Source organism: Carassius carassius, chromosome 4 (assembly GCF_963082965.1).
Source record: "Carassius carassius chromosome 4, fCarCar2.1, whole genome shotgun sequence".
In the NCBI taxonomy this organism is placed as follows: Eukaryota; Metazoa; Chordata; class Actinopteri; order Cypriniformes; family Cyprinidae; genus Carassius; species Carassius carassius.
Window position 1 is genome coordinate 975957 of NC_081758.1, and position 144179 is coordinate 1120135.

General features: G+C 41.1%; 3 protein-coding genes across 5 annotated transcripts; all 3 read right to left on the bottom strand.

Moving 5' to 3' along the window:
* Positions 1-50655: 50655 nt before the first annotated feature.
* On the bottom strand, positions 50656-68339 carry rps6ka4 (ribosomal protein S6 kinase, polypeptide 4). Its single transcript, XM_059544307.1, has 18 exons — positions 67734-68339; positions 66683-66754; positions 66525-66592; positions 64615-64765; positions 59256-59371; positions 58919-59026; positions 58672-58752; positions 57833-57936; positions 57608-57758; positions 56565-56726; positions 55541-55666; positions 55310-55443; positions 54564-54657; positions 54232-54402; positions 52659-52850; positions 52096-52255; positions 51590-51753; positions 50656-50995 (listed from the first exon to the last, which is right to left on the bottom strand). The coding sequence occupies exons 1-18, from the start codon at positions 67807-67809 to the stop codon at positions 50783-50785; spliced, it is 2343 nt and encodes a 780-aa protein (XP_059400290.1). The 5' UTR covers positions 67810-68339; the 3' UTR covers positions 50656-50782.
* Positions 68340-71626: 3287 nt separating this feature from the next.
* On the bottom strand, positions 71627-76219 carry rom1a (retinal outer segment membrane protein 1a). Its single transcript, XM_059544318.1, has 4 exons — positions 75726-76219; positions 73690-74120; positions 72690-72936; positions 71627-71934 (listed from the first exon to the last, which is right to left on the bottom strand). Exons 1-4 carry the CDS (start codon positions 75873-75875, stop codon positions 71728-71730), a joined length of 1035 nt encoding a protein of 344 aa, XP_059400301.1. The 5' UTR covers positions 75876-76219; the 3' UTR covers positions 71627-71727.
* Positions 76220-102970: 26751 nt separating this feature from the next.
* LOC132132087 (LIM domain-containing protein A-like) lies at positions 102971-117564 on the bottom strand. Of its 3 annotated transcripts, XM_059544331.1 has the most exons (8): positions 117429-117564; positions 116836-117069; positions 111376-114574; positions 111235-111260; positions 110863-111024; positions 105588-105654; positions 105296-105403; positions 102971-104264 (listed from the first exon to the last, which is right to left on the bottom strand). In XM_059544331.1, the coding sequence occupies exons 2-8, from the start codon at positions 116949-116951 to the stop codon at positions 103560-103562; spliced, it is 4383 nt and encodes a 1460-aa protein (XP_059400314.1). In that variant the 5' UTR covers positions 116952-117069; positions 117429-117564; the 3' UTR covers positions 102971-103559. The 3 variants fall into 3 exon arrangements, with proteins under 3 accessions (XP_059400314.1, XP_059400324.1, XP_059400331.1); XM_059544341.1 differs by lacking the exons at positions 116836-117069; positions 117429-117564 and having other exon boundaries at positions 111376-112224; positions 112323-113327; XM_059544348.1 differs by lacking the exons at positions 102971-104264; positions 105296-105403; positions 105588-105654; positions 110863-111024; positions 111235-111260 and having other exon boundaries at positions 112064-112224; positions 112323-114574.
* Positions 117565-144179: the final 26615 nt, after the last annotated feature.

Genomic DNA, 144179 nt, shown 5'->3' on the forward strand with positions numbered 1-144179 from the left:
TGACTTGATTATTCAACGCTGTTCCCTTTCAAGGGAACTTCGAACTGTGTCCTCTGAGGGGACACTATGGGGAACACCTCGTCGTGACCCGTGTCTGAAGCATACTTTGAAAAACGCCAACGTGTTGGCCGGCGACAGCCTCTGACGTCACTACCAGCGCGACTATAAATACGCGCCCGTAGGACCCGTCAATATCTTCTTCGTCTTCAGTTGACTGTTTTGTTTGAAGCGTGCATCTGAGAAATGACCAAGATATGGTAAGAGCGATCTATTACTGTTTTCATCATGGCTTCCACTAGCAAGGCGTTTAGACAGTGTGTGCATCCGTGTCAGCGTTATCTGGCACCCGATGACACACACACTCTTTGCGTCTCTTGTTTGGGCGAAGAGCACGCGCGCGATGTCCTTGAGGGGGCGGTCTGCGTGCACTGCGAGCGTTTCTCTCTGAGAAAGCTCCACTCTCGTTTGTCTCTCTTTTCGAGGAAAGAGGGACAGCCATCTGGATCCCGCGGCTCAGGTCCCGCCGTTGCCGAGGCACGGAGGAGAATGAGCTCGTGGGGATCACAAATGGATCTCGCTGAGGAGTGTAGAGAGGGACCTTCCTTTTCACACTCTCCGGCGGCGAACGAGAGCGAACTTCGGGAGGCAGATGTGGTATCATTAACCCATTCTGACACTGAAGTTAGTGCTCTGCTGGGTTCTACCCAGGAAGAGCAGGAGATGTCTGAGAGTGGTGAAGAAGCTGAGGCTGAGCCTTCTCGATCCTCCTGTCCCGCGTATGAGGAGCTGTTAGAGGTTATGGATCGCGCCACGGCAAAATTAGATTTGCCATGGAAGCGTGCCAGCAAGGTGGCGCCACGAGGTCGCCTCGCTGAGCGGTACTTGTCTGACCATAGCCCTCCAGCCCAGGTGAGCCTTCCATTCTTGCCTGACTTACATGCAGAAGTCGAAAAGGAATGGAAGAGGCCGTTTTCCTCTCGCATCCACCGGTTTCAGCATACGAGCTATGCTAATATCGAGGGCTTGCATGAGAACGGCTATGAGAGGATGCCCCCTGTAGAAGAGACGCTGGCTTGCTATCTCTCTGTGGGGCAAACGTCCTCTCTTAAATCTCCCGCTTTGCCATCTAAGCCCCTCCAAGATACATCCCGCTTAAATGGCAGGTCATACGCGGCAGCTGGTCAGGCTGTGGCTTCACTGCACACGATGGCGGTGCTCCAGGCCTACCAGGCTGACCTGCTGAAGGACCTGGATACAGGTGAGGGCCTTTCACCTGACCAGGTAGCCGAGCTGCGCCGCACCACAGACCTCTCTCTCCGAGCTACCAAGCAGGCCGCCTCCGCCATGGGCAGGTCTATGGCGGCCATGGTGGTGACGGAGAGACATCTGTGGGTGAACCTGGCTGACATCGGGAAGGAAGAAAGGGGGTTTCTTCTCGATGCTCCGGTCTCGCCTTCTGAGCTTTTTGGTACCTCCGTCGAGATGGTGGTCGGGAAGTTCAGGGAGGCAAGGGCGCGCTCAGCGGCCTTTAAATCCTTCATTCCACGAAGGTCCAGGTCCGAGCCCGAGCAACTCAGGGGTCCTGGCCCATCTCGATCTGAGGGTCGTAGAGGGGCGCAGAAGGCTAGTGTTGCGGCTCGCACTCCTCCCCCGCCTAAGGGCAGGGGCAAGAGGAACCGCGGGTCACGGAGCGGTAAGCAGGGTCTGAGGGACGTGATTCGGACGAGGCAGCGTCCTCGCCCGGGTCAGAGCGGTAGGATGACCTAGTAGCTCCGGATGTTTTTAACCTCTGTTTTTAACCTCTGTTTTTTGTCCTCCCCTGCCTAATTCCCCTGTAGCCACCAGTTTTCCACCTGATCGAGGTTAGGTGGACGGTCTCTCACATAACAGTCTCCTTCTGGACCTATGATGTTTTGGTTGGTTCTATGTTCATAGCAACCGCCTTACTGACGGTCCGGACCAGAAGGGGGCGCCCCGCAGCGGGACTCCAGTACAGGAGGGTGGGTGAGTTTATGGACGTTATGTTGCTGGTGGTTATATGTCTACTAACAATCTCTGTGAGTTTCCTTTACAGTAGCCAGGTGGCCAAAGAATTGGCACAGCACTGCAGGGAATTCCATAGATGTCCGGCCAGGTCACCCTGAGGGGCCGCCTGGCGCATCCGGGGAGGTGGTGGTTACGGCAAGAAGCTCTGTATTTACTGCCTCAGGTGATGCTCCCCTCGCCTAGAAAAGAGGGTTGGAGCTCACCGCTCCCGTACGATCCAGCGCCTCTGCGATGCTTGGGAACCTCTCTGTACACACGCTTGCCTGTGTACTTTCTCAAAACCACATAGTGGTCAGTGTGCACGTTGACGCTTTGCACACTGTCTGAAATCCACGTAAGGTGGTAAGTGTGCACGCAAGACTCTGCGCACTTTCTGAAATCCACATAAAGTGGTAAGTGTGCACGCATGACTTTGCGCACTTTCTAAAATCCTGCACGGTAGGGGTTACGCGCTTTGCTTCGTTCCCTTTCTTGTGATGATTAGCCCTGGGTTCCATGGGCTTCATTCAACCAGTGTGTATTTGTTATACACCTCAGGCATCGCTTCCCTTAACATGAGGGGCTGGGTGGACTCCCACATATTGTGGTTATCAGGTGGTAGGCTTCATCAGGCCTCGCTGATGGTGAGCTCCCACATACTGTGGTTGCCAGGTAGTAGGCCTCACCAGGCCTCCCTGGAGATTTAGCTCCCACATACGGTGCATCTCCACTAAATAGCATATTGTGGTTTTCAGATAGTAGGCTTCACCAGGTCTCTCTGAAGGTGAGCTCCCACGTTCGGTGGTCGCCAGGTAGTAGGCCTCACCAGGCCTCCCTGGAGATTTAGCTCCCACATACTATGCGTTTCCACGGAATAGCATGTTGTGGCTTTTTCAGAGAGTAGGCTTCACCAGGTCTCTCTGAAGACGATCTCCCACATACTGTGGTTGCCAGGTAGTAGGCCTCACCAGGCCTCCCTGGAGATTTAGCTCCCACATACTATGCGTTTCCACGGAATAGCATATTGTGGCTTTTTCAGATAGTAGGCTTCACCAGGTCTTTCTGAAGACGAGCTCCCACATACTGTGGTTGCCAGGTAGTAGGCCTCACCAGGCCTCCCTGGAGATTTAGCTCCCACATACTATGCGTTTCTACGGAATAGCACATTGTGGTTTTCAGATAGTAGGCTTCACCAGGTCTCTCTGAAGACGAGCTCCCACATACTGTGGTTGCCAGGTAGTAGGCCTCACCAGGCCTCCCTGGAGATTTAGCTCCCACATATTGTGCGTTCCACTAAATAGCACATTGTGGTTTTCAGATAGTAGGCTTCATCCGGTCTCTCTGAAGACGAGCTCCCACATACTGTGGTTGCCAGGTAGTAGGCCTCACCAGGCCTCCCTGGAGATTTAGCTCCCACATACTGTGCGTTTCCTAAAAAAAACGAGCTCCCGCGATTTGTGGTTGTCAGGTAGTAGGCCTCACCAGGCCTCCCTGGAGTTGAGTTCCATATTGCTTTCAGTTTCCACTGAGGTGGTTATCTGGTAACAGATAGTAGGCCTCTCTAGGCCTCTCTGTAGGTGAACTCCCACATATTGTGGTTATCAGGTAGTAGGCTTCACAGGCCTCTCTGAATGTGAGCTCCCACATACTGTGGTTGTCAGGTAACCTTTCAGTACACACACTTGCCTGTGTACTTTCTCAAATCCACATGGTGGTCAGTGTGCACGTTAACGCTTTGTGCACTGTCTGAAATCCACGTAAAGTGGTAAGTGTGCACGCAAGACTCTGCGCACTTTCTAAAATCCTGTATGGTAAGGGTTACGCGCTCCGCTTCGTTCCCTTTCTTGGGATGATTCGCCCCGGTGTTCCTTGGGCTTCATCCAACCAGTGTGTATTTGTTATACACCTTAAGCATCGCTTCCCTTAACATGAGGGGCTGGGTGGACTCCCACATATTGTGGTTGTCAGGTGGTAGGCTTCATCAGGCCTCCCTGATGGTGAGCTCCCACATACTGTGGTTGCCAGGTAGTAGGCCTCACCAGGCCTCCCTGGAGATTTAGCTCCCACATACTGTGCGTTTCCTAAAAAGCGAGCTCCCGCGATTTGTGGTTGTCAGGTAGTAGGCCTCACCAGGCCTCCCTGGAGTCGAGTTCCATATTGCTTTCAGTTTCCACTGAGGTGGTTATCTGGTAACAGATAGTAGGCCTCTCTGTAGGTGAACTCCCACATATTGTGGTTATCAGGTAGCAGGCTTCACAGGCCTTTCTGAATGTGAGCTCCCACATACTGTGGTTGTCAGGTAACCTTTCAGTACACACGCTTGCCTGTGTACTTTCTCAAATCCACATGGTGGTCAGTGTGCACGTTAACGCTTTGCGCACTGTCTGAAATCCACGTAAAGTGGTAAGTGTGCACGCAAGTCTTTGCGCACTTTCTAAAATCCTGTATGGTAAGGGTTACGCGCTCCGCTTCGTTCCCTTTCTTGGGATGATTCGCCCCGGTGTTCCTTGGGCTTCATCCAACCGGTGTGTAGTTATTGTACACCCCAAGCCCCCTCAACTTGAAAGGGGGGGGGGGCTGTGTGGGCAATTCTCGGGTAGTTCAGCAGCGCTCCCCTTTTCTGAAAGGGTCACCTATGAGCATGCTGCTCGGAGCTCGGAGTCTTCCTCTCTTGGGAGACTGATTCCCGGTTCTTCAGAGCGCTCCAGTACCACATACTGTTTGAGACGCTCTGTGAGAGCAGGCATCCTGCTGAGGCAGGGGCTGAGGCCTCCAATTGCTCTGCTCCCGGGCCACTCTTCTGTGAGCTGCTCTGACAGAGTTCCACGAGAGCCCCTTCTTGGAACAGTATTTGTAAATCCATGTTATGGTAAGTGTGCACGGGAGTCTTTGCGCACTTTCTGAAATCCACATTGTGGTGAGTTCGCACGCTAGTCTCTGCGTTCTTTCTAAAATCCCTAGATGGTAAGGGCTTCGCGCTGCTGCTTCGTGCCCTTTCTTGAGTTGGTTTAAGCCCCGTTCATCTTGGGCACCACTCCACCTAGGTATCCTCGGATACCTATCTAGAACAGGGCGCCGCTACTAGAGTGCTGTGGGGACAGCCCTTTCGGCAGGTTTTGCGAAAGCTAGCAGTAGCCCCTGTGTGACAGGCAAAGACTTGGTAGAGGAAAGTGCCAGGCTTTTAGCCGTATCCCTTTAAAGGAATCTCTGTGATTCCAAGCCTTTAGCTCTACCCCGGGCCAGGGCCCTACAGGATAAGTTGGGTATGTAGCTTAGGCCTTTGGCCGTAAGGGATAATGTCATAAGGCAGCCGTCAGACCGTCCCAGGGGCGAGTCCCGGTGAAGAGAAAAGCGGTAGAGTTGGTACTTAGAGTTTGCCATGATTCTGGTCTGCACTCCCCTCAGCATGGCGGCGTGGGTATACTGTTCCCCATAGTGTCCCCTCAGAGGACGCAGTTCGAAGTTCCCTTGAAAGGGAACGTCTCAGGTTACGAATGTAACCATGGTTCCCTGAGAGGGAACGAGACACTGCGTCCTCTAGCTCCCTGCCATGCTTCGGACGCAAGCTTCACGAAGAAGATATTGACGGGTCCTACGGGCGCGTATTTATAGTCGCGCTGGTAGTGACGTCAGAGGCTGTCGCCGGCCAACACGTTGGCGTTTTTCAAAGTATGCTTCAGACACGGGTCACGACGAGGTGTTCCCCATAGTGTCCCCTCAGAGGACGCAGTGTCTCGTTCCCTCTCAGGGAACCATGGTTACATTCGTAACCTGAGCCATTTTCATGAAATGGATGCTGACACTGTCAAAATACAAAAATGAAGCATCACATTTTTTCTAAATGTTTACAGCACTCCATAACTGTTTTGTTCTTGTCAAACAATGAATAAACCAATAGCCTGACTGTGGTTTATTCAAGCGTCTCAGGGACGGAAAGCAAGGAAACACCCTGGACAGATGGCCAGTTCATCACAGAGTGTTCATCAGCTCAAATTCAGGAAATAATGTGGGATTTAAAAGGCGATCTCAAATGAATTCTGAGTGGTGCACTACCAAACTAAAAATGTGTCTCTTAGTGAAAGATGTTGTTCAGTCATGACTACCTACATTAAAAAAATGTGCAATGCATGACACGAGTGGAGCGACACAGACACATGCACTTAACCCCCCCCCCCCATCTACCCCCCCCCTCTCTGTCTCTCTCTCTCTCCCTCTCTGTCTCTCTCTCTCTCTCTCTCTCTCTCTCTCCCCCTCTCTCTCTCTCTCTCTGTGGAGTGTGCAGTAATTAGGTAGTCAGACTGTGTTTACAGATGCAAAAGCACTCTAATTTATTCCAACAGCTAGCCGTAATTCCCCACTTAAATTTATAGCTCCCCTCCATCACCAGGAGAGAGTCAGGAAAGGAATGAAAAATAGAGAGGCAGAAGGAAAGAGAGATGGAGACGAGGGAAGCAGACAGCCCTGTGTTATTGACCACAGCTTGCACACTCCTGAGGTTCTGTCTTTTCTCCCTCACTCGGACGTCAGCTATCGATCTTCTGTGCTCTACCTCATGCTGCAAATTGCTAGAAATATGACCTTTTCATTCAGAGTAAGGCTGCTGAAAAATGACCTTTTGCATGAGACCAAGCTAAAGTTCTGTGGTAAGTGTAAAGGATTGCACACAAGGACGAAAGAGACTTGTTATGTATTGTTTTGTATTTATTTGTTGTATTGTTTATTATTAGTGCTTTCTAAAGAAAGCATGGTATTACTGGTCCAAAAGACTTTTCAACACTCATTTCTGGGAAAATCTGAAGGATTTTGACATGATAAAGTAAGACACATTATTCATAACATCAGTTAGCAATTCTATAGTTAGTAAAAGAGATGGTGATGTTGGATGTGTAAAAGGGTCATTTTTTTAAATGACTTAACTGTTTGGAAATAGAAATAAAGCTTTTTTTTTCAGAAAAATTTCCAGATGCTCAGAAAATTAGCTCTTGTGTGCTCCCATTATTTTTCACTTTATTTGCTCTTCTCTCTGTCAAATGAGCCTGATTATTTTTGTATAATGCTGCTTCTGTCATCTCTCTGCTATGTGCTTAACTGTGCATCTGCACTTATAGTAAGTATTCCAACATCAATAACGAATGATTGGCTATAGGCTGACTTTCTCAAAATTTGTCACGTCTGACCTCCAAATTATAACTAGACATGATCAATATCAGTATGCCACTAAACAGCATTCGACATTGTACTCAACTGTATATTGCAAAAAACCAACAGATCTGTCGGTCACATCTGCCCTCAAAGACCAAAGCAAAACAACAAACTCACTTTTAGATGTTTGATGTAGACATTATAGAACAACAGATATAGCCCCGGGGCAACACACAGGCCTGATGAACACACGATGGCCTATTGACATGATGTTGTTAATCAATTTGACCCCTAGATAATCCGTTATGCTCTTTACACACAAGTGTGTTAAAGTCAAACTGCGAGCACCCGGTTTCCATATTCTTAGTATTTACTGCTATAGAGATGTGGAAAGTGTTCTGTCTGGGTTATATTATGAGTAGTACATAAACATGAGCTGGTCAGGATGGACCATTTAACCCCTGCTTATAGATCCAAAGAAAAAACGCTTAGTAATCTTTCAACAATGTGTAATAGCATCTTTTTTTTAGCTGACTCTTATAGGGTAGATAACGTAATATTTCATGAATATTCAACAAATTGATTGATAACTTGCGAAAACAATGTGCTTTTGCATATATAGTATTTTTACTCTCTTGATAGTTTTATAAAGTCTTTTCACAGTATAGAAAATAATAAAGGTTATTCTATGGTTCATTATTATTCAATCCTTATTCAACAGTGCTGTTTTAAGTCACTTATTTGTATGTGTTTAAAACACAACTGAACCTTTGGAGACTGTATAACAAGACTTATTTAGCTTGAGCTGTTACACATACATCATTTCAGTCCATGCATGTGCAGTTGAGTAGCAAATATTGCCATCTGAAGAGCTGTTACAAAGGCTATATAGAAGAAATTGTTTCATTACAAGAAGACATTTCCTAGAGACACAGCTGGCCGCCTTACTAATAAGTGTAAAATGAAAATGTGTTATACCAGAAAACCTTGAGGGTGCTGAAGTAAAAGCACAATATCATAAGGTGGAATAAAATGTTTGAGAAAAATCCTCCTGATGAAAGGTGAAGAAAAATGCCTCATGTGCAAAGGCTTCCACATCAGTTTGGTTTCTTTGGTTTTCATGTTGCCACTGTTTTCGTCAAATTCCACCAAATATTTTCAATGAGATTTAATCTGAATACTGTCCAGGCTACGCAAGAACATCCTTCAAAACAAGAACCAAGATTCAGTAAATGTAAAAATATACTTTGGGATGGTCATCCTGCTGGAAACTTGATTATCAATCTCCAGTCTCTGCACTGAAGGCATCACAATCTTTTAATCATTTTGTTCATAAATGTTTAGAGCCAGTTTGATTTAATCAAGAATGTGTATTAATACATTTTATATAATTGTTTACTGACGCCTTGTTAAAATATTTTTTATTAAATTTGGTTCATGGCAGCAGAATGTCTTGAAGGTCAAGGGGGTTGAATAATTTTGATTGCAACTGTACATATCTGCATACACTCAACTTTCTACAGGTTTGCATGTTTGAACATTTTCAAAAAGACTAAATGGAGATGCAACCCTACTGTTCTCTCCAAATGATGAAGTCTGATTCTGTACCTCATCTGACTGCCTTTTATAGACATATTAATGTAATTTATTAACATCTTACATAAAACCAGCGCTCAGCCAATCATCAGTTGCTCTCTTGTACAATCACTCACTCTCACTTCACCAATAAAACTTTAACATTCTACCAACCTTCAAGCAGGCTAATTTTGAACTGGCAGTTTCCAATTGTAGTTTGAAATCCTGTTTCTCAGAGCCAGGCTTTTGAGTGCCTTGGTAAATCCTGAAAGATTTTGCATGGGATTTGGAAGTAGAATCACTCACCAAATGCTGTAGGAAAGTGTACTGCATCTGTCAGTGTCAGTATGACACCAAACACACATGGTAAGTGCCGAACACTAGTACTGAATACAAAAAGAAAACCTCTGATTGATAAAGATTCTGAAGAGTTTATTACTGAGAGGATCAGCAGATTGCATTCACTACATGCATTCATTCATTCAAACTACAAGACCCCAGTTCTGTAGGGAATCAACAACTGGTTCTTTCACCAAACCAAATTCCTTGTGAAAACATATTTGGCAATAAAGCTCTTTCTGATTCTAATTCTGATTCTGATTCTGATTGTGCACTGTGTAAACAGATCCTTCAGTAGGGCAAACCTCAACGTTTCCATTTTGTGTGCCAATTTCTGATAGAAATCACTGTCAATATGGGTATCCCACAGGGTTATGTCCTGGCCCCCCTCCAGCATCTATACATGCACTAGTGCCCATCACAGCTCCAGCTCTCATGCCATCGTGACACTTTCTCATGTCAGGCTTAGAAACACTACTATAGCCTGATGGGCAATTTAAAATGGCTCAGACAAAGGATTTGTCAGTGGGCAATTCCTTTAAATAAATGTGTTACACGCTCGGTGGGAAGGTATCAAATGGCTGGTAGGAACAGCAGAGCAGTTTTTATGCTTTTGTAAACATTATGAAACTGTGCTATGATTTGGTCCATCTCAGATCATTTCATATGTTAATGTAAGTGAATTAAATGTACATTTTTTGAATAATACACTGTTATCTTTGTGAAATCAGTACACTTTAGCATACTTTTAACAAGTGTTCATTACAGAAATAATATACTTTCAGAATTACTTTGTCTTTGAAAACAAAAATATACCTTAATTAGTTTCAGTTGAAACGTGTATGTCAAGAATTTAAATATATTACACATTTATAATAATAAAGTTGAGTTTTAGTACATTTAAAATATATGAACTGTAAATGTAATATCAAATAACACACATAATAATATAATATAAAATAATTTTATGGTTAAAATTATAATCAAGTATTTTATATAGTATTCAAAATAAGTGTATAGGCCATATAGGCTTGTATACTTTTAATAGATGAAGTACATTACAAGTGTACATTTAATACAGTTAAGGGCACTTTTTTACAATGGTACTCTTAGTTTATGCATTAAACAATAACAAAAATTAAAATGAGTGTGAAAATGCAGAGCAATAATAACCGTGATGGGTTCATAGACCCGTGAGCACTGCATCTGGGAGATGCATGATGTACAGTATGTGAATGTATGAGGACATGGGACGGGTCACAGAACAACCTCTGTGGAAGGACTGAAGACACACACTTTGATCGTGACCAAGGTATATGTGTGCACAATGTCAGTTCTGTTTTTTAAAGAGTAGTGTTTAAAAAGTCAGTATTATTGTTGCTCATACAGGGATTTAAAAAGAAAAAAAAAACTAAAGTGCATTTTACGCAGTGGAAATCTACTGAGGTTTACTGAGGTAAGAAGAGCCAGGTAGATGATAAAATTGAAATCCATAAATAAATAACAACAACAATCCAATAGACCCTAATCAATTCACAATTAAAAAATAAACCATAATTAAAGCAGACTATGCTTGTGTTAAAACTACTCAGAACACACTCAGAAAAGCTACAACTTTGCACCTTATTTAGCCCTAAAGAGTGCATATCAGTGCCTTGAAAGTACGTACTGTATTAGTACCTCAACTGTACATTTTAAGGTACTGCCCCAGTGACAGATTTTTTACCTTTTTTTTTTTAGATTGCAACTTTACAACTTGATAGCAATGCCTTGATAGCAATTTACAGGCAGATCTGAGAACCAAATATAGCTACACCACACAGCTACCCCTAATACAGCTGTGACAAGAGGAAAAGCTGGAAGAGATGTGGGACTATACAGCAGCACAGTTCCCAGTCATTCAAAGCTGTTTCTTCTAATTCACTGCAGAGGAAATGCAGAACAGCTTAACCTCTATAGACAGAGGCGCTCACCAGGCAAACTGAGACACAGTCAGTAAACAGGAGCAGTAGGAGAGATTAGCTATCGCACAGACACACTGCCCTGAGAGCCTCATTAAGATGACAACAGCAGACCCCTACAGGGATGCCTTCTTCAGTGTGTGTCTCTATTGGTACTAGTCTTCTCCTTGTCTTTCTCACACATGCTATTTTCCCAATAATTATTCCTGGCTCACGCTGTTAATGCTATTGTTGTATAAATTAGTCAGCTGTAAAATTCAGTGAAGATACTGCAGGACACCAGACAGACTGCAGTTAACAGAGCCATGTAGACTGCTATCTCAAATATCTCTGTGCAGAGTTTCCACAGCAAGAGTTTTTAGGGTAAAGGCCTACATCTTTGTTTTAATATGACCTTTTTCTTCTTTTTTTGCCAGAGTATGGAAGCCTGTTTCTGCCACTGATTAAAAATGTAAAAATCAGTAATTTCGGCTTTTTCTCGCAATAGCAATTTTACATCTTGCAATTCTGACTTCTTTCTAAGAATTGTGAAATACATTAAACTTGCCTAGGGCCGGAGAGTGTCTGGTTTGGGGATCATACGATTTCGTCGCTGCTTTTTGCGGATGATGTTGTCGTGTTGGCTTCCTCAGACCAGGACCTTCAGCATGCACTGGGACGGTTTGCAGCCGAGTGTGAATCGGCTGGGATGAGAATCAGCACCTCCAAGTCCGAGGTCATGGTTCTCAGTCGGAAAAGGGTGGATTGCCCACTTCAGGTTGGTGGAGAGTTCCTGCCTCAAGTGGAGGAGTTTAAGTATCTTGGGGTCTTGTTCACGAGTGAGGGAAGGATGGAACGTGAGATTGACAGACAGATCGGTGCAGCTTCTGCAGTAATGCGGTCGATGTACCGGTCTGTCGTGGTGAAGAAGGAGCTGAGCTGTAAGGCAAAGCTCTCGATTTACCAGTCAATCTACATTCCTACGCTCTCCTATGGTCATGAGCTGTGGGTCATGACCGAAAGGACAAGATCCCGGATATAGGCGGCCGAAATGAGCTTTCTCCATAGGGTGGCTGGGCGCTCCCTTAGAGATAGGGTGAGAAGCTCAGTCACCCGGGAGGAGCTCAGAGTAGAGCTTGTGTAAATCCTAGTCAGAGGTGGAAAGTAACGAATTACATTTACTCGCGTTACTGTAATTGAGTAGCTTTTTTGTGTACTAATACTTTTTAAAGTAATTTTTTAAATCTGTAATTCTACTTTTACTTAAGTATATTTTGTTTAACCACTTCAGCTGTTATTTAGATTTTTTGAGAATTAGGCATATGCAATATTGGACCCACCGGTGGGTCCCCAGAGTTGATGTGGTTAAAGTATTGTACTTCGCTACATTTTAAAACACAATAATTACTGAGTAAAAAAAAAAAAAATAAATAAATCGCTCCCTGGAAACTACGGCAGTAAATAATGGGCAGGAGGGCAAACTGGCGCTAAAATCACAAGAAAGATGCAGACGGACAAAACAGGCGTTAGTGGTGCAGACACTGCTGAAAACGAAACCCCGTCATATTCTGAAGTTGAACTCGAAGGAAATGAAGTGAACCCCTGGCCATATGTATGCTCTATTATGCTGTGTATGCTGTACTTGCCTAGGAAGACCAAACTAGCAGCTTATAAAATCTCGACAAGACATCAACCCTTCGCAAGAATGTAGAGGTAAGCTAAATAATTGCATCGTTGCATTGGTGGTTAAAATGAAGCTTTGACATTTTAGCAAGAGGTTTTGCACAAATTAGCCAAAAAGACAGTGGTGAGGAGTGTGCTATATATATCATCTGCGTTAATATCATATTTTTTGTTTTAATGATGTGCGCGCGCATTTATAGTGCGTTCTTTCACCGTGTGATTCAGTCTCCTAAAATGCATTTAGAATTATCACAAAATTGAAGATATAGGGGCAGAAAATTCACATATTTATGTAATTTCATATATTAAATCAAAATCACACAAAGAAGGCCGTCTTTTCCTCCAAAAATCATCATGAATATATACATACATATATATAACAGTTCAGTAAACAAGTTAATTAAGAGACTTGCGTTTTAGACACCATATTGCCTTTTTTTTATAGCTCTATTTCTACAACAGAAAATAATTCCAAACACATCCACCAAAGCACAGTTTTGCGTCTCTGAGCAACGTGACAGTGCTTCGTTCCTGAATGAATCAACCGTTTAAATGATTCGGTTCAATCGCAATGACTCACTTATTAACAGTGACTTGCTGACACATACTGGCCATTTTAATTTCACATTTAAAGTATCTTTTGATTTTTTTAAATAATTAATTTCTTATCATTTCAAATGAGTATTCAACATTTTATGTCTTGTATGTCAAAACATTATTCATGCATTTGTAACTGCAGGTTAAATGCATTCTTGTCCTGCACTAAACAGTGTATTACATCTAAATGCCACTTCCAATGAATCTTCTGCATTTCCTCTGCATTAAAAGATGAGTTTGTTGATACTGATTTGCCTGGTAACAGCCCAAATGTTTTATTACTCTAAATAACTGATTACTTTAATTAAAAACCACTAGTTTGAGATTAATAGACCTATCCCAGGGGTGTCAAACTCAGTTCCTGGAGGGCCATAGCCCTGCAGAGTTTAGTTCTAACCCTGCTCCAGCACACATATCATGTAGTTTTCAAATAAACCTAAATGATTAGATTAGCTGGATCAGGTGTGTTTAATTAGGGTTATATCTAAACTGTGCAGGACTGTGGCCCTCCAGGAACTGAGTTTGACACCCTTGGCCTGTCCCATTTTTGCCTCCCTCCCACTGTTAAAATGTAACTAAGTAATTTTTACTCTGAGTAAATTTTAAATGAGTTACTTTTTACTTTTACTTGAGTAGATTTTTAGACTGGTACTTTTACTTGTACTTGAGTAAAATTTCATTAATGTAATGGTACTTTTACTTGAGTAGAATATTTTTGTACTCTTTCCACCTCTGATCCTAGTTACCACGGGATGAAGATCCCAGCAGAAACAGAGATAAAAATAGAGACATAATTAACATAGCTGCTGATCCAACAAAGTAAAATTAATTAGTTTAACCCAAGCTAAAGAATAAAAATGCGCATTTGATCAGATGCAACTACACTCACAATTTAAGATACATTATTAAACAGAGAGAGTGTGTCTGAACCCCGAACATTATCAGGAAGGCTATTCCAGAGTTTGGGAGCCAAATGTGAAAAAGCTCTACCTCCTTTAGTGGACTTTGCTATCCTAGGAACTACCAAAAGTCCAGCGTTTTGTGACCTTAGGGTGCGTGATGGGTTGTAGCGTGGTAGTAGACTAGTTAGGTACGCAGGAGCTAAACCATTTAGGGCCTTATAGGTAAGTAATGATAATTTGTAACTGATACGGAACTTAATAGGTAGCCAGTACTGAGACTGTAAAATTGGGGTAATATGATCATATTTTCTTGACCTGGTAAGGACTCTAGCTGCTGCATTTTGGACTAACTGTAGCTTGTTTATTAAAGAAGCAGGACAACCACCTAGAAGTGCATTACAATAGTCCAGTCTAGAGGTCATGAAAGCATGAACTAGCTTTTCTGCATCAGAAACAGATAACATGTTTCGTAGCTTGGCAATGTTTCTAAGATGGAAGAATGCAGTTTTTGTAACATTGGAAATATGATTTTCAAAAGACAAATTGCTGTCTAATATAACACCCAGATTTCTGACTGTAGAGGAAGTAACAGTACATCCGTCTAGTTGCAGATTGTAATCTACAAGATTCTGTGTAGTGTTTTTTGGTCCAATAATTAATATCTCTGTCTTATCCAAATTTAAATGGAGAAAATTACTGGTCATCCAATCTTTTACATTTTTAACACACTCTGTTAGCTTAGATAATTGGGAAGTTTCATCTGGTCACGTTGAGATATATAGCTGAGTATCATCAGCATAACAGTGGAAGCTAATCCCGTATTTTCTAATAATATTACCAAGGGGCAACATGTTTATTGAAAATAGAAGGGGACCTAGGACAGATCCTTGTGGCACTCCATATTTTACTGATGATAAATGAGATGACTCCCCATTTAAGTAAACAAAATGGTAGCGATCGGACAGGTAGGATCTAAACCATCTTAGAGCCTGCCCTTGAATACCTGTATAGTTTTGTAATCGATCTATGAGTATGTCATGATCTATGGTGTCGAACGCAGCACTAAGATCAAGTAAAAATAGAAATGAGATGCAGCCTTGATCTGACGCAAGAAGCAGGTCATTTGTAATTTTAACAAGTGCAGTTTCTGTGCTATGGTGGGGCCTGAAACCTGACTGAAATTCTTCATACAGATCATTTTTATGCAGGAAGGTGCTCAATTGAGCAGACACAACTTTTTCTAAAATTTTAGACATAAATGGAAGATTTGAAATAGGCCTATAATTTGCCAGTACACTAGGATCTAGTTTTGGTTTCTTAATAAGAGGCTTGATAACCGCCAGCTTGAATGGTTTTGGGACGTGACCTAAAGATAACGACGAGTTAATGATATTGAGAAGCGGTTCTTCGGCTACAGGTAACAGCTCTTTTAGTAATTTAGTGGGTACAGGATCTAATAAACATGTTGTTGGTTTAGATACAGTGATAAGTTTATTTAGCTCTTCCTGTCCTATATTTGTAAAGCACTGCAGTTTATCTTTGGGTGCGATGGATGAAACTGAAGTGTTAGACGCTGTAGAATCTAGATTCGCTATTGTATTTCTAATGTTATCTATTTTATTAGTGAAGAAATTCATAAAGTCATTACTATTTAACGTTGATGGAATATTTGAATCAGGTGGCATCTGGTTATTTGTTAATTTAGCCACTGTGCTAAATAAAAACCTTGGATTGTTTTGGTTATTTTCAATGAGTTTGTGGATATGCTCTGCCCTAGCAGTTTTTAGAGCCTGTCTATAGCTGGACATACTGTGTTTCCATGCAATTTAAAAAACTTCCAAGTTAGTTTTTCTCCATTTGCGTTCAAGACTACGAGTTACTTTCTTGAGAGAGTGAGTATTACTGTTATACCATGGCACAGTACGTTTTTCTCTAACCTTTTTCAATTTGATGGGGGCAACAGCTTCTAATGTATTAGAGAAAATAGTGCCCATGTTGTCAGTAATTTCGTCTAATTCATGTGTATTTATAGGTACACATAGCAGTTGAGATAGATCAGGCAGGTTATTTGCGAATCTTTCTTTGGTGGCTGGAACAATAGTCCTGCCCAGACGGTAACGCTGAGACATATAGTTAATATCAGTTATACGCAGCATGCACGATACAAGGAAATGGTCTGTAATATCATCATTTTGGGGTACAATATCTATAGCAGTAAGATCGATTCCATGCGATATAATTAGATCTAGTGTATGATTAAAACGATGAGTGGGCCCGGTGACATTTTGCTTGACTCCAAAGGAGTTTATTAGGTCAGTAAACGCAAGTCCTAATGTATCATTTGCATTATCAACGTGAATATTAAAATCTCCCATGATTAGCGCCTTATCAACTGTAACTAGAAGGTCTGAGAGGAAATCTGCAAATTCTTTTAGGAATTCTGTATACGGCCCTGGTGGTCTATACACAGTAGCCAGAGCAAGAGATACATTAGATTTCTTTTGCATGTCTGACAGTGTAACATTAAGCAGAAGTATTTCAAAAGAGTTAAACCTGTATCCTGTTTTCTGGGTAACATTGAGAATATCACTATATATTGTTGCAACACCTCCTCCACGACCAGTCTGACGGGGCTCATGCTTATAACAGTAGTTTGGTGGAGTAGACTCATTTAGACCAAAATAATCATTTGGTTTTAGCCAGGTTTCAGTCAAGCAGAGTGCATCAAAACTATTATCTGTGATCATTTCATTTACAATAACTGCTTTGGGTGTGAGGGATCTAATATTTATGAGCCCAAACTTTAAAAATTGTTTTTGTTCATTTACTTTACATTTTTCTGGTTTAATTACGATAAGATTTTTTCTAGATTTTGACCTCACTATTCGGGGAACAGACACAGTCTTAATAGTTTTTACAGCGCAAGTACTTTTATCATTTAAGCGGGTGGAACAAAACTCATCATAATAGTTATTAGAGAATTGTCTTACTAGTCACATGGAGCGAAGTGTCCTGGAGATGTTGTCAGAGAGCAGCTCCGCTCCAACTCTGCTGGGGTGTAATCCATCAGCGCGAAACAGCCTAGGACGCTCCCAGAAAAGATTCCAGTTATTAACAAATAGCAGTTTCTGTTCTTTACACCATGACAACAACCATTCATTCAACAACCTTTCGTGTCCTCGTCGATACGTGGGCAGTGGTCCTGACACGACGATCGTCGCCGCGGGCGTCGTGCTGCGAACCGTCTCGATCAGGCTGCTGAAGTCCCTCTTCAGCGTCTCCGTCTGCTGCAGCATGGTGTCGTTAACCCCGGCGTGAAGCACGACCGCTCTGGGGCTCTCGTCGGCCTTCAGGATCGCGGGTATCTGTGCAAAAACATCGGGAACACGAGCACCAGGGATCAGAATTGTGATAAAAAAAAGTCAGAACTTCCAGAAATAATATTGTAGTTTATAGCCCGCAATAAAAAAGAAAGACAGAATTGCATGACGTAAACTCGCAACTGCAAGTAAAAGTCAGAATTGTGAGATAAAAAGTCATAATTACCTAATATTGAAAAAAATGAAAAAATACTTTTGTGTTTGACACCAGACAGAAAATCAAACAGGTTTTAAAACTGTTACTGGGGTAGCACTCCTACAGAACACTGTTGTGTTTATAATGTTTCAAGCTGTGTTAGACAAGCAAGTCAAGCTAAGATACTCTAGACTAGAGGGAAAACTAACTGCTAAGACAAGCTGAATGCTACACTGCAAGCTAAGAGCCAAAGGTAGCAGGATACACAGAAGCTATTTATAAAGTACATATAGCGTAAGCTTGATGTAACAGGCAACAACCCTGTCTTACCTTTCAAACCGATTATTGTATGCGGTCAGTGACATGGTACCTTTGCAAAATCTAAATCTAAATCTGCTGCATATTAGTAACTTTTGAAGGGTACCTTCCTTGTGACAGGTTTTTTTTTTAATCTTTTTTTTTCTAAAAGTGTCGAGGGGATGCCTTGGGCTGTAGGCAGGGATAAAAGGCAATATGTTTATTAATATAGATTTCCATATGAGTAGAGATAACAATGTAATCTTGTAAGGTTTTGTTTTCTGTCAGATGTGCATGCAGATCAACACATAAAAATATATTATTTGCGTGTAAAGGCCATGGGTGTAGCTTGTGGGAGTGGGGCGGGAGAAGCATGTTTTGTTATGTGTCTTGGGCTGTTCACATAGTGTTTAACCTCAGGTTATCGTCTCTTAAACCCTGATAGCTCCAGAGTAATGCAATGCAGAGTTACTGTAGCATGCACAATCCATTGCTTTATATTATGAGCAGATTTAGGCTTTTATTCATACATAGACAGCATCACATTTGATAAAGAGAAACTATAATTTGACTTGTACACTGCCTTAAAGGGGTCATTTGACGCGATTTCAATTATTCCTTTCTCTTTTAAAAAGCTGATTTGTTCATAAGACGGTGACAGTGATTCTGGGGCAGAATGAGCAGCAAAGTGGATCAGACATGATGCTGATGGTCAAAAGACTGGTTCTGCGTGACCCATAAGAGCTTTCAGGGGTGTACTGAACATCATAACATGCTGTCATCCTCAGCTTAATGTGCTTGTGTTGCTAGAGAAATGGACAGCGGAGTCTCTTAGTGTCGTCCCCCGGCAGTGAGGGGCTTCAGTCATGCTGATTTGTCTTTTTGTCTTTTGCAGTTTTAAGACCAATGTCATCTTTGAGGTTGCCCTCTGCCTGCCAAGTCTTTCCTTATTCAATATAATAACAATGAAGGCAGACAACAATAGATACTTTTATCTTGCTCTTAGCATGTTTTGAAGCAGAAATATTACCTCTTTTGAGCAAGATGCATTGCGATATTGAGTTTTGTACATTGTAATGCAGCCTTTGTTGGCTCTGATGCCTCGGAGCTAAGACCCAAATGCAAGTGCACTCTCACACAAAAGGGTCTGGTTTGCTATTCTTTCATTCAGAGAGAGAAAATAAAAGACGGTCAAGCATTTGGGTTTTTAGACAACCCTAGGCAAAACCATCCTTTATTTTATTAATGGTGCTTGCAAAAGCAAGAATCACTATTGTTATTGCTCATACCTAGAATTAGGGATTTGAACAAACTCCCCAACATAAAAAAAAAAAAAAAAAAAAAAAATTAACTGTTTGTGCAAAATAAATGATGCCTCAAATGATGTGGCTTGTTGAGGAATGATGTTCCTCTTCCAAGTGATCAAGAGAGTTTTCCTCTGTTGGGTGATGAAACAGGTCAACAAAAATCGAACTTAAACTCTATCTAAAAATTAAGGATTTTTTCCCATAACAAATAAGAGGAACAAATTGGGATTTATAAAAGCAGGGACTATGCCAAGTGAAGAGCATACAAACCTTTTGGTGCTCACATACCAGTAATTCAGCATAATTTATGAAAATGTAAAAATAAACAGGGAATCACAACAAAGTTAATATTATTATATGTGAAAATGAGGAAGAATTTAACTGGTTTTGTTTGTTTAAAAAAAACACAAAAAACTAAGATTTCCTAAATAATAATAATAATAATAATAATATGTGCATACACACTGAAGGGCCATGCTTAAAAAAAAATCAACTGTAAATAAAACCAATTATTGAAGTATGCTTTACAAGAGAGCATTATTTCTGTCTCTTTATTATGTGTAATCCAATGTGTTACTTGCTGTTTCTTCATAATTATTTGGGAATGTATTATCAATTTCTGAGTGAAACTTGTTTCAAACACATTTTGTTCAGTGCACCGCAGCTGTCTCAGAGCGTGCCTGTATTTCCTTGACCGCTGATGACGAGCGCTGCACAATAATATTTGTGTGTGTTCTGTAGGTGGAGTTTGAATGTCAGAATAATTGTGATTTATTAATGGAGATTGAAATTGCATAAATTGTTAATAGGTACATTTCAGAAACTGTTGTACATTCACATTTACATGCAGATCTTTATAAATGAACCCTAAACACCCTAGAAAGCAGTGTTGCAACCATCTAGAAATGCACAAGTAGCCAGAACACCTTAGCAACAGCAAAGCAATGCTCTGTGCAACCAATGTGCATTTCCTTCTGACAGATAAAGCAGTGAACAGTGAAAAGGATGAGCAGAGAAGAAAGCAGAGATGGGCTGGAGGCTGTTTTCCCCAGGGGTGAAGGGGATGTGCAGAGAGCATGTTTGCATCAGTAAGCAGGAACAGGAGTGAGGCTGCTAAAGCAGGGGAGAATTCAGCTTACGCTGACAAAAGTAAAATTGCACTGTTCTGGTACAGTAAGAGGGTCATGATTCGTGAATATCTCTTGCAGACAGAGATATGTCATTGTCTGGTGTGTGTTTGTGTGGTACACACAACTGTGTCTAGACATATTCAAATGCATTACTCAAAACACAATACATGCATTCGAATTATAGCACATTAAGGGTAATTTCTGCACCTCTGTCAGCATAGTGTCAGCCTCCAGCACAGCCCATATCATCTGCTCATTGACCATATAATGCATATTACACATTACATTTTTTCAGAGCATTTTTATTTTGTTTATAGTTGTATTCAAGATATGAGTGACAACAACTCTATAGCTGTGTCCCAAATGACGCACTATACACTATGCACTCTTACACTGTGCACTATGTAGTCAACCATGTAGTGTAGTATGAATTATATAAGGTTATTTTGTCATGATAATAACCTTAGTCTGATAGCCCCTCCCCCTTTGCTATGTAATAAAAGCTGCGAAAGTTGAGTGCATGGAGTGTCCAACATTTTTGGTTATTTAAGTGCATCATCTGGGTATTCAAAGTGCACTTTTTGGACTTTTCAGTGTGAACACATTACCCGCACTATTCATACTACAATACGTCATGGAAGAGTGCATAAGTACGTGTTTTGGGACACACCTTATGTTTAGCTCAATTTTAGCACAGTCTGCAGAGATTTCAGCTAAATTCTACTGTTTACTGTCCCACTATAGCTATATCAACCCATTCTCTGAATTATTTTAACTTTAATTTCATTGTATTTGTCAGAATTATACATTTTTCATTTATGCCAAAATCATTAGGATATTAAGTAAAGATCATGTTCCATGAAGATATTTAGTAAATTAGTAAAAAGTAATTCGTAGGGATGTAACGATTACCGGTTTTGATGATAATTCATGATAAAATTCCCCACTTTTACTATTATCGCTTCATTATTTATCTTTAAAACCATATTCAATTACCACAATTTGAACAATTTGCGATAAATAAATACTGTCCAGCATAAAGCACAGTTTTCAGTAACAATGTCACATGAGAGAGCTAGCGAAGTAGTTTCATTTTGAGCGAAAACAGGGCGGAAAAGCTGCAATGTTGTAAAAGAGTGCTAAGGGAATTATACAAATGAATATATTAATTAATTAATTATATATATAATTATATATGACTGTCTTCAGAAACGGTTTGATTTTGATGTAATACCTAAAGGAAGCGTTTTTAATCGCAGTACTGTCTTGTCCATGGAAGTCACAGGAAACTGCTGTAATTCATCATAGCGCCACCTGCTGTCAGAGACTGGATTTATATTATATTATATTATATTATATTATATTATTATATTCAGCATGTGTGCAGTGTCTGTCTGGCAAAAAACACACTGAATTTGCAAGCCCTGCTTTTAATGTTGACCGGTTGATGAAAACCAAGTTTGTGTGGATTCTACACTTTTAAACAATTCAGATAAGTTATCTAAAATTATTTATGGAGCAGATTCAATACATATAATCATTTATTAAGCAATTACCATGTTTTACTTATATTTTTATTTAAAGGCTAAAATGTGTGGTTTACCTTTTTATTAAACCTTTTCAAAGCTTTATTTGAACATTTACATTAGATATCTCAACATGCTATGTTGTCATTTAAAATCATCATTGGTAATGCTATTGTTTTAGTGATTTTGCAAACAAAAAGTCATTTTATTTGTTGTTTGTTGATTTTTAAATATACAACATGGTGAAGTGATTTTTGCATCTGTACTTTTTGAACATCTCCAGCACATTTGAACAATACCGTGATAATACCGATAATCGTGATAAGAAGGTTTTCATACCGTTACATCCCTAGACTGCAGAGATTCACTGATCCTCGGCCGTGATTAACGGGATGTCATTTGGGATGAGGACTACATGGAGTGGGTGCAGGGAGACAATAGTCTGTGCTGGAAAGCTGGAAAGCCAGTCAGAGGATGGCCCCAAGAAAGATGTGACATGGCCATTGCGTGAGATCTCTCATAACAGCGAAGCCTGCTGAGAGCGCTGGGACGAGTGGGATGACGCATTCGCTGTTGGCTCCTTTAGTGTCTCCCGCAGGCTCACCTGGCAGCCGAACGCAAGTGCATCGGTTAACAGCAGGCAGAAATGGATGCCAAATGTTTCCTTTGCCACCTCCGATGTCCACCGGCCGGCCGAAGCCATCTCTGATGAGGGGAGTGAGATGAGCAGCTGAGCTGAAGACAGATGGAGAAGGTCCAAGCTGTGGCTGGCAGAGCTCAATGAGCCTCACTTGAGCAGTGAAAATCTTCTCTTTCTCCATCTTTACATCTTACTGAATGAGGATTATAATGAATGGATGTTCTCACCTTCACAGAGGTGACATTCAGGTCGGTGACATTAGTCAAAACACTTCAGTTAATGAAGCTGATAGAAAGTCTCACAGAAAATACAGGCTACAAACCGAACATAAATCTTGATATGAAATTGAATTAGACCAACAGCATAACCTGGAGAGATGAACTGGCAGATGTAAATTGTTCAGATCAATATTTAATCAGCAGCTAATAGCTGATGCACAGACAACTGAACACAAGTCGGGAGACATTTCATCCAAAATTACCATTATAAGACACCCAAAAGGATAGCAAATGAAAGCAATGCTGTTTTTAGTCAGTCTTAAAGGAGCTGAATGTAAGATTGACAGCAAGCTGTTGAAGTGAGTACATCAGCAGACCTACTCCAAAACATCTGAGAGGGGTTTCTCCCACAGTTTTACTCACACATGTGACTTGCAGAAATACCCCGCTAAAGTGTCACCTGCTTAAACAAGCTGAACTAAGAGGAAAATGCAACAATTTTAGTCCCGGTTTCAGAACAAAGCAAGATATGAAAATGTCTGTAGTACAGTAAATATATTACAGCCCCTTTATAGTGACATGCAGGACATTTGAGAAGGTTGTATGTATTGAATAGACTTTTTGTAGCAGTTAATTGTGGATGCCATATGTGACGCTGGCTCTCTGGGGTGTATTTGTAGCAATAGACAAACATACATTGTATGGGTTAAAATTACCAAAAATCGTCTGGATATTAAGTAAAGTAAAAAAAAATATTTTGTAAATTCCCTACTATAAATATATCAAAACTTCATGTTTGATTAGTAATATTCATTGCTAAGAACTTCATCTGAACAACTTTAAAGATGATTTTCTCAATATTTAGATTTTTCTGCTCCCTCAGATTCCAGATTTTCAAATATTGTCCCCCGAACAAACCACACATCACTGGAGAGATGATTTAATCAGCTTTCAGATAACATGTACATCTCAATTAAAAAAAAAAATACAATATTCATAGTATGCAACAACAGGTTTCTTGGGAATCAAGAGGTGAAATGCGGAGAAGATGTTTTTGTGTTTGTGTAAGTGTGCCGTAGTTTAAGGTTATGGAGTGGACAAGTGGATACACCAAACGGCTGATGGTGCCTGGACATTTTTAAGACTAAATTCTGCAATTCTGCCCACGTCATGGAAATCATAGGGTGCTATAAACCTAACAAAAGCAAACATAAGATAAAGACCAAAAATATCTAATTTTAACTTGTTTCTATACGTGTCTTTGGGCTCTTTTTCTTTTCTTAGTTCTTTTTTGTTTGTGACTCATGTCATGTTTCACAGTACTTGAGCACACTGAATCTGAAGTGTTCTGCTTTACCAGGTGAGTTACCAAGCAGGTTTACCATGTCAGACAAGCCATACACATCAAGCTGGTTGTGATGTGATGAGAATGTCAAAATCTATTAGTTTGCAAATCATGCATGAGCTAAAAAATTTTGAGATCATAACGTTTCTGTTAAAGGAGCTTCTTGAAAATAAGCTTCCATTAATTGATAATCTGCCCCTTTAATTTGTGTAAAGAGGAAAAAAAGTTGTTGGTGTTTTACTGGTGTTCACGTCAACTGGAAACTACTGAGAATTTCACGTATACTGTAGGTATATTTGAGGAGTTTTTCAAGATGGAGCCATGTCTTTTTAATGAGCCTATATAGTGTGTATATTAAATATTCATGAATCACATACAATGGAAGTCAACGGGAACTTTCCCTTTAAGAGTCTGGAGAAGAGCTCGTCTTCAGCTGCTTCTAGAAAGTTGTGATGTTCTCAGCAGATTGGTCGGAGGTTGGTATGAAGCCACAAGGATTTGTTAAGCTGTCAGTATGACAGTCTCTTCTGGGCAGTTCTTGGCCAGAATAAGCTGAAAGGTGGATCGGATGCTATGCTGCAAGTCAAAAGTCTGGCTACTAGTGTCCCTAAATGACTTTGTAAATATACTGGCCATACCTTTTCATACAAGTTTCCCAGAGCCGCCCCTTCCCTCTCATTTGCCAATTTGTTGAGGTTTTTCGTACACTACAGCAGGATAGAAGGACAAATTGTTCTGACATTGAAACAATTGCACACAGGCTGTATAGTAATATATATCATACACATACAAGCATAATTGATAATGTATAAAAAAACCATATTATTATGCGGGGTAGTGCATTATGAAGTGCCTAATTGCTGTGATTCTTTGATTAAAATGAGTGCATGTAAATGCCCTGAGGACCTCACTGGATTTCTGTACAAAGAATTAAATTAATCAAGTAACATTCTCTCTTTACCTCAAAGAGCCTTTCAGTCTTTCATTTAATCATTTCTTTTGTTTGTTTTGTTTTTTGATTTTTCATCCATAATGCAATGTAGAAAGGCCAGGAAATGATTGGGAGAATGTGGCGGGAAATGTCTCAAACTCTAAAAATAAAATAAAAGTTTTAGAAGTGATGTCTTCCAATGCCATAGAGGAGCCAGTTTTGGTGAACAGTGTGAAGAACATTTGAATAATTTAAAGAACCTTTTTCCACTGTAAAGAATCTTTTGTGTAATGGGGTGTTTCAATGGATGTCGTTGATGCCAATTAAGAGCCTGAATTTCATACGAGTGTTGAGTCCAGCTCGCTAACCACAAGGCCACAGCTCACCCCTTCCTCTGCTGGATTCTCTCTTTCTGCATTTCTTTTTACCATTCCTTCCTCTCACCGTCTCTCTTCCCTTCCAAAGTGTTGATGTATGGGTCGGGCGACAGGTAAAACAAACACTGGCCCAATCAATGCTGTAAACAGGCAGTAAATAAGCACGGATGTCAGCAGCATTGGAAAGAGAGATGAAGGACAGAGGAGGGGAGGGGAGGAGGAGTTCATTGCTCCATTTCCCAGCATAATATCCCATTTACTTGTCAGTGCAAACCCATAAAACGGCCGACTTGGGGTGGTGTGGCTCTGTTGCAATCAACTGAAGCACATTACAAAAGCTTATGGTCAGAAAGAATTGAAATAGCCTGTCCATATGTGAAATAATACAGATAAAGATGTTAGATTATTAGATTATCAAATCGAATAGAATAATGTTGTATTCATCGCCTCCAGCATATGCTTTGGATGCTGTCCTTATTATGGAAATGTGCTGGCTTCCTCATCAAATATGACCCTGGAGCACAAAACCAGTCATAAGGGAATAAATAATCTTTCCATTGATGTATAGTTTGTTAGGATATGACAATATTTGGCTGAGATACAACTATTTGAAAATCTGGAATCTGAGGGTGCAAACAAATCTAAATATTAAGAAAATCAACTTTAAAATTGTTCAAATGAAGATTTAGCAATGCATATTGCTGATCAAAAATTAAGTTTTGATATATTTATAGTAGGAAATTTACAAAATATCTTCATAAAACATGATCTTTACTTATAATATCCCAATGATTTTCGGCATAAAAGAAAAATCTATAATTTCGACCCATACAATGTATTTTTGGCTATTGCTTAAGACTGCTTTTGTGCTCCAGGGACACATATGTCAAAATCTATTAGTGTACAAATCATGCATTATGTGGGAAAAGTGTTTTGAGATGATAACACAATATTGTACAAGGAACTAAATCCATAATCTGATCATTTATGTGAAAAGGAATAAAAGTTGTTGGTGTTTTACTGCCACTATAGTGACACTACTGTGTTTTTCAGGAGTTGTCCGAAATGTAGATAAAGGCACTTTTTTTCTAATGAGCCGAAGTTGTGTATAAACCAGTGTGGAAATGCTGGTCTTTTACTAAGGTTCATCAGAACCCATGAGCTGATTAGCTGTTGTGTCATACTGGATCAATATTCATGCAGCGTGCAGGGGGTCCTACAGTATAGAATTCCTCATAGGAGGAATATTTGTACTAGATACAGGATCAGGCAGCAGAAATCACTGACAGCACTCGCTCATGATGCTTTCATTTGTTCATTGTTTCTCAACCGGTCCCTCGTGTCCCATGTGATGACTGTCTTTGTTGCTGGGGGTGGAGAAACATGCGTCACATGGGGACAGTGACGATGAGGAGGGGACGGTGTTGAGTCACTGCACACATCCCATGAGGCTCAGGTTTAGAAGCACACACACAAAAGAAGAGAGAGAATTCACAGGCAAGAAAAGAAGCTAGGTCAAGTCTCTTAACATCTTATAGTTTCCACACACGTGTGGTTGAGGAACACATCTGGTGATGTTAGTTGTCCGACATGGACTTTCCATCGATGCTAGCTGACCTGCTGGTTAATCTTGTTAAAAGCCTGGTGGGGAGACCAACATGTGCAGGTCTTTTCAACAGGTTTCCTTTAGTGATGGACGTCAGCCAAGAGAAACAAGGATCAAGGAATGGTTTAGATTCCGTGCATAAGCTGACTACAGCTGAGCCTTAATCAGAAACTGAAGCTCTTGAAGCTGGTGTGAATTTCATCTTCTCCTTCAGGCTTCCAGAGGCCTGTGAAATTACCAATCACACCAACCTTCTCTAAGATTCCCAATCAGAGGGCTCATTTTCCACTCCGCTGGCTTGTGCTGCTGTCTTCTTCTCTTACTGCTGATCGCAGAGCAGAGGTGGAGTGCAGTGAAGGAGTTGCCATAGATACATATGCTTCCAGGGGCAGAGGATCTGTTAGCTAGAATACATTTGCTTCGCTCTGTGTGAGAGAGAGAGAGAGAGAGAGAGAGAGCAGGGGTGGATTTAATGATTTGGGGGCCCCAGGCAAAATAAAGGAATGAGGCCCTATACATTTGTACACATTTACCTAGATCAACCTTGAGGTGCACCATAGCTGTGTCCAATGTTTCATTTCATTTTTCATGTACATTTTATAATGGCTTTCTTTCATGTTGAGGACGACGAAATAGCAGTTGATTTGCAGTTGAGATACAGGCTTTCCCCCATACCAAAAAAAACAAACATATAAAATGATAAACCTCACAATGGAGACTTTAAACCACTTTTTAAGAAAAGGAATGAGTCAGAAGTATAAATTATTATATATATTTAAAACGAGGTTATGTGGGTGGATTTTCACATTGGTCTGAACAAAAGCTGCAGACAGGATGACTGAAAATGCACATTCATTCGCTGCCAGCAGGAGGCGCTTTTGGAACATCAGAAATAGAGCTGCAAACAAAGCATGCTATATTATCAGATACAATGAAAATGCCATCACAACTTTTCTGAAGGTTCATTGATATAAAAACTTGAATTAGTGAGAATGAGGAAAGTGTAAATAAATATAGCCTATACTGAGTGTGTGCCTTCACCGTGTGCCTGCACTCATACACTCTCCAAAGGCTGTCTCTTTCTAAACTTAAAATACATTTATTTGTAGTTATTTTGATAAAAAAAAAAATAATAATAATTATAATAAGTAATCAAAAAGTAGCCTGAATACATTACCTTATAGGTGTAATCCAACAGCTTGCATTACTAACTACAATTTTTGTTGAGTAATTTGTTTTTTAAAAGCATCTGGCTCAGTCTGGCCTTCAACCATTATTTTAGGTTATTATAAGGTTTATTAATTAGTGCTTTAAAAGAGCGAGGCTGGTGAACGGCCAAACAAACTCGCAGCCATATTTACTGGTTCTCTAGCAGAACAACACTAGTTTCTATGTCAAATGAATGCATTTCTGAGGACTGTAGGCCAGTGATGGCTTATGTTCAGAGATACAGAAATGCATGAAAGCAGCAGATATTGATAGATGTGATTAACTGGATTAATTAATCAGCACATCATCTAATTAATTTCAGTCATCTAAAATATTACAGCCAATTGGCAGGTCTAAACCTTATGGAATGCACACATTTATATATGATCGCATCTCTCTCTTACTCTGGTCTATTAAAAGTGGATTTAATGAGATATTCAGTTTGGCTAATCTGTATTCTGCTCTGTTTACACGTGTAGAGAAGCATTCAGCTCAATTTGCTGCAATGCCAGACACTTAGAGAGCTGCTGCAAGCTTTCACTAGACTGACCCATGCTAAATGATAGGCCTCCATTTACACACTCGCTCTGACACTCTCTCACACTCTATTACACACTCGTACCCTCTCTCTATTGCTTTCTAACTCTATGAGGGGCACACACACACACACACAGGTGCCCTGCTCTTTGTTATCCGAACACCTCTGTTTGGTTGACTTCCGGATTATTCCTAACCTTTATGAAGTGTCTCTTTCTCTGTCAGTAATACTCTGCTGTACACTGACGATAGCTGTAGCTGCAAAGAAAAGAAACATTATTTACTGATCAATGAATGAAGTTAATCATTAGAATGATAACAATATTCATTGTGAAAGAGAGTGATAACGAGATGTAATGATATATCTAAAAGCAATATTTATGTCCCTGCTGGAGCACAAAACCAGTCATTAGGGTAAATTTGTTCAAAATTTAGATGTATACATCATCTGAAGCTGAATAAATGATCTCTCCAGTGATGTGTGGTTTGTGAGGAGGACAATATTTGTCTGAGATACAACTATTTGAAAATCTGGAATCTGAGGGAGCAAAAAAATCTAAATATTGAGAAAATCATCTTTAAAGTTGTTCAGATGAAGTTCTTAGCAATGAATATTACTAATCAAACATTACATTTTAATTATATTTACAGTAGGACATTTACAAAATATCTTCATGGAACATAATCTTTACTTAATATCCTAATGATTTTTGACATAAAATAATTTTAATTTTAAAGTTTAATCAATAAAGACCTTATAATGTCCACACAACCAAGCAAATTGAGGCAACAATCAAAGCATTGCAAAGTGTGATTCAATCTATTGTGAACCTTTTTTTCTTCTAAATTGTATTGATTGTACACTTTGAATCTTAAAAGACTGCATTAAAAGAAAGACATAAAATAATATCAATGAAAAGAGGGATACTTAAAGCATGAGTACACTTTTAAAAAGTGGGCTTTGTATAATGTCCAGTTGAAAGTCTTACTTTTTAAGTCATATTTTGTGTTGCTTTAAAAAAAAAGTGCACATATTTTGATGTGTTGACTAGCATACAGAAGTACATGTGAAGTACTTGATTATAATTTTGACTTTAGTGTATTATTTGAAGCTCAATGTATTTTATCATAAATGCTTGTCTGTACATTCACATATTCAAAAACAACAGAAATATTTATGGAATTACATATAAAGATGAATTTTATTTTACTGAAATGGTTTTAAAAAAGTACAGCTAATTGCATTTAATAAAAAGGTAAACTTTAATTAATTTTTCATTTAATTGAAATTATCATGCAATTAAGTGTATGAAAACATTACAGTTCACACTTAATCCTATTCGTTTAAATCATATTATCTCTCTAATATGTACTTTTTTAATAAATACATTTAGTTTTATTCTATTCTAATTATAGTCAAATTTTCAATCACAAGCTCAAGTGTCCTCCCTGATTAAAATATACACTTTTATAATTAAATCATTATATATATATATATATATATATATTGTCTTCTTAAGAAGCTTAAATGCAGTTCACTCATTTTTGATTGCAGAGTTTAGAATAGCTAACGACTTTTTAAAGAGAGCTTGATTAAAGTTTGTCTACTTTAAATTATAATTAGCTTGAAGCTTGACAAACTGACGTTTCAGCATTAAAGATCCTCAACTTTGGGACCTAGAAGCTAAACCTTTTATTTCTTTTCTAATGCAGGATCATTTACAGTGAGGCCTGAAGGCAAATGGACTGTAATTCTGTCATACAAAGAGGTGAGAAACCTCATGTGAATTTCAGATACTTTTATTATCAAAAACTGCCTTTAACTGCAATTAAAACAGCAGCTGAATAAAAATACTACTTTGTGTCAACTAAAGGACGGTCCTGAGCTAGATACATGTATTAAAGAAGGCAAGGTTGAGCCGTAACTATTACATGATTTCAGTGTGTGTGGTTCTGCACAACGTGATGCCAAAGAAACTGAAACCATGCATTTAAAGTATATATTAAAAAATGTGTACTTGCAGATTATATAATATTAATGAAATAAAAAAAAACTCTTTCCTGTTTAACACATGCACTTTTTTAAACACAAAAAGTGGACTTTGTAACAAATTAAAAGTTTACTTTAAAGTACATTTTAAATCATTATGTGTTAATCGTGTTCACTAGCATACTAAAGCACATTTGTAAGTACTTGTTTATCATTTTAACTGTAGTGTGTTATTTGGTATTAAGTTTAAAGTAAATATATTGAAAATGTGTTTCTACAAATATATTTAATTACACCACACACAAATTTCAGTAGAAATAACATGTAGTTTTAATGCTTGTCGATACAATAGCCTATTACTAGCATATGGCTGGCATGCTTAGCATGTTGCTGACATTATTAGCAAGTAACTAGCATGTTGCTAGCATGTTTTGTTAACATGATTAACAAGTAACTAACATGTTTCTAGCATGATTAACAAGTAACTAACTTTTTGTATGTTTAGCATGCTAGTTACTTACCAGCATGCTAATCATGCTAACAACATGATACTTACAGTACATGTTAATTAATACCAGCATGTCACTAGCATGTTTCTAGCATGATTATCAAGTTGCTTACATTTTTTCTAGCATGTTTAACATGTTACTAGCATGTTGTTAGCATGATTACCATTATATTAGTATGTTGCTAGCATTGTTAGCAAGTGACTGACATGTTTCTAGCATTATTAACAAGTTTCTAGCATTTTTCTAGAATGATAAGCATGTTACTAGCATGTCCCAAGCATGATTAGCAAGTTAATATTATGTTTCTAACATGATAAGCATTTTGCTAGCATGTTATTAGCATTATTAGCATGCTAGTTAGTTGTTAGCATGTGTCTAGCATGATTAGCAAGTCAAAGAGCACTATAAAATGTAACTATAATAGCATTTAACATACATTTTAACTTCAATAAATTTTATTTAATTGTAAATGACATTCAGTTAAGTGTCTGAAAACATTACATCAGTTCGCACTAAAGTTAATTCTTTTAAAGTTCCTTAATAAGAACTCTTTTTTAAATAGTGCGAAAGTGAACTTGTTCACAAGGCCAGAGTAATGGAGTGCTGAATGCACTCACAAAGTCTGTGTTTCGTATCAGTCATGATACGCAGAAGGGAAAACTTCAAATAGAAGTCCTTGTCTTTGCTGTTGTGCCAGGAGCAATAAGCATTCTGACAAACAAGAGCAATGCGATGTGATCCTGAACAGCTGCTGATTGTTTCACAGAAGTGTTTGACAGATGCTGTAGCTGATAGACACCAAATCTGAGCAGAGCTTGAGATGATGCTCAGAGGAAACACTACTGCTGGCTGTTTTAGTAAAAGCACTTCCCAGTCCATTACAGTTTTTGCTTATTGCTTGAACACTTTTTGCAAAACCTCAGCTCATTGTGTCAAAACTTTACACACAAGCACACAACACTGGGAAATAAACCCTTCACATCTATGTCGAATTGAAACTCTATCAAAACCTAACAATCCTTTGTCAAAATGTCACTCTGATGACAAAATTATACACACTTGCATCATACGAATACACTTTCAGATTAGCAGCAACACACTAGTGTACAGTACTTTATATTAAACACTGCAGTCTTTCATTTTCACTGTTTTTATTCAGTTCATCAGTTAGCATTCAGTGAAGCTCAATGTAATACTTAAAGTTTTTTTTAACAAAAGGTTTCCACAACAACCAAAAATGAAAGTCCTGAAAGGTTACAAATGACATCAACTCAGTACTGCACATCACAATACTATACAGTACAGTACAGTACAATTAATGCAGTAACACAAATACAAAAATAAAACACAAAATACACTACCGTAAATACAGAAATACAGGTTAATTGTGCGTGGATGGGATTACAGATCCTGCCGTCTGTTTGGGTCTGGCCACAGGATCTCATCAACGTCACAAGCAATATTTTCTCCTGCTAAGTAACAGGGAAAATAACGGCTTGAGTGCCAAATCAATCCCTGGATAGACCTCACCTTAATGTTTCCGCAGGCCTGTTCCATTGCCTGTAGAAGAGACATGCTGGCATGTAGTTGGTCATATACTTGCCATCTCCAAGAGGAAAACAATTATTCAATAGGGATTAGAAATGTCAAGTAAGAGGGCAAGGACACAACTTCAGATTAATCATGGCTGGTGAACCATTCCCGGACCAGAGCAGCACAGTGGAAACTAACATTATCCCAGACAACAACAAACATGGGCTGCTCTAATCTGTCCTGTACTGCATCATGAAGTGCATCGAGAAATGTAAGTATATGTTGTGTATTGTAGGGACCTAGATTGGCATGATGGTGTATTGGCCCTCGAAGGCTTATGGCGGCACACATTGTGATGTTTCCCCCACACTGCCCCGGGATGTGCACAATTACCCTTTGGCCAATTTTATTACGACCCCGTTGTCTAGTTTTGTGGAGGTTGAAACCAGCCTCATCAATGTAAATAAATTCATGAGGCTGTGCAGCTCCATCCATCTCCAAGATTTTCTGCAACAAAATACATAGCATGGATGGCTGGCATTACTCAAAACACACAACTACAGTACTACACATACAGACCAGACCTGCTGTTGGGTGCGTTGGTGTCCACCCCCAGAAAGCCTTGTACTCATTCTGTAGAAAAATGCAACCACAAAATGGTATTGGTTTGGTTCTTTTTTTACAGTACTGTATTCTGTGCACAGTGCTATGAACTATACTGTACTGTATGTTCCACAAGAATACCATTTTGTTACGAAAAGAGCACTAGCCAGTGATACAGTAACGTGATATGGTACAGTACTGTAAATACTGTATATACAGTCTGGAGTGGAAAGTTGAAAACATTGATTGATTGAACTTTATTGTCCAGTCTGTTTTCACAGAGAGGAAATTTTTCTTTGACACTGTAACATACATTCACTGCTTAAAAATCACATCACACATCAACAGCACAAATACAAAAAAAAAAATTCTATAGTTAAACACTGTAAGAAAGAAAAATTAAAAATATCGACAGCCGTTCTATTGTTTCAATTAAAACACTGTACGATTCAAGATAATCACTGCCATTGGAAAAAAAGATCTTTTATAGACATTTTTTCTAGCCAAGGAAATTTTTAGTCTACGTCCAGATGGGAGCAATTCAAAAGCAGAGTGAAGAGGGTGTGTGTTATCTTTAAAAATCACAATTGCCATTTTACCCATAAAATGATCGAACAAGCTCTGAAGTGGCTGTTGTTTTTGTCCAGTAATCTTATTTGCTTGATTAATTATTTGTGAGAGTTTGTTCTTTTGTTTTAATGTTAGTTTGCCGTACCGTGAAACAATATTATATGTGAGAATACTCTCAATCATTGATCGATATAACATAGTTAGGGTCTGCTGACTAATATTGAAGCTTCTCAGTTTCCTGAGGAGACCCAGGCGTTGTCGTGCTTTTTATGAATGTACTCCACGTTACTTTCAAAATTAAGTTTCTCATCTATAATTGTACCCAAGTATTTAAAATTCGAGACCTGCTCTACAGTTTTTTCCTTTATGACAGCTGGTTTATATTCAGATGTGGTATCTACTCTTCTCGACTGATTTCTCAAACATAGCTCTTTTGTCTTTTCAATATTAAGATGTAAAAAACTACTCTCAAACCAACAGATAATACTGTCAATATACTCAAAATATGAGGTGCAGTTCATTTCTTTCTGACATGAGACCAATGCCATATCATCTGCATATTTTATAAGGGTAAGGTTATCGTCATTGCACTTCAGTTCATTTATGTATACAGAAAAAAGTATTGGAGACAGTACACATCCCTGCGGTACCCCAGTATCCAAAACCAAGCAATCCGACATAACATTAACACAAACTCGCTGAGGGCGACCTTTTAAAAACTCCTTAATCCATGAAATCATCCAACTACTAGCACCTAACTCATAGAGGCGCTTTAAAAGAAGATTGGACAGTATTAAAAGCGGATGAGAAATCCATGAAGAGTATTCGAACATAGGAATTTGAGTTATCTAGATGATTTTCAACCTTATTTAAAAGAGTGAGAGAGGCATCCACAGTGCTCCTATTTGCCCGATAGGCAAATTGCATGGGGTTTATGCATGTCTCGATTTGGGATTACAGTTCCTTACATACTATGCGCTCCATACATTTACACAGAATAGATGTGAGTGCGATTGGGCGAAAGTCTTTGAGAGATTTTGCATTAGGTATTTTCGGCACTGGGATGACAATGGAATTCTTCCAGGCTAATGGTACGAAACCATTGTCCAGGAAGATTTGAAATAACCTTGTACACACATGTCCAAGTTGTGCTGCACATTCTTTCAGGACTTTCCCCTTCAGGCCATCTGGGCCAGATGCCTTATGCGGTTTAATTTTATGAAGCACTGTGACAACCTCCCTCTCCTGTATAATCATAGGCTGTGATTGAGTCATGGTCATCATTAATTCATTTCTAACAGACAAATCATTATTAAAATCATTATCAAATCGTGAATAAAAAATATTAAGGTTATTTGCAAGACAATGAGGGTCTTCATGTTGTTGAACTCTTTTCTTTTGTCTACCCATCATTGTATTCAAACCCTTCCATGCATACCTGTTTTCCAGTCTGAATGTCCTTATGATGGATGCAACTGTGAACTGGCTTAGATGTGAGTGGACTCTCTGCCCAGCTTCTAGAATTACTAAAAAGTTACTAAAATTTAAATGGGGTCTGACTTTTCTGTGTGAGAGTTAAAACGTGTTAAAAGAATGACATAAAACAGAAATACAGATAATAAGAACAATGTATTTACAGGTTCACATTAATAGACTTCAAAACAACACTATAAACCAGGTAAACTCACTCTGTTAAAAGAATACAGGTATTTTGTCTATAACCTAAAAACAGTCCAAGAATCAATGTCCCAATGTGAGTGTCCACCTGTGTTTATACAATCCAAGTTGCTGCAAGTGATCGGGAAAGGTAAGTCCAATAAAAAATGAAACTCAACAGTCCGGGTGTGAGTGGAAGCTGTGAATGGCCTCCATGTTTGTTTGCCATGCTGCTCTTCTTATAGTGCTCCTGCTTCCTGTCAGGTGACTGATCAGGCTGAACTGGAGCCCACCGAGGCAGCGCAGGTGGAACAGGAGCCCACCAAGGTGGAGCAGAGGAAAACCACAGTCGAGCAGACGGGACAGAAGCCCACCAGGGCGGAGCAGAGGACCACCACAGTGGAGTCGATGGCATAGGAGAGGAAGTCTGGTCAGGTAGGACTGAAACAGAGAACATGAACAGGTTATTGGCGGCTTCCGTGGCCATGATGAGATTTTAGATGGCCTACATGGCCATTACAGGGCAGGCGGTGAGTTCATAGATGGCCTCCATGGCCATAACAGGACAGGCAATGAGTTCATAGCCGTGACGAGAGGGTAGATGGCCTCCGAAGGTTCTGCAGCAGTTGCTGCCACCTCTGGAGGTTCCACAGCCGTAACAACATTTAGTTGTTTGACCCCTAGAGTAAGGGTATGCATTCACCTTGAAAACTTCATCTTTGTTTCCAAATGCAATGACTTCAGTTTTTTCCTTGTTTAACTGAAGAAAGTTCTGGCACATCCAATTATTACTACTATACTACTGATGCCTCCGAAGGTTCTCCAGCAGTTGCCGCCACCTTTGGAGGTTCTGAGAGAACATTGCTGGGTGCAACAGACAGGATGTGACGAGGCTCTGGAAGTTCAGCTGAGACATGACAAGGTTCTGGATGATCTGTTGTGGTATGACGAAGCTCTGGAAGATCGGTAGTGATTTGACTGGGCTCATAAAGATCAACTGTGACTTTACCCTTTTGTTCACGGAGATCAACGATGACTTGACTTTGTTCCCAGAGATCAACAGTTGAATTGACTCATGAAGTTTAACTGTGGTTTTACTTGACTCATGGGTGTTAATGGTGACTTGACTCTGGATGGTCAATGGTGACTTGACTTGGCTCTGGGAAATCAACAGGGACCTAACTTGACTCTGGGAAATCAACGGGGATCTGACTTGACTCTGGAAAGTCGATGGGGAACTGACTTGACTCTGGAAAGTCGACGGGGACCTGACTTGACTCTGAAAGACCGACGGGTAACTGACTTGACTCTGAAAGATCAACTGTGGTGGCCATCTTGTGCAGTTGCGCGGGGCTGGTGGCCAACTTGTGCAGTGGCGCTGGGCTGGCGGCCATCTTGTGCAGTGGCACTGGGTTGGCGGGCATCTTGTGCAGTGGCGCTGGGCTGGCGGCCATCTTGTGCAGTGGTGCTGGGCTGACAGCCATCTTGTGCAGTGGCGCTGGGCTGGTGGCCATCTTGTGCAGTGGCGCTGGGCTGGTGGCCATCTTGTCTGGAGACACAGGCATAGAGTCGGCCATTGTGTCTGGAGAGACGGGTGTGGCTGGTGTATCCTGTTGACTACGATGGTGTAGGTATCTTGTGGAGCCCCAGAAGTCCAGCATTTCAAGCCCCTTCAATCTTCCATTGAGGCAAAGGGTCATCAAGGCAGTGATTAAACAAGTCCTTCAATGCTTCATCGTTATACTCCAGCCCTACTGCTATGGTCAAAACACTTTAGCCAGACCACACACCTCACACCCCCTTTGACGAAGGGTGGTCAAATTCAGGACTCACCCCTCCTCTCCTCCATGGTGGCTGGGGAACGGATTCGAAATCCCACACCGCTGGATCTGGGCATGATGGAGTCCTTCTGTCACCGAACGCACACAAATAGGTAGATCCAAACACAGTGTTTATTGGGGTAATCCAAAATCATAAATCCAACCAGGCAAAGGTCAAAATCCAGGTAAGCAGTCCAAAACAAGAAACACGACATAAGCCAGGGAACACGAAAATACAGGGTGACATTAAACAAGGACTCCATAGCAATGACAGAAAAACAAACAAGGTATATATAGACAGGTGCAAACAATGCAGACAAAGGCTTGTGGGAAATTCAGTTCCTGAAGTGGGGTGATGATATGGGGAAGTGAGACCCAGAGATACACGAACCAGACACTGTGACACACACACACACACACACACACACACACAAAATGCTTTCTCACTTGAATTTATGGGGTTTTAGTCTGAATAAAATGCGAGTAGCAGGATTATAAAATTAATAGATGTGATTATGATCATTTCATAAAATGAAGAGAGCGAGCCATTCGTTTGAGGTCATTTATTTTATTGACTGTTTTTATGGCACGGACACGGCTGAACAAGCCTCTTTAAATGGTTTTGTGGTGCTCCTTGTTGTATTTTAAAACACAATAGCAAAGTTTTTAACTGACATTATGACATTTAAAATAAAATTATCGTAACTGTGGTGCACTTGTGAACTGCTGCATCCAGCTTTTTCTTCGTGGAAAAGAAGGACGGAGGCTTGCGGCCCTGCATTGATTACCGTGCCCTCAACAACATAACTGTCAAGTTCCGTTACCATCTTCCCTTCGTCCCAGCTGCCCTGGAACATCTCCGTGGTGCCACTGTGTTCACTAATTTTCTTACAACCTCACCCGGATACGTGAGGGGGATGAGTGGAAAACTGTCTTCATCACCCCTACTGGCCACTATGAGTCCTTCGTGATGCCGTATGGACTTGTCAACGCCCCCTCCGTATTCCAGGATTTCATACATGAGGTGCTCCAGGAGTTCTTCCACAAGTTCATCCTCGTCTACATAGATGACATCCTCATTTACTCCCAGAGCTTAGCGGAACATCGTCGTCACGTTGCGGAGGTCCTGCAACGCCTGATGGCCTTCCACCTATACCTCAAGGCAAAGAAATGCTCCTTCCATCAGCCCTCAGTGCAGTTCCTTGGGTATAACATCGATAGCAGTGGCATCCGGATGGACGAGGGGAAGGTGAATGCTGTCAAGAACTGGCCCACTCCTACCACCATCAAAGAAATCCAACAATTCCTCAGCTTTGCCAATTTCTACCGACGCTTCATCCAGAACTACAGCTCCATCACCAACCCTCTCACCAGCCTCCTCCGTAATAAACCCAAGTCTCTGTCCTGGACCCCAGCCGCCACGGAGGACTTCAACTCCCTCAAAGAGGCTTTCACGACCGCTCCACTCCTGGTGCATCCTGACACCAATCGGCCCTTTGTCGTCGAAGTTGACGCCTCCACCACCGGAGTGGGAGCGGTCCTGTCCCAGCAGCAGGGGAGTCCCAGATGCAGTTCTATCACCTGGTCAGCTGAGACCCTACCCTCCTCCAATCCCTCCACCAACACTCCGCCGGGTTGCCCACCAGGACGGCAATACATCCCCAGGACACATCGCACTCCACTCATCCACTCCGCACACACGTCTCTTGGCACTGGTCACCCAGGGGTCAATGAAACCCTCTCGCTGCTAAGGGAACGCCTCTGGTGGCCCAACATGGCATCGGACATTAGAAGGTACGTGCACAGATGTAAAGACTGTGCCATCTCCAAGAGTCCACGCCACCTACCATCAGGCAAGCTCCACCCTCCGCCTGTCCCGAACCGCCCGTGGTCACACCTAGGGGTGGACTTCATCACAGATCTGCCTCCCTCTGACAATAACACTTGTATCCTTGTTATAGTTGACGAATTGGCGGGTCGTGTGTCTGGCGGCTCTTTCCGTGGAGGACATTGAAGACATCTACCTATTCAGAACCATGATAACAGGTCTTCTGCTGATTGGATTAGGCTTTGCCCTGGGTTATCGAAAAATTCAGAAGACGGGAACAGCTGTCCAAAGCCTTGCAAGGCTGCCCGTCATGATTGAAGCAGTGGGCAGAGCGGTCAGATTGAGACTTTTAACCGCAATAAGGATAGCATCACGAAGAAGCTCACGGCTTTGGAAAGGAAATTGGAGAATTTGGAGACCAAAATGGACAATGAACAATCATAGTGACCGTGAAATGGAATGCGGCTACTAGACCAAACAACTGGTATCTTATCTTCTTTCGTCTTTACCAGTGCTGGCCTAGGTTAGCTTGCAACAACAAATTTCTCCCTGGGAGCACTGCAGCCAGATCTTTCTCGTGTTCCTCACCCCCCTTCACAGACACCTGTTGATTGTTGACTCTGTCTAGGACCTAACCAAGGCTGTCTCCATGGCAACTCTCCAGGCCTACAAATACACAAACTCTTACACATATACAGATATGCATTCACCCCCCCAACCCCCATCCCTCGCCTTCGCCGCTTTGTTCCGCCAGTCTGGCAAGCGGGTCTATGACCAGCACTGTAATAGCTGCTGGACCGGATGGCTGTTTACCTGTGCTGGATTACCTCGACCCCCGAATTTCTGTCCCTAGTTGCAAGTCGTGTGTTTATGGTGTATTGATTATGTGCTTTTGTGCTGAGGTGTTTTTCCGGTTCTCACACTGTGCTCCCATAGGAGCACAGTCTGGGTGTTGTTGTTTTTTTCCTCTCTTTCCTTATGTTTTGCTGTTATCTCTTCCCCTGTCTACTGTATTTAGTTGCCTTGTGCCCACATGTGCAATGACAATAAAGTTGAATCTAATCTAATCTAAAAAAAAATCATAGAGCAGATCAATCCGGTCACTTTCAAGCTCATGGGTCCCACGCAACGACATCCTGGATCCGAACCTACTAGACACCTTCCACTCCAATCATCCCGAAGGACCGGCTTCAAGAGGAAGAGGACGTCCACCACGTCGTCGGGGTCCTCGGCCCTCAGGAGCGGTCTGTGGGGAGGGGGGTACTGTAACAGACCCGCAAGGTTCCATCACCAACCAATCACAGCGCACTCCCTCACCTGAGTATTAATCACTCCCACCTGCTCCTCATCCACCTGCAATCACCACCTCACTACAAATACCACACACACGCACCCAGTCAGCGTCCGGTCTCGTTCGCAACAAGGTCTAACCTGAAAGCTTACTTTAAGGACTAACTATCTCTCTAATGACCTCTCTCCAATGATCTCCAGAATATCCAAGTCTTCCTCGTGTGCGTGTGTGTCTTTCCACTACAATCCATCACGCTCCCTAAGGTCACGAAACGCTGGTTCCTAGGATAGCAAAGTCCACTAAAGGAGATAGAGCTTTTTCACATTTGGCTCCCAAACTCTGGAATAGTCTTCCTGAGAATGTTCGAGGTTCAGACACACTCTCTCTGTTTAAATCTAGATTAAATGGATCTCTTTCGCCAAGCATTCGAATAACATATCTCTTAAATTGTGAGTGTAGTTGCATCTGATCAAATGCACATTCTTATTCTTTAGCTTGGGTTAAACTAATCCCATGGTAACTAGGATTTACAGAAGCTCCAGTCTGGATCCAGAACACCTGAGAAGAGATGATGCTGTCTCCTCAGAGGACCCCAGATGATGCTCACCCTGAATCAACAAACAGAACTAACAAATATTGTTACAAGTGTGACTGCATCATATAGCTAATAATTGCTGTTAATAATGTTCATCGCATGGCTGACTACATCTTGTATTAATTTTCTGAGAAATCCTGTCATACGTGCACAAACTGACAGTCACCACTTGTAAGCTACTACTAAATGTTGTAGAAACTTAATTTTCTGTAAAGTTGCTTTGTAATGCTTTGTATTGTAAAAAGCGCTATACAAATAAACTTGAATTTAATTGAATTGAACTCACAGCCACTCGCACGTGTTCTACGCATGAGCCGCACGCAGACCTACATTACATCGGTTAACTGACCATCGACAGCCTTAATCGATCAATCTCTTATCGACAATCAATCGATCATCGATTAATCGTTGACATCCCTAATAACAAGTCTATAAAAACATCCTAATACATGCAATTTCAACTATTTCTAAAGGGATTATTTTATAAAGAACACCGCTTTCTCACAAAACGCAGTGAAGCAGCCCATGCACTAGAGAATAATTGATTCTGGAGCTGTCGAAATCAACAGATTCAGCACCATCACCACGGACAGCTCCTGGTAGAGTCGCAAGTAAGGTATATCTTAAACAGCTTCCTAAGGTATGGTATGGGGAACACGCCAGGAATGGTATACCTTTAGTTAAATTCTACGTTACGAGTCTTTGTAGCGTCTCTAAGAGACAACTTTATCGAGAAACGCAGCCCTGAAATTATACTAGAGCAGCAGAGTCTTTGGCTGCGTTTCTCGATAACGTTGTCTCTTAGAGTCGCTACAAAGACTCCTAATGTATAACTTAACTAAAAAGTAAAGTGAATCTGTTGATATCGACGGATGGAGAATTATTCTCTCATGCATGGGCTGCTTCACTGCGTTATGTGAGAAAGCAGTGTTCTTTATAAAATAATCACTTCAGAAATAGTTGAAATTGCATGTATTAGAACACGTGAGATATTATGAAAAGTAATCCAAACTATAATAGCCTAGCCTACATATTTTAAAGTTGTATCATATATTGCTGCCACAACAACCATTTCGATTTTTTACGTGCTTTCTTCTCGTTCCCTTTTTTTTTTTGGTGTGGTGATGCTGCGATGAAATATTGTTCTTATAAATAATTACCATCATTTCAATAAGTCTTTTTCAAGTCCCCTCAGTGTGCTGTTCAGGAAAATGCCGACAGGCTTTACAAAAAAAACTGGTCTTTCGACTGGCTCAATCCAGGTTCCCCCAAAGCTGACAGATCCGACGGTGCAATCAAGTGTCTTACTTATTATAAGTAATCTTACTTAGAATTTTACATGTTATAGATAAAATACACCACATAAAGTAGTATCCATGTTTAACTACAGAGTAGTATTTTATTTTATTTTTTGTTTCTGATTGGGCGGGCCAGATGTGAATGCCCACAGCTCTGCGCCTGTCAGTTAATCGTTGACCAATAGTGATGCTTGCATTTTAATAAAATCATGTCATTTTATGACCAACCCCCATTTGCTAATCAGCACTGAATTTATACTGTCGAGCAAAAAGAAGGTCAAGGTGGCCATGTTAATGTTTCTCTAACAGACAGCTGCAATAACTCTTTCTTCCTGTCCTTCCTCTACTGTCCCGCGTTCCTCCCCTGTCCATTGTGCTCTCCTTAACCTTGTCAGAAATGTGCCCACCTCCATCTATTTCCCTCTGACTCTGTGGGGGGCCGCTGCTGTATTATCATCTCATTCAAAACTACCTTCAGTTTTTAATAAACTGCACAGTGCCCTGTGGGTCAGATAAAGGGAAGGCGCACAAGTGGAAAACAGAGAAAGAAATCAGGTTTATTATGGAATACTATACTTTACTATCATTTCTTCTGGAACTTGTATGTCATGTATTTAAATATATTTGTAATTACACATTTGTAATGATGACAGAGTTCACAGATATAAAATATATAATTTATTAATGAATGACACACTACAGTTAAAATTATACTCAAGTACTTCTCATGCTTTAGTATCTTAGTCAGCACATCAAAATAAGTGCACTTGAAAGCATGACAAAACTAAACAGTGATTTAAAATGTACTTCAAAGTAAAACTTCTTACATTATTACAAGGTGCACCTCTTAAAGTGATCTTCTGTGTGCAAAGAAACGTCATGAAAGTGTCTCTCTTTACACTTCAGTGGCCTTTTTCAGTAATTATTATTACATTGTCTGCCTTTTTTTATTATATACTTTTAAGATTTGAAGTACACTACAAGTGCACATTCAAAACAATAAATCATGATTCTTTTTCACAAAGGAACTATTCTAAATATATTTCAGAGACTCAGTTTCAGAGGTTTAATGTGTTATCTGCAGCATTTTGGGCTAAAAAGCCTCTTTCCACACTGATGGTAAAGGTGTCATGTATTCTGAGAAAATATTGTTTCAGGTTAAACATCTTTAATAAACTCAGTTCTTCAGACATTAACTCATTTTGTGTTTTACAGATACAGGCTTGGGACAACACAGAGCTCACGGAGATAAAAACTGTTAACAGGTTCAGTGAATAATGAGATCATTTTAATTTGAAATGAACTGTCTCTTCAAGCTGTATTTGAGTTTGTATTTGGCACAGGATTTGAATGGAGAGGAGAAAGGCATAAAGACTGGAAGGAGTGATAATTGGACTGTGGGATGGTAGAGACGGCAGAGAGCAAACACGCTTGACAGGGTCAGATCTCTGAAATGAAGCAGAAATGAAGGGATGAGGGAGATGAGGGAGATGTGAGAGGAGAGGAACGAGGGATGGAGCCAGTGAGGAGAAAGGTTAATGGGATTGAAGAACAGTGCAGCGGGTGAGGAGTTAAAACTCCACACTGACTGAAAATGGCTTTTATCAGCCAACTCTGAATCAGTGTGAGGTTGTGTGTGTGTGTGCGTGCGTGCGTGTGTGCATGTGTGTGTGCGCGGGTGCGTGCGCGTGTGTGTGTGTGCGCGTGCGTGCGTGTGTGTGCGTGTGTGTCTCCAGGTGGGGTCTGAGACGCTCTGAGGGTCGGGATATCAAATAAAAGTAGGCTAAGTTCCCTAGTTTTCCTTCTCTCAAACGTTGCTGTAGCATCTGTTCTCTCAGAAGGCTGGTGCTCATCTGAACACTCACTCTACTTCACCTTCAGATCTAAATGGACTCTCTCAGTATTTACTTTCTTAAAGGCATAGGCTGACATTCTTCCAAACATCTTCTTTTGTTTGCAGCAGAAGAAGGAAATTCAGATGGATTTGGAGTGACACAAGGGTGAATTAATAATGATTTCTGGTCTTACTGTGCATGCTTCATCATTATTCAGAAAGCAGTGGTAACACTTTTCAACAGGCTCCTCGTTACATAATAACTAATATTAACCAACAATGAACACATTTGTTACAGTATTTATTAGTCTTCTTTAAGGTTAGTAATGAAAATGCTACTGTTCATAATTAGTTAATGTTAGCTCGGGACCATTAAATAATATTAATAAACAACTTTTGATTTTAATAATGTTTGTTGATGTTGAAATTACCATAAACTAAGAGGAATAAATGCTTGAGGAATATTTCTCATTGTTATATCATGCTAACAAATGTAGTTACATATTAACAAAAGGAAACTTACTGTAAAAAAAATAATAAAAAAATTAAGTTGCTTTTACATTTAAGTTAATGTGGTGTCACCTGTCAGAAAATAATAAAATCTATATAAATATGATCTATTAATCAATCGCCAAATAGTAGAATTATAAGCATTCAGGCATTGTTTTATGCTACTCTTTGGCAAACAGTTAACAAAATAATTTAGCCCTGTAAACCCATATTAAAAATAAAAATGAATGCATGTGTTATTTCCCTTATGAAAAATAAGTTTATTCGAGTGTGGTCTTAGTATACTTCTTTTAAACTAAAAGAAGTTGCTTTAAGTTTACTTTTTATGTACTCCTCAGAAATATACTTAAAATGACATTTGACAGCTGAGGATGTGAAAATCAAACCAGACACCGTCCCAGAGCAGCATTTATGCAGCAAATGCCCAACTGGAGAATAAATAAATGAAAGGCTCTTTTGTTCAAACTTAAATTATTTTATGACCATATGACTGTCAGCACAGCATTGCAGTGACAGCAGCGGTGTGTGTGTGTGTGTGTGTGTGTGTGTGTGTGTGTGTACTGTAGCAGACCCACTCTCAGATGTTGACTATTGCAATATTAAAGTATCTTGTGTAAATGTTACTGAGTGCAGTCAGTGAGCGAGAGGAAGATGGAGACTAATGTAGCATCGACTGGATACTGTCTGTCTGCTAGAAACAAACAGTTTGAAGTTGTAACTCATTGTAATTTGTGGTTAGGGTGTTCTGTGTGATTGCTTACTGTCCCAAAAGAGCCATACAGTACAGTCCAGTCTTTAAATAGTTCACTCATAACAAATAAAGGTTTCAAAAGAGGGTTTTGGCCACAGAAGAAACATTTTGGGCTCCCCTAAGAACCTTTTGTGGACTAGAAATCTTCCCGGATCTTAAAGGATCCTCACAATGGAGTTTTGTTTTTGTTTTTACTGTATGTAAATCTGTAGGATTGTTTGAAAAAATGAAAATTCTGTCGTCCTTTGCTTTGCTTTGATCGCCAAACAACCCCAAAAACAAAACATCTTCTGTGTCCTGCAAAAGAAATAGATGCATACTGAAGTAAATTATCACAACTTTCAGTTTTGGGTTAACATTCATTTCATTTCATCTGCTAAATTATTAAATATACTGCTCAGTTTGGTAAATAATTGTAATTTTGGGGGTGGTGTTGGCGCAGTGGATAAGACGCATGCCTGTGGTGTGAGAGACCCGGGTTCGAATCCACTGTGAAACGCCAGTGTGTCCCTGAGCAAGACACTTAACCCCTAGTTATTCCAGAGGTGTGCGACCTCTGACATATATAGCAATTGTAAGTCGCTTTGGATAAAAGCGTCAGCTAAATGAATAAATGTAAATGGTAAATGGGAGCTGTAGGTCATCCAAGGCATTACACAACTGCACTGTATAAAAACATCCCGTTAAATACAGGGGTCTTGACTGTGTGCTGATGTACTTTGGCCCGTTACAGTTGTGTTTATTAGTGCAGCGCTGCTTTGTTTACAGCAGTAACCACGGAAACGCTGCATCTGCTGCTCCATGAGTGCCTCCTGCTGTCAGAGACTGAATCTGCATTTTTATCATGATTTCACAAAGCTCAAGTCAGACCTGTTTGCTGTTTGAGGACCTAAGTTTGGTCAGAGACAGTTTATAAGAGACATGCCACTTCCTCAGTCCTCAATACAACTATATAAGGAAAACCCGTAACGGCAAAGATGGCGGTTGTGTGCACATGTCCCGCCCCTCCCGCTGGAAAGCCAATCATCAGTCAAGCCGGGAGACATTTAAGCCAATCATCTGGTTCCACTGACGTATGCGCACAGTTGAGGAACCCTTGCGCATGCACAGTAAAGGTATAACCTGTGGGGAAAAAGGCGTTTAAAACCTTATTTTGGGGCAAAGTCATAAAAAATTTTCAGCGATTTTTATTATATTTCACTGCTGTTTCTATACATGCTGTTTTTATGTCCCGGTGACCAGTGAAAGTGCAGTTCTGACTCTCTGCCCATTCATGTAGATAGGAGCTGGTCTTGTTATTCTGAAATAGCTGCCCGGAGGCTTGCCAAGATGGCGGCCGAGTGGCACGACTTGCCTGAAAGGACTTTGGTTTGGTGCATAAAACCTCACTTGCCCGTTGCCTGATGAAAGAAAACATGAGACTTTCATCAGTATTTGGACTTCTGATGCATCTAATGGACAAACAGAACGTGTGTCACACAATATCAGAAGTATTTAGGGATAATCCACTAAAGAAAAGCACAATTTTTTGTCCAGCTCTCATTCATATGAGCTTATATCGTCTGCAGGAAAATCTTGCTCTAGCTGGTTTTTCTAGTTAGTCAAAGCTAGTTTAGACGATTGATGAGCTAGACTTCCTGTGGGTGGGACATTGACCAGCCTGGTAACTCACTTCGGTCAAGTCAACAAACAAGTATTTTATAATTGCTTTCACTTCCAGAAAGTGTACATTCAGCAGTGTTTTACTGTAAAATAGCTTGAAATGTTTCTTTCGAGCTGTTACAGTTCTTCACCTCACAGTCAACCAATGTTTTATCGTGTACTGTATCTCCTCCAGGGCTTCGTCTGAGAGGACGAGAAGCTGTTAAAGTAGTGAGGTGTCACAGTAAGCAACAATCATGCACTTTCACTCCGGGCCATAGTGCTCTACTCATGTTTGGCTTTTAATAATGAAACACTGTTTTGGAAAGGCCAGATGAAAAATTGATGCAGAAATCTGAAGATATGTCACGAAATCAAGCTCAGCTGGGGTCACAGCTCAATAATTCAGCAGCGAGAGCCGACAGATACTAGTAAACCTAAAAGTGTGAGACACTTTAACTTACTAGGGTCAGGCTGAAGAGTGTTTGGCACTGATGGGAAGACAGGTGTGCTTCATGTGCCTCGCTGGAAGGAGCCTGTGTAATAATGAGTGTGCTTCAGCAGAGCTTGGGTCACAGCCAGAAGGAGCCAGATATAATTGATGGAATCTCTTTGATTTACGGTTCCATTCATATCCATTTGTGTCATGCTCCATATATCACAATTTCCAATGCAAATGATCCGCTTGCACATCACTTTGATTAATGGCGTGTTGACAGTGGCATCAGGGCCGTTCGGACGCCATGCCTTCAGTGACATCTGCCGTGTTCCTCCAGCTACTGCAGGAGCATTACATCATATAGCCTTTTATCAGCTTCAGATCAGAAGAGAATCCCCATATCTTTACAGTCTTGTCTCTTTTTTTGGGATCAATATTTTATGCATCATTTACAGTAGCTATCAAGCTGTTATTGTCAAAGTGTGTTAATCAAAGTATACAATTCATTTGAAACTGTATTTAGAATATTTTCTACAAGACCATGTCATTTCACTTTCATTTATTTCACATTGTGCCAACAGTCACTCAGAGATAATTCAATGGATCTGAGCCACATTAACATCAAAAACATCATAGCAAAAATAATAATAATAATAATAAAACTGTTACTGGCTTTAGGAGGGAAAAGAAAGTTCGAGAGCAGAATACTTTGGGTTCAGTGATGCTCTTCCTGCACAACAATGCATCTCATTCATTCTTATAACCGTGTACGTCATTAGAATTCTCTTCTCTTTTTTAAATTACAAAACATTTATTTTATTTTTCTGGAAGAGACAGAACATTTACGTTATCGAGAAATTGGAAAAAGAAGAAGAAAAAAACATGCAAATCACAACATAATATAGTCAGAACAAACTCGAGCCATAAAACAGACAAACTGCAGACGCCAATTCAAATCACACAATCAGAAATATACATCTGTATAAGATCCACAAAACAAACCCCAACGCAGAGCATGATCTAAAGAGAGACGAATTAGACAGAAACAGACTAAACTACATTCAGCAGAAAGATAGAACACTTTGAATAAAGATATAAAGAGCAGGTAAAAAGAAATAAATATGTTTTTAAAGCCCAAAACACTGACAAATTAGTGTAAAATCACCATCCGTTGATACATCATCCCTTACTCATCCTCAGTTCATCCCTGATCAGGAGGAGTGTGTTTCTTCATCAGAAATGCATCAGTGTGTCACCAATGGATGCTCTGCAGTGAATGGGTGCCGTCAGAATGAGAGTCTGATAAAAACATCACAATAATCCTCTCCACGAGTCTCTACGAATCGGCCCTGATGAAGAAAAACTCATCTACATCTCAGATGACCTGAGGATGAATGCATTTGTAGAAATGTGTAATTTTTGGGTGAACGATTCCTTTAAAAGGCCTAAAGTCAAACCTCTTTTTGTCGCAGGGCCTGATGAAGCTCCTTCTTTGATTACAGACGCTGAGTAAAGCCCTTGTTCCAGTCTTCTCCCACCATGAAGAGCTGACAGAAGCATCGCTCGTCAACAATAACGGCAGACTAGTGCAAAACTCTCTATATCCTCCATTAACTGAGCATTCTGGCGTAAACAAACGATGAATGTGTTATTTCAGTAAAAACAGTGCTCACTCTCCACAGCTCTTAAAAGAAAAGCGGAGTTTATATAACCCTGCTGGAGGTGTTTTACTGTCTGCATCTTAATAAAACCGTCAGCTCTACACAGCCTGAACGCTTGCATCAAGTCTAAAACCCAGCAAGACTGAGGTCCGTGAAGACGGTTAATAAAACATGAATCAGGGAGCCGTGTGATTGTGAAGCCCTTAAGAACAGGAGGAACGGATGGTGAACCTCGGGATCCCTCGAGACGCCTGCTTCTCATGTACACAGTGTGATCTCCACACACTTCACCCGATCAAACACACGAGCAGAGGAAAGGTCGATCTGAACCAAACCTCTGCCTGCGGTTCACCACCAAACACCAAAAGAGAAATTATTCTGCATGAAGATTTGCAGTTTATAGTTTGCAGTTTTTGTTCTCCCATATTTCCCCCACATTAGTAAAGTTCAACTGCAAGGACATTTCTGCTGCATTTACACACAATTTGTGACCCTGGAGCACAAAGCCAGTCACGAGGGTACATTTCTCAAAATTGGGATTTATACGTGATCTGAAGCTGAATAAATCATCTCTCCAGTGATGTGTGGTTTGTGAGGAGGACACTATTTGAAAATCTGGAATCTGAGGGAGCAGAAAAATCTAAATATTGAGAAAATCATCTTTAAAGTTGTTCAGATGAAGCTCTCAGCAATGCATATTACTAATCAAACATTAAGTTTTGAGATATTTACAGTAGGAGATTTACTAATCATCTTCATGAACATGATCTTTACTCAATATCCTAATGATTTTTGACATAAGAGGAATGTATAATTGTGACCCATACAGTGTATTGTTGTCTATTTCTGCAAATACACCCCAGAGCCTTCAGACTGGTTTAGTGCTCCAGGGACACATCTGTTGCTTATTTTGTAAAAAAAGAAAAAAAAAAGAAAAGATTAATAATTGTGTGTAGACATACTTTTTCATTACTAAATGAGATTTTTTTTTTTCAATGCAGTAATGCCAATTTGAATGAATTTGGCTCATTAATCATTTTTAATATGTAATAGTCCTAAAAGCATTATAATATAATATGATTGTGTTTTGACTGATGAGAATTGCTCGTGAGATTCACCCGACAGCGTGGACGGGATCAGCGTGTGGAGATTCAGGGACTGACTTCAACTTTTAAAACACGTGAAACCATGCAAACATGGAGAAGTCTTCTGAAAGTGGTGATACGTACAGATTCACCGTGGATCATTAGAACAGAAGTCCACTCTGACGCTCACACAGGCTTCCCCTAATATTTCAGCGTTCCCTGATCTCGGTTTCACTCGTCTCTTGCAGTGAAAAGATCTCTCTAAAAACATCTTTACATTCATTAAAATGTCTAAAAGGACACAGGTGGCGCCGCACTGGGAGACCTCACGGTTTGGGCTCCTGGTGGGGATTCAAGGACTGGCAGTTCTGCGTCTTGGGATGTGAAGCGGATGAGGAAGAGGAGGAGGAAGAGGAGGAGGAAGAGCTGCGTCTCGTCTCCACACCAGTGCTGGTCATCTTCATCTTGCGGCGTTTCGCCAGCGGCGCATTGTCGACACTTTTGAGGAAAAACCCCTCACGCTTCCCTCGGTTAAACGCCTGTGTGAATAAAGAGCATTCATAAGGGACTCCACATAATATCTGGAAGCTTAGAAATTGCATTATGGGGCACTGATTGTGTCTTCACAGAAGACTTGAATCAAACCACTCAACACATACGGATCACTTTTGATGAACCTTTTAAAGTGGCAAGGCTTTGAATGAATGGACTGTCAAAGGAGGGACTGAAATCTCTCTGATTTCATTAAAAATATCTTCACATGTGTTTTGTAGACATAAAAAATGAACGACAGGAGTGTGAGTAAACGATGAACTATCCATTTAAGAACGCACTCTTATTAATTCATATGTTCAAATAGGTTTGGCTTTGAATTTCGTGACTGAACTGATTAAATAATTGAGTGTGAATATCTGAGTGAGAAGCATTTATCAGCAATGTGTCTTATATGTTATTCCAAGTCAGATGTAGATGAACGGACTCCTGTAATAAACTGGGGATGTGCCACCGTCTCCCATCATCACGTCTGTAACTCCATCTGCTAGTGTGTAATCACTCATTTCTGTGCTTTTACTCCACAAGAATTTGACTCGTGTGCATCACTGCTCATTATAGTGTGGATGCAGATACTGGACCTTGTAGGTGGCGTTGACATAGGTGCGGACGGTGGGGCCGGTGGACTCCAGGACATCAGGGGTGCAGAGAGGGGTGGAGGACATGACACCACCCCCCTGGAGCCAGGCGTTCTCCTTCAGAGCCGAGAGCTTGAGCCGGCGCTCAGGATCCACAGTTAACAGACCTGTGAAGATGGTCATCAGATGACCAGAGATTATAACAAGCACTCGTGCTGAGATCGGACTGAATGTGTTAGAGTGCCCACGGTCAGGAATCACTCATCAGGCGCTTCGGAGCGGTATAAAGCTATTACCACGCATTTCACAGAAGATTTGGTAAGCTGGCAGATCTTATAACAAGGGCTTTTCTGATCAAATCCTCAGTTGGACTCTAATCTTAAATCTGAACTAAACGACACACATTTAAGCACAGGATTCTCTGTGTATGGAAGGATAATATCCAATCATAGGAACTGCCTACTGATTTTGGAGCACTGGGACGAACAAAACAAAATAAAACCATATACCTCTCACTAAATCTTTGGCCTCTTCAGACACGCCCCTCCAGGCTTCCCCGTCCAATGAGAAATCTCCCTCTTTGATCTTGTGCATGATGTCAGCTGCGTACGATGATGTCATTCCCTTCTTCTCACTCTGGAACGGAACTTGGCCAGAGAGCATGGTGTACTAACAACAAGAAGAACAAGAAGAAGAACTCACTCTCTCCGAACGGACGGTCACATAAGAAAACAAACACAGATTCAAATAGAGACAAAATCTTCTGTCTTTCTTCAAAAGCCCAGACAAAGGTTTGAAGCAGTTTTAAAAGACTGAATCAGAAGGTGTTCCGTTTGAAGTATAGATAGAGAAATATCTTTGTGTTACAGTGTATCTCCAGCAACAACCCAATGAATTAAGTAACCAGATTTTTTTTTTTGGATGAAACAAGTAAAGTTTACTTCTGGAATTTACCAACATAGATTTTGGTTAATTTTCTATTTATTCAGTTTAAGGTATCAACCTTTAAACAATGAAACATGCACAATAACACATGAATCTCGTCAAGCACACACACACACACTGCACGCACCAGGATGACCCCGAGGCTCCAGAGGTCACAGGCCTGGTCGTATCCCTTGCTGTGGAAGAGCTCGGGCGCGGCGTACTGCAGGGTGAAGCAGGGGGTCTGCAGGGGGGCACTGCCGCTCGGAAACAACCGCGCAAAGCCCAGATCAATCACCTTCAACACCGAGTCATCCGACTCATCCGCAAACAGCACGTTCTGCCGGAGGAAGTGAAACACAGAGGGACAACACGTGACACACGGCTGAGCACTGACACAATCAGCCGCAGAGCTCGGACGTTCTGCCACGATGCATCACAACCTATTATTACGTGAAAGTGCGAGTCGTATCGGATGCCGTTGGGCTGAAGGATCTCATTTAGGAAAGAATCCCACTGATGAAGATTCACGTCGACAGCCTCTCGCTACAGTCCTTTGACCTGCATGTGGACGGCACATTAAAGTTCCTCCACACGGAGACAAATCAACATGAGAGCGGAGCACTGAGCGAGTGAAATCAAGCACACTATGAGTGATGATCACACAGCGGACGGGAGATCTGAACAGAGCACCGACAGTAGGCATTATACTGATTCATATAACTGAACTTCATCGTTCTGTCTAATACTGATGTACTCAAATACCAGGATGGATTTCACAGCGCTAGTAATCAGCAAATTAACTGATAGATACAGTTCATATTTTATGTCTTTAATATTTGTCCACGGTACTGAAAATGGTATTGAATATCTACACGACCGGTCAGACGTTTGGGATCAGAGGGATTTGTAATGTTTTTAACAGGAGTGTCTTCTTTCTTTATCAGAGCTGGAACTGCTTCAGATTCTTTAGGAAACGGTGAGACAGAATCTTTTCAGGATTATTTAATGAAAAAAAAAAAAGTTAGAAAGAAGAGGATTTATTCAAAATAGAAACATTTTCTAACAATATACACTACAGTTCAAAAGTCTGGGGTCAGTGGATTTTTATTTTCTCTTTTTTTTTTTTTTGTAAAAGAAATTCAAACTTCTGTTAAATATATATTTTGAATACATGCTGTTCTTTTTAACTTTTCTATTCATCAAAGAATCCTGAAAAACGTACCGCAGTTTCCAAAACAATAATAAATCAGTATATTATTCTGATTTCTGAAGATCATGTCACACTTTATACTGCAGTAATGATGGAAATACAGCTGCGCATCACAGGAATAAATTAGATTTTAAAGGACATTAATATAGAAACTACTATGTTATATTGTAATAACATTTAGCAAGATTAATTGTTATTTTCTGTATTTTGGATCAAATAAATGCAGCCTTGATGAGCAGAAGAGACTTCTTTAAAAACATCACAGTCTCACTGACCCCTCACTTCTGACCGGTCATGTATGCATTTCAAGGTTCAAAATTAAAACATCATAACAACATTGACATATAATTCCTCTGGCTCTCTGTTCATGCTGATTTGCTCCATCTCACCCTCACAATTGAACTAGATCTCACACGGATGTAATGCTAGCTCTCTGAAGCTGTCTTTAGCACCCTGCTAGGTTCAGAGCGTCTAGAACGCAGTATGTGCTCAGGATGTGTGTCTGTACCTCAGGTTTGAGGTCTCGGTGTACGACTCCAGCCTCATGCATGAAGCTGACCGCAGACACCAGGCTCTTCATCAGCTGACTGGCCTCCCATTCTGCAAACACCTTCTTCTTCCGGATTCGCTCCAGCAGCTCTCCACCACGCAGCAGCTCCATGACCAGATACGTGTGATACTGCCAGAGACCGGACAGAGCACACAAGAAACAACATACAGGGATGGGTGCTTTAAAAGCCATAAAAGAGAATAGTGTGAGATCAGGTATGCATGCATACATGCACAAGAATCTTCAATAAAGCAGCAGGATGTCTTCATTGTCACAGCTAGCTATGGTACCTGATCAGTGTAGACCTCGTGGAGCGTGACGATGTTGGGGTGAGACTCACACAGGCGTAGTGCTGCGATCTCTTTCTGAGTCATGGCCTCCATCCTACAACAGCACAAAGACTCTGAGAAGGGCATCCAAGACCGTCACAAGCGTTAGTTTAGAGATGTGCGAGCGGACACTGTCGAGTATGTCACAGACTTCAGGTGTGCACACATTCAACACTTGCTTGACTCGGAGCGACACAGCGCACAATGAATCAGTGTTTGAGTGAATGATTCATTAACCCGATTCAATGACTTAACTCATTTAAACAATGTATCACTGTAAATGCAGTCTGTCTGAGCAGCATGAAACAGTCGGTGTAAATACATCTAAATGCCACTTCAATAATAATATTAATACAAGCGCACAAATATACACTTCCTCTCTCTGCTGCTGAAGATGGTGAAGGAAACAGTTTCAGGATCACTGCAACGCTCTAAAAACAATTCTTTACTTCTGAATTTAGAGCAAACACTACTCTTCTAAAAGTAGACATATACCATATAAAAGTAGATAATGGGAATATTTTTTTAAATCATGCAGAGAAGATAAAATTGTGATTATTTGACACATTTGTTTTACTCTAGTATTTACTTTAAAAAAAAAAATTGGAGTAGTTTTTGAATGATTTTCCATTAAAAGGGGGTACATCGATTTTTTAAATATAATGTTAAATGTTATAATAATTTTGAATGTGATGTGAAGGCTGTACCTTCTGCTGATGATCTTGACGGCGTACTCCTGGCCGCTCTGTCTGTGTCTGCACTTCCTGCAGATAGAGAAGCTGCCCTCGCCCAGTGGAGCCCCCTGCAGGCACAGCTCATAGTGCAGGAAGAACTGGGACTCCTGAAACACACACAACACACCGTGCTCTTCAACCCTTCAAAACAATACAAATAGATAGAGAGATATATATAGATTTTTATTTTGAGGAGCTGTGTACCTTTAGCATAGCGCTGCGCTGAACTGTAGCAGAACCGGGCCGGTCAACATTCACATGAGCGTCCAGAACGTCCTCCATCACCACGTTCTTATTGAACAAGATAGACGGAGCCACAAAAGAGTAGCCCTGAAGAGTAACAAGACAAGACGGAGGTTTATTCTGACCGCAGGAAAATCGAAAACCCCAGCTGGTCTGAAGGAGTACTCTATTCTGAGAACAAACACCGACATTCCACGGAGAAGAAGAAAAAAGAAGAATTTATGCCGATTTCTAATCACATGCATATAATTAAGCGCACAGTTTTCATTGTTGGGTGAATTCTTTCTTTGAGCTGGTCTAGCTGGTCTTCCTGACTGGTTCGACTGGTGTTCAGCTGGTTAGACTGGTCTGTTCTGGACAGATGAGGTTAGTTTAAGCTGCATTGATTAACGGGAATGTGTAAAAGCTGTCTCAAAACATCATGGAACAGGGATTGCTTGTGTGTGTGTGAGTGAGTGTGTGAGAGTGTGTGTGAGAGAGAGAGTGAGTGTGTGTGTGTGTGTGTGTGTGTGTGTGAGTGAGATTGTGTGTGTGTGTGTGTGTGTGAGAGTGTGTGTGAGTGAGTGAGTGAGTGTGTGTGTGTGTGTGTGTGTGTGTGAGTGTGTGAGAGTGTGTGTGAGAGAGAGACTGAGTGTGTGTGTGTGTGTGTGTGTGTGAGTGTGTGAGAGTGTGAGAGTGTGTGTGAGAGAGAGAGTGAGTGTGTGTGTGTGTGTGTGTGTGTGTGTGTGAGTGTGTGAGTGTGTGTGTGTGTGTGTGAGAGTGTGTGTGAGAGAGAGAGTGAGTGTGTGTGTGTGTGTGTGTGTGAGTGAGTGAGAGTGTGTGTGTGTGTGTGTGTGTGTGGTGGCACTCTGTTTATATTAATAATGGAGGGCTGTGGCTGGAAATGTTGTCATGTATTGTCTGCATGTGTTTGTCTCCATGAAAGGAACACAGGTGTGTCTCTGCGTCTCTCTGTGTGTGTGTGTGTGTGTGTGTGTGTGAGCACCTGAAACAGACGGTCTGTACTGGGCGGAGTGCCGGCAGGGGAATAGACCGGATCCATTCCTGTAAACTCCTCTGCAAAGTTGCCCACATCCAGCTCGTTCCGTAGCTCAGGTCTGAATGGACTCAGGAGCTTCTTCTCTGCCAGGTCAGACCAGTTTAAACCCTGGAGAGATGTGTGACAGTCTACAGTCAGCCCAGAGAGAACGAGGACGCTTACCGGAGAAATAACTACACATCAAGCGCTCTGATATACTCAACATTTCACATCAAACATTTTAAATACAGAAGTCTGTCTGGCTTTTAAATGATTAAACAACAGGTGAGCTGCTCAGAAAAAAAATTATATTTCTAGACCTGAAAATAAAGGGGTTTTGATGAACACTGAAAACACACTGTAAGTTTCTCTTCTGAAGCTGAGCTTTTAAAAGAAAAATACTTTTTAGTTGATTAACACACACAACATTAACCAAGGTCTCTGTCCTCGCTACAGTACTGTGACATCCTTCCAACACAAAGAGTTTACTGAATGAGAAAACATGGGAGGAACTGGGAGTAAACTGCCCTGGATTTCCCTCCAAACAGACAACATCACAACTACAAACAGTGTGTTATCTCACAGTATCACAGCAGCACATTTACAGCACATGACATCCCAAAACCCATGGTGACTGAAATAAAGCTATTATATGAACTGCAATACTTCAAATCTACAGAGTGGATTTCAGATTGTCAGCGTTTGCTCAAACTGTCAAAACAGGGATGTAACAGATGAGTACCAGCCAATGAGATCACAGCTTGCGCATTAGCTCCGCCCCCTACCAGAGAAACCATATCTTCTGCTTGTCCTTAAAAGCTGAATAATTCTAAATTCACTCTGTTATTTTGACAGGAAAATAAAATGAAGAATATGGTTTAAATGTAGTGCGTCGATTGACTTGCTAAACTGCTCTGGCCAAAATCGAAAATGTATTTGTCAGTTCATCATTAACTAAGAGATATAAATAAATGAAGGCAAAAAGAGCGAGGACAGGATGAGGAGAGCACCTTGAAGAAAGCATGAGACTTGATCTCCTCGGCTCCTCGGGGGCCAGAGCCCAGCCTCTTGTGAGGGTCTTTCACCAGCAGCTTTCGGAGGAGATCCTGAGCCAAGGGGCCGATGATGGAGGGGAAGGGAGGCTCGCAGCGCAGGATACGTCTGTCAGACACACAGAGCTGACTGAGTTCTGCACACAGCAGCTGTTAAACACTGGAGAACATCCTCAGACTCACTTGGACACCTCGCTCTGGGAATTCCTCTCTCCCTCCAGAGTGAACGGAGACGCTCCGGTCAGCAGCTCAAACATCAGAATCCCCAAACTCCACCAGTCCACCGCCTACACACAGCACCACCAACAGCATTGAGCAACGCAAACACATATCATCATGCACATTTACATAACAGAGCTTGCACAACTTATCGTTTTACAGAAAGCCCTGACCACAAATTCTAATTAATGAAATGCAATAAAGAAAAACGAAATCTCATTACTGTGGAACAAAAGGTACTGTACATCATTATAGATTAAAATATTCTTCCATCACAGCTTAATGTGCATGGAACCTAAATATAATTCATATACAACATATCCTTAAGTCAACTGCAAATTACAGTATTGAGAATCATGTCTGTAAATAATGCTCAAAGATTTATTAGATATTCTATTTACCAAAGTGCTCAATAATCAAGACAAAGTCAAGTCTAACTACAGCAGAGAATAACAAATGCCGCTGCTGTGCTTTTCTTTACCATCTCTGTCATTATTATTTCCATTTTTAACACAGAGATATATGCATCATACATTATGTTTTCATAGCATTCGGTTTGCACGTTTGTGTGAAGGACAGCATTGGGCACGATGTGGAATAGTGTGTGTTGTCAATAAAAAAAGAACATTTAAAAAGCGTTTGAATCCGATTAATCGAGAAATAATCGGCCAACTAATCGATTATGAAAATAATCGTTAGTTGCAGCCCTACTCCCAATGACATGAACTGAAACGTTTTCATATGAAATGCTTAAATCTGAAAAGCCTCTGTGAGATTTGTGGACTAATTGTGTCTGTTCTCACCATGCCATGGCCAGCTTTCCCTCGGATGATCTCTGGAGCCATGTACTCAATAGTGCCACAGAATGAGTACGTCCTCTCTTTCTACACATGGACAACACACAGCAGAACACTAGAGTACAACACCACGTGGATACAATGAAAAACTATCCAATCTACAGTTACTGGCCCAGTTTCACAGACAGGGCTTAAACTGAGCCAGGATTAGACCATTGCTCAATTAAGTATCTTTTATTGATACTTTTATTACCTCCTCTTCCAGAAACTCCTTACTCAGCCCAAAGTCTGTCAGCACCACATGACCATCACTGTCCAGTAAGATGTTCTCCAGCTTAATGTCCCGGTACACGATGCCAAGCTGAAAACACAAGACCAGATACAGCACTTACAAAACACTGATCATATCTAACCTTCATTTAAACCATAAATCTCATCATAATCTCTTTTTTATTAGCTACTGCAATTCATTTCCAAATTATTTAACACTAATCTCAATTTAATTAGAAAGTGATTCTAAAAGTTTGATGCTAAACTATTATTGATAATTGTAACTCCTCCCACTTCTCAGTGAGAACGGATGTGCGTACCTTGTGCAGGTGCTCCAGGGCCAGAATGATTTCTCCCACGTAGATCCTGACCTCATCCTCCGAGAAATGGTCTCTCTGGTACAGGTGTGTAAACATCTCTCCTCCGCTCACATAGTCTTCCAAAAACAAACACACACTCAACGTTTTCCAAAAAACACCAATTTACTAAAAGACAAATAGCTGGTGCTAAACAACCAGGGGTGGGTGGTGTGACCGATGCTGTACATCGTTTTACACAGGATAGATAAATGTCCTGAAAACTAAAATAAACTATATTATTTCACCAAGTTACATAATAATGGCTGTTTTTAGACAATCCAGCGAACTAAATAACTGGCTTTTTTTTAGAACAGACATTAATGATTCATTACACAAACTGACAAAATTCACTTTTGATTTAAATGTTTGTATTTTTCTACTTTTTTTATTAAATTTACTTTTCTTTTTTCTTTTTTTGAATATTACTATTTATGCTTAATTTATTTTTTATTTCAGATTTATTTTTAGGAGAAGCAGTTGAGCAACAGAAGATGACAGCAGCTTTTTCTCATGAGATTTTAGCGCGGCTGTCATTGGTAGGAAACATTGTTTTGCTTACTGTGTTGACCGTGGTAAGTAAGTCGTATTTGTTCTCGTGCGCATCATGTGGCTTTTCAGTTTGGGTTTGCTAGGTAGTAATGTGTGGCCAGCTGAATTCAATAACGAGGTATCAGGCACGTATATAATTGGTTAGCACACTGCGGCAGCCCTCGTGTGAAGACCAACGAGTGTAAAGACCAGCGACTTTATATATTTGATTCTCTATATATATCAAACTGTCCTGAGGATGGTACTCCTCTGGTGCTACTCGGTGACGTCAACATCCACCTAGAACATCCCCAGGCTGCTGACTTCACCACTCATTTGATCTCAAGCTAGTGTCTACTACGGCTGCTCACACATCAGGAAACCAAGTAGACCTTATCTACATACGCTACGGCTCCACTGATAACACTTTAGTTACGCCATTGCACACCTCAGACCACTTCCTCATCATTTAAACCTCAGACTGACTACAGACCCAACACAAACTCCTCCACAGGTCATCTTTTGACATAACCTGCACTCACTCTCTCCCTCTCGCCTATCCTCTATGGCAGCGGTTCTCAATTACAGTCCTAGCCACCGGCTCTGCATATTTTACATGTCTCTCTGTTAACACACCTAATTCAGATAATCGGCTCGCCAGAAGTGAGCTCCGTGCATGAACTGTGTTCCCATTGACATGCTCCCTACACAGTGTTCATTGCTCTCTACTCCCTGAGCAGGGAAATCTGTTGAAGTTTACTTCACTTCAGAACATTCATTCACGGATTTGCGCTGCGAAACGTCTTTACACATGGACAAGCATGACATTATATACCTCGGTAAATAAATACAACTTAAATTCACGTCTCTAGCACTTCAGTGCATTTTGAATGGAACATATACATTTACTTTGAACTTAATTAAATTGAAACAAAATTAACAGCAGCTCTGATTTTCGGACACTTTTCAAAACCCCCATCTCTCTTCTCTGCCACTCAACTGAGACTGCTCTGCTCTCGGTTACTGAAGCCCTGTGACTAGCAAGAGCAGCTTCCAGATCCTCGGTACTCATCTTACTGGACCTGTCTGCTGCTTTTGACACTGTTAATCACCAGATTCTCCTGTCCACCCTCAGAAAGATGGGCATCTCTGGAACAGCACTCCTGTGGGTTAAGTCCTACCTCTACGACAGATCCTTCAGTGTGTCTTGGAGGGGTGATGTTTCTAAGTCACACCACCTTGCTACTGGGGTTCCTCAAGGCTCAGTACTTGGACCACTTCTCTTCTCCATCTACATGTTGTCTTTAGGATCTGTCATTCAGAAGCATGGCTTTTCTTATCACTGCTACGCTGATGACACCCAACTCTACCTCTCATTCCAACCAGATGACCCGACGGTAACTGCTCGCATTTCAGCCTGTCTGAGTGACATCTTGGGCTGGATGAAGGACCGTCACCTTCAACTCAACCTTGCTAGGACAGAACTGCTTGTGGTCTCAGCCAACTCAGCACTTCATCACAACTTCTCTATAAAGCTGGGTTCGTCAACCATTACTCCTTCCAGCACAGCCAGGAACCTAGGAGTTGTGATCGATGAACAGTTAAGCTTTATAGACTATAATGCTACAACGGCACAGTCCTGTATATTTGCATTATACAACATTAAGCCCTTGCTGTCAGAGCAAGCCGCACAACTCCTTGTCCAAGCTTGTTCTCTCCAGACTGGACTATTGTAATGCTCTCTTGGCCTATCACTTTCTATTAAACCTCTGATCCAGAATGCAGCAGTGAGAGTGGTCTTCAACAAGCCGAATTTAGCCGTAATTTGGTTTTAGTTTATTTCAGTTAGTCATTTTAGTGTTTCAAATTATTTAAGAGCCCCTATAATGCCAATTTGCAATATTGCCTTTCATGCAGTGTGTAGTGTGGGTGAAAGCCGGAAGTGGATGATGAACAAAATATTTTCTCCCAACAGTAAGAATCAACTCTGAATAGCCTAAACGAGTTGTCAGTAATTTGAACCCCACTTTTGTGAGGACTACACAACACAGGTTACACATTTGCAGAGGTGGGTAGTAACGAGTTACATTTACTTTGTTACATTTACTTGAGTAATTTTTTGGGGTAACTAATACTTTTCGGAATATATTTAAAGATGGGTACTTTATACTCTTACTTGAGTAAATTTTGGGGGGAAAATCTGTACTTTTACTTCGTTACTGTGGGCGACGCTCCTCTCGTTACTTTATCTTAATGCAATAAATGTTATAACTGCTTCAGTTTATTCCAAACGCGCCGTCTACTTTTCTCTGGGCAATGAGCGATGCCCATTCGCGAATGATTCATTCTTTTGAGTCAATTCTGTTCAAAGGCTTGATCAAACCAATTGGCAAACGAGTGAATTGGTTCATGAATCAGTTTGAATGAGTCGTTCAGTTCCCTGCCGCACGCGCTGAGCGTCTGAAGCGCTTCACTCGGAGTTGTAACGTTTAACATCAGCAGCGTTGAAATCGTGGCTATGGAACTGCACTGAATTGAAATCTGCAAAGGTTATTATTTGCTAGCGATGGAGATCCTTATTAGATGAACACCGTGTGTGCTGTCTACTGTTTAACAGGTAATAACTTGGGCTACATTCGATTACAGTACACGATACCACTGTGACATTAGTTTGTTGTACGTGTGTGGCTTATAACAGAGGGGAGTCAAGTTGAACGCAGCTTCCAAAAGACAAAAAATAGCAGATTAAGATTTTATTAATTTTAATACAATCACACCGGTGCGAGTACGTTCAGCGAGTCATATCATCAGCTGCTAAATTCAGATCTGTGATTGCTTGCTGGCGCTGAGCTAGAGATAGATGCGTTTTTACAGCGCTGCGCATTATAACCAATCACACATGATTCTTTTGAGCTTATTAAAGCATTGCCCAATCAGAGGCGTTCAGATGAGTCATTGGTGAAATGCTGGTGCTTCCTTCACTCGCTCACTGACTGACTGAATACCTCTTTCTGGCGAATTCTCTCGCAGGAACAACAAAGTGCAGATGTGTGTACGAATCTTTAATTAAGATATTGATTTCACAGTGTTAACAGTTTCAGTGATTTTAATGGGAGTTTCTGAGAGTGATTGAAATCTAGACTGTCAGTGAAAATTATCTTGAATAATGTAAATGTTATTTGCTCTCTTTCTGAACAATGAAAGATTAGTAGCAATATTTATAACTTTCAATGTTAAATTCACATTTAATATAAAGTCAGTCGTATTAAAAATATGTTATGGCATGACACCTATATCTGTTACTTAAGTAAACAGACAGGGTTTTATAATAAATTACATAAATTGGAGTAAAGGCTGAGGAAATATATACATTTATACACACACACATACATTACATACATTTTATCTATATATCTAAATAAAAATAGGCTCAGTATATATGACCCAAAGTAACTAGTAACTAACTACTTGAGTAGATTTTTTATCCGATACTCTTTTACTCTTACTCAAGTAACTATTCAAGACTAGTACTTTTACTTTTACTTGAGTAAATATGTCTAGAAGTACTTTTACTTTTACTTTAGTACAGTTTTTGGGTACTCTACCCACCTCTGCACATTTGCATAATACCCACTATGTTCTATACTGACTGGATTTTTTTTTTCACGTCAGAACGATGAGGCTGCAAAGAATCAGTGGTTAAAATTAATTTAACTGAACAACCCCAATCTTTTTTTGTGTTCCTGTCAATTTACTGAAAACCGCTTCTCTAATCTCGGGGATTCACAAATGCTTGCACTAGAAAGATGAGCTCAGTACTAGTTTAATTGAATCAGCTGACTCCACTCAACCACTCAACCTGTAAGTATGATTAATAACTGATGTTCATATTGTTTTTTCTTTTTCTGAGTGTTCAAATATGGAACTATGGCAACAGGTGCATAGTTTCTGACGGGCAATGTATGCGGTAGACCAATCACAACAGACCGGGCCATCTGACCAATCAGAGCAGAGCAGGCTCACAGAAAGGAGGGGTTTAGAGAGACTGAATCTCATTACGGATACAAACTAATCGTTTGGGATTCGCTGGAAAATAAGGTTATATTCAAGGCAAGTTTTGAAAAAAAAACAAGTGTTTTTTGGCCTTGCATGCATGTAGACCTATTGTAGGAAACTCCCAAAACAATATTAGGAACCTTAAAAATGGCATAATGGGGCACTTTAAAGCAAGCATTTAGAAGTCATTTATATCCTACAGTAGCTATGCTTCCATCCAAAGCTGTGAATTTTACTTGCGCTCAAAATTGGAATATCACATAAAACATAAGACGAAGAGAACAAAACTGTCACTTCCTGATAAACCTGCAGCAAACATCACAAGTAAATGGTGAGTGGCTGCAGTAGAAGAAGCCACTGTGGCTTTTTCTTCAGATACAGTAAATTACCTGCGTGCACATGAAACACCACAAATGCTAAATGAGTTTTCATCGTAGTTTATGCACGTTTTCTTATCCAATAGCATTTTTTATTTAGCTGAGTGCATAAGATTTTATGTGCAGCTGTAGAACTTATGCACACCTCGCTGTATTTATTCAGCATATTTTTATGTGATACCCCAAACTGCACATTAAAAATATTTGGATGGAAACATCATCTTGTTTACACCAAAGTACTAAAGATGCTGGAGAGCTGAAAGCACCAAGACCTACTGTAAACACAGCCTTACTACAGATAGCATTCATAAATCAGCATGCAGAAGTGAATCAGGATGAAGTGTGTATCCTGTGCTCACCGAGTATGAGATGCAGTTTGGTTTGCGTCTGAAAGGCGTAGTGAAGGGTGACCAGGAAGGGAGACTGGCGGATGTGTTCCAACACCTGCCGCTCTGTTCGAGTGTGCTCAGCCGTCTTCGCCTTCTGAACGATGGCTGCTTTCTTCAAAACCTACAGAAGCAATGATCATAACATACTTCCATCATAAGATTTCATTCAGAGGAAAAACTTTTTTTTGAATAAAACTGTACTTGTCACTTTGTTAAGACTGTATCAGTCCAAAAGTAGATATTGTAATTTCCATTCTAAGAATTAGAGCACAGTGGCAAAAAACAAAAACAAAATAAAATCCTCAGTTCTTCATCTGTAATCTAGCATTTGATATATATATAACCCACCAAACAGACGGATAAAACGATAAAATAGGAGCACATTAAATCTGACTAAAATATACATTTTGTTAAATATTTGTTGTTGGACAATAAATGTTAATTTTAAACTAGATATATGACATTTTTAAATGTAAAATATACTTCTATGATAGCAGTAACTGTAAAGTGACTACTGTAATGGGTTAATCAAAATATAATGCATTTACTCTGTGCTTTTGTTTTTATTTCTATTCATTTTTTAGTTTAGTTAATTTAACTTCTGCTTTAAAAGCATTCTTTTTGTTTTTAGAGTGTAACGTTACAGTGTTAGAATATAATGTGATTTTATATTTGTTTCATTAGACAACATTAGGCAGGATGTAAACACTTTTTTTTTTTTATTCAAATAGAAAAACAAAGAAAATAACTATATATTTCATATATCGCAATTCAGCCAAAAAAAAACAAATACAAATAAAATAAAAAATAAATTATTATTTGGCCATATGACCCAGCCCGACTTAAACTCAATGAAAATGTCATGTTGTCATATCCTGTCTTCATTCATGAATAAAATAAAATACAATATTTTACAAATATTAAAAAAATTTCCATCCTTTTTCGGAACTAGAAAATAACGGCTGTAGAACCCAGAATCTCTACTGCTGGAGAGTTCTGCCCGTAGCAGCGGGGAGAAGACGCCAGGTGGGCCGCGATAGCATCCTCGACGGGAGGCGATCGCTCGTACCCTAATTTCACCGTCGCCAGCAGCTGGGTCCCCTGTGCATGGGCTCGGTCTGAGTATGGGACCACCACACATACGGCAAAATTTCATCGCCGGAACGCGAGAGGGGATAACTTTCCACAATATTCCGCTCTGAATGCGTGAATCCACGGCGAAGCCAGACTCAAGTGAAGAAAAAAGATTCTGAGGTTTTTTTGGTGCCCGCCGTCACCTATATTGAGGGCTGTCAGCCAATCAGGTGAAGGCGGGGGGCCCCATTGGCTATTTGCAAGCAAAAGAGTTATTCAAATCAGACTTCATAATTTCGAGGAAAATGGATTTCCCCATACGTAATGTCGAGAGGCCGACTCGATAAGGGAGCTGCGTGCGAGCCGATAGATTCGTGCTCACGCATTATTTTAATATGCTTTCGCGTTACAATAATGCGCTCTCGTTGCTGCTTCTGAACCACGTTTGTGTGAACCTGTGTGAACATATAACACCTGAGGCACCGCTACAGTGAGCTCTATGACCAATGCATGGCAAAAAAAGAAAAGAAAAATCCCTGGACACGGGTTTTATTTAATTTTTTATTTTTCATGTGTCTAGACATTTTGTTTGACATCTTAACTTAGTGATTATTTTGACTTGTGTCTGTTCTAGAGACATGTTACAACATTTTGATAAAGCTCTCATTGGTTTTCTTTTGGAAATATGTATAAAATGTATACTGAATGCATTTATGACTGTAAAATCTAAATTGCAAAATTGATCAAAAAGTCGTGATAGGTTTTTTTTTTCCATATCGCACAGCCCTAATAAAAACAGCACAAACCTTCATGGCATAGAGTTTGCCTTTATCATGGCCGCTGATTTTCCTGACCAGAAACACTTTCCCGTACGCTGTGAAGAGAGCAGAGATGCAGATGTTTAAAGAGACGACTGGAGAAACCGTTCTCTTCATTACAGGAGCACAGAGTGTCACGCTCTCACCTCCGGTGCCCAGCACTTTCAGAAGCTCGAAGTTCTCCATGCCCACTTTCTCTGTGTGTCCGGTGAGGTTTGCTGAGAAGAGACACACACACACACACACACACACATCAGCACAATACTGGGTCAGAACCACTAAACCATACCAGATGTAACACTGTCTGATATTAACATTAAATCATAAGATAACCTATATGACTGAAAATGCAACAAGTAACAAATTGCAAGACTTTTTTCCTGCTTTAAAATTTTACAATTTAAAAAAACAGCTAGAATGAAATCAGGCAACAAACGTCAATCATCCAACATCGGAGATATTAGAAACAATGGATTTTTTTTATATAAAACAGTTTGAAATGGAACAAAACAATCTGAAGGACACTGATAATTAAAAAAACAAATATGATGCCATCTGATAAAGTTGTGAAGTTTGTCCAAAATAAAACACACCAGAAAGTTCCACATTATTACAATGCTGTTATGCGTGTTCTTCGGAATATTAAGTAATATGGCAATTACATCATACCAAGATATCTGATCGCATCACTGTACCACAAATCTGTTTAAATAACTGTTTTTTTGTTTTGTTTTTTGCGTTATTTGAAACGGTTGCATGTAAATATCACGGTATATCATCATGAAAAGCCATGGTTTATATCAAAGTACACCGAGCAGGGCAGAAACTGATCACGTGATCTGGGTTACGTAATCTAAATCCAAAAATGAAGTGCTTGTAATTACAGTAAGTTACATTTTAAACTACTTGTATAATCAGACTTGAGTAATTTTTCTTTGATTACATATTATTCTCACAATAGCAATACATTATTTAAAATTCATTGATTCTCCGTCATTTAAAATATTTTTTTAGTTATCAAGTCTCACATTAGCATGTTCACGGTTGGTTAAGGGTCTTGTGACATGCAGGTAAACATATTGAATCTTTGTTTTTGTTTTTTGATGTAACGGATAACGTTACTGACTACACTTCCAGTCATGTAATGAGGAATCAGTATCTCGTGAGTGTGTGTGAGTGTGTGTGTGTGTGTGTTACCGCTGGTGATCCGGTGTGTGACGGTGGTGTCCGGTTCTCGGTCCGAGTCCTCTCCGCTGCTGTCGCCGGACATCATGAGCTTCGGTCACTCGCGGGTTTCGGTTGTAAAGCCAGACTCTGCACGTTATGACATGTTTGTGTTTTACTCTCAGCTCACAATCTCTTCGAGTGAACTCTAATCACTCTCCACTTCTGACAGCCGCATACTTTAATATCTGTCTGAAGGGCGAAGAGGCGCGGTGACGGTACTTCAGGTTAGCTGATGATAATGCGGGCCATGAATGACTGTTATTTCCGTATTTCCAACTTCGTCCGATCCGAGCGGATCCCGTTAGCGCGGTTTCACCGAGAACACCGTCCAAACACTGCGATGTTCGCTCGATAACGAGCTGTTCCTGATAGCGTCCGTGCTAACCCTCATCCATCACAGATCTCGCTCAAACCTCTCTAGCAGCTGACTCTGAGGTGTGATAACTGGACGGGTTTACTCCTCTGCTCCTTCCTTCCGGGTGGAGTAACGCCCGACTCGCCTTAAAATATGCGTCTGTTTGGGAAAGGAAATGAATTGAACGACAAACGCCTGGAAGAAAGTGTAGTAAGGATCCTTTCGGCTACGGAAGCCGAAGTAGTGCTGTTCGAATCGTGAAGCAATCGTCGCTTTGAATCGGTTCTTTCGAGCGAACCTATTCGCGCGAAGCGAACTTTGACTACAATCGTTTTGTTTTAGATGTATGAGGCGAGGTTGGAAACACAGAAAGCGAGTTACTGTATTTGGCTTTATTTCCTTAGAAAATATGACGTAAATGCACTTTTGAGTTGAGTCTCCGTCCGAACTAGTCGAAGAATCGTTTTATTAATTGGTCCATTAGATTGAACCGTTCTAACGAACCGATTCGCTAAAACGATTCTGACTTTCCGATAGTGAGCCAGAAGTGTGTGTGTGTGTGTGTGTGTGTGTGTGTGTGTGTGTGTGTGTGTGTGTGCGTGTGTGTAGGTGGAAAGAGAATAAAGTTGTTTCAGTCCAGCTCAGCCTCTCCCAGTGAAGACAGCTTATATCTCACACACCCTGTTTGGATCTCAAGCTGCATGTGTGTAATTGTTAGGTTGTGTGTAAGCTCTGTTTTGAGCTGTTATCAAATCCCATCCCCGGAGACCTCTTCTCACAACTAGCAGGACTTCAAAGATCTGCTGCTAGTGTCTAGAGCAGGTTTTGGCAAGAAAAACGTCATGATATTAGGTGGTTTTAATGCTGATCAGTGTATATATAGTGAGTGATGAATATTGGAGGACAGAAATCAATTCTACGGTTTGATAGTTTTGAATGACATCTTTAAAACCAACATTGATAACCACTGCTATGTGTATAACTGTACCTATGACTTAAAGCATTGCATTCAAACTATTGAGATACAGATAGTGTACAAATTGTGTCAAAGCTTTTGGAGGGTCCACCCCTTCACAAAAAAAATATATATATGAGATTATATAAAGATTATGCATATTTTCTGTCTTGTCCTCCTCGTTATTGTTGCAGTGATAAGACATTCGGGGCTGTTACCAAACATAAAATCATTATCAACAAAATCATGCAATGCAGAGGAAACACGGAAGCTGCAAAAATGCCACTTTAGATGCATATACACACACTGTTTCATGCAAGGCATGAATGCTACGAATGCACAAATAATGTTTTGATATCTTAATCTTAAAACGCGGAATACTGATATTTGAAATGATTTAAAATATATATAAGGTACTTTAAAATGTGAAATTAAAACCACCAGTAGAACAATGATTGCCTTCAAAATATGTGCAGTCACCAGAAGAGATGAGAAGGTGTTTGGCGAAGTGGGTTTCTAAAGTTTAAAGAGGTGTGGGAGAGAGTCTCTGTTAATAATTGAGTCTTTGCGACTGAACCGAATCATTTAAATGATATGAAATGATATTACTATACATTTTCTGCCCCCATATCTTGAATTTTGGGAGCATTCTAAATGCATTTTATTTTATTTCATTATTTAGTGAAAGAGCACTTTTAAATGAGCCTAGTGTTTAAGATTAAGTGTTTAATGAGCCTCTTATTGGCTACTGAATTTCTAAATTCAACAGAATAGTGTGATTGGTTATAATGAGCGAAACATGTTAAAATAAAATATGATGTAACATAAGCAGGTCTAAATTTAAAACAGCTCTCAAAACTCCATGTTAAATATTAACACTGGATACAGGACTTGTTACATCTACCATCTATGTTAATGAAAACATCACTATATAATACGTATCTTTACTTGACAAACTGATGATGAGATATTGATCTCCCCTCGTGTGTTATAATCGGATGCAGTGGCTGTGAGTGCTTGTGCAGCAGTTTGGGTATTAACAGATTAGGACAGGTTACAGGATAAAGGACTCAGGCTTTCACTGCATCCCTCATTATCTGTCTCTGACAGCCAGCTATTTATGAATGTAAGAAAGTGTGAGGCTCATGTGATCGTGCAGATCTTACTGTATGCATTTATTTCCACAAAATGTCTCTAGACAACAAAGCGGTTCAAAATGTCAGAATTTATTAGACTCGACAGATTCGAGTGCAGTAGTGTTTGGTAGCAGAGCGTTGAGCATCATCTACACTTACAATGCTTTTAATTCAATGCTGAATGCAAAACAAACAAAATGTGACAGTTAAGTATTTATGTTTACAACATGCAAGTAACACTGGATGAGCAAATAATAATTGGAGATTTAATAATAATTTATTTCCCATTTATCATAATATTTTTAATCAGTGATTTCCAGTATCAGATAGTTTGCTTGTCTACGGAAATACAATCCTATTAGAACATACTTCATATAATGCCTGTGTAGTAAGATGTGATGACTGGAAGGGGCTTACCCTTGAGAAAAAGAAGTTCACTTCAGCATACTTTTAAAAAGACGATCACAGAAATAATATACTTTACTGCAAAGTGAATGTAATGTTTTTGGATACCTAACTACATGTTATTTGCATTTAAATGAAAGTCTGTTATTGTTTGCATTTATGTTAAATGTTGAGTTTCAGAGAGTATTCCTCACCCACTTAAATATTTCATAATTATTTCTTAATTTCATAATTACTGCTGTTGTCTTCCGTTTTAAATAAATGTGTGACAAATATTACTGGAAAAACTAAAATATACTTTGATGTCATTTTGACTGAAACATATATGTTGTGTATTTAAAAAGATTTGTGAGTACATACTTGTAATGAAGACGTTTATTTGCAATTTAGTACATTTAAAATTATAAACTTTAAACATAATATCGAATCAGTAAAAATTATAATCAAATATTTAAAAGTGTTTAAAATAAGTGTACTTAACAAAGTGCACTTTTTAAAAGGTTACTTGAGAAAGAAACATCGTTATGAAAGAAGACTCTGTTTAAGTGGCCTTTTATTTCATTAACATTATATTACCTGCAAGTACGTAATTTTTTTGTTAATATATATATATATACTTTTCAGATTGTTACAGATTGTTACTTTTTCAGAATGTACACTGCAAGTTCACATTCACTTCAGTTAAGTGCACTTCTTTTTCACAAGGGTATTATTGATTTGCATCTTTCTGTTATTCCTGTCATTCACAAGCATCCATAGCAGTGGTACTACAAAACAGGCTATATTACATAATCAGTCTCGTTTGTAAAGAAATGGGAAAGAATTATAATAGATCTTTCTGTTAAGAAACAGCACTCTCACCCAAATATTCAACTATTCATAGAGGAAAGTTAAGCACATTGCTAAGTGAGAAGTAAGGTGCTGCAAAACTGACAGTGGATTCATTCATCATTCAGAAGATTTCTAATGAAATTGGGTGAAGTGATGCTACTGTTTATGTACTTTAGAAGCAACCATTTAAGTGTATTAATGATGTACTCAACTCTTGTCATTAAAACTGATATATAAAATGAATTTCTTAGTTGTCATCCCTCAATCTGACTCTTTAGCTCTTTAGCTGGCCCCTGCTTCCGCTTTGGCTTCAGCGGGGGTCACCTCGTTCAGCCATAGGAGCTTCAGCACAGGATCCACATACTCCATGAAGGTCTCCTTCACTCCCTTCTCAAGCAAGTAGCCCTCGCTGTCCACCTCCACATTGTCCTGTCCAGCCACGGCCTCCATAGACGTCTGCAGGAGGCGCACACTGGCCAACACTGAGCACTGCAGGCCAGACGTGTGCCATGTCGCATGGGATGAAACGTGTTAAAATGAGCTGGTTAACAAACCTGTCATTGCACACTACAAATGTTAACAAATTGCTTTGGATGAAAGTGTCTGCTAAGGGCATATATTTAACTGTAGGTGCAATATGCAACAAAATACAAATAAATATACTGTACAAGCATGTGGAAAAATACCAGAATTATGGTTTTTATTTCCTATATTACGGGTTTAATCTGCTATTATATATTAACCTACCCTACAATAAAAAAAGTGTCATTTGCTGTATGTATCGCAATTGTGTGTTTTTTTTTGCAATCTTCTGAAATGATCTATTTAGCAAAAATGCATTTCAGTCACTGTAGTTAATACGATGCAATAAATCGGCTAAATCTGCATTAACTAGCATTAACTAAACCTGAGCAGTATGAAAAATACAGCTGTCCATTGTTAGTTCATGTCCATTAAATAATATTAACAGATACAACTTTTTTACTACCGATTTAAATAATGCATTAGTAAATGTTGAAATAAACAATTAAATGCTTTAGAAGTCATTTTCATTGTTAGTTCATGCATGTATTTAAGTCATGCGGAAATTGTTCAGATTTAGCTTTTGTAGCTAAATTCAGAAACTCAGTCTGATTTTCAAAACTCATGCTTTCTTTCTTCTTATTATTATTTTTTTTAAATCTATCCATCTATGCATATGGTGCATCCTGTGATTGTGTGTATGCAGACCTCGAGCAGCGTACCTGAAGCAGAAAGACGGACAGAACCACAGCTCCAATGGTGTTCATCAGCCCCATGTAATAGTTGACCAGGGCTTCTCTGCAGCCGTGAATGAAGAGGTTGAGCTCCTCGGTCTGGTGCTCGTAGTTGTAGTGGGCCGTGTTGTTGGTGATTCTGTACTGGATACAGGGTCTGGGAGAGCTAGGGTTACAGCAGCTGAAGGGCACACTGTCAATCAAGTAACGGCCGTCCACATTGCTCTTAATGCGGCTGAGGATTGAGAAAGGAGAAGGAGATGAAAGAAAGCTTTGAATGCTTGAAAACTTGTCATGAGATTGCTCTAAACTGGTGTTCATAAAGTTACCAATATTTCACCTCACACTTTCCTACTTTCATAGTACTCACCCAAAATACTGTTGCATTTACAGAGACATCTGAGCATTAGTCTGTGTGATCTGACAGCAAGTGATCAGCCAAGACAGACTGCTGTTTATTAACATGAATCATAAATGCATTTTCAGTGGTCATATTTTCTTCAAATAGATGCTCTTTTGATGTCTAGTCTAGTGTGTTTGAAAACAAAATATTGCATCATGTGGCATCTGAAAATGAACGATGCTAGAGATTTCTCAAATTTGGGTCTCAAAGTGACTTATAGTGGATGTATGAAGTCTCACGTTCTCCTCTAGTGTCCTAAACAGAGTAATACGGACATTAAATGGACAATTCACCCAAAAATGAAGATTCTCTCATCACTTACTCACCATTGGGTTGTTCTAAACCCGAATGCATTTATGTATTTGGTAACATTTAAGATCCAGATTCACTATAACATGCATATTAGCTATTTATTAGTACTTATAAAGCATGCCTTATTCCATATTCTAGATCCCTTAATCCACCCCATACCTAAACTTAACAACGCCCCTCATTCTTTGAAACATGTTCTTTGGCTAAAGGTGAGTAAACGAGCACACTGTTTTCATATTTGGGTGAACTCCTGTGACACTCTCTCTGACTCACTCCTTGACCTCCTTCGAGCTGAAGTCCAGGTAACGGTTGCTGATCCACTGCACCTCGAACCAGTCCCTGTAGTTGCTGTTTCCACAGCACTGGAACTCCATCTGCAGGCGATCGATGGTCTGCTTCTGGAAGCAGCGTCCGGGGGTGTCGGTGTCCTTGTAGAAGCGGATGCCGTTCTTCAGGCCGATCTTCAGCGAGGTCTCCAGGCTGCCCTTCATGACGTAACTCAGGATGACTGAAATCAGCATGAGCGTGGTGAAGAAGACCGAGCATCCGTAAAAGGGCTTCAGGAAGGTCTTCCATCGCGGGAACCGGCCGGGATCCAGGGCATCCTGGCAGATTCGACTGGCAAAGTAATTGATACCCATTGAAGCCAGACCCACAATCATCAAAGTGTTGGGCACACAGTGGATGTCTGTGTTGTCCATCACCTAAAGTACAAGATGTTGATGTCAGGCCATTTTAAGCTCAGACTGCATTGTGTCTACACTGAATTTAATTCAAACTTCTTTTTATTAGAGTAGATTATATGTAATAGAGATAAAAAAAAAAATTACCCATATAACCCATGTACATTTGGAGAATATTGGAGAGCTTTTGGTTGATACATTAAGAGCAAGCTGTGGCTCAGTTTTCCATTTTGATCAAGGTGAATTTGAAAATCCATTGGGACTGTAGTAAATCAGTTATTATAAAGCAGAGAGTTCCGCTCCTTGATTCTGATTGGCTGAGCTGCGTTTGAAGCTGTTGTAAATTACTCTACAAACATACACCTTTGTTTACTTCTGTGTGTTGCTCAGCAACAACTTTGTTGCAACCATAACTGTTTCTGAGGAGCTAGATTGTTTGGTGGAAGAATACTGTTTTTATTAATATCATTACACTTTATTTGCTCTGTTTTATGTTGTGAAACTTTACTACATATATGGAATAACTGTTTAATAAAAGCAATAAGTCCCGTGAAGCTGTGGTTTACAGTGATTTTATAACAGCTCATACCCAACAACGCCCCTCAGCTGTTATTAATTCCCTGTAAACCACGGCTTCATGGGACTTATTGCTTTAGTAAATCACTAAGCGTCAAGAATTTTTTTTCCTTTAAGGGAAAACACTATATACATATTTAGAATTAATTTTTTTACACTTTTTTAAACAATTATTTGATGTGACGTGAGATTTAAGCAGTGTTATTTTAGTATCATTTAAATAATAGTTTTATTAATGTTCTGAATTAGCTTGTATTTTTATATTTTCATTATCATTTTTTCAGTGTCATTTTTGTTGTGTGTTTGCAATTAGTTTTAATTTTTGGAATACATTTTCATATATTTGTGTCTTTATAAATATATAAATGAGATATGTGTTTCTGCTTTTCTTTTTTTTCCTTATTCTTCTTCTTTTTCTTTAACCCTGGATCTGAGGCTGATTTTTACAGAATGGACTGATTAATTTGCCACTGCACATATATTTGGGGTAAATCCAAATGTAATTTCTGCTACACAAAATATTATAATTCTTATTTTTGGACTGGTCATTTATTTAATATCTAATAAAGCACATGCAAAAGTGATTTGTAGTATCACACTATATAAAACATTTTAATCTGGTGTAAAAATAGACAATCATGTATGGCCTTCTTAGGGCCGATGGCAGTCTTCATCTTCATCATCATCACTGATAATGACCCATCCAGACTGTGGAAGAGCTCCTTTGTAAAGGACAGCTCCTTAAGCCTATTATGAGCGGCTTAGATCATATTTATATTCACATAGGTTAATCCCTGCCAGATATTTCTGATACATTTGAACCATTAACATGTTAATTTCACATTATGTATTCTGACATTTCTCACTTTACAACAGTGATTCTATAAACTAAATCAAATTGCTAGATGTTAATGAACTGCTAATTACTGTGCTAAATAATGTCAGTGCCAGCTTTGAAGGTCAGAACCACATATTGCGTCATTGCATAATGCATGGAATTATCAGCAAAAGAAATCAAGCAAATGAAAGACATGAGGGTTATATGGATACCTCTCCCCTCCTTCGAAGCTCAGTCTTTAGGAAGCATCCTAAAGCGAAGGTGACGGCTCCACCCAGAGTTGCAAACCACGAGAGCATCCATAAACCCTGGGCCAGCTTCACCCTCTTCTGAAAAGTGAGCTTCATCTTACCCACAACCATTTTGAAAGAGTATGGTGGTGTAAACCTGAGAAAAAGGAAGGCTGGAAGAGTGTGAAAACACACAGAAGTGTTCAAACTGTGAAAGAGGTGCTGAGAATCAGCCTGGAGCTTGTGCAAAAACAGCTAACTCTGCGTAATCCGTTAAGTTCCCTTTCTTTGTCAGAATACGAGATCAAATCGATTTCATCAGAGCAATGCAGCTGCTGTTCTGTATGTTGTGGTCATGTAATCCGGATTGTTTGGCTGTGATCCCCTGTAGTGATGATGTCCCCTCAGTGGTGAGAGTGGTGCCTGTGGACCTCCATGCCCATGGCTGTCTGAAACACACTGGATCTTGGGCGTCTTACCTGTAATCCCTAAACTATCCTATTACAACGGCCCTCTCCAATGAGAAACAAGGCCACTGTCTGCTCAGCAAAGCCTGTGGTTCACACCTCATTGACTCACGCAGGTAGAGGATAAAGATGATGAATGACAGCTGTGGAACTGAACTAAAACTGATGAGGACCTTCGCCTTCCTTCAAAGCTCAGTCTAGTTCTGAGAATCTCTCTGTTCAGAAGTGAAGAGAATCAGTTCACTGAGCCACGAGAGCAGATCCTGTTCTTGTGTTTGAATGTGAAAACTAATATAGAATTTTAGATTGTGTGCCAGAGAGAAAAAGAAACCGTTTTTAACCTAACAGATTTTCTGCTCTTAAAATTAACCCATCTGCAGGAGGGATGGCACGATGTTATGCATTGGTCAAAATAAAAATAAAGGATTCAACAACCTTTATGAGAACCTTAGGACCTTTTTATAATAATAGGGTTAGGTCATGTCATCTATAATAATGTAATATAATAGCAAGTCATTTTTATTATTATTTCCCCTCAGCTCTTTCACTGAATAGTTTTTGCAGACCATTGTGTGATGGATGTAAAATGTGTTTTTGAACTTTGCTGTGATGTCATTGGCTTTTGATTTAATTTCAGTTTTATTTAAATGACTAGTTAGTTGACATTAATTATATATAGTGATGTGAATAATTTAATGTTCTGTGGTGTGACATGCAACACTCCCAGGTGATGTCTAGTCTGTTGTCCCATTTGTCTGTGTATTGAAAGTTTTCCCTGTCCCCAATTCTTCGTCCGCTGTATTAATATCTTTTGAGTTCATGAGAATTCCACGTCTTCCATGTTGAAGAAATCTCCAGCATCTCTTTGCTTTCTCACTTCCCGTGTAGTATGACAGAACAGCCGACCTGAAAAAAATATGCAGCGCCCATGCTCCTCATTTTTCTTTTGCCTGTTTCATAACAGTTTTTTTGTTTCTTTGTTTTTCCCCCTGCGGCATGGTAACTCTGGGAAGATCTGAAAGATTCAAATGACAAATAGGACGGAAGCAATAGCAAGTGAAGTTTAATGAACCAAGTTCACACAGAACATTAGAGAATAAGCAGAAGGTCACACAATGAATATAGGGCAGTAGAATCTCTCGTGGCCAGGCATCAAGTCCGGAACCCAGACATCAGGAGAGTGTGACGCAGGGACTGAGACGGGCGATCATGAGGTTAGTGAAGAGGTGAAGACAACCAACGGTGAGAGCATGGGACTGAAGCGATCCGTCTCGAGAAAAACAGGCACGAACACGGGATGCTTCAAACAACGATCTGACAAACACAAGATGAAAGACAGGGCAATAAATAGCAGCTGGAAATGGATTGCAGCTGCCGCTGGTGAAACAATCAGTGGTCACGCCCACATGAAACAATCAGTGCAAACAAGACCCACACATCAACCCACCCACATAAGATCAAAATGAGACTGCGGTTCTACCAACCGTGGGAGTACCCTCACCCCAGGAACGCCTACTGGCATTCCCAGATGAACATACCTGTCGATTGTAATCATCGATAAGGGAGTGATCCAGGACGTCCCTAGCAGGTCCCCACTCCTCTCATCCGGACCATAACCCTCCCAGTCCACCAAGTACTGGAATCCTCGTCTCCTCCGTCTCGAGTCCAGAATGGAAGTGAAAGTGACGTGACATACAGCCAAGTATGGTGACCAATACTCAGGCCCGTTGATGACACTGGTAACGAGTTATGCGCGTACTCAACCATAGAAAGTTGTTGGCTCCAGGATGAAGGATTCTTGGATACCAAACATCGCAACATTCTCCTCAAATATTGGTAGCTCGCTCGGACTGACCATTGCTCTGGGGATGATAACCTGAAGACAAGCTAACCGTAGTCCCCAATAATGTACAAAACTCTTGCCAGAATTTTGACACAAATTGGGAAACCCTGTCAAAAACCACGTCCATCAGGAGGTCATGTAACCGAAAGACTTGATCAATTACAGTAACCACTGTCTGCTTGGCTGAGGGTAATTTTGGCAAGGGAATGAAATGTACCGCCTTTGAGAACCAGTCCACGGTCATAACAACCATAATGCCATTAGGGGAGATAGAAAGACCGAATGGCATAACCAAATATTCAAAATGCCCTCTGGGGGTGTTGAACATGGTTTTCCATTCATCCCACTTCCTGATGCGAACCAAATGATAGGCATTACATAAATCCAATTTTGTGAAAATGGATGCTCCTTGCAACCTCTTGAAGGCCGAAGACATCAACGGCAAAGGATATGTATTCTTCACGTGATGTTGTTCAGCTCTTGGTAATCAATACAAGGTCACAGAGAACCATCCTTTGTACCAACAAAAAAAGAACCCGCCCCCGCAGGAGAAGAGGAAGGTTGGATGAACCCCGTTGCTAGAAAACCAGAAATATATTTCTCCATGGCCTCCCTCTCAGAGATAGAAAGGGAGTAAAGCTTGCCTTTAGATGGAGAATTACCTGGTAATAACTATATAGCACAGTCATAGGGACAATGCGGAGGGAGAGAAGCAGCACAAGACTTACTGAACACTTCCTTCAGGTCCAGGTACTCCATGGGCACGTTTGACAGAACCGCTGCCTTCTCCTGAAACACAGAACCAGACACCAGACATGACTTGTGACAATGTTCGCTCCACATGGCTATGGAGTTAGAGCCCCAATCCACCCGAGGATTATGCTCTACTAGCCTAAAACAATGGGTGCAACAGGGGAGTCCAGGAGGAGGAAGGGAATAGTCTCAGTGTGATTGCCGGAGGTGATGAGGGTTATAGGACCAGTAGTAAGTGTGATGCTGGGGAGTACTTGACCATTAAGAGCATTAACGAAGATCTGGTGGGAAAGAGGCGTTATGGGAAGTTTTAATTGGTGTGCAAGATGTAAGTCCATAATATTACCCTCAGCTCCGGAGTCCAGAAGAGCCTGACAGGGGTAAGTGTCGTTGGCCCATCTCAGTATCACCGGAAGGAGAGTAGACGATGAGGACTTCCTTGCGGAGATCCCACTCGATAGTAGCCCCAACCTTACTACCGTGCTTGCTCCTTTACCGGGCAAGCGATTGTAGTGGGACGTATATAGCCCACTGTAATTAGATTAATGTGCGTGGGGTAGTGCGAGTCCAATCACAGGCTGGGTAGTGCCGTATAAAAGAGAACCTGTAGTCACTCTTGTGTGTGTGTGTTTGCCAGTTTGGGATTGTGTGTAAATTGTTTTTTCACTACTTCAGGATTCTTCGCGGCCGTTGGCAGCTCCGGCTCTCCTGTTACATGCTTTTACTGCAGTCCCGTGTCTCATGATACTTTGAGGTAGCCTTATGTGTGTGCGTTGGCTGATCAGTCAGTACACGGGTAACGTTATGCAACTGGTGGTAATGACTATGTGATTTAGAGTTGCGGGGATCGTTCGCTGTATGAGCCTTAAGTGGCGGCTGCTCTTCTTCGCCTGCCTCTCTGGCATTCCCGTGCTTCGGAGGGATGTTGTGTCCCGTGTTCTCTATATGCCGAGTTTGTGAATGAAAGGTATGTGGAACGCCCACTTTGTACAGCGCTCCTTATTTTATATATTGTAAATTGCTGATGTTTTTATTCTTAGGACGAATAGATGTTCTGTGACGCCTGGTGAGCAACGCTGACTTGACGCTGCTGCTTTAAATATAAGTTAGCCCACGTTCCTTACAACAACTCTCTCCCCAACACACGTGTGTGTGCGTGTATGTGTGTGCGCACTGCGCAGCCTAACGTGACGCCCATTCTCCAGTATTAACCACTCTAAACGATGCGTGTTTTCCACACTATGTACATTCAAATTTTGCAGTATTTTCATTTATAATGGTTTGTGTGTATTGAGTGATTTGATTTGTTTATTTTGAGTGTTTTGCAGTGTTGTATTTATTTTGATTCATGCGTTCCTTCAAGAGGTGCTGGTAGAAGGTCAGTGAGAGTAATACCCAATGCCAGCACCAAATTTTTTTTTTCTTCATATTTTCATTTTCTGTAGTATTTTCTTGTTTGTTGATCTAAATGTTTATTATTTGTGCATGTTTGAGTGAGCGTGTTTATTGAGACCATAAATACTTTTACACTCTTATTACAGGAGCTGAGGCTTTGGGGGCAGACCACTAGTAGGCCCGTACGTGGTGGTAGAGAGCTCATTACAGAGTGCTGTGTGATTATTTCTTGAGTTTATTGCAGTGTGGGTGCTGTTACTTGTACACGGGGTGTGGAGAGTGATATTGAAGCCTTGGGCGTGTGTCTGCCATCAAGCCTCGGCCTCCTTTGGATTATGGTCTCCTTTGCATGTGTCTGTTGATGATTCTCAGCTTTTATATATTTTACAAATGATTGTATTTAAATAAAAACTTTTGTATTATTGGTATCCACGTCTCTAGCCCATTCTTGCTAATTACGTTCCTGTGTATCTTTTACCAATTCTTAGTAACATCTATAGTTCCCTATTAAATAGGGTGGCGTAGTCATGTGACGCTAGAGGCAATGTTTCTATATTTGCCCCAAGTGTGAAGGGCCAAGGTCCCGCTACATTCTGGCGTAGTCGGCAGGTTTAGTTTCTCTTTTGGGCTGAAGACGTGGATGCTTATTGTAATTGTGTGAACGTGTACACTGTGTGATTGTGTATTAGTTTTTTTTTGTTTTTGTTTTTCTTTCTTTTTGTTTAAGTTTAGTGTTGAAGACAAAGCAGCAGCGTCATTTCAGAGGATTTGGAGCGGTTCAACAGCGATTTTTCCGTCTCTGTGTCATTTACTTACAGAGGTTGCTCTGGTAAGTCTCATTAAAAAATATATATATATATATATATAAAAATGGAGGAGGAAATGCAGGAATTGAGGGATCTAGTTGCTCAGCTTAGGGCAGATAATGAGAAATTGCGTCAAGACCAGAGCCGAGCTGCCCCTTCGAGTCCAATAGCTGGCCCTTCTAGGGAATCTTCAGTGCCCTCTGCTGATCAACCAGTAAGTGGTAGTGCCACATTAACTGAGCGGCTTGTGTTTATCCCAAGGGATCGAAAATGTCCAATATTTGACGGTAGGCCGGGTATCGGCATAAATGATTGGATAGAGGAGGCGAAAGCCTGTATAAGAACACGTCATCTGTCTGTGGCTGATCAAGCGTTTTTTCTGTTTGATCATCTAGCAGGAGAGGCGTGTGACGAGATTCGGCATCGCCTGGTAGCTGAGCTTGGAGACCCCGAGAAAATTTATTTAATTTTGCAAGAGCTGTACGGTTGCTCCCAGTCCTATGTTGCCCTACAGGAGGCCTTTTTCTCTAGGAGACAGCGGGATGGGGAAACTTTGCTGGAATTTTCCCTGGCCCTGATGGGTCTCCTAGAAAAAGTCAAGCAGAAGTCCCCTACTGTCATGTCAAATGCGGAAATTCTATTGAGAGATCAATTTGTAGAATATGTGTGCGACGTTTCCCTTCGCCGTGAACTGAAACAGTTAGTTCGCCGCCAGCCCCACTCCACGCTCTTAGAAGTGCGAGGGGAAGCAATCCGATGGGAGCGGGAGGGAATGCCGGGGGGGGGGGGGGGGGGGGTGCAAGGGGTCGAAGTCTTTCCGTCCCTGTGGCACACGGGTTTCAGTACGAAGTGCAAGGAGGTAATAGCTCGCCTAGAAACTCCAAAATGAGAGAGCTGAGAGAAATGTTAAAGTTACAACAGGAGCAGTTAAATCAGCTCACCCAGAGTTTTGCCCGGTTGCAGGGCCCCAATTCTCGCACCCAGCCTTTCCGTGGTGGGCCCGCTATCTGTAGGCAGTGTCAAAAGCCAGGACACTTTGCATGGGAATGTGAGGGGGAACATGTTACGTCCCGATCGCCGTTGCGTTCTCGCGCTGATCCGGCCGTTGGGAAGGGTAGGCAACTTCGATCTGATGCGTCGGGAAACTCGGTTGGGGAAAGTTCGGCTCCGACGGTAAGACGTTTGATTCTAGTCCAAATTTAATGTCCCCTTGTCCACATTTGGATGTTTCAATTGGGGGTGTGTTAGTCCCTTGTCTAATCGATACGGGTTCGATGGTATCAACCATTACGGAAAGTTGTTTTGTTAAGTATTTTGAGTCACGGGGTCAAGAGCAGTTGAGGTCATGTTCATGGTTGCAGCTGAGGGCCGCCAACGGTCTTTCCATCCCGTATATTGGTTATATGGAGTTGGACGTCGAGCTCTGTGGTAGGATGGTGACACGATGTGGGGTGCTGGTGGTCAGGGTCCTCCTGGTGGCTTGTGCTCTCGAGTCCCTGGTGTGTTGGGGATGAACGTACTCGGGCGATGCTACCAGGAGCTCTTTGGACACCATGGCCCTGCTTTGTTTAATTTCCCTCCAGCTTCTAGTGCACCACTTTCAGTTCTTCAAGCCTTACAACACTGCCACCAAGGCAGCGAGCGGGCATCCGTCGACATGACTAGGGTAAGGGTGCGGGGTCCCCGGGCATGTCGCGTTACCGGCGGTACCATTAAGTTTGTTGCGGCAACTTGTGCAGAACAGCTAGCAGGTAGTACAGTGCTGTTTGAGCCCTCTGAATCGGGGTTGCCTGAGGGGCTGTTAGCTTCCCCCGCCTTAGTGAGAGTGATTGGAGGCTCAGTTTATGTGCCGGTGATCAATATAGGCACTTCCGATGTCCTGCTTTTCCGCCGCCGAGTACTGGGTACCCTGGTTAGAGTACATGTTGTCAGTTTACCTACGGGTATAACTGAAGTTAGACCCATTACAGTTAGCGCCTATTCCCAAGGTACTCAAGTGGCCCGTTCCACTGTTTCGGAGCAGATTGCAGCATTGAATTTGTCCGCATTGCCAGAGTCAGAACAGGACAAGGTTAGGACCTTGCTTAATAAGTATCAGACAATGTTTTCTGAGCACGATGGTGATTTGGGTTGTACCAGTCTTATCTCGCACGATATCCCACTGTTAGATGACATCCCCGTACGGCAGCGACATCGCCGTGTACCTCCTTCAGAGTATGAGGTTGTTAGATCCCACATTAATCAGCTTTTGGAGTCTCAGGTAATCAGAGTTGTAGCCCGTATGCCTCTCCAATTGTGTTGGTAAAAAAAAAGGACGGTAGTCTTCGTCTGTGCGTGGACTATCGTCAGTTAAATGCCAAGACTAGACGAGACGCATTTCCCTTACCCCGTATTGAGGAGTCGCTGGATGCGTTGACCAGGGCCTGTTGGTTCTCTACTATGGATTTAGCTAGTGGGTACAACCAGGTCCCGGTCACAGAGGGGGAGAAGCCTAAGACCGCTTTTTGCACACCATTTGGCTTGTTCGAATGGAACCGTATGCCATTTGGTTTGTGCAATGCCCCCTCAACCTTCCTGCGACTTATGGAGAGGATATTCGGAGACCAGCAGTGCCAGTCGTTACTTCTATATCTGGACGATATTGTGGTGTTCTCCACCTCTATTGCTCAACATTTAGAGAGGTTGGAGGTAGTTTTAAACTGGCTGGAGCGAGAAGGCTTAAAGGCTAAGCTGGGGAAGTGTGCTTTTCTCAAGCAGGAGGTGAACTATTTGGGTCATGTTATTTCCTCTAGGGGAGTAGCAACTGACCCAGGTAAGATAGAGGCTGTAGCCCGGTGGCCCCGTCCCTCTAGTGTAACAGAGTTGCGGTCCTTCCTGGGGTTCTCCAGTTATTACCGGCGGTTTGTAGAGAGGTTTGCCAAGTTGGCGGCCCCTCTGCATAAGCTGGTCAGGGAGTTTGCCGGTTTAAAGGGTAAGCAGACAGCAAGGAACTTTGAGAACGCCTGGAGCGAAGGGTGTCAGGTGAGCTTTGAGGGGTTAAAAGAGAAGCTTACTACCACTCCAGTCCTTGCATATGCAGATTTTTCCAAGCCCTTCATTTTGGAGGTGGACGCTAGCTACCAAGGTCTGGGGGCTGTCCTCTCCCAGGAATATAAAGGTAAGGTGAGACCGGTGGCATATGCCAGCCGTAGTCTACGGCCCACTGAGCGCAACATGTCCAACTATAGCTCTATGAAGCTGGAGTTTGTTGCGCTCAAGTGGGCCATGACCGAGAAATTCCGCGAGTACTTGTTGGGTAGTAAGTGTGTGGTATTTACAGATAATAACCCCCTTAGCCACCTGGCCTCCGCAAAGCTTGGTGCAACCGAGCAGCGTTGGGCCTCTCAACTGGCGGCTTTTGATTTTGACATTAAGTATCGTTCAGGTAAGAGTAATAGAAACGCAGATGCACTATCCCGGCAGGACCTTTCTGACCCAGGTGTATTGGATGGGTTGGCTCCAGGCTTGGAAATCCCTGAGTCACTGCGGTCATTGGTCAGGTCAGATCCAGCTCAAGTAGTGACCCAATGTGTTGTGTCTACGCTTCCTGGGTACTCTGTTGGCGAGTTGGGTTCGTTGCAGGCAGTTGATTCTGTTATTCAGGAGGTGTTGCCATTCTGGAGGCGAGGTACACGCCACGGTCGGATGAACGGCGTCGACTTTCCAGGGCAGCCCTAACATTGCTCAAGCAATGGGACCGTCTGGTTGAGCAAGATGGTATACTTCATCGCCGGGTTCACTGCCCTGAGGGTAAGGAAGAGATGTTGCAATTAGTATTGCCCGCGGCCCTGAAGTCCGAGGTGCTAAGACTGTTACATCAGCAACACGGACATCAGGGCCGAGAGCGCACCCTTGAGTTGGTGAGACAGAGGTGCTATTGGCCGGGATTATCCGCTGATGTGGCAAGTTGGTGTCAAGAATGTGATCGGTGCCAGGCAGCCAAGGACACCCGACCACTGGCTCAGGGGTTTATGGGGCGGCTACTGTCATCTAGGCCAAATGACATCCTTGCGGTGGATTTCACTGTTTTGGAGCCCGGCTGGAAACGGTCAGTGTGAACGTTTTAATCGCACTTTACACAATCTGTTGCGCACACTGCCAGTCTCCAGGAAACGGGATTGGGTGGCTTGTCTCCCCCAGGTTGTGTTCAGCTCTAATAGCACTCCCCATCAGGCCACTGGAGAATCGCCACATTTCTTGATGTTCGGTCAAGAGCCGTGATTACCCGTGGATTTCCTGTTGGGTAGGGACCCCCAGCCAAGAGAGGGTAGTGTGCATGACTGGGTCGTGGAGCATCAAACCAAGCTGCAGGTAGCCTTCGCCGGTGCACGGGAACGGTTGCAGGTAATGGCCGACAGGCGCAAGGCCCACCACGATCAGCAGGTCCGAGATGAACCACTGGTGGAGGGTCAGCTGGTGTACCTCCGTGATTATGGGGTAAGGGGCCGTCAATAAATCCAGGACCTGTGGAGCCCGGTGGTTTATCAAGTGACAAGGGCACCCAAAGAGGGTGGTGTAGTATACACGATTGCGCCTGTAGATGACCTTTCCAAGACCAGGAACGTGCACCGTTCACTGATAAAGAGCAGAGTCGGTAAGGACACTGTGGGGGTAGACCATGGTAGCCCCTTGCATGACCCAGTTGTGGACACACCCTCATTGGTTGACGATGAGGACGAGGTGGATTTGGTGGCTGTGATACAGGAGCGGGATCGTTCTGCTGCTGACTCAGAACCAACAGCGCTGGCGCCGGGGATGGAACCTGGTCCACAGGAGTGGGTGTATACTCTGGAACCGGGTCCTGTTATTGGGCCAGGACACCTGGGTCCAGTGGGAGGTAGGGCCACTTCCCCTGGACCCCAGCTTGGGGGCCTTCCCGAGGCTGTTGAGGTTGGGGTGCGTAGAACGAGACGTACAACTGCAGGGCTGCACTCAAACCGATATCACCTTCCCCGGGCAGTGAGTGAGAGAAGTGGCGTCTCTCTTCAGCAAATACAAGGCATAACTGGCCTCTTCAGACCGTGGGATTAAGTAGCCGCGATGTGAGGATCATCGGGGCGACGATCCAAGTGTGGGGGGCAGATTGTAGTGGGACGTATATAGCCCACTGTAATTAGATTAATGTGCGTGGGGTAGTGCGAGTCCAATCACAGGCTGGGTAGTGCCGTATAAAAGAGAACCTGTAGTCACTCTTGTGTGTGTGTGTTTGCCGGTTTGGTGTCGCGTCATTGCCCGTGGGACCGCCCCTCTTTCTCCTAGCGCTTCCGCTTCAGGTAGGCACTGTTTTGAACTAGGTGGTGAACACTGACGTGGGATTGTGTGTAAATTGTTTTATTCACTACTTCAGGATTCTTCGCGGCCGTTGGCAGCTCCGGCTCTCCTGTTACATGCCTTTACTGCAGTCCCGTGTCTCATGATACTTTGAGGTAGCCTTATGTGTGTGCGTTGGCTGATCAGTCAGTACACGGGTAACGTTATGCAACTGGTGGTAATGACTATGTGATTTAGAGTTGTGGGGATCGTTCGCTGTATGAGCCTTAAGTGGCGGCTGCTCTTCTTCGCCTGCCTCTCTGGCATTCCCGTGCTTCGGAGGGATGTTGTGTCCCGTGTCCTCTATACGCCGAGTTTGTGAATGAAAGGTATGTGGAATGCCCACTTTGTACAGCGCTCCTTATTTTATATATTGTAAATTGCTGATGTTTTTATTCTTAGGACGAATAGATGTTCTGTGACGCCTGGTGAGCAACGCTGACTTGATGCTGCTGCTTTAAATATAAGTTAGCCCATGTTCCTTGCAACAACTCTCTCCCCAACACACGTGTGTGTGCGTGTATGTGTGTGCGCACTGCACAGCCTAACGTGACGCCCGTTCTCCAGTATTAACCACTCTAAACGATCCGTGTTTTCCACACTATGTACATTCAAATTTTGCAGTATTTTCATTTACAGGGCGGCAGAGGCTCAGTGGTTCATGTAGGTTGTCTACAAACCGGAAGGTTGGTGGTTCAATCCACGGCTCCACCTGACCAAGTGTCGTGGTGTCCTTGAGCAAGACACCTAACCCCAGCTGCTCCAGATGAGCTGGATGGCGCCTTGAATGGCAGACACCGCAGTCGGTGTGTGAATGTGTGTGTGAATGGGTGAATGTGAGGCAAAATTGTAAAGTGCTTTGGATGGCCATGTGGTCTGTTGAAAGCGCTATATAAATGCAGTCCATTTACCATTTATAATGGTTTGTGTGTATCAAGTGATTTGATTTGTTTATTTTGAGTGTTTTGGAGTGTTGTATTTATTTTGATTCATGCGTTCCTTCAAGAGGTGCTGGTAGAAGGTCAGTGAAAGTAATACCCAATGCCAGCACCAAATTTTGTTTTTTCATATTTTCATTTTCTGTAGTATTTTCTTGTTTGTTGATCTAAATGTTTATTATTTGTGCATGTTTGAGTGAGCGTGTTTATTGAGACCATAAATACATTTACACTCTTATTACAGGAGCTGAGGCTTTGGGGGCAGACCACTATTAGGCCCGTACGTGGTGGTAGAGAGCTCATTACAGAGTGCTGTGTGATTATTTCTTGAGTTTATTGCAGTGTGGGTGCTGTTACTTGTACACGGGGTGTGGAGAGTGATATTGAAGCCTTGGGCGTGTGTCTGCCATCAAGCCTCGGCCTCCTTTGGATTATGGTCTCCTTTGCATGTGTCTGTTGATGATTCTCAGCTTTTATATATTTTACAAATGATTGTATTTAAATAAAAACTTTTATATTATTGGTATCCACGTCTCTAGCTCATTCTTGCTAATTACGTTCCTGTGTATCTTTTACCAATTCTTAGTAACATCTATAGTTCCCTATTAAATAGGGTGGCGTAGTCATGTGATGCTAGAGGCAATGTTTCTATATTTGCCCCAAGTGTGAAGGGCCAAGGTCCCGCTACACGTGTAAAAAATGTCCAGAGTCACCACAGTAAAGGCAGAGTCCACTGGACCTCCGCCTCTCTCTCTCCTCCCGGGACGGCCGAGCTCTCCCCACCTGCATGGGCTTGTGATTGACGATGGGTCCGACCGTGTTCTCCTCACTGCTGCCTTGAACTCCAGTGCTTCCGGGAGTGCGAGTGGGTCAAGCGTGTTGCTCCAGCCGACCAATGCGGTCATCAACCCATAGAGCCAAGTAAATTAGTCCGTTGAGTCTAGGAGGTAAATCCAACATATAAATCTCTCTTTGAACACAGTCGACCAGCTCATGCAAGAACATATCCCACTGCGCCTCCTCGTTCCATTTGCACTCTGCCGCCAGCGAGCGGAATTCAATCGAGTAGTCTGCAACGGAACAGTCACCCTGTTTAAGATCTGCAAGTCTTCTGGCAGTCTCCTTGCCGGCTACCGCTCGGTCAAACAGACTCGTCATTTTGGTGGCGAGTGCCTGGAATGAGGCGCAGAATGAGGTCCCGGTTCTCCCACACTGCCATTCCCCACAAGGCTGCCTGTCCCGTAAGTAGCATGAGAACAAACGCCACTTTAGACTCCTCCGTCTCGAACGTTCTGGGCTGCAACGAAAAATGTATCGATTAAGGAATGCTCTACAGAAGTTTGGCTCACTGGCATAACTCTCTGGAATGGGTAGGCGGGGCTCCATTCGATGACTGGGTGGCGCAGCGGGAATGCTTAGTTGTTGAATCTGCTGGGTGAGCTCGGACACCTGCTTCATGACGGCTCGATCTGCATGTCCAGTGTTGGTAATGCTCTCCTGCTGCTGATCCACCCGGGAAACACTGTGATTGTGAAATCCCCCAGCGAGGTTGAGCTAGCTGCTTCCATAGTTATGGTCAGATCATTCTGTAACGACAAATAGGATGGAAACAATAGCAAGTGCAAGTGAAGTTTAATGAACCAAGTTCACACAGAGCATCAGAGAATAAGCAGAAGGTCACAAGATGAATATAGGGCAGTAGAATCTCTCGCGGCCAGGTCCGGAACCCAGACAGCAGGAGAGCACGACGCAGGGACTGAGATGGGCGATCCTGAGGTGAGTGAAGAGGTAAAGACAAGCAACGGTGAGCGAAGCGAAGCGATCTGTCTCGAGAGAAACAGGAAACTAGCAAGGACGAAAAAACCAGGCACAAACACAAGAGGCTTCAAACAACGATCTGACAAACACAAGATGAAAGACAGGGCAATAGATAGGAGCTGGAAATGGATTGCAGCCGCCACTGGTGAAAAAATCAGTGGTCACGCCCACATGAAACAATCAGTGCAAACGAGACAGACACATCAACCCACCCACAAAAGATCAAAGACACAAGTGCATTGGATGATGCCGTCCTTAATCATTTGTTGCTGCCATGTGTCTTGAGTTTGAGCTCCGTCACGTAAATTCTATATCTATTTTTTTATCTTAAAATCTATGTTATACACCATCATTTTTGTTTCTATAATGTGTGAATAGATCCTCTATTGTATTCTACAACAAAAACAATCAGAGCGCTTTGTTATCACTAGTTTTATTTTGAAGTAAATTGACATGATTTCAATTCAATTCAATTCAAGTTTATTTGTATAGCGGTTTTTACAATACAAATCGTTACAAAGCAACTTTACAGAAAATTATGTTTCTACAATATTTAGTAGTAGCTAGTAGTTTGTGCACGTTTGACAGGATTTTAGAAAATAAAAATAATAATAATAATACAAGACGTAGTCAGCTAGACGATGAACTATCAATATTAGTAATTAATAGTTATTATATGATGCAGTCACACATGTAGCAATAATTGTTAGTTCTGTTTGTTGATTCAAGGTTAGGATCATCTGGGGTCCTCTGAGGGTCAGCTTCATCTCTTCTCAGGTGTTCTGGATCCAGACTGGAGCTTGTGTAAATCCTAGTTACCACGGGATGTAAATCCAGTGGCAAAACATAGAAACAAAATACAGACATCATTAGCATAGCTGCTGATCCAACAAAGTAAAATTAGTTTAACCCAAGCTAAAGAATAAAAATGCACATTTGATCAGATGCAACTACACTCACAATTTAAAAGATACATTATTCGTATGCTTGGCGAAAGAGATGTGTTTTTAATCTAGATTTAAACAGAGAGAGTGTGTCTGAAACCCGAACATTATCAGGAAGGCTATTCCAGAGTTTGGGAGCCAAATGTGAGAAAGCTCTACCTCCTTTAGTGGACTTTGCTATCCTAGGAACTACCAAAAGTCCAGCGTTTTGTGACCTTAGGGTGCGTGATGGGTTGTAGCGTGGTAGAAGGCTAGTTAGGTACGCAGGAGCTAAACCATTTAGGGCCTTATAGGTAAGTACTGATAATTTGTAACTGATACGGAACTTAATAGGTAGCCAGTGCAGAGACTGTAAAATTGGGGTAATATGATCATATTTTCTTGACCTCGTAAGGACTCTAGCTGCTGCATTTTGGACTACCTGTAGCATGTTTATTGACGAAGCAGGACAACCACCTAGAAGTGCATTACAATAGTCCAGTCTAGAGGTCATGAATGTGTCACGGAGTGACTTTGTAAGGGCGGAACTAAAAGGACGGAGATTGGTTCCGCCCGGACGATAATTCCTCAAACACCGGTTACTTCCGGGAACTCCAGGGAAGGAAATCAGGGTTTCATTGATCGCAGGGGGATAGATGAACGGGGCGATCGTGGATTGGGCAGTGGGAAGAGGAGGAGGAGTATAAAGAGGGCCTCAGAAACTGCAGAGAGGGGAGTTGTTTATTCTAGCCGATATGGCGAGTGAGTTGGAGTGTTTGGGCGAGGGCAGCGGAAAGAAGGCGGAGGAATATTGTAGGCTGGGCGAAGACGGAGACAAGGGTTTGGCAGAAACAGAAACCGGGCTGAGTATATTGGGATGTCTATCTAACTGTGAAATGCTCTATGGACATGTGTAACGAATTCTGAGTGGTTGAGAACAGGAAGACTCACTGGAAATATCGCTGAAGGAGGCCCTTTTTGGACTGGTCACGTGGCAGCAGGAGAAGTATCCAGGAGCTGGAAAGAAGAGGGAAAAGAGACCTCGTGTTAGTAACGGTTTGAGTACCCTAAACCATCGTACAGCAGCATAATTATCTGGAGTGAACTATCTGTGAGCCTTTTTGTGAGTTTTTGGCATAGTAAGTGAGCGGCCCCACCATGGAGGAGGATTGTGGGTGAGCCGGGACCAGTGAGTGAGAGAAGACGTTGGGGTGTCGTGGCGGCGACATTTAAATCTAAATATTCTTTGCATCAGTGTTCTCACGATTTCCAGGACGAGTCTTTGGTCAGATGGGGGGTTTTGCCCTAAATTCACCAAGCGTGTGTGGAGTGCAGTGGGTGAGCCTTTGTCCTTTGCTGTGAGTGTATACACTTGAAATTTTCAGTGTTGTGCTGTGTTTGTGTCGTCAAAAACCACCTTTCAGGCCCGACGAAATCCTGTGGAGGAAGTGAGTACTGAGGCGGGCGAAGAAAAACATCTCATTATATGCCGTTGATGACATCCTGACCCTTCTACCCCACGTAATGGTGGCGGGAAACAAGTTCAAGTAAGAACAGTGTGGATATAGTGGGAAGTATTAACGGTGAGGAGTTGGCTGCTGGAGGAGGAAATCAGCTGTGTGTGTATTATTACCTGCTGTGGAGTTCTTCAAAGGTTCGCCCCTGTCTAGATCTCTCACCCTTTTGGTTGGAAGAAAGGAGAGGGAAGCGTCCGACCCACCCAGTGTAGCACACCCTGGGCGAAACAACTTACCTGTGTGTGACATCAGCGGACGCCGTGTTCGGCCCAACGCAGCAGCAGTTTCGACCCGCATCTCTATCAGCAGTTGGTTTAAACCTCAGAAAAGGAACGCCTGACGTCTATTTCCCCAAAAGGTGTGAGTAACATCACTTCCTGTTTCCCTGTATATTCACCGTAAGCAATCGACCAAAGTTAAAGCCAGCATATTGTGTTGTACGTTCGCCTGTATGCCCAAGTGAAGCCTCAGTTGTCTTTCCTACAGACTTACCTGTGCCCCGAGGGAAGAGCCAGTGGCCCCTCTGTCCACCGTCCGTGTCCAGTCCTGTCATACCTACTTGTATGTTCTTGTGCAGATCTAGCGGGTCCCTTTGAAGCGTCTACCTGCACGTCGACCCGTTACTCAGGATACAGAAACTGCGAACACCCCCCCCCCCCCCCCCGTACACTTACCAGTACAGTTTCAGTCGGGTCCCGGCAGCCATTGTGCAGCTCCACCAGCCTCTGGACGACCGGGAGTCCAACCCGCTGGGCTACCTCGGAGTTCGCCACGAGAAGCAGCAGGTATCCATCGTGCATTCAAACTCTCAATACTAACCACTTGTATCTGATACGTCCAGGAAAAGGAGAGGGCCCTGGACAGTCGTCCTGCAAGCTAGAACAAAGGGGCATTTGTGAATAAGCTGATTGTCGTCACATAGCCAGAAGGAAAGAGGAGTGAAGGACTTACCTGAGATCTCCCGTGACGGAGTCTAAGAGACTCAAGATTGCTACTCCCCAATTGGAGAGTTGGATTTTAGCCTCCCTTCCCTATAAATTTTTTTTAGTAATTTAATAAAGTTGTTTTAATACTTACCGTTTCTTGTGTGTCTGGTCATTGGGGTGTTCTTGGGACCTCCTCGAGGTGGAAACTAGGAAGGGGCGTGACTCACGACATCTGTGGTCCGCTCCAACCTGTGACAAATGCATGAACTAGCTTTTCTGCATCAGAAACAGATAACATGTTTCGTAGCTTGGCAATGTTTCTAAGATGGAAGAATGCAGTTTTTGTAACATTGGAAATATGATTTTCAAAAGACAAATTGCTGTCTAATATAACACCCAGATTTCTGACTGTAGAGGAAGTAACAGTACATCCGTCTAGCTGCAGATTGTAATCTACAAGATTCTGTGTGGTGTTTTTTGGTCCAATAATTAATATCTCTGTCTTAGCCGAATTTAATTGGAGAAAATTATTTGTCATCCAATCTTTTACATTTTTAACCCACTCTGTTAGCTTAGATAATTGGGAAGTTTCATCTGGTCTCGTTGAGATATATAGTTGAGTATCATCAGCATAACAGTGGAAGCTAATTCCGTATTTTCTAATAATATTACCAAGGGGCAACATGTATATTGACAATAGAAGGGGACCTAGGACGGATCCTTGTGGCACTCCATATTTTACTGATGATAAATGAGATGACACCCCATTTAAGTAAACAAAATGGTAGCGATCGGACAGGTAGGATCTAAACCATCTTAGAGCCTGCCCTTGAATACCTGTATAGTTTTGTAATCGATCTATGAGTATGTCATGATCTATGGTGTCGAACGCAGCACTAAGATCAAGTAAGACTAGAAATGAGATGCAGCCTTGATCTGAAGCAAGGAGCAGGTCATTCGTAATTTTAACAAGTGCAGTTTCTGTGCTATGGTGGGGTCTAAAACCTGACTGAAATTCTTCATACAGATCATTTTTATGCAGGAAGGTGCTCAATTGAGCAGACACAACTTTTTCTAAAATTTTAGACATAAATGGAAGATTTGAAATAGGCCTATAATTTGCCAGTACACTAGGATCTAGTTTTGGTTTCTTAATAAGAGGCTTGATAACCGCCAGCTTGAATGGTTTTGGGACGTGACCTAAAGATAACGACGAGTTAATGATATTGAGAAGCGGTTCTTCGGCTACAGGTAACAGCTCTTTTAGTAATTTAGTGGGTACAGGATCTAATAAACATGTTGTTGGTTTAGATACAGTGATAAGTTTATTTAGCTCTTCCTGTCCTATATTTGTAAAGCACTGCAGTTTATCTTTGGGTGCGATGGATGAAACTGAAGTGTTAGACGCTGTAGAATCTACATTCGCTATTGTATTTCTAATGTTATCTATTTTATCAGTGAAGAAATTCATAAAGTCATTACTATTTAACGTTGGTGGAATATTTGAATCAGGTGGCGTCTGGTAATTTGTTAATTTAGCCACTGTGCTAAATAAAAACCTTGGATTGTTTTGGTTATTTTCAATGAGTTTGTGGATATGCTCTGCCCTAGCAGTTTTTAGAGCCTGTCTATAGCTGGACATACTGTTTTTCCATGCAATTCTAAAAACTTCCAAGTTAGTTTTTCTCCATTTGCGTTCAAGACTACGAGTTACTTTCTTGAGAGAGTGAGTATTACTGTTATACCATGGCACGGTACGTTTTTCTCTAACCTTTTTCAATTTGATGGGGGCAACAGCTTCTAATGTATTATAGAAAATAGTGCCCATGTTCTCAGTAATTTTGTCTAATTCATGTGTATTTTTGGGTACAAATAGCAGTTGAGATAGATCAGGCAGGTTATTTGCGAATCTTTCTTTGGTGGCTGGAACAATAGTTCTGCCCAGACGGTAATGCTGAGACATATAGTTAATATCAGTTATACGCAGCATGCACGATACAAGGAAATGGTCTGTAACATCATCACTTTGGGGTACAATATCTATAGCAGTAAGATCGATTCCATGCGATATAATTAAATCTAGTGTATGATTAAAACGATGAGTGGGCCCGGTGACATTTTGCTTGACTCCAAAGGAGTTTATTAGGTCAGTAAACACAAGTCCTAATGTATCATTTGCATTATCAACGTGAATATTAAAATCTCCCATGATTAGCGCCTTATCAACTGTAACTAGAAGGTCTGAGAGGAAATCTGCAAATTCTTTTAGGAATTCTGTATACGGCCCTGGTGGTCTATACACAGTAGCCAGAGCAAGAGATACATTAGATTTCTTTTGCATGTCTAACAGTGTAACATTAAGCAGAAGTATTTCAAAAGAGTTAAACCTGTATCCTGTTTTCTGGGTAACATTGAGAATATCACTATATATTGTTGCAACACCTCCGCCATGACCAGTCTGACGGGGCTCATGCTTATAACAGTAGTTCGGTGGAGTAGACTCATTTAGACCAAAATAATCATTTGGTTTTAGCCATGTTTCAGTCAAGCAGAGTACATCAAAACAATTTTCTGTGATCATTTCATTTACAATAACTGCTTTGGGTGTGAGTGATGTAATATTTTAAAAATTGTTTTTGTTCATTTACTTTACATTTTTCTGGTTTAATTACGATAAGATTTTTTCTAGATCCTACATTATATTTTGACCTCACTATTCGGGGAACAGACACAGTCTTAATAGTTTTTACAGCGCAAGTACTTTTATCATTTAAGCGGGTGGAACAAAAGTCATCATAATAGTTATTAGAGAATTGTCTTACTAGTCACATGGAGCGAAGTGTCCTGGAGATGTTGTCAGAGAGCAGCTCCGCTCCGACTCTGCTGGGGTGTAATCCATCAGCGCAAAACAGCCTAGGACGCTCCCAGAAAAGATTCCAGTTATTAACAAATAGCAGTTTCTGTTCTTTACACCATGACAACAACCATTCATTTAAAGCAAAAAGTCTACTGAACCTTTCGTGTCCTCATCGATACGTGGGGGTGGTCCTGACACGACGATCGTCGCCGCGGGCGTCGTGCTGCGAACCGTCTCGATCAGGCTGCTGAAGTCCCTCTTCAGCGTCTCCGTCTGCCGCAGCGTAGTGTCATTAACCCCGGCGTGAAGCACGACCGCTCTGGGGCTCTCGTCGGCCTTCAGGATCGCGGGTATCTGTGCAGAAACATCGAGAACACGAGCACCAGACAAACAATGAGTGTGCACTTTACCTTCGGCTAACGTAGCACTTATGTGTCGGACGATGGAGTCTCCGATGATCACAGTGTCGCGTCCTGTCTCGCGGAGAGGAGCGAAGCGGTTCCGGATGGAGATGTCGAAGGCAGGAGGGGGAGAAGTCGTCGCCCGGGACCCGGCTCGCGTCCTCCGCTGTGGATGCACCCATGGTCTGTGGTGTCCCGGCGTCGCAGTGAAGGACATCTGGGAAGATCGCGTCCTGGGTGCACCGGGCCTGTGCAGAGAAACACACGGAGTAGACGTGGTGGGACTGTTAGCAGCACGCTGTATACTTACCCCGGACTTGTGAGCGTCAGCCCGGGATGATTCCAGCGCGGCTCTCCGCTCTCTCAGCTGGGCCTGCCTCACCTCCAGGTCGCGAATCTGCTTCCCCACGGCCTCGAGCTCGAGCTGCACAGAGTGGAGACATTCATCCGCCATTAAAGCAAGTAACAGTGAGTACAGCAGTGGTAATGTGTGTGAATAGAGTATTAGCAATGTAAGCGCAGTTAGCAGCAACCACGCTTGCTGATGCTAACGGGCTAAAAGCTAATAGCGGACCCGGGAGATCAAAATAAAACTAGTGATAGCGAGGCGCTCTGATTGTTTTTGTTGTAGAATACTATTATTAGATATATTAACACGTTATATAAACGGAAACGATGATGTATAAAATTGATTTTTAAGTTAAAAATAGTCAATGAAAAGAATATAGTGACGGAGCTCAAACGCAGTCAAGTATCAAACCATACTTGACATACAGTCAAGTATGGTGACCCAAACTCAGAATTTGTACTCTGCATTTAACCCATCAAAAGTGCCCACACACAGCAGTGTACACAGACACACAATGAGCACACACACGGAGCAGTGGACAGCCATTTATGCTGCGGTGCCCGGGGAGCAGTTGGGGGTTTGGTGCCTTGCTCAAGGGCACCTCAGTCGTGGTATTGCCGGCCTGAGACTCGAACCCACAACCTTAGGGTTAGAAATCAAACTCTCTAATCATTAGGCCACAACTTTATGGTAACTTTACATTGCTTTACTCACTGTTACTTGTTTTAATGGCGGATGTATGTCTACCTTTGAGTGCAGGTGAGGACACGTTTGAGCTGCATTCAGTGCAGCTCGAGCTGGAGGCCGTGGAGAAGCAGATTCGTGACCTGGAGGTTGAGGCAGGCCCAGCTGAGAGAGCGGAGAGCCGCGGTGGAAACCTCCCAGGCTGACACATACATGTCCAGGGTAATTATACAGCACACTGTATCGTCCACCACCTCTACTCCTTATTTCTCTGCACAGGCCCGGTGCACCCAGGATGCGATCTTCCCAGATGTCCTTCACTCCGGCGCCGGGACACCACGGACCCTGGGTGCATCCACAGCGGAGGTCGCGAGCCAGGCCCTGGGCAACGACTTCTCCCCCTCCGGTCTTCGAGATCTCCACCCAGAAACGCTTCACTCCCCTCCGTGAGACGGAACGCGATGCTGTGATCGTCGGAGACTCCATCGTCCGACACGTCCGTGCTACGTTAGCCGAAGGTAAAGTACACACTCACTGTTTCCCTGGTGCTCGTGTTCTCGATGTTTCTGCGCAGATACCCACGATCCTGAAGGCCGACGAGAGCCCCGGAGTGGTTGTGCTTCACGCCGGGGTTAATGACACCATGCTGCAGCAATCGGAGACGCTGAAGAGGGACTTCAGGAGCCTGATCGAGACGGTGCGCAAGACACAACGTCCGCAGTGATGATCATTGTGTCAAGAACGGTTCCCACTTATAAACGAGGACACGAAAGTTTCAGTAGACTTGTTGCTTTAAATGAAAGGTTGTTGTCATGGTGTAAAGAACAGAAACTGCTATTTGTTAATAACTGGAATCTTTTCTGGGAGCGTCCTAGGCTGTTTCGCGCTGATGGCCTGCACCCCAGCAGAGTCGGAGCGGAGCTGCTCTCTGACAACATCTCCAGGACACTCCGCTCCATGTGACTAGTAAGACAATTCTCTAATAACTATTATGATGAGTTTTGTTCCACCCGCTTAAATGATAAAAGTACTTGTGCTGTAAAAACTATTAAGACTGTGTCTGTTCCCCGAATAGTGAGGTCACAATATAATGTAGGATCTAGAAAATATCTTATCGTAATTAAACCAGAAAATATTAAAATAAATGAACAAAAACTGTTTTTAAAGTTTGGGCTCATAAATATTAGATCCCTCACACCCAAAGCAGTTATTGTAAATGAAATGATCACAGATAATAGTTTTGATGCACTCTGCTTGACTGAAACCTGCCTAAAACCAAATGATTATATTGGTCTAAATGAGTCTACTCAACCAAACTACTGTTATAAGCATGAGCCCCGTCAGACTGGTCGTGGAGGAGGTGTTGCAACAATATATAGTGATATTCTCAATGTTACCCAGAAAACAGGATACAGGTTTAACTCTTTTGAAATACTTCTGCTAAATGTTACACTGTCAGACATGCAAAAGAAATCTAATGTATCTCTTGCTCTGGCTACTGTGTATAGACCACCAGGGCCGTATACAGAATTCCTAAAAGAATTTGCAGATTTCCTCTCAGACCTTCTAGTTACAGTTGATAAGGCACTAATCATGGGAGATTTTAATATTCATGTTGATAATACAAATGATGCATTAGGACTTGCGTTTACTGACCTAATAAACTCCTTTGGAGTCAAGCAAAATGTCACCGGGCCCACTCATCGTTTTAATCATACACTAGATTTAATTATATCGCATGGAATCGATCTTACTGCTATAGATATTGTACCTCAAAGTGATGATGTTACAGACCATTTCCTTGTATCGTGCATGCTGCGTATAACTGATATTAACTATATGTCTCAGCGTTACCGTCTGGGCAGAACTATTGTTCCAGCCACCAAAGAAAGATTCGCAAATAACCTGCCTGATCTATCTCAACTGCTATGTGTACCTATAAATACACATGAACTAGACGAAATGACTGACAACATGGGCACTATTTTCTATAATACATTAGAAGCTGTTGCCCCCATCAAATTGAAAAAGGTTAGAAAAAAACATACTGTGCCATGGTATAACAGCAATACTCACTCTCTCAAGAAAGTAACTCGTAGTCTTGAACGCAAATGGAGAAAAATGACCTTGGAAGTTTTTTTGAATTGTGTGAAAAAACAGTATGTCCAGCTATAGACAGGCTCTAAAACTGTTAGGGCAGAGCATACCCACAAAGATATAGAAAATAACCAAATCAGATGCCACCTGATTCAAATATGCCACCAACGTTTAATAGTAATGCCTTTATGAATTTCTTCACTGATAAAATAGATAACATTAGAAATACAATAACAAATTTAGATTGTACAGTGTTTAATATTTCAGTTTTATCCATTGATAAAGTTTTCATCCATACACCCAAAGATAAACTGCAGTGCTTTACAAATATAGGACAGGAAGAGCTAAATAAACTTATCACTGTATCTAAACCAACAACATGTTTATTAGATCCTGTACCCACTAAATTACTGAAAGAGCTGTTACCTGTAGCCGAAGAACCGCTTCTCAATATCATTAACTCGTCGTTATCTTTAGGTCACATCCCAAAACTCAAGCTGGCGGTTATCAAGCCTCTTATTAAGAAACCACAACTAGATCCTAGTGTACTGGCAAATTATAGGCCTATTTCAAATCTTCCATTTATGTCTAAAATTTTAGAAAAAGTCATAATTAGATTTTTTTTTCTAATAAGTAAATATTTTTAGAAAATACAGGATTAGTTTCCACTGTTATGCTGATGATACTCAGCTATATATCTCAACGAGACCAGATGAAACTTCCCAATTATCTAAGCTAACAGAGTGTGTTAAAAATGTAAAAGATTGGATGACCAATAATTTTCTCCAATTAAATTCGGATAAGACAGAGATATTAATTATTGGACCAAAAAACACTACACCTAATCTTGTAGATTACAATCTGCAACTAGACGGATGTACTGTTACTTCCTCTACAGTCAGAAATCTGGGTGTTATATTAGACAGCAATTTGTCTTTTGAAAATCATATTTCCAATGTTACAAAAACTGCATTCTTCCATCTTAGAAACATTGCCAAGCTACGAAACATGTTATCTGTTTCTGATGCAGAAAAGCTAGTTCATGCATTCATGACCTCTAGACTGGACTATTGTAATGCACTTCTAGGTGGTTGTCCTGCTTCGTCAATAAACAAGCTACAGGTCGTCCAAAATGCAGCAGCTAGAGTCCTTACCAGGTCAAGAAAATATGATCATATTACCCCAATTTTACAGTCTCTGCACTGGCTACCTATTAAGTTCCGTTTCAGTTACAAATTATCATTACTTACCTATAAGGCCCTAAATGGTTTAGCTCCTGCGTACCTAACTAGCCTTCTACCACGCTACAACCCATCAAGCACCCTAAGGTCACAAAACGCTGGACTTTTGGTAGTTCCTAGGATAGCGAAGTCCACTAAAGGAGGTAGAGCCTTTTCACATTTGGCTCCCAAACTCTGGAATAGCCTTCCTGATAATGTTCGGGGTTCAGACACACTCTCTCTATTTAAATCTAGATTAAAAACACATCTCTTTGACCAAGCATTCAAATAATGCATCTCATAATTTTGGACTGCAATTATATCTGATCAAATGCACATTATTAATCTTTAGCTTGGGTTAAACTAATTAATTTTATTTTGTTGGAACAGCAGCTACGTTAATTATGTCTCTATTTGTTTCTCTGTTTCTGCTGGGATTTACATCCCGTTGTAACCCGTGGATCCAGAACACCTCACCCCCTCAGAGGACCTCAGATGATGCTAACCCAGAATCAACAAAGAACTACCAAATTTTTTGCTATAAGTTTGATTGCATCATATAATAATTGCTGTTAAAACTGTCCATTGTCTGTTTGATTACATCTTTAATTGATTTTTCCATACATTTCTGTCATATGCACATAAACTGACAGTCACCACTCATAAGCTACTACAAAATATTATAGAAACTTCATTTTCTGTAAAGTTGCTTTGCAATGATTTGTATCATAATAAGCGCTATACAAATAAACTTGAATTGAATTTAATTCTGGCAGTGGTCCAACTACGATCACCCCGTGGACCTCCCAGACACCACATCTGCTGAAGGTGAAACAAAAACAACTGATAGCAGCTCTCAGTGATATGTGTCGGGTCCCCGCTATAATAGCATCAACGTTCACAAATGCTTACAGAACAAGCGGGAACCCAGTGTGCCTGTAGCTTTCTCTATTTCAGTTTTATCATGTGATAGAAAGTCTAAGGCCTTCTCAAGCCTCAAATTTTTTGATTTGATATAAAAATACATGAAATGAGTCCTGGAGCAATCTAGAAAAGTAATGGGTTGAAAGCCACATGTCTCATGAGTTTCAAATCTGAATAAGATATCATGAAAAATGAGACTCCTGCAAATATTTTTATGAGACTATGTCTACACCCCCCAAATATAAGAAAATATATTTCCCAATAGTATTGAAGGCTTCTACAAACTATTTAGTCAGTAAACATACCACTGCATAGTTTTTTCAATTATAAAACACTAGACAGAAACTTATCATATAAGTGATTTATTTGAGCACTAGAAAAATACAATAAGAATAATTTAAGTAAGAAAAATAAGAATAATAAGAAAATTAAAAAAAGATTTAACTTTGCCAATTACAGAAAATCCTGAGATTGCTAGAAATGCAGCATTTACAATGAATTACGATGCAAATAAGTGCTGTTGTGCTGATGGCCACTTATACAGATGGTAATAACACAAATGCGCCATAAGTAAATAATCCACTCTCTCTATTCATATAGACGTGTTCACTTTGATAGCCGTGATCTTACAGTAATAGCGAGCTGATTTGGGCTGATTTGCACTCAAACAGATGGTAATCATGCAGATACATTCACATTCAACATAAAACACACTCTCACATATATAAAAACTGTTGAAAAATAAAAGAAACAAAGAAAAAGGCGATCGATATAAGTTCCGCCCTCCATCAGCTGACAGGTGCGTCAGAGCACGTCACGAGGGAGCGCCAAAATTCAAATATACAATCTTTCGCCAATCTTTCGCCTCCCCAGTCTCCTGCTCTGCCATGGGTTCCAGAGCACCCCCCCCCCCCGCCTCCCTGTTGGATGTTGTATGCCGTAAGGACATGCCTTCCAGAGGGGGGAGTTATTTCAGACTCTGTTCCATGTTTTGTCTGTGTTTTCTCTCACAGTTTCAGACCCAGTTTCTATCTTCCGTTCACTGAATTAATTCCAGGTGTTTTCTATGTTGTTTCAATGATTACAGTGTGTCTAGTTCTTAGCTCCATTTGTCTGTGTATTTAAAGTGTTCCCTGTTCCCAGTTCTTCGTAGGCTGTTGTGAATGTCTTTTGAGTTCCTGAGAATTCCACATCTTTGAATTAAAATTCCATGTTGTAAAAATCTCCTGCGTCTCCTTGCCCATCGCTTCCCGTGTAGCATGACAGTACTTCAAGTTTATTCTTTTAAACAACATACTTTTTAATTTCATGGATGCAGCTTCCATGACTTCATATTGATTGGGAGACTACATGTTATATTTTTTACTTTTTATCATTTGTTCACACTGCAGAGTAATATAAAATCAACTAAAATGATTCAAACTAAAATGAATTACTGCCTACCTCAGACTACATAATATATGTATTTGTAATGATGCATGTAATATATATTAACATTACTATTTTCTCCTTTCAATATAAGAAACTCCCAACATTCATGTTTGTTGTACTTTTATTTATATTAACATGCAAATAATTACAGACATTAATACAAACATCAACAGCAAGAAAAATCTGTTTTACAAGCTGACATACCACTACTTCAAAAAAAAAAAAAAAAAAAGAACAATGGGCTAATAATAATTCAAAATCAAAATGACACCCTGCAACACCTGGAGTTTGTCAAAACAATGCAACGTGCTTTTTATTTAATCTTCTATTATATTGTCTTTCATATAACTACAGATTAGCATGAAATATAACATCCAGTTTTTACATTTTAAATGTGCATTCGCATTTTTCTAGTGAGAAAACATGGGATCAACTACATATTATATTGGTAATGTTTTTCCTATTATCTTTCACTTAATCTTTCACCAAAAAAAAACTACACATGAATAGTCTTATAGTTATAGAGGTTTTACATATTTATTCTTCTTGGTGCTGCCATGGTTCTTATACACAGATAAAGCTATTAAAGAAATATTGTAAAGAGTAAAAAGAAGAAGTAAGAGTATTAGAAGAATTACAAACACATTAGCATGTGCCCCTAAAGCATTAGAATTAAAATGTGTATTAAATAAATATCTAATGAGCAGGTTTTAGTAGCTTTTGTACATTATTTAAGGAAAATAGCAGTGTTTTGTCTTTATACCAAACCCAAAAGCTACATGTAGAATCGGGAAAACACTGTGAGATCATCTTGTGTCCTGAGAGACATATATCTGTCACTGTGATCGCAAACTAAACACAACCGACTTTAATGAAACAGCACTGACAGTCCATTTTACAGACTTTTTATTTTGACATCCCATTGCTAATAATTCTTTTTCAAATCTAATTTTTCCTAACAAACATCAACCAGCAGTAAATAGCTACATTAAATATAATACTTTTATAGAGAGAGAGAGAGAGAGAGAGAGTAGAGTAAAACTATGCCTAAATAGGCATTTGGCCTATTAATCAATATATAATGAGTAATCCCCGTTCTAGCACGTCCCAGGTGTTAATCACAGGTGTGTACTCTCCCCTTCATGAATAAAGTGGTTGAGCATTTTCTGAGCAGACTCCAGCCCAAGCATCCCGCTTCTGTCCTCTCTGTTCGCTCCTCTCCAGTCACACGTGATCTGGTCTGCGTACGAGTCAGACTGTGACAGGTGCAGGTCCATCATGGATGTATTGCTCCTCAGCTGGACGAGATGATCCTGCTGCTGCTTCAGATGTCCGGTGGAGTGGATGTCCTCCAGGCTGACGGAGAGCATGCGGATGGAGGAGCCCAGGTCACGCACCTCTGTGATCCGGTAACCTTCGGGACTCTGCTTGAAGCGGGCCAGGCTGGCATCCTCGATGGGAACCGGCAGGGTTTCGGGATGGACGGTGAACTTGAGATGCGGTATCTGTAGGCCGTGATGAGGTTTGCTTTCCTCACCCCCGGACTCGCTCTCCGTGTCCACCATTCCCCAGCCGCCTTGCCTCTGCTGCCACTGGAAATACACTGCATCTGCATGACTGAAGTGTTGTGCCTCCTCCCCCATTTCTGACCAGTCAGATTCCTCCTCCTCCGGGAGGGTTCCCAGCGACTGGTCATCAGAGACTTTCTCATAAAGGTCACTGTTCATGAAGGGAGATGGAGGAGCTGCGGCTGGAAGTGGATGTGTTATGGGATCATCAGACTTCAGATGTTTCTCCAGGGCATCCTGTAGCATTGATGTGACCTGAGAACACAGGAACGTCATTGAATCAAGCCAGATGGTTCTGAATGGACACATATTCGGAAAAAGCATAAATGACATAATTATTGCACATACGACTTTATGTAATACAATGCATTTAAATTAGAAGACGAAATGTTGTGAGGAACACTTCTGAAAGCAAACAGATACAAATGTGAACACAGAAAGGGTCATTCTCGAGAAATGATAGAAGTATTTCTTATTTTCTCTAGCTCTAGCTTTCTCTAACTAACTAATCTAGTTGTCTAATAAAGCTGGAATTGTACATTACGAACATTTTCGGCTTTTTGATGTATTGCTTTTGTTCCTTGTAAATCACTTTTGATAAAGTATCTGCTGAATATAAATGTACAAGCAAAAAACGATATCCGAACATGGTATCATTTAACTTATAATATATATATATATAAAATTATTAGAATTATTAGAATATATTTAAATATTAAATCATGTAATGTAGATTAAAAATTATAAATTATATAGTTTAACATTACTGAATCAACATATATACATTAATTGAATGTATAAATAGCTAACAATTAATTAGTGTGTAAATGTAAAAAAATTCTTTTTGAATAAAATATTACTATTTCTAATATAATTTCTAATAATATATATATATATATATATATATATATATATATATATATATATATATATATATATATATATATATTTTTTTTTTTTTAAATAGCTGCCAGTTTCCTCAAATCACTATTATATTAAAAGAGTTAATTACTATAAGAAGTCTTATTCAACCTGAATTTTGATTTCACTACAATTTTTATGGTCATCCACTAAGTCAATATATTTCTTATTCCCAAAATAAAAGAGTTATTAAAGGGAATGAAATCATAAAATACCTCACTGTGAGCTCTCTCACAATCTGTATCTATGTTTGAAGAATAGCCTCTTATATTCATCATCTTGATATCTGAATGGGAACTAAGTAACTAAGTTCTACGAAGGAGCATACATAAATGTGAATGTTGCTAATGAAATCAAGTTCTCACATTAATGGTCTCTAGAGTCTGGATGGTGGTCTTGGCTGCAGACAGATGTTCTGTGAGCTCTGAGATTCGCTCGTTCAGTCGCTCCCGCTCTCCATCCATACTTTGAGACTAAATTGAAGTAACCAAAAAGTAGCAATAGAGTCATATTTAAAACAAAAGCTTTTTAATATTTTTGTGTAAATCAATGGTATATTGATATTATGTGATTAAGAATCTATTCAAATATACGGGATTCATTCTTTAGGGTGGAGCAACTAAAAAAGACTAAATGGAGGGGTAAATTGGGCTTTACCACACAATGCAGTTTATTCTCCAGAAGGTGGCTGGTTTGTTGTGTGCAGGAGTAGTTGTCCTGAAGTCTGATGAAACAGAAAGCCATATGATATATTCCCATGCATTCTTAAATGTATATATATATTTAATATATATAATAAATTAGAGAAAGTCAGTGATTGGTTGGTGCAGATTTATTTATTTATTTATAATTTATTTTTGATAGCAACAAACATACAATTTGTCACTCACTCATCTTTATAAAATATAAGTACACTTTATTCAAATTTTGAAAATATTATTTATTACATTTAAAAGAATAAAAGTCAATTAAAACTTAATATGGTGTTTTAATCAATGTTAATTAATTAATTAATTAATTGCAATTAAAGTAAAACATTGACATTTCCATTTTTATTAAATGCAATTAGCTGAACTTTAGAGTGTTTTCTGTCACTTAAGTAAGACTTAATTACATCTTCATGTGTCATTTAATAATTAATAATATATAATTTATTTAAATATATTTGCAATTACAAATTTGTAAACTGGAATTATGTACATTTATATAATATTTTTTATTTAAATGTAACACCAAATAACACTACAAAATAAAATGATAATCAAGTACTTCACATATGCTTCAGTATGTAAGTCAACACATCAAAATAAGTGCTCTTCTTTAAAGAACAACTAAATATTTTTAAAACATAATGAATTGAAATGTATTTAAAGTAAAAACTTTTTTGACTTTATTACAAAGTGCACTTTTTAAAAGTGTACGTTTGTTAAGACACATGAAATTGTCTGTCTTTAAGGAAACTTAAGTGGCCTTTTATTTCATTAATATACAGGTGCTGGTTATATAATTAAAATATCATCAAAAAGTTGATTTATTTCACTAATTCCATTCAAAAAGTGAAACTTGTATATTATATTCATTCATTACACACAGACTGATATATTTCAAATGTTTATTTCTTTTAATTTTGATGATTATGTAGTAGTAGTAGCCCTTTATTGTCACTAGTCACAAGTACCAGCGAAATTAGCCATCAACATGTCCATACATACACAACATACATACAATTGGGTAGACTGAACAGGAAGACAGGGAATTGAGGAAGAAATACAGCATAACATTGGGAAAGTGAGGAGAAAAAAAAACTCCTAACTATGCTCCTTTTGGGAGTACAGTATGGGAATATGAAAAACCACCTCAGCAACAAAAGCACATACACCATAAACACACGACTTTGCAACTGGGGACGGAAACGGAAATTGGGGGGGTCGAGGTAATCCAGTGCAGGCAGCAGTCGTCCTACCCTGCAGCTAGAAAGCGCTGGTCACGGACCCGCTTGACAGACTGGCGGTACAAACCGGCGAAGGCGAGGGACGGGGGTGGGGAGGTGAGTGCATATCTGTATATGTGTAAGAGTTTGTGTATTAGTAGGCCTGGAGAGTTGCGATTCTCTCTAGATGCATCAGTCCGCAGATTATACAGCGTCACAGCAAGTTGCCATGGAGACAGCCTTGGTCAGGTCCTAGACAGAGTCAACAACAAACAGCAGGTGTCTTGTGGGAAATGGGTTGAGGAACGCAGAGCGTCTCATTGCCATGCTTTCCAAGGGGAAAATTTGTTATCCAGCCAAAGCCAAGCTGGGAGTGGAGCCGAAAGAAGATAAGATACCAGTTGTTTTGGTCTAGTAGCCACATTCCAATTTAACGGTCACTATGATTGTCTTTTTTTGATCTCCAAATCCTCCAATTTCCTTTCCAAAGCCGTGAGCTTCACCGTGATGTTATCCACATTGCGGTTAATAGTCTCAGTCTCAATGCTGACTGCTCTGCCCACTGCTTCAATCATGACAGGCAGCCTTGTGAGGCTTTGGACAGCTGTTCCCGTCTTCTGAATTTTGCGATAACCCAGGGCAAAGCCTAATCCAATCAGCAGAAGACCTGTTATCATGGTTCCGAATAGGTAGAAGTCTTCAATGTCCTCCATGGAAAGAGCCGCCAGACACACGACCCACCATCTCTCCCACGCGTCCATCGTGTAACCAGCTGTGAACGTTCTGGCAGGGCAGTCAGGTTCCCCCGAACCCAAGCTTCTCATCGAGAAGATGGTGTCAATTGCGTTGAGAGACCAATTTATCAAATCCATGTTTCAGTTTAGGAAAGCAGTGCAGAGAGAGTCTCTCAAAGTAGACGAGACAAGAGACAGGCGAAGCAGGCAGACAGGGGAGGAGAGGAAAGAAATGCGACTGCCTCCGTTGAGAGCTAAAGTAGAAAGAATTATAACTGACAACTAAGGAAAATCCCAAATTCAGTATTTCAGGAAATTAGAATATTGTGAAAAGGTTCAATATTGAAGACACCTGGTGCCACACTCTAATCAGCTAATTAACTAAAAACATCTGCAAAGTCTTTAAATGGTCTCTCAGTTCTGTAGGCTACACAATCATGGGGAAGACTGCTGAATTGACAGTTGTCCAAAAGATGACCATTGACACCTTGTACAAGGAGGGCAAGACACAAAAGGTCATTGCAAAAGAGGCTGGCTGTTCACAGAGCTCTGTGTCCAAGCACATTAATAGAGAGGTGAAGGGAGGGAAAAGATGAGGAAGAAAAAAAGTGTACAAGCAATAGGGATAACCGCACCCTGGAGAGGATTGTGAAACAAAACCCATTCAAAAATGTGGGGGAGATTCACAAAGAGTGGACTGCAGCTGGAGTCAGTGCTTCAAGAACAACTAAACACAGACGTATGCAAGACATGGGTTTCAGCTGTCGCACTCCTTGTGTCAAGCCACTCTTGAACAACAGACAGCATCAGAAGCGTCTCGCTTCAAAAAGGACTGGACTGCTGCTGAGTGGTCCACACTTATGATGAAAGTCAATTTTGCATTTCCTTTGGAAATCAGGGTCCCAGAGTCTGGAGGAAGAGAGGAGAGTCACACAATCCACGTTGCTTGAGGTCCAGGGTAAAGTTTCCACAGTCAGTGATGGTTTGGGGTGCCATGTCATCTGCTGGTGTTAGTCCACTGTGTTTTCTGAGGTCCAAGGTCAACACAGCTGTATAACAGAAAGTTTTAGAGCACTTCATGCTTCCTGCTGCTGACCAACTTTATGGAGATGCAGATTTCATTTTCCAACAGGACTTGGCACCTGCACACAGTGCCAAAGCTTCCAGTACGTGGTTTAAGGACCTGTCCTTAATTGGCCAGCAAACTATCCTGACCTTAACCCCATAGAAAATCTATGGGGTATTGTGAAGAGGAAGATGTGATATGCCAGACCCAAGAATGCAGAAGAGCTGAAGGCCACTATCAGAGCAACCTGGGCTCTCATAACACCTGAGCAGTGCCACAGACGGATCGACTCCATGCCACGCCGCATTGCTGCAGTCATTCAGGCAAAAGGAGCCACAACTAAGTATTGAGTGCTGTACATGCTCATACTTTTCATTTCCATACTTTTAGTTGGCCAAGATTTCTAAAAACCCTTTCTTTGTATTGGTCTTAAGTTATATTGTAATTTTCTGAGATTCTAAATTTGGGATTTTCCTTAGTTGTCAGTTATTATCATCTATATTAAAATAAATAAACATTTGAAATATATCAGTCTGTGTGTAATGAATTAATATAATTGTGGCGAGTGGGGCGGGGCCGAGGGACGTGGGAACAAGAAGTGAGGCCGGCAATGATTGGGCAAATCAGTGACACCTGCGACCCACCGCCGGTCTCGAGTCCCACGTAGGAGATGGAAGGATATAATTCAATTCAATTCAAGTTTATTTGTATAGCGCTTTTTACAATACAAATCGTTACAAAGCAACTTTACAGAAAATTATGTTTCTACAATATTTAGTAGTAGCTAGTAGTTTGTGCATGTTTGACAGGATTTTAGAAAAATAAAAATAATAATAATAATAATACAAGACGTAGTCAGCTAGATGATGAACTATCAATATTATTAATTAATAGTAATTATAGGATGCAGTCACACATGTAGCAATAATTGTTAGTTCTGTTAGTTGATATAAAACTGGAGCGACGACAGTGAAGGACGAGAGAGGACCAGGCCTGGGCTTTTAGTTGTGTTTTGGTTTTTATTTGAGCGCACCAGTCGTCCGTGAGGGGCTGGTGCACTGTTTTGTGTTTATTTTGTATTATTAAAATGTTATTTGAGTGTCCGCCGGTTCCCGCCTCCTTCTTCCCGACGATTACAAAGGTTGTAATCATTACAGTGGTGCCGAAGCCTGGGAGAAGGAGGGACGCGCTGCTGAAGATCCCTTGCCGCTGTGTTTTGGTTTTTATTTGAGCGCACCAGTCGTCCGTGAGGGGCTGGTGCGCTGTTTTGTGTTTATTTTTGTAATGAATATACCCTTTGTAATCTTCGGAAGAAGGAGGCGGGAACCGGCGGACAATCAAATTACATTTTAATAATTTAAAACAAACACAAAACAGCGCACCAGCCCCTCACGGACGACTGGTGCGCACCAGTCTTCCGTGAGGGGCTGGTGCGCTGTTTTGTGTTTATTTTGTATTATTAAAATTTCATATGATTGTCCGCCGGTTCCCGCCTCCTTCTTCCGGATGAATACGAGGGTAATTCATTACAGTGGTGCCTCCCTCCTTGTTCCCACGTCCCTCGGCCCCGCCCCACTCGCCACAATTTTGTATTATTAAAATATTATTTGAGTGTCCGCCGGTTCCCGCCTCCTTCTTCCCGACGATTACAAAGGTTGTAATCATTACAATAATATACAAGTTTCACTTTTTGAATGGAATTAGTGAAATAAATCTACTTTTTGATGATATTCTAATTATATGACCAGCACCTGTATTTTCTGGAAGTAAAGAATTTTATTTTATTTTTTTTATTTTTTATGCACTTTAAGGATTTGATGTACACTACAAGTGCTCACTGCTTTTTACAAGGGTAATATGGATTAGCTCAGATGAAAAAAAAAGTCAAATCTGCTGTGCTGTTTCTCTTGTTAGAGGAAATCTTATATAAAACCATCAAAAGTTAAAGAATCAGACTTCTTGTTAAATGTCTTAAAAATTGTATGCATTTGTATATAGTGCGTGTCGGAGCATGTGCACAGTCCACAAAAACACAAACCTGTCTGATGTTAAACAAGGCTGAAGGTTTTAGCTCAAATCCTGCTAAAAATTGCATTTTAACTGCTATATTTTATGTGCATGCATTATATATGAATCCAATAGAATAGAATAGAATAGAATAGAATAGAATAGATCAAAGTGCAGTTTAGTATTGTGTCTCACCTTGTGAATTGCTCCATTAAGCTGCTAAGCTCAGTGCGAGTTCTTTGTAACTCAGATTCAAGGAGCTGGTGTCCAGTTTTGAACTCAGCTCCCATGCATTTAATTTGTGTTGTGGTCTGCAGCAAGCTGTGGTGGAGAGCCTCATTCTGCTCCTGTAACATCCTGGACAGATTAAACAGACAGACAGTCCATCAAGCACACCTCCAAGAAAACAACCACACACAATGCTTTTATGAGCGATGCCAAGAGGAGATCATTTGGGAAGCATATTGTTTCACTACCATGCTGACGAAGCTGAAAAGCCATTTCCAGAAACTATAGCAGGCAGCATGCAAAAAAAAAAAGAATGCAATAGTAAACAAAAAGACTCACATTAACCTTTCCAATGAATCCTTTTCCTACGCAAACACAAAAGCAGAGGCAAATGTGGAAAACATCAACAACAAATAATAATCTGTTTATATAAATAAGTATATTTTCATTCTGCTTCAACACTAAAGAAAAAATACTCACCTTTGGGAAGGAGGATGACTCTTGGTAGCTCACTGAGGATTGATCGTACTGGACAGTGGAGCTTGCAGATGAATCTGACTTGTTAGAAATTGGAGAAGTAGACCGCTGGCCCACTGGAGAGTGGCGAAGATGGCTTGGGTGATCATCATTGTGATGATCCTCTTTGAAGTGGGAATGATAGGGGTTTGATTCTGAATGAAAGAGGTGGTGTCCTGTATGGGAATGCTGAATCTGTGAGTCCGGATGGTCATGGTGATGATGGTGATCTTTGGAATGATGATGGTGGGACTCTGGATGGGAATGATGTTGAGATTTTGAATGCCCATGATGTGGAGAATGGTTGGTCTCTGGACTGGATTGGTGATGGGCATTTGAATGGGAATAATGGTGGGATTTGTGGTGATGGTAATGATCTGATTCAACAGGGGGGTTATCATGACTTCCTGAGTGGAAATGGTGAGGGTGAGGTTCCGGAGAATTATGATCACTTTGATGGTGGAAGTCCAAATTTGAAAGGTGTGCTTTATAATGTGATGTACCGTGATTTGTGGACTCTGAATGTAAGTTGAAATGATTTTCAATAAGATGGGGTGAATTAGAGTGTACAGGGATTTTTGGCTGAGTGCCAGACAAATGATAATGAGGAGGATTTTGGTGAGTATAAATATGGGAAGAATAATAATGGTGTTCAGGAGTAGGGGATGCATCACGTGAATGAGGGTATTGTTGAGTTTCAGAGTGGGAATTTTCATGGAAATTATGGTGTTCTGGTTCTGAAACTATAGTGTGATGGTGTTGATCAGGGTTGGGGGAATTATAAGGATGGGAAAGATCATGGCGATGGTGAACCTTGGGATGAGAGGATTCAAAATCAGAATAATGATTTTGCGATTTCACACCAAACTGATGGTGTGTTTCTGAGTCTGTAGAAAGATGAGATATACTACCATGGTGTTCTCTGTGATGGTGGAGAGGAGGAGGAGAAGGAGGCGAGTCATAGTGATGAGATTTTGGATGGGAATGATGGTGGGAAGTTTCTGAATGCGTGGAATGATGGTGTGAAGATGTGGTGTGGTGACTTCCATGGTGGTGATGTGGTGGTGAAGGCGAATGATTATGGTGGTTTGATTCCACATGAGAAGGATAGCAGTGAGCTTCTGGATGATGGTGAGGCCCTGATTTAGAAGAATGTGTTGGACAGTGGTAAGATCCTTGATGGTTAGTTGGTAGAGAAGGTAAACGGTGGTGGGAATCTGAATGAAGAGAGTGGTGGTGTGGTGATGGTCTACGATTAGTTCCAAGATGGTGCTGTGATGGTGAATGATGGTGTTGCGATTCTCTATGGGCATGATGGTGTTGGGAGTCTGCATGGGCATGATTGTGATGGGATTCTGGATTGGGATGGGGGTGTTGCGATTCTCTTTGGGCATGATGGTGTTGGGAGTCTGTATGGGCATGATTGTGATGGGATTCTGGATGGGGGTGTTGCGATTCTCTTTGGGCATGATGGTGATGGGATTCTGGATGGTCATGATGTTGTTGGGTTTCTGGATGGGAATGATGGTGATGGGATTCTGGCTGGGCAAGATGTTGTTGGGTTTCTGGATGGACATGATGGTGATGGGATTCTGGATGGACATGATGGTGTTGGGTGTCTGGATGGGGATGATGGTGTTGCGATTCTCTATGGGAATGATGTTGTTGGGTTTCTGGATGGACATGATGGTGTTGCGATTCTCTATTGGAATGATGTTGTTGGGTTTCTGGATGGGCATGATGGTGTTGGGTGTCTGGATGGGCATGATGATGGCAGTTTTCTGATTCTGGAGAACAAGGACATGAAGGTGGGCTATGATAATCTTTGATGTAATGGTGGTGTGATGGAGATGATTTGTGGTGTGAAGTTTGATTATTCAGTGAATTCAAATGCTGTTCTTTGGGGGCAATTTGGTGCTTTTTCTGACTTTTGTGGCCATGTTTAGTCCCAGATGTAAGACCTTTTGAAGAAGAACTAGTACAGCTTGTATCACTTTTTGTACTGTCACATCTATTCCTGGGAACAGCCTGGTGCTGTTGTTGATAGGTGTGGTCCCTTTCAGGATTTGAATGCTTGTTGGAGCGGGAGGTCTTGCTTGAATGTGAGTGCCGTCTGGAATGGGAGCACTTGCTTGAGTGAGAATGCTTACTGGAGTGTGAGTATTTGCTGAGATGGGAATTAGCAGTTGATGTTATTGAGCTGGCATTGCTTCCCGGCCGGCTTCTTGTAATTTTTGATGCCTTTTCACTTTTATGTTCAGGCTTTGGAGGCAATGTCTTTGGAGATGTTGAAGTTTGATAAGGGCTCAGTGGCCTATGAACATCTGTTACCCCAAGGGATGTAAGTCTTGATGGGCTAAGCACCTGCCTTGTGATTTCATTCAGAAAAGCAGAAAACTTGATCTTCTCCTTCACAAAGTTCTTATGAGGCTCTTGCTTCTTTTTCCCCTGCCCCTCCATGTCTCCAATACCAGCACAATCTGTTTGCCTTGACAGAACCTCCATAGACTTGGTCTTTCTTATGTTTTCAGCCCCTTTACCATGATTGTGTTGCACCTTATTGCCTTTTTCATTCTTTTGTTGAGAATTCAGTGCAGTCTTCTTGGCAGTTCTTCCACTTTTTTCTTTGACAATCTGGTTCTTTTCCATGCTTGTGGACTCCTTCAGTTGGTCATCAGCATCCAATAAAGGCATTGTATCTGCATCATCCTCATCATCCTCAAAGGCTCTCTGTCCTCTGCTGATATCCATACATGATTGTGACTTCTTTGAACACTGAATAGCTCGCTTGGACTCAGTATTCAAAGGGGCATTTTCCAGACTGTTTTCAGATGACCAAGAAGAACATGAACCAGAGGAAGATGAAGAGGGAAAGCTAGAATTGGAGGAATGTGATTTGGAGGAAGAAGATGAAGAGGAATTGGAGGAGGAAGAGGAATCAGAACTGGATGAGCTTGATGAAGCCTTTGACGAGGAACTAGAGGAAGACCCAGAAGAGTTTGAGGAACTGACTGAAACATTAGAGTGAGTTTTCTTTTTCAGTGTGTGACGTTTATCCTGATGTTGTGGATAATGATGATGATGAGGATGGCTATCAGCTTGGGGGTGATGATGGATATAATGCTTATGAATGTGATGGCGACCACTGCTGGCATCTGAAGTACTATAGATAAAAGTGAAGAAAAAATAATAAGTGGTTCTTACTAAGGCACTATTCATTAGTTACTAATACTATTACTCATTAAAAACCAATTACTTGTTTATGTATAAATTCATCCAACACCATTTGTGCTGTAGATGTAATGGAGACCAGTTAAGAGCTGTGCAGGTGAATGTCACTTCCCTTAATCTCAAGAATTACACTAGCGACTGACACTAGAGTCTGCAGTCTTTTGTGTCCTTATTACTGCCCCCACCTCCTATGCCAGAAACAACGGTTCAAATCCCGCCTACATAGGGTCAAGTAGATCCGGAGGGGTTATGTTGGTGCCATGACCCGGATGGAAGTGAGGTTTAAAGCGTTGAGTATAATGGAGGCCAAGCATCTAGTAAGAGCTGTGCAGGTAAACTTCACTCCCCTGCCTTCAAGAGGCATGCTAACGAATACCACTAAAGGTTGCAGTCTTTAGTGTTTTTGTTAGTGTAACTGCCTCCCATGCTGGAAACTCTGGTTTGAATTCTTCTTAGAGAGGGTAAAGTAGAACCAGAGGGGTTACGTTGGTGTGAGGTTTAGGGGTGTGAGTGTAACAGAGGCCAACTAGAAAGAGCTGTGCAGGTAAACTTCACGGCCCTGATTTTAAGAGGTGCAGTAGCAACTGACACTAGTGGTTGCAGTCTTTAGCGTCCTTGTTAGCGCACCCACCTCCCATGCCAGAAATAATTGTTCAAATACCACTCCAGTAGAACCAGAGGGGTACTATATGCCGCTTTTCCACAGCTTGGTACAAGTCAGCTCGGTACGGCTCAGTACAGTACGCTATGGCTCGACATGACTTGGTATGCATTTCCACTGCAGTTCATTACCACTTTAGAGTGGGCGGGATTATTCACATGTTGTTATAGTTGTGCCGCCTCTACTGCCCCGACTCGTGAAAAACGTTTTCATTCTGTGTTGCCCTATCAAGCTCTCGCTGGATCTGCTTCTCTGCTATCAACGAGAGGAGCATCTCTACTTCCTCAACAGACAACAAGAATCCTATAATACATTAAATATAAATATATATATTGGAAGGGAAGTCGTGGCCTAATGGTTAGAGAGTCGGACTCCCAATCGAAAGGTTGTGAGTTCGAGTCCCGGGCCGGCAGGAATTGTGGGTGGGGGGAGTGCATGTACAGTTCTCTCTCCACCTTCAATATCACGACTTAGGTGCCCTTGAGCAAGGCATCGAACCCCCAACTGCTCCCCGGGCGCCGCAGCATAAATGGCTGCCCACTGCTCCGGGTGTGTGCTCACAGTGTGTGTGTGTGTGTGTGTGTTCACTGCTCTGTGTGTGTGCATTTCGGATGGGTTAAATGCAGAGCACAAATTCTGAGTATGGGTCACCATACTTGGCTGAATGTCACTTCTCTATATATATATATATATATATATATATATATATATATATATATATATATATATATATATATATATAAATGCCTACATCTCATAATGGATAGTCATCTATTCACACACAAGCAGCTTCGTTTCATCTCGGAGATGCGTTCTGTCTTTGCACTTGCCAAATTCTGCCGTGTAAATATTAAATCCGTCATGGCACGAGCGCAACTGGCTCTTAAAGGTAATAGAAGATGAGACTCTGATTGGTTTATTGCACGTACCTGCGCCGTGCGCTTTACACTTTACATTTAGATCATTAAAATAGGACCCCAAAAGTTTTTGGTTGTTCAAAAAGGTGCGCTCGTTCAAAACAGTTGCGTTCGCTCCTTCGCTGGCTGTGCTGATTTAAATCTAGCGGTTCTTTTTTGTATGTGTCGCAAGTTCAGTGACGCAGGTAGTGATGATTCTCTCCAGCCAATCAGTGATCAGCAGAGTTTACACGTCATGTTTTGGTAACGGTATGGTACTAAACCGTACATGCAGTTGAAAAGTGCCAATAGACATGAAGTATTCTTAAAACCATGTGGCTCGAATAGCATAAAAACCTGCAGGTGGTTTCATTTGAACTTGGGTTTGTCAACAACCACTCAGAAAAACCCTATAGCAACAATTTAGCAAAGCCCGAGGAACTACCCACAACACCATAGCAACCAACTGCTTAGAAACAACACACATTTTTCTTAAGAAAATAATTGTTTCTTATGTTTATAAGTTTTTTTGCTTCAAGATAACAACAACATGTATATACATTATGCATATTTATACATATATTTTAACAAATGCTTTTTTAATGTTTCTTTTTTTATATCATATATTTTTATCACCTTTTATCCTCCTGTTCCTCTGGAAGGTGTGCATCACGTTGGTGATGATGGTGATGATGTGAGGAATGGCGATGCTGATGGTGTTGACTATGGTGATCTATCTGATTATGAGCCATTGTCTATGTTCTTGCTTCTCCTCAGAAAGACAATTTAATTTAATTAAATTGTTCTTGCTTTGTAAAACTTTTTGTTGATTTCCAAGCAACAAATCGTCCAAACGTGTAATGGTAAGTGCTGTGGGGATACATAACAGATATGGTACAAATTTAGTAGTGTAATTTAAAATGTAAAACTTTTTGTGTTACAAAGCTACAAATATTGTTCACATGGTAAAGCATGGCTGCATATTAAAACTATTAGAATATCAATATAACTGGCATTTAGATGATCTAAACAAATGGGTTAATTTAACATACAGCATACTTGGATCTTTTTTTCTTAATAGAAAGGAATTACAAGAAAATACTCAATGAATAATTAAAAGTGTCAAATAAAATCGTAATACATAGCTCTTTCTCTCTCTGTCTCTTTAATTAACATAAAATAAAAACTCTTAAAAGTTAGCTACAGTATGTGATATTGCAATATCTTACCGTAAAATGATCAAAGTTGCCAACAAAGCCAGACTTCCTCAAAGGATCAAAGAAATATAAAAAATGGATAATACCAATTTAAAAACACAATTACAACTCTTAATTCCGAACAAATGAAAATTATAAGCCACAGCAAAAAAAATGTTGCTTGCTTGAAGGCTTTGAGAGAGATGATGAGAGCTCTGGTATTATCATAACTTTTCAAAGCATGTGTGTCCGGCCCCTTTATCTGACAGGGATGATTTCCCAGCAGCCATCAGCACAGTCTGAGCACTAGATGTCAATAATTCCTGAAGTGCCCACGGCAGATTTGTACAGCAATGACAATAACATCAATTCACTTTGAAGGGGAGATTATTTTCCATGGAAGGCACTAGTTGCTAATTCTTTTAATTTTGAGGGGCATCAGATGATATAAGCTGCCTAATTATCTTTATAGGACTTTAGAGATCATTTATACAGTTGAGGTCAATTTCACATAAAAGATGTCTACTTATGGTCCACAAGAGAAAATAACTGAATTTATAAAAATGATCCTGTTCAAAAGTTTACACCCCCTTGATTCTTAATAGTGTTTTGTTATCTGGATGATCCACGGCTGTGTTTTTTTTTTTTAATTATTATTATTATTCTTTACTTTGTGATGGTTGTCCATGAGTCTCGTTTGTATTGAACAGTTAAACTGCCTGCTGTTCTTCAGAAAAATCCTTCAGCTCCCACTAATTCTTTGGTTCCCTCTCGAGGCGGGAACTCAACATTACGTCAGCTAAGACGTATATGGGAACTCCTCCCTTCTCCACTTTTGCTGAAATCTTAATGGCTAACGCCAGCTGGGGGCAGCTGGCCAATTGACGCGAAGCATGCAAATACTGACAGGTTCGCGGGTAGTATAAATTGCATGGGCGCGAAAATTACGTCAGAATCTCTTTCTTCACGCTAGAAGTCTTATCTAAGTCATCGTGGAAGTTGCAATAGAGGACTACTCACCCTGTTTTTCCTCTCCGCATCTGATGGCTGCTAATGCTAGATTCGGATCTTCACCAGTTCTGTGTAACCTGCCTGGGATTCTCACACGGACCACACGTGCGCCCACTGTGCCGAGCTGCCAGTGCGCGCCCTCAGAGCCAGAGTGGCTCGGAAAACAGCGGGTATGAGGCCCACTGCCGCCAGCGAGCGGCTGGTGGGCCCTCCCCCACCCGAAGACGAGTTTGACATTGACGTGGTGGGCCATAGCTTCCGCCCCGTGAACTTCGTGCTCTTCGGAGCTGGCGAGGAAAACGACTCCATGTCAAAGGTTTGGACCTCTCTGTAAAGAGGGATCGCCCCGACCAAGAGGGCCCTGCAGACCTCCAGGAGGAGCTCGTCTGGGTCTTCGGAAAGGCCTTCACGGAGCTGGGTCTCGCTTGCAACGCACCTGACGAGCCTGTGAAAGGTAACTGGACTCGTGGCTCCTCCAGTCGAGCTACTACCAGAAGGCATTGAGGCATGCAAGAGCTCGTGGTGAAGTCGTGGGCTGCACCCCAATCGGTGCGCACCCAGGCCATGTTCACGCACGTGGACGGGGCGGAAACCCTCCCCCCGTCGAGGAGACTGTGCACCTTTGCCCGTCTCCCTCTGCATTGGTACCATAGCATTCCTGCTATGGTAGCACAGAATCTCACCTGGTGACGTGGCCCAAGTGACAATGATGGCGCCTGTGTTTGACGATGCGTCTGTCACTTCTGTCACTTCTCTGCTCTCACGTACATTTGTAATCCTCCTTGTAATATTACTTGTGTCAACCCTATCAACCACCAGCTATGTCTCTGCAATCATACGATACGATCGAGCCGCGTTGTTCCGCATTAAGGCACATATGCAGGACTTGTGTATTACCTGGGACAGATATTATGAGTTTTTCCCTCCAGAGTGCCAAGCGCCATCATCGGAATACCTTCTGCTTACTCGGCGCCGTGGCAGGAGAAGGAAGCGGGGATCCAGGGCTGGGGTTCAAGTCTGGAGGAGAAAGTGGCGATCCCGTGGATTTTCTCCCGGGCCGAACGGATCCAGAGCCCCCAGGAGTGAGTGGTGCCTGAGGCCAGTTCCGGTCTGCGAGTCAGATCGGGACGCGATCTGTGCATCGTCACCTGTGTGGTGCACCTCTGACCGGATCTTCCCCACCCGTCCCGCTTGCCATCGTGCACGCCGTCAGTGTGCCCTTTGCCCGGTTACCTGTCGGACGGATCATGCCATCCAGCCTGCCCCAGGACAGCCCTTGTCATGCACGCGCACTACCAGGATTACACTTATCAATGCGCGCTCCATTGCGAACAAGGCTTTTACTTTGAATGACCATTTCACTAATGAGAACTTGGATTTTATGTTTATTACGGAGACTTGGCAGCGGGAGAACGAACACTTTCATCTTAAAGAACTATGCCCCCCGGACTGCTCCGTGTTTGGGACTCCTCGGCTCGCGCGACGTGGAGGCGGTCTTGCGCTGGTCTTTCGGGACTCTTTCTGCTGCAGCTTGACGGACACAGCTTCGTTCGACTCATTTGAGATGCAGATGTGTAAGGTTGGGAAAACACACTCCTATTACTGTGTTTTAGTTTACCGTTTACCGACCTCCTGGTCCTGCACGCACATTTCTTGATGATTTCACTGAGTTTTTAACGTCTATCATAAAACTAGATCGCGTTTTAGTCCTTGGGGACTTTAATTTGCATATTGATGATCCCACTTGTTTGAATGCAGCTGAATTGTTGACTACCATGGACTCGTTTAATTTTGTACAGCACGTTTCTGCCCCCACCCATAAAAAAGGTCACACATTAGATTTGGTCTTCTCTTGTGGCCTAACCATTGATAAACTGAGTGTGGAGGATTTTCTAATTAGTGACCATTGTTGTATATCTTTTAATTTGTCACTTATCACGATGCCTACTGTCTGCAATGTTGTAACACAAAAACGCATCATTAGTGAGACAACACTTAGTGATTTCTCTGCCTCCTTTGACTCTCGCTCCTTTGTTGATTGTGATGATGTTGATTCATTTGTGCAAAGTCTCAACAACGACTGTCTGTCGATTTTGGATATGGTAGCGCCTGTTAAAAACATTTCAGGGTCACATAAAAAAGCCCTCCCATGGATGAATGATAACATTTGTAGTTTTAGGAGAAAATGTCGTAAGACTGAGCGTCTGTGGAAAGCAACTAAATTGGAGGTACACAGACTCCATTTAAAAGATATGATACTGGATCTGAATGAACTGATAAAGCAGGCTCGCTCGGCTTATTTTTCCAATCTTATTTCAGGTAATAAGAAAAATCCTAAGGTCTTGTTTGACACCATCGAAAATCCAACTGCACCTTCAGCTCCTCTTGTGCCTGTGTACACTCATGAGGACTGTAACAACTTTTTGTTGTTTTTTGTGAACAAAGTACAAGACATTAGGGCCAGTGTTAAAGTTCCCATAATCACTGTGTGTTCTACTGAATTTTCAATGGTGTTGTCTTGGTCGTTCCTTCACTCCTGTCAGCCTACAGGAGGTGAAGACCTTAATAGGAAATATGAAACCGTCTTCAAGCCCTGCTGATATTGTCCCAACACCCCTATTGCTGAAAATGTTTGATATTGTTGGCCCCTGTATGGTAAAAATAATTAACCTGTCACTTGCATCTGGCTCAGTCCCCAACTACTTCAAACACGCTGTGGTAAACCCGATCCTTAAAAAGCCGAATCTTGACCCCTCAGAACCTCATAACTATAGGCCCATATCAAAACTTCCATTTATTTCAAAAATTTTGGAAAAAGTGGTGGCAAGCCAGCTGACCTCCTTTATGGAGCAGCACAACTTGTTTGATATTTTTCAGTCTGGTTTTAGAAAATTGCACTCCACTGAAACAGCTCTTATTAAAGTCTCTAGTGATGTGATGATGGCAGCGGACACTGGCCGCTACACTGTACTTGTACTTCTCGATTTGACTTCCGCTTTTGACACGGTAGATACTGATCAAACGGCTTCACAATGAGATGGGACTATCTGGATCTGTCCACCAGTGGTTCTCTTCCTATATTCATGACAGAACCTTTAATGTCGCTATAAACAATGTACAGTCAGATGTGACCAATTTGACCTGCGGAGTGGCACAAGGGTCAGTTTTGGGCCCTATTTTGTTTTTACTGTACATTTTGCCACTTGGTCATATTATGGGTTGTTTTAAGGATGTTTCGTATCATCTCTATGCTGACGATGTCCAGTTGTACTGTTCTTTCAATGATGCTGAGTTCCATCGTTTATCACTGTTTTCAGAGTGTGTGTCCTCCATCAAAGACTGGCTGGCCTCTAACTTTCTGCAGATAAATGCAAGTAAAACTGAAACACTGATCTTTGCTCCAGACCACAAGATCCCACTGATCAAACAGCACCTTGGCTCTCTTGGCTCCTCTGTTAAATCCAGCCTCAGAAACCTGGGGGTTGTGTTTGACCAGGCCATGTCTTTGGAGATACACTCAAAACAGCTTGTCCGAAACTGCTTTTATCACCTTAGGAATATCTCTAAAATACGCAAAATGATGTCAAAGAAGGATCTGGAAATTATTATTCATGCTTTTATATCAACTAGACTTGATTATTGCAACTCTGTTTTTACCTTCTTGAATAAGTCAGCCTTGAACAAACTGCAAATGGTTCAAAATCCTGCTGCTAGACTTCTAACTGGTGCCCCCAGAAGGTCTCATATCACTCCCGTTTTATTAGCTCTCCATTAGCTCCCTGTAAAATTCAGGATTGATTTTAAGATTTTAGTGTTGACTTATAGGGCATTAAACAGTCAGGACTCACAATACATCAAGGACCTTTTGACCCCATACTCCTCAAGCCGCACTCTTCGGTCCTCTGGCCAGAACCTGCTTATGGTCCCAAAATCTCGCTATAAGACCCGAGGGGACCTGTCTTTTCAGTCTGTTGCCCCCAGACTGTGGAATGCCCTGCCTCTGTCTCTGCGTCTGGCAGACTCTGTTGACTCTTTTAAAAAAGATTTGAAGACTTGTTTATTTAAGAAAGCTTTTGGTTGATGGGTTTTTTCAGTAGTGTTACTTTGATTTGACTTATGTATATACATTTTTATTGTTTTGTTCTACTTTTCTTGTGTACAGCACTTTGTGATTTTATCTGTGAAAAGCGCTTTAGAAATAAACTTTACTTACTTACTTACTTACTTACTGCATTTGGTTCGGACCACAGCCTGCCTTCCAAGCTGTGCGGTTCACGGCCCTTAGACGGACAAAGCCTATACTTCTGAGGGAAGGCAGCTTCTGCTCTTCATGCCAGGGCAATACTCATGATTATAATGGATTCGCGAGGAAGCGAGAGTGCCAACACCTCAAAAACACGGTGTCACCCTCCATGTTCAGATGCATTATGTCCCCCAGGTTCCTTCGGGCGACGATTGCTATGTCTGTTTAAATGCTGTTTGTGTGAGTTCCACAATAAAAGCATGTATACAATCAACAAAAGAGCTTTACTTCCTCTTACACTCATCACTGTGTCACTCGCCCTGTCTCAGAACAGTGCAGAGCCACAACCTATGATTATAATGGCCTCGCGAGAGAGCGAGAGTGCTAACACCACAAAAACACATGCATCGTGTCCCCCATGAGGTTTGTGTGAGTAAAAAAACATCAAAGCGGTGTCCTTAGCCCTGCAATCCGTTCGGTCGAAACTGGAGCGGCAACTTGTACTGATTCAAACCGACAACACGTCTGTGGTCTCGTACATAAATCGCCAGGGCGGCGTGCGCTCTAGAGCTCTATTCAAACAGGCAGCGAGTCTCTTGTTATGGGCGGACCGACACTTAATCTCCATAAGAGCGTCACACATCCCCGGTACTTTGAACCGTGGAGTGAGCATGTTTCGAGGAACGGGATTCCTCAAGGAGATGGAGGCTTCACCCAGGATCAGATCTAATGATTTGGGAGGGAGGAAGTGGATTTGTTTGCCACGAGCGAGAACACACACTGTAAAGACGTTTTTCTCGCTATCTCACTCCCCCTGCCGGGAGATGCTCTGACATCGCGTTGGCCGGAAGCCAGGCCTACACGTTCCCTCCGGTGAAGATTCTGCCTGTGTTGTGCAAAATCAGGGAGGAGAGAGCATCAGTTATACTCGTAGCCCCGAACTGGCCGGATCAGCCCTAGTTAGTGATGGCTCCCCATGGCGAATCCCTCTCAGACAGGACCTGCTGTCTTAGGCGAACGGCACAATATGGCACCCCAGCCCCGAGCTGTGGAACCTTCATGTGTGGCCGCTGCGTGGACCATAATAAGTGGGACGCTCTGCACTCACGAGTGCTAAACACACTTATGAAGATGCGAGCACCATCAAACATTCGCTGCTACGCGCAGAAGTGGGGAGTTTTCACAAAATGGTGCAAGGACATTTATGTTGACCCGGAGACCTGTTCCGTGTCGGATGTTTTGCGCTTTCTACAGCACAATATGGATAGCGGGAGTTTGAAACCATCCGCGCTGAAGGTGTATGTGACCGCTAGTGCCGCTTTTCGTTCCCCGGTTGACGGGCAAGCGATCGGTAAGCACGCTCTGGTAATCAGTTTTCTCAGGGGAGCAAGGAGATTGTGTACTTCATGGCCGCCCTCCGTGCCGCCGTGGGATTTAGCTCTAGTTTTGAGGGCTCTATCTCTTACTACCGTTCGAGCCCTTAGCTTCGATTGCGGTTAAGGAGCTTCCCTGAAGTCTGCTTTGCGTTTGGTGAACGATATTGCATCAGTTTCGGACCTGGCGACTGTAACGTCACTCTCCGGCCGAGACCGGGTTTCGTTCCGAAGTCACTCAATACACCGTTTTGTTTCCCTGCCGCCTTGCGCCTTGCGTTGTTTCCCTGCCGCCTTGCGTTGAGCCGTCAGCCTCGCGTGACGTTGATACTCAGAGCGCCGAGACCCTGTTAGGGTTTTACGGATGTATATGAATCGCTCGGCCGCCTTTCGTCAGTTGGACCAGCTTGGTGGATGTAATAAGGGACGTGCTGTTTCTAAACAGAGACTTTCTCACTGGATCGTGGATGCTATCGAATGCCAGGGGAAGGGTTATCCCCTCAACATCAGAGCTCATTCTGCGAGGACAATATAAATGCTTCCTGATGGGCCTGGTCTAGAGGTATGTCGGTCCAGTATTTATGTTTTGCTGCTGGCTGGTCTTCCCAGAACACAATCGCCAGGTTTTACAAGCTGGATGTACCCTCTGTAGTGTCACATGTACTTTCGGTGAGTTAAGTTTTATACATTCTGTTATAACCAGCTATACAGTAGTTACCATGGCTGCTAACTCTGTGTTATGGTTTAAATGGTTTATGCAGTTGTCACCGCTAAGCTGTCGACTCTGTGTTTACTGTCAAGCTTGAGTGCTTTTGTGTTGTGTCTGCCCTGTTTAGTGCGGGCTTCACATTTATTGCATGAAGATATGCAAATTTCGTTAGGGTCGGAGCTGATGTCTCATTGGTCTATTTCCGCCTATCAGATGCAAGCACTCTTAGCAACACGGCCATTGGCTAGAACTGTCCTGCTTATGTGTTGGGGTGATTGACTCTGTTCAGGGCTTATCTTCACTGCTCTCACGGCGGGATTTTATACAGTTCCCATATACGTCTTAGCTGACGTAATGTTGAGTTCCCGCCTCGAGAGGGAACGTCTCCGGTTACTATCGTAACCTCGGTTCCCTGAGAGGCGGGAACGAGACATTACGTTAGCCGCCGTGGTCGCTGTTTGATCAGCTGTGCTAGCGTTCAGTCGTGATTCTGACGTAATTTTCGCGCCCATGCAATTTATACTGCCCGCGAACCTGTCAGTATTTGCATGCTTCGCGTCAATTGGCCAGCTGCCCCCAGCTGGCGTTAGCCAATAAGATTTCAGCAAAAGTGGAGAAGGGAGGAGTTCCCATATACGTCTTAGCTGACGTAATGTTGAGTTCCCGCCTCGAGAGGGAACCAAAGAATTAGTGGGAGCTGAAGGATTTTTCTGAAGAACAGCAGGCAGTTTATATTTGTAGCCTATAGTCCTAGATATGCATAGGCCTATATACAGGGCTGTGTATTCAGTTAGTTGCCAATCAAAATGAATTAGACTTAAATGTGGGTGTATAATTAAATTATGTAACATATTAAAGTTTTTGAATGAATGCCCCATTTCTCCTGTTCTTCCCAAACAGATAAAATTTTGTCTGAAAACAAAAAAACTACTACACTGCTACTTTTACGTCGAAGAATACAAAACAAAAGAGTCAGTCGCATTTGGGTACATCCTCTAAATGAAAAAAGGACACAATATGGCGCTTACCACCACCTTGTTCAGGAGCTGCAGATGAGCCCGGAAAAGCACCTGCAGTACTTCAGAATGAGTACACAGCAAATGGAGGACCTGCTGTTAATTATTGGACCTGACATCACAGCGATGTCTATAAATTACCGGACACCAATTGGGCCAAAGGAAAAACTTGCAGTGACATTGAGGTAAGCCATTTTCTATTTAACCTATTTGTCTGATTTACGCTTTAATAATATGTTGTTGGAAGAAAGAAGAATTAAATTCAAAACAATAATTAATTAAATGGACTTTATCATGTGAGCCATATGACAAGGTAACACAGTAATGTACACATGGATACTTTTAATAAAAATAATTGCAGGAACAGTATCAATAATATAATCTAAAACATAAAACTGGATTAGGAAACTATTTCCAAATCAATAAACCAACGAAGCAAGCAAAAGAGACAAACAGAAAGACAGAGAGACAAATAAATTAATAAATATCATTGAATTATAACTATGAATATAAATAAATAAATATATTACATCTCATTGAATTATAACTATGAATATAAATAAATAAATATATTACATTTCATTCAATTATAACTATGAATATGGCACATTATATGTTGAGGAAGCTGAATTTTAATGTGGAGTATTCCAGCTACCAAACAGTGGTCCTGTGTGGTAACTAGGCACACCTAGCCCATGATGTGTTTGACTCTGTGCATCCAGGTCATCCAGGATACGCAGCATCTCTATTTTAGCTCTGGTTTGTTCTCTTTTTCCCAGAGATCTCATTTGAGGTGCTAGACTTAGAAGGAAAAGCTCAGTTTCATCATGTTTTTTTGGTGGCACTGTTGGTGTTACTAAAAAGTCCATAAGTTTTTCATTTATTTGTGTGTTTGGACTTTTTGAGTCGTTTCTTCTTCTTTTTTTCTGGGTCTCTGAGGCTGTTCTTGAACTTCTTCACTTTCAGTCCCTGCTGTCTCTGGTACTGGGCTTTCCTCTTCTGATATAATTTGTGTGTCTAAATCACCTTCATGGATCGACCCATCCATAAAGTTTTCGAAATCAACATTACTGATTGTACTGCGGAAAAGACAGAGGGACAATTTTATTTTATTTTTTTACCACCATTAAAGGGATAGTTCACCCAAAAATGAAAATTATGTAATTAATTTATTTCCCTCATGTTGTTCCAAACCTCTAAAACCTTCATTAATCTTCAAAACACAAATTGAGATATTTTTAATTAAATGACAGGAGGGTGAGTGATTAATGGCAGAATTAACATTTTTGGGTAAACTATCCCTTTAAAAGTCTTCTTCAAGACATGCACTTTGTTACAAAGTTAATTGAAAGTGCATTACTACAAATTACTACAAATTTAACCTTATGCAGAAATACATTCAGGTAGGAAATCGCAGCAGCATATTTCCATTCCTTTTGACGCACTGCTCTGGAGCCACTTGGCAACTGCTGTCTTTTTTTCCACTTGATGTAGTTGTCTCGAAGTGACTTCCATCTTGTCCTGCACTCATTTTCTGTGAAGAGATAGAAATGTTTATATTAATGTTTGTTTTACAGGTATCTGGCCTCAGTAAATTCAGTCAGAACACTTGCCTTCCACTATCGTATGGGAGAGAGCACAGTGGCTAAAGCCATCAAGGACACATGTGCTGCAATTAACAGGTGCATGATGGATACACACCTAGCAAGACCTACTGAGCAGGAGTGGAGGAATATTGCTTCGAAGTTTTCATCTAGGTGGAATTTCCCTAACTGCATAGGAGCGATAGACGGGAAGCACATCCTCCTCTTTGCACCACCTCATTCAGGCAGCCTTTACTTCAATTACAAAAAAACATTCTCGGTAGTATTATTGGCTGTGGTGGATGCTGAGTATCGCTTCCGTCTAGTCCATGTTGGAGAGTATGGACGGTCAAGTGATGGGGGTGTCTTTGCTGGCTCAGCCATAGGGCAGGCATTGGATGCAAAAAAGCTGGAGGTGCCAGATAATCAGCGGCTACCAGGAGCAGAGCATCTGGGGAACATGCCATTCACTATTGTTGGGGATGCAGCATTCCCATTAAAAACCTACCTGATGCGGCCTTACCCTGGTCGAGACATATCCAAACAACAACGCATCTTCAACTACCGATTGTCTCGAGCGTGCAATGTGGTGGAAAATGCCTTTGGCATTTTGTCATCTCGCTGGAGGATCCTGCATAGCAGGATCAACATACACCCTGACAAAATAAACAGCCTTATTTTGTCAGCATGCCTCCGGCACAACTTTCTTCTCAAGCCAATGGAAGTAGAGAGGTGGCTAAATACCAGTGCTCCAATTGCTGGATCAATTGAGAGCATCTCTGCTGCTGGAGGACCTCGTGGTGCAAGGGAGGCCTACACTGTTCGAGATAAATTCTGCTCTTTTTTCAACTCTGAAGGACATGTGTCTTGGCAGAATGAAATGGTGTAATGATCACTATAGTGTGGCCTTACTGACCTTAATCATTTAATTGATATTAGATTCGATCACTTCCTAGATATCTTATTCCTTCTTAGCTCATAATTTAGTCTCTGATTATCATTAGCATTCTAGATTAACAATCATCAATTATTAGCATTGTTTTGTATTATTTGTATTATAATAGTTATAAAAGTTTTTGTATTATTATAAGCAATTTCAACATTTTCTTATGCTGTAACTACCAATATTGATTTGTTTGCTTAAAACAAAGATGCTACATAATCTTTGCATAAGGTATGCTTATTTAATTATAATCATATTACTGTTGAGGTAGTTTTTCTTAATTCAACTTGAGTATTTGTTTACTTAAAATAACAATTGTCAGTTTGTGATAAACATTAATGATATTTTTAAAGACATTATAAAATTAAGACAATGTATGTACTGTACATTATTTTATGATTGTACTGTACAATTACATAAAGTTGTTGCTAACGACTGTCACTGAACATTTTACCTCAGATAGAAAAATAGACATTCTTACCTGAAATACCGATGACATCGGCAATCTTCCTCCATGATGATGACTTCCTTATGTTGTCTTTGAAAAATCTATGGTTTGTCGCATATAATTCTGGGTATTTTCCTACTTCGTTGATTAATTTTTCGTCATCCATCGCGGTCCGCTCCTCCGCTATTTAAATGACCTGAAGTGTGTTGTGACGGCTGTGACCTGGTAAATCCACTAGGAGGCTGCCGACAACAATTAATGTAATCACGACAGGCAAATGTTACACAGGCCAATACTTTAATATTTTGCGTATGTAAAAATGTCTCAAGAGAAAAATAAAATATTAAAAGCACTACGTTTATTATACATTTAACTATATATGTTTACATTTTAAACATAGCTGTACAACTAATATAAGTAGTATTTTGCAGCAGTGGTATCTTGGTGTAATGTATGAACAACGATTTGAAACAAATATAATGTTTTTTAATATAAAACTATGCAGATGGCGCTCTGTTGCGCGGCAGAAATTTGAACAGCATTCTGAGTCGTAGCTGGGCGCCGCAGACAGACGCCGAATGGCGCCGCCGGTGTGTGTACACTCATAGAGAATAATGTGTTCGAATTTTAAAGAGGTGGCGCGATGCGACGCGGTGCTGCGCTTCTCGTCTGGTGTGCGACTCCCTTAAGTGTCTTAAAATTATTAATAAAATAAATAATAACAAATTGTTTGAACATTAAAACATGTAAATTACAGTTTGGTATGACAATTAATGAATTTAACTAACCTTGACATTAAATGAGAGAGAGAGACAAGAATTAGTTGTTTCTTTAACGGTCCTCTTTGTTGTCTGAGGATGTGCTGCAATCGTCATGGTAACTCTACTCTCTCAACTGTCACCCAGAGTTCAGAAAATGCAGCTGAACTACACAGTGCAAACTCATCATATATTTAAGTAATTAAAATAAAACGTATATACATACATGTAAATAGAAAGTAATGTGAAAAAATTAAAATGAAATATATATAAATAATTTAATTTGTGACCCAAACTATATGTAGGCTGGTCACACTCTCCCCAACAAAGAAGCTAATGCCTCCAAATATTCTTTAAATATCCATATTAACTTGTTGGTTCCTTTTATCTCTCAATAGAAGTATAATGGTGTAATTGTCTGGTATGGTATGAAAGGAGCAGATATGTAGAATAATGGTACGTATGTTGGTGTTGGAAAAGTGTAGTTTTGGGAATAACTGCTTGTTGGCATGGCTGGTGTCCCATAAAACCCTAAAGTGTTAACTGCTGAGTGTGTTTGTAATGATGGCTGACCTAAATGTGAAAAGGTGAGTCTCTGTGCTGGTCTTTGTTGTCTTGTAGATCTTCTGGGTTGTATTGAAGGGGGGTTTTCATTAGTTGTATGTGAGTTAGTTTGGACAACAGGAATGCCTCCATTTTCATGGATGCTCTCTGGTATGAGTACATCCTCATCTACAGGCAAGTATTTTTCATCCGCTTGTGTTTCTGCAGGTAGATGTTCCCCATATTTTTTTGTTTCTGTAAGTTGCTCTTTTTGTTTGCTTTGTCTATTTCCACTTATAGGTCTTCTCGGACTGGGAAGTGTAAGTTCTTCAGATGATCGTTGGTAAGTTGGATCACTCTCCTTTGACAACATAGGTTGTAAATTTTTTTCTCTTTTCTGTGTACTTTCTGGTATCCTTAACCAGTAGTATGTATTTTCTTCTTCAGAATCAGTCTCATCACTGTTTGATGAAGTATCTCTCTTTGTTTTAGACCTTGTCTTTATGTTCCCCTTTCTTGCTGCAGGTGGCATCTCAGATACAGGTGATGGAACAGGTAGGTCAACAGGTAAGTCATTTACAAGGTGTAGCAGATTTCTGTGTAGAGTACGAATTTTTGATGTATCATTTTCTGGACTGACTCTATATACTGGGCTATCATTTAGTTGTTCTTTAATGATGTAGATTTGTTTCTCCCAGTAAGACTTAAGTTTTTCTGGTCCACCTTTTCTCATAATATTCTGGACAAGTACTCTATCTCCAGGATGCAGAGTGATTCCCCTTGACTGACGGTCTTTTATTTTTTTCCCTTTTCACTAGACAATTTACTATATCCACTTGCAATTCTGTATGCTTCTTTCATTCGTGCAGCCCATTTATCAGCATATCTTGTTGGAGAGTCATCTGTTTCTTCTGAATTCAATCCAAACAGTAGATCAACTGGCAGACGAGGAGATCGGCCAAACATTAAGTAGAAGGGTGAAAATCCAGTTGCCTCATGTCTCGTGCAGTTATGAGCATGGACAACACATGCTAGATGTTCTTTTCAGTTCTCCTTTTCCTTCTTTTGGAGTGTTCTCAGCATTTGTAAGAGAGTCCTATTGAATCTCTCAGCTGGGTTACCTTGGGGATGATAGGGTGTGGTCCTTGAGTTTCCAACTTCAGACAGTCTATTCAAGGTCTTGAACAGTTCATTCTCAAACTCTCTTCCTTGGTCATGATGTAATTTATTTGGATATCCAAAGCGTGGAATAAAATCATTGAATATCTTTTCTGCCGCAGTTCTTCCAGCCTTGTTCTTGGTTGCATAAGCTTGAGCATACCTGGTAAAGTGATCAATTACAACCAGTATGTACTCAAAACCACCTTTACTTCTCTCCAGGTGTAGATAATCTATGGAAATGAGTTCAAGAGGACAAGTAGTTGTAATGCTTCCCATTGGAGCGCTCTCATGGGTAACAGGCTTCTTTTGCTTAATGCATGAACATCTTTTGGTAACATAATTTTCGATATCCATTTTCATATGTGGCCAATAAAATCTCTCTATTGCCAGGTGTATCACCCTTTCTGTGCCCACATGACCCATGTCATCATGAAGATGCTTCAGGACATTTTTGTAACACTATTGAGCTGATGGTATTTCAGCCATCTGTTCCATATTAATGAATCCTAACTCTAACACATTCTGCACTCAAAGACCAGCACGTGAACAAACCAGGGCTTTGAGTTTTACTACATCTTCCAACATAATTCACCATTTGGGGCGCCGCGATGTGATGATGTGATGTGCTGAGATCTGACAAGCCTAAGTTATTAGGGTGGGTGTTTCCACAGAGACAAAGGAACTTTTTCCCGCTTCAGATCGCGGACGTTCATTGGTTGTTCACGCGAACAAAGGCGTGAACCATTTCAAGCCATAAGAGCTGACCCCGGAAGGTCCAGCTCTGGTCTTCGCTCTTCGTGCTTCGCTCTTGCCTTTTTCCCGGACCCTGCTCGTCCTTCTTCGTGGCCTCGGTCCGCTCTCCTATCGCTGTCCCTCTCAGCACTTCATCTGAGAGAACAGCCATGGCTCCTCCGGGAGCGTTTATTTCTTTTGTCTTCGTTTATTTTCATTACTAAGTTTATTCACCTATTCGCCTCTCCACACGAGGAAGATGAATTCTGAAGCATTGCTTTCTTTGAACTTTCAAATTTCGCGCGATTCCGCAGCAGCCCGGAAAGCAGAAAGGACACGCCCAGACTGACGCATGCCGCACGCCCGCTCGTCTTTTGCATACACAAAGAGAACATGCAAGTATCATTCTCTATGGAGATTTAAATGCTGCTTAAAGTTTGTCTATGATTTGATTTCTATGTTGCCTTTCAAGGGTTACTGTCTGTGAGTTTTGCATATCACGCCTATTCTCTCATTCATCCTCTCTCACTCTCTCTCTCTCTCTCTCTCTCTCTCCCTCATTTGGATTCCGTTATGTCTTGTACAAAGTTTACTGTCTATATTGTCGTACGCGTATTTACTCTGTATAAATCGTAGTTTGATGTATCATTAGTTCAATTATTAAATTCCATATACTCCAGATTGTCTGTCTAAGTTGCTCATGTTACGAAGTCAATGAAATGTCGATCTTAGCTACAAAGCTCATTTGTTACTTTTAAGTAATATAAATTTTATAAGGACAGGAGAATGGTTTCATGGCCAGAGACTATTTGTCCTGGAATTATAAGAAGTGATAGCGTTACTGAGAATTAATAAGTAAATCTTACGGTCGTTTGCTGGATGAACCACGTTTGATTTACATTAATTTCTAGTAAAAGATATCACAATAATTGATATGAAGAATAGAATATTGAAATATTAATGAGTAAATTACAGTGCCTTGTGATGAGTTATTAATATATACAATTGACCTATTTTTCATCTTCAATCATTTTAATGCAACTGTAATATGATATATATATTAATCATATTCCTGATTAATTACCCAAATTCCCTATATATCATTTGAGTTAATTATTATGTACAACCCAGTGCGGCTACATTTTTCTTAAATTCAGCTGGTAAGACCAGTTGTTTCTGGTGAGTGGTCCTTCGATACAGCAAGCCATTTTCAACTTGCAGTTTTTTCGACTCATGTAATAATATCTTGACTGGGCCATGTAACTCTCTTCTGACTTCACTGGTGAGAGTTTGGTTGTTTTCTTTCAGTTTTAATATGTCCCCAATTGCAGGATCTTCTTTCTGTGCTCTCTGTAACTCACTGTGATGTATTGTTGACAGCAGTGGCGGCTACTGGTCTGTCAGAGAGGGGAAGCTCATTTTCGGCCTACATCATAAAATTGTCTATTTATTTAAAAGTAAATTCTGCCCTACGTTCCTTTTCAAGAAAATGGTCTGTGACCCTGTCGTACCAACTAGGAGTCTTTTCAAGTGACTTGACCAGTGTCCTCTCAATGGCCAGCAGAGCTAGGCTGCTTAAACAGCCTTGGCCCATTGTGTTTCGGGTGTAGGACTTGAGTCGCTTTAAACAGGAGAAGCTCCTTTCTACACCTGCAGATGTAGCTCCAATTGTTGCCACTAATGAGAACAGTTTGTAAAGCTGAGGCATTGCACTGTCCAACTCCATGTCTTTAAGGAACACCAAGTAATCACACAGCTTTCCCCTGTTACCCTGCAAGTCCTGATCTGAATACAGGACTTGAAGTTCTGACCTCAGTCTTCCTGAATCAAAGTGATGGCCATAACTTTTCAGGACACTTTGGAGGGCCTCCTCTGGAAATACCTGTCTCATGTCATCAAATTTCCCTGGATTGACTAATTCTAAGAAGAGCATGCTTTCCAAATTTGAAAAACGTCGAGGAATCTGCTCCAAGATGTTATCAAGGATGGCCATGTACAGATTTCTGTATCACACTTGAGGATCCTGCAATTGGGTCAGACAGCGCTTTCTCATGGGCTCATCTCGTGGGTCTGATGTGAGATCTGCTGTTTTGGTATAAATGGCTTGGAAAGCCCCCACTTACCTCTTCTCTTTGACAAATACAAGAAGATATTAAATTCTGTTATTGCAGTAAAGAACATCCATCGCCCTCTGCTGGACAATATCAAAGACCACATCAGTCTCAGAGAAGATTTGTTCATATGTGTACAACATGAACACAAACTCAAAATCCTCCAGTTTCCTCACAAAGCCTTTGGCACAATCCAGTGTATCATCATCCATAGGTGTATCTGCAATGATGTTCTCAAATGTCTGCAGGAGGCCATCATAATTGTTTGCCACAGTGCTCACTATCCGTGATGTGAAATTCCATCGAGTAGGAGCGTTTCTGGGCAACCTTGAACAGCCTGCAGACTCCAGAAAAGATGTCCTCTTTGTGGATTTTGAAAAAAATGTGGCAAATCCAGAGAGTGATGAAAAAAAAATTCTGCACTCAGGCAAGCATTTAGCCCCCTGTGACAGCACCAGATTCAGTCGGTGTGCATAGCAATGCACAAACATTGCACTGGGGGCTATTGCTTTCACTTTGGCCTGCAGACCATTGAGATCTGAAGCCATGACAGCAGCCCCATCATAGGTCTGTGCCACAAGCTTGTCCTTAAAATTGTAGCCCTGCATGTTCTCATTTAATATTTCAAAAACAGACTGGGCATCTCGCCCCCCCGAAACATCAAAAAATCCAATAAAGTGCTCCTGAATTTTACCTGCACTATCCACATAGCGAACAATGACAGAGAGTTGGGCACGGCAGGATATATCAGTTGTTTCATCCACCTGCCATCCAAAAAAGGGAGCATCCTGAATTTCATCTCTGATCTGATCAGAAACGGTGGCTGCAAGAGCAGAGATCAAATCATTTTGAATAGTATGGGACATACCAGAAAACACAGTTGAGGACTCGAATTGTGTGGAGAGGACAGAGTCATATTTAGCTAATGTTTCTGTGAACTCCCTGTAATTCCCCTTGTTGGATGAATTACTACTCTCATCATGTCCCCTAAATGACAGCTCCTGCCGGCCAAGCAAGGATGTCACATCAATAAGGCGGTTTAGGAAGGCCCTGTTTTGTTTGACTATTTCATTATGTTTAGCCACTTGAATGCGAGCACTTTCATTTATTGCATGCTCAACTCTGATCCTGCCCATGCAACTTAATCTTGCACATGCACTCACATGTTCATTGCTCTTTTCATGTCTTTTATATGCCCTGTCAAAGTTAGACAGATCTCCAAACCCCACCTTTGACCAAACAACACATCCGTGAGATGGTTTCATCAAGAGGCATGGCCAGCAGTACATTTTATTTGTCACAGCACTTCCAGTCAGCCAGCTAACTTTGTCATACCAGGAGAGCTGAAAAGACCTGTTATTTTTCCCTATCTTTTGCACTAAATCAATCTTAGGTGTTGATCTGCCCTGCTGTTTAATTCTAAGTTTTTCCTCGTAAGGAACACTTTCAAATGGCTTCGCCAAAATCAGGTCGACAATAATAGCTTCAGTGATTCCTTATAGTACAGAATCGCTGTCAGTCAAAAGGAAATGCAGTCTTTCGACAGACCCTCCAATCATCACGCAGAAGCTCGGGAGTCCGGGCCAGCCCACTCCCCATTCACCCCCAGAGACGCTGAGCATCCGTGGGCGGGACATAATCGCAGCGTTTATCCATTGACCGTCTAGTTTAGAAGCGCTGAAAAAAAACGTTCAAAGCAGCCCCATTGAAGTCAATGGACGCTGGTCTTCAACAGGGAAATGCACTGTGACGCTGCGGGAATGTATGAGAAGGAAATCGAGTCAGCCGACCTGCTATATGTAACTGATTCTGAACGAACTCGTCTTTGAGATGAACGTTTTCTAATGCATTTTTAGTCAATAAAATGTTAATACAATAGTACATATTTGACCATTAATTTTGTGACATTATAAGGGAAGCCGAGCTTCCCTTGCAGTCTTAAAGAAATCGCCACTGGTTGACAGAAAACTATGGTGAGACGATTCTGGGCATGTGTTGGTAATATCAGAGTTCTGAGCTGTAATGAGAGTAGCTATCCAAGCTACATCCTTTTTCTTTGCTATCTGGCTCCCTTCCCAAGTTGCATGGACTGCATCAACTGACATTTCTCCTGAATATGAGGCCACATACCATTCTATGTCCAGAGGACAATGAGAGAGAGTGTCAGCATCTATATTTTCCTTTCCTGGTCTATACTTGATGTCAAAATGGAAATCGGACAATTCTCCCACCCAACGGTGGCCCACAGCATTGAGCTTGGCAGTGCTCATCACATAGGTCAGGGGGTTATTATCCGTGTACACAGTGAAGTGAGGTGCATAAAACAGATAATCCCGGAATTTCTCACATATAGCCCACTTTAAAGCTAGGAATTCAAGCTTGCCAGAGTGAAGATTATAATTTTTCTCTGCTGGGGAAAGAGTTCTGGATCCATAAACAATGACCCTTAACTTTCCATTTTGCCATTGATAGAGAACTGCCCCCAAACCCTTCTGAGATGCATCAGTATGGAGAGTGAAGGGCGAGTTGAAATCAGGATAAGCCAGCACAGGTGGATGGGTAAGAATGTCAATCAGTGTTCCCAGGGTGTTCTTGTGTTCTTCAGTCCAGACCACTGGTGTTTTAGAAGGAAGCTGGTTACCTTTCCCTTTGGTTTTGTTGTTTCTTTCCATTAGTCTGTCTGTATTATTGTTCTTTACTTGCAGAATATCATAGAGGGGTTTGGCAATTCTAGAGAAGTCCTGGATGTATGTTCTGTAATAGCTTAAGAATCCCATCAATCTTCGCACTTCTCCAATGGTGCTTGGTGACTTTTCTCCAAGTGACAAAATGGCGTTGATGTCTTTGGCGTCAATGCGGACACCTTCAGCAGAAATGAGTCGTCCCACATAGCGAACCTCTCTTTTGAAGAACTCACATTTTTTTGGTCTAAGTTTCATCCCATGCTGTTGTAGTGCTTTTAAGACCCTTCTAAGTCTTTCAAGGTGGTCTTCAAAATTCTTTGCATAACAGAGTATGTCATCCAGGTAAGGTATGCAACAATCATCTCGAAGGGAGTCCAGCATCTCTTCCATGCTTCTCTGGAATGCAGCAGGTGCGTTGGTCAGCCCAAAAGGAATCCTTAACCACTCATATAACCCCCATGGTGTAACGAAAGCCGTCAGAAGTCAGGATCTCTCAGCCATAAACCCTTGGTGGTATGCCTTCCCTTGGTCAATGATGGAAAACCAGCTGTAACCCCCTAAAGTATCTGTAATATCTTGTATACGAGGCAAAGGATGTCTGTCTGGTACTGTCTTCTTATTAAGCGAACAGTAGTCAATGCAAAGTCTAAGTGAACCATCTTTCTTTCTTACGCATACAACAGGAGCAGAGTATGGTGACTTGGACTTAACAATCCAACCTCTAGCCAACAAGTCTTGAATGTACTCCTTGACTTCCTGATAGAGTGGTTTAGGCACAGAGGCATACGTTCTTTGCACAGGTATGTCATCCTTCAATGTAATAGCCATCTGCAGACTAGGAATGCATCCTATGTCATCATCGTCACGTGCAAAAGCTGCTGACTCTTCATAAAGCAGTTCTTTCACCTGTTTTTGCTGTTCTTTACTGAGGTGGCTTAGATCAACTGGAGGATGCCAAAGTGTTGGAGGATTTCTTCCTTCAACCTTGGTACCAGCCAGTGAGTCCAAGCTGTTTACTTCCACATATAAAGGTTGAAAATCTGCTTGATCAGTTTCAATTACTTTTCTGACTGTTTGAATGCTCCCAAGTGTGGTCTTCTGGGGCAGTGTGATGCCATGCATAGTTTGATTGCCAATAGGTATTTGAACATATGGATTCTGTGGATATTGAATTTTCAAAAGTCCCTCACCAATAATTAAATATAATTAACCAATTAACCAATTATGACAGGTTCAAACAGCACCACTGGGCTGGTGAGATTGAAGATGCTTGGAACATGACATTTAACATGAGTAGCGCAACCTGAGTGGATAACAGTATCCCGTGGTCCAACATTTTTTGAGAGCTCGAAATCCAAACCTTGCTCATTTGAATTTTTCTGGTATTGAATGATATTGACAAGAGCATTGGCCTTATCGTTTTCAATTTCCATTGCTTTGCCAAGGAGGTTGGCAAGGGTGAACAAGCCTTGTGATTGACTTTCACCAGCTCTTATAATCTCTTGGAAGACATTAAAGCCCAGAATGGGTCTTTCTAACCCAATTCTGCTTACCAGAAAAGGAACCTGTATAGCCAGTCTAGGGTCTTCGCTTCCTAGAAGGTTAAGAGAAATCTCCACCCAACCATGGAAGGATATTAGGTCCTTTTTTACATCTCTGAATATTAATTATTATTAATTACGTGAGGTAAGTACATTTCTTTCCAATTATAATCCATAATGCTCACCTGAGCTCCTGTATCTAATAAAACAGTGACAGTAAAACCATTCATAGTACATTTCATTTGACACTTTTCCCCTACAAGCTGAGCAACTCTCATTTGATTGGACTGATGTGGTAAGTATGAAGATGTGATGTTATTGATTTTTTTTGATGGAGTCAAAGTGGTTGTAGGAGCTTGTAACATTTCATACTGGGACGAACACTTTACTTCGATCACTGGTTGTCCCTCTGCAGTGATCGTTCCCCATTTCCCTGCTCTCTTGGCTTCCTAAGGCAACCCACAGCTCTGTGTCCCTCAGCACCGCATATAAAACAATGGCTGCAAGTATTCACATTTTCATCTGTACATTCGTGGCATCTTGACTTTTGTTGTCTTTGAGGAGGACATCTACTTGAAAAGAATTGGGTTTTGGATCTTGACCTGTATTGAGGTTGTGTTTGATACTGGGTCTGAGACTGCACCTGTGTATCCGGGTTGTACAATGGAATGGCAGATGGTGGGAACAGTGTCAGATGCTGAAAGTCGAAAACAGGCTGTTGAGGTGGTTGCTGTAGTTGCTGATGTCTTTGAGGTTGTGTTTTGCTGTACTCATACCACGAATAAGAAGGTTTTGGCATTCCAAACTGTTTCAGGGAATTCACTGCAGTAGTTAAATTTTCTATTTGTACCCTCAGCTGCTGAATGGTCTTATCTTTTGCCATCTCAGCCACACCCAACATTTCTTTAGCCCAATTGTAAGACTCCAATTGTGCTCTGTGTGCATGCACCACCTTATGGCGAGCAGATTGACCCAGCCGGCGTTGCCTCTCACTTTCATCACTTGTAATTCTTATTACATGCCTCAGCAGGGTTTCATCAGAAACATTGTGGTCTAAGAGGAAAGGTCTTAACTCTCGTCAAATGTCACTGTGCTTTAGGCCGATGCCTTGTGAAACAGTATGGAGAAACACACTCTGAACTGTATGATCATCATATCTGATGTCTGAATTCACCTGTCTAGAGCAGAACAATATCGTCTGCTTTAGGCTGATCATGTGGTACAGGAACTGCTGTGGCGTCTCATGGTCCCGCTGCTTGGCAGTCATAAGTTCCTGGAAAAGTTCAGTACTGCTGTTTTCACCTAGATGAGACTGGAAAAAACTCTTCAATTCCGCAACTGTCATGTCATCCTTTGTTATTAACATATCTTTAAAATGTCCAGGTTTAATCATGTGAAACACCCCTCGGATTATATCGTTTTCAGTGCAGCCTTCCTTAATGCCTTCGTCTATTTGCTTGCACAGGTTGCTGAAACTTATGTCAGAGACACTATCTCCTATTTGTCCCCCATGGATCCTGAATTCTCGACGTTGCAACATTGCAATGTCTCTTATAGAGACCATGGTCTCAGGTGCAGAATGAAGTGTACTGTGATTATTGAATTCCTTGTTTGGAAGATGTGTGTGTAATCTGTCTTTGGATGTAGGTAGTGTGGAAGGTATAGTTCTACAGGCTAAAAGTTTTCTACCTAAATCCTCATAGTTTGATAACATTCTCTGGTATTCATCCTCTGATGTGTCTGTGTTATGAGGTGCAATAGATGGCTGAGTAACTATTTCACTCCTAGTAGCACGTTGCTTTACGATTTCATCAATACAATCATTTAAATTCAATAACACAGTCATCCCTTTATCAGGTAGCCTAGACATTTCACAGCTGTTCATGTAAGTGACAATAGAATTAATGTAGCTTTCTTCGTCACCATTCTTTAATTGTGTGACATCTGCGTCTGATGCAGGGTGAATGTCTTTTGCCAACTGGAAGAGTTCACCTGTGTTCAGAGTGTAGACTTTCTTCTTGATGTTCCAGATAAGTCTCTTTCTTTCTTCGTCGGACTTGATGCACTTCCAGGTAGATCTGGTTATGTGGTGATGCTCCTGGTCAGGATGATGCTGGTCACCTGCTCCCTTTAGCCTCTCACACACACGTTGCTCCCTTCCTGAAGAATGTGCTCTGCTGCCCCTAGATTCAAAATCACTGGACCAGGCGTCTTCAGAGTAATGCTGATCCCGGACGATGAGCCCCCAAAATCTGTTACAGGTCCCGGCAGTCGGGAAGACTGTAAGCAGTAATCAACTTGAGAGAGAGAGACAAGAATTAGTTGTTTCTTTAACGGTCCTCTTTGTTGTCTTTTAATATACATACATATTTGTATTTCAGAGTCAGTAAGACACTTTAAATCACAAAATTATTCATAAACATGTTGGTAAAAAATAATACACACTGTATAGATCAAATAAACAATAAATAAATTATAGCAACCTTAATCGAATGTACAGAAATGCCCTAATTCTTACAACTGGCCTGAATTCAGGTATCTTAAGAAAACAACTTAAGTAAGTATTTCAGGTAAGTGATACATGAGTAGACTTTTCTATGACATACTGTAAGTGTCTTAAAATTATTAATAAAATAAATAATAACAAATTGTTTGAACATTAATACATGTAAATTACAGTTTGGTATGACAATTAATGAATTTAACTAACCTTGACATTAAATGAGAGAGAGAGACAAGAATTAGTTGTTTCTTTAACGGTCCTCTTTGTTGTCTGAGGATGTGCTGCAATCGTCATGGTAACTCTACTCTCTCAACTGTCACCCAGAGTTCAGAAAATGCAGCTGAACCACACAGTGCAAACTCATCATATATTTAAGTAATTAAAATAAAACTTATATACATACAGTCGTGGCCAAAAGTTTTGAGAATTACATAAATATTGGAAATTGGAAAAGTTGCTGCTTAAGTTTTTATAATAGCAATTTGCATATACTCCAGAATGTTATGAAGAGTGATCAGATGAATTGCATAGTCCTTCTTTGCCATGAAAAATAACTTAATCCCAAAAAAACCTTTCCACTGCATTTCATTGCTGTCATTAAAGGACCTGCTGAGATCATTTCAGTAATCGTCTTGTTAACTCAGGTGAGGATGTTGACGAGCACAAGGCTGGAGATCATTATGTCAGGCTGATTGGGTTAGAATGGCAGACTTGACATGTTAAAAGGAGGGTGATGCTTGAAATCATTGTTCTTCCATTGTTAACCATGGTGACCTGCAAAGAAACGCGTGCAGCCATCATTGCGTTGCATAAAAATGGCTTCACAGGCAAGGATATTGTGGCTACTAAGATTGCACCTAAATCAACAATTTATAGGATCATCAAGAACTTCAAGGAAAGAGGTTCAATTCTTGTAAAGAAGGCTTCAGGGCGTCCAAGAAAGTCCAGCAAGCGGCAGGATCGTCTCCTAAAGAGGATTGAGCTGCGGGATCGGAGTGGCACCAGTGCAGAGCTTGCTCAGGAATGGCAGGAGGCAGGTGTGAGGGCATCTGCACGCACAGTGAGGACAAGACTTCTGGAAGATGGCCTGGTGTCAAGAAGGGCAGCAAAGAAGCCACTTCTCTCCAAAAAAAACATCAGGGACAGATTGATCTTCTGCAGAAAGTATAGTGAATGGACTGCTGAGGACTGGGGCAAAGTCATATTCTCCGATGAAACCCCTTTCAGATTGTTTGGGGCATCTGGAAAAAGGCTTGTCCGGAGAAGAAAAGGTGAGCGCTACCATCAGTCCTGTGTCATGCCAACAGTAAAGCATCCTGACACCATTCATGTGTGGGGTTGCTTCTCATCCAAGGGAGTGGGCTCACTCACAATTCTGCCCAAAAACACAGCCATGAATAAAGAATGGTACCAAAACACCCTCCAACAGCAACTTCTTCCAACAATCCAACAACAGTTTGGTGAAGAACAATGCATTTTCCAGCACGATGGAGCACCGTGCCATAAGGCAAGAGTGAGAACTAAGTGGCTCGGGGACCAGAATGTTGAAATTTTGGGTCCATGGCCTGGAAACTCCCCAGATCTTAATCCCATTGAGAACTTGTGGTCAATCCTCAAGAGGCGGATGGACAAACAAAAACCCACTAATTCTGACAAACTCCAAGAAGTGATTATGAAAGAATGGGTTGCTATCAGTCAGGATTTGGCCCAGAAGTTGATTGAGAGCATGCCCAGTCGAATTGCAGAAGTCCTGAAAAAGAAGGGCCAACACTGCAAATACTGACTCTTTGCATAAATGTCATGTAATTGTCGATAAAAGCCTTTGAAACGTATGAAGTGCTTGTAATTATATTTCAGTACATCACAGAAACAACTGAAACAAAGATCTAAAAGCAGTTTTGCAGCAAACTTTTTGAAAACTAATATTTATGTAATTCTCAAAACTTTTGGCCACGACTGTACATGTAAATAGAAAGTAATGTGTAAAAATAAAAATGATATATACATAAATAATTTAATTTGTGACCCAAACTATATGTAGGGTGGTCACAATATACAGTACAGACCAAAAGTTTGGAAACATTACTATTTTTAATGTTTTTGAAAGAAGTTTCTTCTGCTCATCAAGCCTGCATTTATTTGATCAAAAATACAGAAAAAAATGTAATATTGTGATATATTATTACAATTTAAAATAATTGTTTTTAAATTTATTATACTTTAAATGATCATTTATTTCTGTGATGCAAAGCTGAATTTTTAGGATCATTATCACATGATCCTTTAGAAATCATTCTAATATGATGATTCATTATCAAAGTTGGAAACAGTTCTGCTGCTTAATATTGTTTCAGAACATGTGATACTTTTTTAGGATACTTTGATGAATAAAAAGTAAAAAAAAAAAAAAAAGCTATGTTTTTAAAATATAAATATTTTGTAATAACAATATACACTACTGGTCAGTAATTTGGGGTCAGTAATTTTTTTTCTTTCTTTTTTTAAAATAAAATCAATACTTTTATTCAGCAAGGATGTGTTAAATTGATAAAAAAGTGATAGTAAAGAAAATATATTATTAGAATATATATTATTAGAATTTTTTATTTTATTTTGAATAAATGCAGTTCTTTTTAACCTTTTATTGATCAAATATATGAGACAGCAGAATTGTTTCCAACACTCATGATAAATCAGAATATTAGAATGATTTCTAAATGATCATGTGATCGACTGATGTTACATGTGACACTGAAGCTGGAGGAATGATGCTGAAAATTCAGCTTTGCATCACAGGAATAAAATTTTTTTTTTAAGTATATTCAAATAGAAAATTATTAATTTTAGTTGTAATAATATTTCACAATATTACTGTTTTTTCTGTATTTTTGATCAAATAAATGCAGGCTTGATGAGCAGAAGAAACTTCTTTCAAAAACATAGTAATGTTTCCAAACTTTTGGTCTGTACTGTATATATATATATATATGTATATTTAATTTAGTACTGCCTTTCAGAATCTACAGAGGATACTTGCATGTTTCCCAGAAAACAAAATAAGTGCAATTTACCCTGATCTTCAACACCTAGCTCATAATGGTCTTATCTTCTGGAGCATCAGTGTTTGATCCTTCTTATTTTGGTAAAATAATGAACATTTTGCAGATTCTGCCAGGTTTATGTTAACTTTTAACCATAACTGTAAATATGTTTTTCAAAAAAGTGGAATTTTTGCCAAGTAACAGTCTCAACTTTTAACTTGTCATTTTAATAAAACACTGATCAATAATATTATTATATAAACTGACACAGAACAGCTTCGGGCCTGTGCTAGTATCTGTCATCACTGTTGATGCACATGTTAATACAGCGAGGCTGACGGAGGATGGAATCATCGAGAATCAATCTGGATTTACAACATTAAT

Excerpts from the sequence above, each read along its gene's own strand:
- LOC132132087 (XM_059544331.1), bottom strand. The coding sequence starts at position 116,951 with ATGGCTCATAATCAGATAGATCACCATAGTCAACACCATCAGCATCGC. Across the intron at positions 111,261-111,375 it reads AGTCATCCTCCTTCCCAAAG|GAAAAGGATTCATTGGAAAG; the intron begins GTGAGTATTTTT and ends GTGTTTGCGTAG. Across the intron at positions 111,025-111,234 it reads GATTCATTGGAAAGGTTAAT|GATGTTACAGGAGCAGAATG; the intron begins GTGAGTCTTTTT and ends TAATCTGTCCAG.
- rps6ka4 (XM_059544307.1), bottom strand. The coding sequence starts at position 67,809 with ATGATGTCCGGCGACAGCAGCGGAGAGGACTCGGACCGAGAACCGGAC. Across the intron at positions 59,027-59,255 it reads CCCTGGAGCACCTGCACAAG|CTTGGCATCGTGTACCGGGA; the intron begins GTACGCACATCC and ends TTGTGTTTTCAG. Across the intron at positions 55,667-56,564 it reads GTACAGACCGTCTGTTTCAG|GGCTACTCTTTTGTGGCTCC; the intron begins GTGCTCACACAC and ends GTTACTCTTCAG.
- rom1a (XM_059544318.1), bottom strand. The coding sequence starts at position 75,875 with ATGGTTGTGGGTAAGATGAAGCTCACTTTTCAGAAGAGGGTGAAGCTG. Across the intron at positions 74,121-75,725 it reads AGCTTCGAAGGAGGGGAGAG|GTGATGGACAACACAGACAT; the intron begins GTATCCATATAA and ends CTTGTACTTTAG. Across the intron at positions 72,937-73,689 it reads AGCTCGAAGGAGGTCAAGGA|CCGCATTAAGAGCAATGTGG; the intron begins GTGAGTCAGAGA and ends CTCAATCCTCAG.